The following is a 144,179-nucleotide window of genomic DNA, read 5'->3' as shown; positions in this document are numbered from 1 at the left end:
GAGGTTCAGGGCGGTACTCTTCATGAACGCGCGACGGATCACCGTCCCCATCACCTCCGTCTTCACGGGTGAAGCCAGGAGGACCGTGTGGTCCATTGACCATGAAAACTTCTGCCGCTGGGTTGCTACTGTCGCACTCGGATGCAGTCTCTACGGAGCCAGTAGACAGATCGAACAAGCCATAGAGAGTTTCGTCGGGCTCGATTGCCGCGACTTGAGGGGTGGCCGACTGGCGGGCCACCGCATGCCTCATCCACCGCTGAAGCCTCGACCGACCGGAACGTTTTCTCCGGCGGGCCGCAGGGAGGGGGAAAGCTGCTGGAGCCGACTGATACTGGGTCGAGGGCAGCCGCAGGAGGACGTCGCGGATGCACGCTCGAAAGTGCGTCACCCCGCGGACGGGGAGCGCGTCGACCTCGAGTGGATCCTCCTGAAACCAAGCGGAGTCATCGGCGATAAACACGAGCGCGCCGAGACGGATCTCGCGGCCCTCAGCCAAACCTCCGCCTGAGACCATGATGAAGGGGATCAGAAAACTTGCAACTTCTCCAAAAAATCGCTAAGACACCTGCCCCACGGTGGGCGCCAACTATCGTGGTTCCAAACCTAACAGTAGAATAGGGGGGTAGGAATGTCGAGGCAAGATCCTAGCTATGGAGTTGTACACGTGAGTTTTACGAGTTCAGGCCCTTCTCGGAGGAAGTAACAGCCCTACGTCTCGCAGCCCGGAGGCGGTCAACTGGATATATGCGTGTGAATTACAAAAGGTGTGAACCCTTGTCCCAGAGGAGGGGGGTGGCTTATAGAGAGTGCGCCAGGACCCCAGCTCCCCTCTGTTGCACAGGGTTCAATGTTCATAAAGGAGAAGCGTTACTGGTAACGTCCGGAGTAAAGTGCTATAAATGATTATTAAAGCTATGACTTAAATCCCGACCGTTGTGGAGTGAGTGGCCTCACATCTTCTGGTGGTCGATTGGTTGTTCACATGGTCGAGTGTCCTCAAAGCTATCGAGTGGAACATAACTTCATGGTCGAGTGGATGATGATCTCTCTTCGACTGCTTTTGGTTCGTTTGGAGATGTCCCTGGGGAGGGTATCTTTGACAGATCCATGACCCTACCCTAGGTGCATAGCTTCGTCACGAAGGAGGATGGAGAGAGGAAGGAAAGGGGGGTGTCGCCCCCCTCCTTGTCCAACTCGGACTAGAGGGGGAGGGGGCGCGGCCTTCCTTGGCCGCCCCTCCTCTTTTCCACTAAGGCCCATCTTGGCCCATTAAACCCCAGGGGGGGTTCCGGTAACCCCCGGTACTCCGGTAAAATCCCGATTTCACTCGGAACACTTCCGATATCCAAATATAGGCTTCCAATATATCAATCTTTATGTCTCGACCATTTCGAGACTCCTCATAATGTCCGTGATCACATCTGGGACTCCAAACTTCCTTTGGTACATCAAAACACATAAACTCATAATATAACCATCATCGAACTTTAAGCGTGCGGACCCTACGGGTTCGAGAACTATGTAGACATGACCGAGGCACGTCTCCGGTCAATAACCAATAGCGGAACCTGGATGCTCATATTGGCTCCTACATATTCTATGAAGATCTTTATCGGTCAAACCGCATAACAACATACGTTGTTCCCTTTGTCATCGGTATGTTACTTGCCCGAGATTCGATCGTCGGTATCTTAATACCTAGTTCATTCTCGTTACCAGCAAGTCTCTTTACTCGTTCTGTAATACATCATCCCGCAACTAACTCATTAGTTGCATTGCTTGCAAGGCTTATAGTGATGTGCATTACCGAGTGGTCCCAGAGATACCTCTCCGACAATCGGGGTGACAAATCCTAATCTTGAAATACGCCAACCCAACAAATACCTTCGGAGACACCTGTAGAGCACCTTTATAATCACCCAGTTACGTTGTGACGTTTGGTAGCACACAAAGTGTTCCTCCAGTAAACGGGAGTTGCATAATCTCATAGTCATAGGAACATGTATAAGTCATGAAGAAAGCAATAGCATAATACTAAATGATCGTGTGCTAAGCTAATGGAATGGGTCAAGTCAATCACATCATTCTCCTAATGATGTGATCCCGTTAATCAAATGACAACTCATGTCAATGGCTAGGAAACATAACCATCTTTGATCAATGAGCTAGTCAACTAGAGGCATACTAGTGACACTCTGTTTGATTATGTATTCACACAAGTATTATGCTTCCGGTTAATACAATTCTAGCATGAATAATAAACATTTATCATGATATAAGGAAATAAATAATAACTTTATTATTGCCTCTAGGGCATATTTCCTCCAGTCTACCACTAGCACTAGAGTTAATAATCTAGTTCACATCGCCATGTGATTTAACACCAATAGTTCACATCACCATGTGATTAACACCTTCACATCGCCATGTGACCAACACTCAAAGGGTTTACTAGAGTGAGTAATCTAGTTCATATCACCATGTGATTAACACCCAAAGAGTGCTAAGGTGTGATCATGTTTTGCTTGTGAGAGAAGTTTAGTCAACGGGTCTGCCAAATTCAGATTCGTATGTATTTTGCAAATTTCTATGTCTACAATGCTCTGCACGGAGCTACTTTAGCTAATTGCTCCCACTATCAATATGTATCCAGATTGAGACTTAGAGTCATCTGGATCAGTGTCAAAACTTGCATCGACGTAACCCTTTACGACAAACCTTTCTTCACCTCCATAATCGAGAAACATATCCTTATTCCACTAAGGATAATTTTGACCACTGTTCAGTGATCTACTCCTAGATCACTATTGTACTCCCTTGCCAAACTCAGTGTAGGGTATACAATAGATCTGGTATACAACATGTCATACTTTATAGAACCTATGGCTGAGGCATAGGGAATCACTTTCATTCTCTTTCTATCTTCTGCCGTGGTCGGGTTTTGAGTCTTTACTCAACTTCACACCTTGCAACACATGCAAGAACTCCTTCTTTGACTGTTCCATTTTGAACTACTTCAAAATCTTGTCAAGATATGTACTCATTGAAAAAACTTATAAAGCGTCTTGATCTATCTCTATAGATCTTGATGCTCAATGTGTAAGCAGCTTCATCGAGGTCTTTCTTTGAAAAACTCTTTTCAAACACTCCTTTATGCTTTCCATAAAATTCTACATTATTTCTGATTAACAATATGTCATTCACATATACTTATCAGAAATGTTGTAGTGCTCCCACTCACTTTCTTTTAAATACAGGCTTCACCGCAAGTCTGTACAAAACCATATGCTTTGATCACTTTATCAAAGTATATATTCCAACTCCGAGATGCTTGCACCAGTCCATAGATGGATCGCTGGAGCTTGCTCACTTTGTTAGAACCTTTAGGATCGACAAAACCTTTTGGTTGCATCATATACAACTCTTCTTTAATAAATCCATTAAGGAATGTAGTTTTGATATCCATTTGCCAGATTTCATAAAATGCAACAACTGCTAACATGATTCGGACATACTTTTAAGCATCGATACGAGTGAGAAATTCTTATCGTAGTCAACACGTTGAACTTGTCAAAAACATTTTTTGCGATAATTCGAGCTTTGTAGATAGTAACACTACTATCAGCGTCCGTCTTCCTCTTGAAGATCCATTTATTTTCTATGGCTTGCCGATCATCGGGCAAGTCAACCAAAGTCCACACGTTGTTCTCATACAAGGATCTCATCTCAGATTTCATGGCCTCAAGCCATTTTGCAGAATCTGGGCTCATAATCGCTTCCTCATAGTTCGTAGGTTCATCATGGTCAAGTAACATGACCTCCAGAACAGGATTACCATACCACTCTGGTGCGGATCTCACTTTGGTTTACCTACGAGGTTCGGTAGTAGCTTGATCTGAAGTTACATGATCATCATCATTAGCTTCCTCACTAATTGGTGTTGGAGTCACGGGAACAAAATTCTGTGACGAACTACTTTCCAATAAGGGAGCAGGTACAGTTACCTCATAAAGTTCTACTTTTCTCCCACTCACTTATTTCGAGAGAAACTCCTTCTCTAGAAAGGATCCATTCTCAACAACGAATGTCTTGCCTTCGGATCTGTGATAGAAGGTGTACCCAACTGTCTCCTTTGGGTATCCTATGAAGACACATTTCTTCGATTTGGATTTGAGCTTATTAGGATGAAACCTTTTTCATATAAGCATCGCAACCCCGAACTTTAAGAAACGACAACTTAGGTTTCATGCTAAACCATAGTTCATACGGTGTCGTCTCAACGGATTTAGATGGTGCCCCTTTTTAACGTGAATGCAGCTGTCCCTAATGTATAACCCCAAAATGATAGTGATAGATCGGTAAGAGACATCATAGATCGCACCATATCTAATAAAGTACGGTTACGATGTTCGGACACACCATTACGCAGTGGTGTTCCAGGTGGCGTGAGTTGCGAAACTGTTCTGCATTGTTTCAAATGAAGACCAAACTCATAACTCAAATATTCCCCTCCACGATCAGATCGTAGAAATTTTTTTTTTCTTGTTACGATGATTTTCCACTTCACTCTAAAATTCTTTGAAATTTTCAAATGTTTTAGACTTATGTTTCATTAAGTAGATATACCCATATCTGCTCAAATCATCTGTGAAGGTGAGAAAATAACGATACCCGTCGCGAGCCTCAACACTCATCGGATTGCATACATCAGTATGTATTATTTTCAATAAGTCACTTGCTCGCTCCATTGTTCCGGAGAATGGAGTTTTAGTCATCTTGCCCATAAGGCATGGTTCGCAAGCATCAAGTGATTCATAATCAAGTGATTCCAAAGTCCCATCAGCATGGAGTTTCTTCATGTGCTTTATACCAATATGACCTAAACGGCAGTGCCACAAATAAGTTGCACTATCATTATTAACTTTGCATCTTTTGGCTTCAATATTATGAATATGTGTATCACTACGATCGAGATCCAACAAAATATTTTCATTGGGTGTATGACCATCGAAGGTTTTATTCATGTAAACAGAACAAAAATTATTCTTTGACTTTAAATGAATAACTGTATTGCAATAAACATGATCAAATCATATTCATGCTCAACGCAAACGCCAAATAACATTTATTTAGGTTTAACACTAATCCCGAAAGTATAGGGAGTGTGCGATGATGATCATATCAATCTTGGAACCACTTCCAACACACATCATCACTTCACCCTCAACCAGTCTCTGTTTATTCTGTAACTCCTGTTTCGAGTTATTAATTTTTAGCAACTGAACAAGTATCAAATACCCAGGGACTACTATAAACACTAGTAAGGTACACATCAATAATCTGTATATCAAATATACCCTTGTTCACTTTGCCATCCTTCTTATCCACCAAATATTCAGGGCATTTCTGCTTCCAGTGACCATTTGCTTTGTAGTAGAAGCACTCAGTTTCAGGCTTTAGTCTAGATTTGGGATTCTTCATGGAAGTGACAACTTACTTGCCATTCTACATGAAGTTCCCTTTCTTTCCCTTTGCCCTTTTCTTGAAACTAGTGGTCTTGTTAATCATCAACACTTGATGCTCTTTCTACCTTCATCGATTTCATCATCATGAAAAGCTCGGGAATTGTTTTCGTCATCCCTTGCATACTATAGTTCATCACGAAGTTCTACTAACTTGGTGATGGTGACTAGAGAATTCTATCAATCACTATTTTGTATGGAAGATTAACTCCCACTTGATTCAAGCGATTGTAGTTCCCAGAAAATCTGAGCACATGCTCACTACTTGAGCTATTCTCCTCCATCTTTTAGCTATTGAACTTGTTGGAGACTTCATATTTCTCAACTCGGGTATTTGCTTGAAATATTAACTTCAACTCCTGGAACATCTCACATGGTCCATGACTTTCAAAACGTTTTTGAAGTACAGATTCTAAGCCGTTAAGCATGGTGCACTAAACTATCAAGTAGTCATCATATTGAGCTAGCCAAACGTTCATAACGTCTGCATCTGCTCCTGCAATAGGTCTGTCACCTAGTGGTGCATCAAGGACATAATTCTTTTGTGCAGCAATGAGGATAATCCTCAGATCATGGATCCAATCCGCATCATTGCTACTAACATCTTTCAACTTAGTTTTCTCTAGGAACATATCAAAAATAAAACAGGGGAGCTAAACGCGAGCTATTGATCTACAACATAGATATGCTAATACTACCAGGACTAAGTTCATGATAAATTAAAGTTCAATTAATCAAATTACTTAAGAACTCCCACTTAGATAGACATCCCTCTAATCATCTAAGTGATCACGTGATCCAAATCAACTAAACCATGTCCGATCATCACGTGATATGGAGTAGTTTTCAATGGTGAACATCACTATGTTGATCATATCTACTATATGATTCACGCTCGACCTTTCGGTCTCCAGTGTTCCGAGGCCATATCTGCATATGCTAGGCTCGTCAAGTTTAACCCGAGTATTCCACGTGTGCAAAACTGTCTCGCACCCGTTGTATTTGAACATAGAGCTTTTCACACCCGATCATCATGTGGTGTCTCAGCACGATGAACTTTCGCAACGGTGCATACTCAGGGAGAACACTTATACCTTGAAATTTAGTGAGAGATCGTCTTATAATGCTACCGTCGATCTAAGCAAAATAAGATGTATAAAAGATAAACATCACATGCAATCAAAATATGTGACATGATATGACCATCATCATCTTGTGCCTATGATCTCCATCTCCAAAGCATCGTCATGATCTCCATTGTCACCGGCATGACACCATGATCTCCATCATCTTGATCTATATCAATGTGTCGTCACATGGTCGTCTCGCCAACTATTGCTATCGCATAGCGATAAAGTAAATCAATTATTTGTCACTTGCATCTTATGCAATAAAGAGACAACCATAAGGCTTCTGCCAGTTGCCAATAACTTCAACAAAACATGATCATCTCATACAACAACTTATATCTCATCATGTCTTGACCATATCACATCACAACATGCCCTGCAAAAACAAGTAAGACATCCTCTACTTTGTTGTTGCAAGTATTACGTGGCTGCTACGGGCTGAGCAAGAACCGTTCTTACCTACGCATCAAAACCACAACAATAGTTCGTCAAGTTAGTGTTGTTTTAACCTTCTCAAGGACCGGGTGTAGCCACACTCGGTTCAACTAAAGTTGGAGAAACTGACACCCGCCAGCCACCTGTGTGAGAAGCACATCGGTAGAACCAGTCTCGTCTAAGTGTACACATAATGTCGGTCCGGGCCGCTTCATCCAACAATACCGCCGAACCAAAGTATGACATGCTGGTAAGCAGTATGACTTGTATCGCCCACAACTCACTTGTGTTCTACTCGTGCATATAACATCTACGCATAAAACCAGGCTCGGATGCCACTGTTGGGGAACGTAGTAATTTCAAAAAAATTCCTACGCACACACAAGATCATGGTGATGCATAGCGACGAGAGGGGAGAGTGTTGTCCACGTACCCTCGTAGACCGAAAGCAGAAGCGTTAGCACAACTGTCACGACCAGTTTTCCAATAAAAATATTTATTGAGAAACCAATCTTTTGAGTCCAGTATGAGAGAAATCCTCCTCACTGGTAGACAAATTCTTAATACAATAAGCCAGTAGCATAAAATATATTACAGGGTCGAACTACGGTTGCTCAACCAAATTATTACAAGCACGCCAATAATTATACATAATGGCGGACATGACACAGTGGTGTGGAGGCATACTACTGACTCGAGGATAGGGCGGTGGTGGAAAAACACAGCGGGGAGAGAGATACAAGCTCTAAAACTGTCATCTCATCGAGCGTCGAGGTGAGGCTCGATGAATTTATTTGGTAGCGGAAGCGGATATAATACAGTGACCAAATCCAGGGTCGCACGAGACTGACTGGGACTCCTCTAGGCGTCGGACTCGCTATCAAATTCTTCATCCATGAGATCGCCTTCGTCAGCATCTGGCCAAATCAACAAGCCAGTGAGTACTTTGAAAGTACTCGCAAGACAGTTCGGACGTAAGATATAACAAATGCATGCATGAATGCGTCATGATTAATTCACCAATGTACATTCAAAAATTAGCATAACGAAGTAAGTAAAAGGGAAAAGGCGGTAGTCCGCCTGAAATCCTAACAAAACATAAATGAAAACCGATCGGGTGTCTGAAGCGACACCTCGAAAGGTGAACAAATAAATATAAGGAAATGACGCCATAGTCGGGCGTCTTAGCGACACCACATAAAGGGCTTTAAAAGAAATGCCACAGTCGGACGTCTGAGCGATGCAACATAAAGGGCTTTAAAATAAATGCCACAGTCGGACGTCTGGCGACATCACAGAAAGGCTTTAAAAGAAATGCCACAGTCGGGCGTCTTAGCGACACCACATAAAGGGCTTTAAAAGAAATGCCACAGTCGGACGTCGGGGCGACATCAACGAAAGGGCTTTAAAAGAAATGCCACAGTCGGGCGTCTGAGCGACATCGCAGAAAGGGCTTTTATTCACAGGAAGTAATGCTCATAATAAATATTCAATTCATGAAAATAAACGGGTTAGTCCATCCACAGGAATAATCATTTAACCGACTTAGCACTCATGCGATTCACCGGAGTCTCTGTCATCAAAACTGACATTTGGTCAGGATAAGTTAATATCGAACTTGGACATGGAATAGATGATTCGAAGGAATATATGACTCTGCAGAGTTTGTACAAAAATTTTCCCACAGCCAACGGATTTCCGTAGTCACGAAGGACTAGTTCCGTTTACGGTTTTTCGGAAGAAAACACAGCTAACCAGTACACACCCATCCTACCTCTCGATGCTAGGAATCACCCTAGACATCGTCCAAGAAAAACTTTTGAGACGGGGAGATCACAATCTCGAATAGCATGGGATCAAATTTATATACGCGCGCTCTAAGGGGTGCCCCCCTCTCGGTCCCAACCGGAAACACCCATGCCCCCTGACCGGATGACTGGCTTTAATCCAGGGCCATGGAACCATCATCACGGCCTCTCCTTTTTGGTGTGTACCAGGAAAGCGGTTTACAACTTACTAAGCCATATTCCTTGCGGAAAACATGTGGTAGTACAGGGAAGGAAGATGGAAGGAACTGGAATGATACGGAGTTGACATTGAAGTCAATAGTTCTGGCATAAGCCTGGCATGCTACAACACTGCCATCTTACCCATCCTCATGCCAACACATGGCCATGCATACTCACATCCATCCACTCATGGATTTCCGAAACTCACTTGCCTCATCGTTGCAGGTAACATGACATTCGTCGGTATGTTCATCAACATGCCATAAACTACTTAATGCAAACATGCCAAACAATCATCATATCAAAAGTTCAAACATGCTTGCCTGGTTCAGAGTAGTCGGAGCCTAGCTCGGTGAAGTTCGCGGCTCCGTCACCTCCTTCGGTATCTACGGTATAAAGAAAATATATGCGCTATCGTAAATACCAAGAGGTGCACAAAAAGTATTCCAAATATTTTTCAAATAAATCTGATAAAAAACTAGACAAAATTTTAAAGAGGACAGAAAAAGAATCAATCAAAAATACTTTTCTGTTTAAAAGTTATAAAGGTTTTTGTCCAGGGACTCATCTGTAATGAAACAGAAGGTTTCCAGGGGCTAGCTTATAAAAACAGAAACGTTCCAGTCTTTAATACGCCAGCCCAGAGGGGAAAGTCTATTTTGCCGAAGGCGTTTTCAGAAAACGATTTCGTTTAAAAGGATCTGAGAGGCTGACGGGCGGGTCCCACTCGTCAGTTTTAAACTTTCAAACGGGGGACGAAGCTCGTCGGCGCCCGAGAGCCGCGGTCGGCCGGCGGCGATCCACGGCGAGGCAGTGAGATCGGAGGGTACCTCCGTGTTCAGGGCGCCCTTCCGCGTCGGTTGGTGGTGGTGGTGGCGGTCGGCGAGCACCACGTCGACGGCGATCCTTGCTCCGGCGGACGGCGGTTCGGGTGGTCGTGGGACTCGTCAAAGAGAGCTGCGAAGGCCAAATTGAGGAGGGGGTTAGACTTCTGGTAGCTAGAGGGGATAACGGACGGGGTTTGGGCGCTGGAGACGGCCTCACCGGAGCGAATCGAGGTGGAGGCCGAGGCGGAACGGGGCGGCCGGAGTCGGGGGAGGAGACCTCCTCGAGGTCCCCCTGTTGGCCTGGCGGGGTGCTGGAGAGGCGCAGTGAGGGTGTGGGGGTCGTGAGCGAGCTCGGGGTCCTTTTTATAGGCGATCCGAGGCGGTGGCCGTGAACGGGGATCTCCGGAGGTTACGGCGGCGCAGTGCTTGGTCGGGGAAGGGGTTGGCGTCGTCGTGGATGTTCCCTGGTTCCATTCAGGTGCTAACTCAGCGGATTTGGTTGCTTAGGGGGAGCTCGACGGAACGGGGCGGCGCGGGTCCGTCGGCGGCAGAGAGCGTGCCCAGTGCTTGCCGGGCCACGGCGACGGTAGCAACGGGGTGTGCTGGCGTGCATGAGGCCACGCGGAGCTACCAGGAGGATTGGGCGGCGCCGAACGGCGTTGAGCCGCCGTTCTGCTCTCGGCCGCTACGGTGGTTCGGCCGCCGCAAGACACGCCGGCGCAGGCGGGCCAGGGCGCCGCCGACGCCGGGAAGGCGCCAAGCGCACGTGTGGTGCTCCAGACAGGAGGAAGAGGCGGCGAGGAACGTGCCAAGGGCACTGTCCACGCGTGATTGGAACTGACGAACGAAAAACGACGCTGAACTCTGAATTTTCTGAATATGAACAGCAACGGTGCACGCCAAGTGTTCGACAGAATGAATTTGGCTTCTGGGGATTTTTCCTTGAGCTGATTTTTGGTGGAGTGGCTACTCATTGCTCCAGTAGGCTGCATGAATTTTGGTGGAATTTTTGGAGAAGTGTAGATATGAATTTCACCAAATTTGGCAAATCTGGTCCAAACTTGCAGAGACTGAATTTTGAAAAATTTGAAAAGAGGAGGAGTGGATCAAGATGGTTCTGGGTTGTGGGTACAAAGGACTATCCAGGAGAGTTGGGTTGAGGGCGAAACTCAAATGCAAAAGGGTACTTGCTTTGAAAATCACTTAAGCTCAAAATAATTGGCAGAAATGATTTGAGGGGAAAAATAATTAGAATAAGATCCAAAAATTGCTTGAATTACTTGGGACAGAGAACTAGGTTGAGTACAAGGAGGAGGGGAGGTTTTGGAGGGGGTTTTACCACATGGGCAAAATACAAAGTCATCGGTGGTTTCCAAGATATGAAAATCCCAAATTTTCATAGAGTTTCTTTTTTTAACAGAAAAAGATTAAACTCCCAAAATAATTTGAGAGGGAACCAACAGAGAAGAAGTTTCAAGAGATCAAACACCATAGTTTAAAAAAAAATCCTTGCCAAAGGAAAGGAAGTTTTTAAGAGGAAGGTTTTCTGGAAAAGAAATTTTAAATGCCCTCTTTTAAAAAAATTCCAACAAAGTTTTTGATGAAAACCAATTAAAATTTTTGGAGTGTCACAACACCTACCCCCTTAGGAAAAATCTCGTCCCCGAGATTTCAGCTGATCCTTAAATAAGTATGGATGTTCTGTCCGAAGAAAATCCTCTCTTTCCCAAGTTGCTTCACTTTCGGTGTGATTACTCCACTGAACTCTGAAAAACTTGATGGTCTTCTGTCGGGTTCTCCTTTTAGACTCCTCTAATATTTTTACTGGGCGTTCCCGATAAGTGAGGTCTGGCTGCACGTCAATGTTCTCATGGGATACTTGCTTCTCTGGTTTGCTTACGCACTTCCTTAATTGAGAGACGTGGAACACGTCGTGAATGTTGGACAAGTCTTCGGGTAAGTCTAGCTGGTAGGCTACAGTGCCTCTTCGTGCCACTATGCAGAATGGTCCAATGAATCTTGGTGCTAACTTTCCTTTAATCTTAAACCGTTGCAGTCCCCTCATAGGTGATACTCGTAGGTACACAAATTCACCGGGTTCAAAATTGACCCCACGATGTTTCTGATCGTAATAACTCTTCTGTCGGCTTTGAGCGGTCTTGAGTCGGTCCCTAATTAGCTTGACTTTTTCCTCGGCTTCTTTGAGCACGTCTGGGCCGAAAATACGACTATCTCCGGTCTCTGACCAATTTAGCGGGGTACGACATCTCCGTCTGTATAGGGCTTCAAATGGTGCCATTTGCAGGCTGGCCTGGTAGCTGTTGTTGTATGCGAACTCGGCGTATGGCAGGCTTTCTTCCCAACTGGTTCCATATGTGAGGACACATGCTCTCAGCATGTCTTCTAAAATTTGGTTTACGCGTTCCGTCTGTCCATCAGTCTGGGGATGGTTGGCTGTGCTGAAGGCCAATTGAGTTCCCAGAGCCTGTTGTAAATGATCCCAGAATCTCGAGACAAATTGAGTGCCTCTGTTGGATATTATAGTCTTCGGGACTCCATGCAGACAAACTATACGGGAGAGATAAATCCTGGCAAGCTTTTGAGTGTTGTAGGTTGTCTTTACTGGAATGAAGTGTGCCACCTTGGTTAATCTATCGGTGATGACCCATATGGCATCATTCCCGTGTCGTGACCGAGGTAGTCCGACAATAAAATCCATCCCTATTTCATCCCATTTCCACTCAGGTATTTTGTTTGGTTGCAGTAGTCCGGCTGGTTTTTGATTCTCAACTTTTATGCGCTGACAAGAATCACAACATGCAACGAATGTGGCTATGTCCCTCTTCAGACCGTGCCACCAAAATCTTTCCTGAATATCCTTATACATTTTGGTTCCTCCAGGGTGGATTGAATATGGGGTGGTGTGTGCTTCAGCTAGAATTTGCTGTTTGAGGTCCTCTATGTTTGGCACGCAGAGTCTGTCCCCGTACCGTAGTATTCCATCATCGCCTATGACAAACTCCGAGGCCTTGCCCATACTCACCTTTCTTTTAATTCCTTCAATGCTGGGGTGACCAGGCTGAGCTTCTTTAATTCTTTCCACAAGGTCGGGCTTTATTTCCAAGTTTGATATGGTGCCTTCCGCGATCATTAACAAGATGAGTTTGGCAAATTCTTTTTGGAATTCAGGTCTCAAGCTTTGCAGACTGTTTTCGTCAGAGCTGGGGTTCCGACTAAGAGCATCGGCCACTACATTTGCTTTCCCTGGATTATAGTGGATACCAACATCATAATCCTTTACCAATTCCAACCAGCGTCGTTGCCGTAAGTTCAGTTCTGGCTGTGTGAAAATATATTTGAGACTTTTATGGTCCGTGTATATTTCACATCGATTCCCAAGTAAGAAATGCCTCCATTCCTTAAGTGCATGAATGACTGCTACCATTTCTAAGTCATGAGTGGGATAATTTTCCTCATGCTTGTGGAGTTGTCGTGAAGCGTATGCGACAACCTTGCCTTCTTGCATCAACACGCACCCGAGACCTTTTCAGGATGCGTCACAGTACACCTCAAAGTTTTTGTGTATGTCTGGCACAATTAATACCGGTGCTGTGGTTAATTTCCGTTTTAACTCTTGGAAACTTTTTTCGCAGGCTTCTGTCCATTCAAACTTCTTGTCCTTCTTGAGCAACTGCGTCATTGGCTTGGCTAGGGTGGAGAATCCTTCAATAAATCTGCGGTAATATCCTGCCATTCCCAAGAAACTTCGTACGTCCGTTACGCTGGCTGGTGCCTTCCAGTCAAGTATGGCCCTGACTTTCTCCGGGTCCACTGCGATACCGTCTTGGGTCAGCACGTGACCTAGAAAGCCTACTTGTCTTAGCCAAAATTCGCACTTGCTGAACTTGGCATACAATTGATGTTTCCTGAGTTCTCCTAGCACAATCCTAAGATGTTCCGCGTGCTCTTCTGGTGTTTTGGAGTATATCAGAATATCATCGATAAATACCACAACGAACTTGTCCATAAACTTCATAAATACTTTGTTCATGAGGTGAACAAAATATGTGGGGGCGTTTGTTAATCCAAAAGGCATAACTGTGAACTCATATAGTCCATATCTGGAGGTGAAGGCTGTTTTGGGGATATCTTCTGTTCGCACTTCTAATTGATGGTATCCTGACCTTAAGTCAATCTTTGAGAATACCTTGGCCTGAGCGAGCTGATCAAACAAATCATTTATTCGTGGCATCGGGTATTTGTTCTTGACTGTGACCATGTTAAGTGCTCGGTAGTCTATGCACAATCTTAGTGTTCCATCCTTCTTTTTGGCAAATAAAATTGGTGATCCCCAAGGTGAGGAACTGGCTCGAATGTATCCCTTGTCCAGTAATTCCTTTATTTGTTTCTTCAACTCAATCAACTCGGATGGTGCCATTCTGTATGGTTTCTTGTATATGGGGGTGGTTCCTGGTGCTAGCTCAATGCTGAATTCTATTTCTTGGTCTGGTGGCATGCCTGGTAGTTCTTCGGGAAATACATCTGGAAATTCACATACCACTGGAACCTTGCTTAACTCAGAAACGTCCACCTTACTCAATCTCGGCTGCCGGGGTATTTTTCTTTCCTTGGCTGATACTTTTATTGTCTTCCCGTGGTGGTGCGTGAGAATTACGGTCCGGTTGAAACAGTCAATAAAACCTTTGTTGGTGGTTAACCAGTCCATCCCTAGGATGACATCCAGTCCTTTATTTTCCAACACAATAAGATTGGCGTAAAATTTCAATCCTTCGAACTCAATAACCACATTCTGACAGTAACTCTGAGTAACTTGCTGAATCCCAGGGGACTTGATGATCATGGATTTTTCCAAGGGAAACATCGAAAAATTACTTTGCAAAGCAAAACTTTTCGAAATGAATGAGTGAGAAGCTCCAGAATCAAACAAAACCGTTGCAGGTATTGTGTTGACAGGAAACGTACTGAGTACGATATCCGGAGCATTTTGTGCTTCTTCTTTGGTCACGTGGTTTAGATGACCCTTCCTGTGGTTGTTGTTGGGGTTGAAATTGTTGCGCTTGGGCGCTGAATTATTTCCACCATTGTTTGGCTTCGGGGTCGAGTTCCTTGGCTTGGGGCACTGTTTGGCGTAGTGCCCTTCTTCTCCACAAGCGTAGCAAGTAACGCCTGGGCGATATGTGAACTCTTTGTCCCTTGCATGGAAATTCTTGGTTGGGCGTGAGATGTTTGTCGTAGGTTTGTGTGTCCCACCTTTCTGAAAATCTGTCCTGCTTCGGTGGTTGCGCGCAAAAGTAGTCTGGTCTCTTTTTCGCTTGCGTAAATCCTCCAAGCTACGTCTCTCATTTTCCAGAGTAATAGCTTTGTCCACTAGTGTCTTAAAATCTAGAAAAGTGTGAACGACCAGTTGGCATTTAAGCGCGGGCGCTAGACCGTCAAGGAATTTCTCCATCTTCTTGCTTTCAGTCATACGTTCTTCATTGGCGTAGCGGGACAATAGAGTAAATTGACCATTGTATTCTGACACTGTCATGTTCCTTTGTTTGAGGTCATCGAACTCTCTCTTCTTGATTTTCATAATACTCTTGGGAATGTGTGCACCACGGAAACCTTCCTTGAAATCATCCCAGGTTATATCATTTTCGTTGGGGTGCATGTGCAGAAAATTCTCCCACCATGATGCAGCTGCTCCTGTGAGATAGTGCGGAGCATATAGTACTTTCTCGAGATCTGAACATTTTGCAATAATTAATTTTCTCTCCATATCTCGAAGCCAATCCTCGGCTTCAAGAGGTTTGTCAGTATGAGAAAATGTTTGGGGACGTGTCTTCTGTAGCTCAGATAACTTGGAATGCTGCTGATACTGTCCATGGTGATTTCCCATGTTGATGACTTGGTTCATCATTTCCCGATGTTGTTGCTGACTCTGCTCATAAAGGAGGCACATTTGTGAAAGTGCCGATTCACTGCCCTGTTGGTTTGACTGTCCCTGAGTGAACTCGTTGCTGGGTTCTGTATCATAATTTTCCTCTGGTGGAGTTGGCATGGAGCGAGTCCAAGGACGAGACATTTTTCACTCTGGGGATATATTTTGTAAAACCCATAAGAAAAGCGGAAAGAGTCGCAAAAACAATTCCATAAATGCATAAAGCTGGCAAATAAAATTAAATAACCAAGCTTACTTAAGAAAAACAAACCGATTTGCGCACGGAGAAGGACTGCTCATTACATATCTTACACGCGAGCGGTAATTATACAATACATCACTCAGGATATGCGTACATAATCCTGACATGTTATTTAGGCCAGTGCACTCCTCCAGATCCTACATGATGCGCAAACAAGCTACTTCTCACAACCTATGTACATATAAACATATCATACAAAGCGGTACATTGCATGGCGGCTAAGCGTACTCAGGCGGAGATGTTGACGATCTCCTTTGCCCTGCTGAGGGTGAGGCGTAGCGAGGCTGGGGACTCGACTTCCTCCTCGCTAATAGGCTCCATACGTGTAGTGTTGCGCTGAGTAGATGGAGCGGGTGCCAGGGGCGGAACAACACGAACAGGAGTGGGCGCGCAGGGTGGTGCAGTGCGCGCTGGAGTGGGCTCAATAACTTGGTTGAACTCTTCGGTAGAAGGCAGGCGACGAGTAGGTGCATAAAGATGCTGAGGACGAGACCAAAGTCAATGGCGGTGCGGTGGGTAGGAGCTCCCTCCTGTTGGCAGCACAGCCGTGAACTGAGTCCATGCGGGCAGCCACGAAGTCGTCCACCAGGTTGTCGAAGGCTGCCTCCAGAGCCCGGAGATACTCAATGAGCATCTCAAAAGCCTCGTCTCGTTCTCCTCTGGGGCAGGAGAATGCGTAGTGACAGGTGTAAGGCACATGGCATGGAAGATAACGGTAACGACGAGTCTTCATCACGGGGAGGACATCCCTGAGACGAGCTATCGCCTCGCGGGCTGCCATCTGCATAGCATGCCTCTCCGTAGGCATGGCTCTTCCCAAGAACCGGAAGCGGCGTAACTCACCACGCCCTCCCTTGAACTGCACCGCGGCCTGGTGCATGGTCAGACTGTCGTTGACTCGGTGCTGGCAGAGTGTGAAGACTGGGCGCACGGATGGCCCCATCGCGACCTGAACGATGAAGGAAAGAAGCTTGACGAACCCATCGGGCACGTTGACGAAGGTCTGAGACTCGTAGCTGTTGTCGGCCATCTACAAAAGTAGGAAAAAATTCTGTATGGTCAGATCATAAATTTATGCTGACTGACAGAAAATGACTATAATCAAGAAAATATGGAAAGGCTCAATCATGCTAATAACCAATTAGCGATCGCTCCTAGTGGCTTCCTACAGTCAGCCTGGCTCTGGTACCAAGCTTGTCACGACCGGTTTTCCAATAAAAATATTTATTGAGAAACCAATCTTTTGAGTCCAGTATGAGAGAAATCCTCCTCACTGGTAGACAAATTCTTAATACAATAAGCCAGTAGCATAAAATATATTACAGGGTCGAACTACGGTTGCTCAACCGAATTATTACAAGCACGCCAATAATTATACATAATGGCGGACATGACACAGTGGTGTGGAGGCATACTACTGACTCGAGGATAGGGCGGTGGTGGAAAAACACAGCGAGGAGAGAGATACAAGACTCTAAAACTGTCATCTCATCGAGCGTCGAGGTGAGGCTCGATGAATTTATTTGGTAGCGGAAGCGGATATAATACAGTGACCAAATCCAGGGTCGCACGAGACTGACTGGGATTCCTCTAGGCGTCGGACTCACTATCAAATTCTTCATCCATGAGATCGCCTTCGTCAGCATCTGGCCAAATCAACAAGCCAGTGAGTACTTTGAAAGTACTCGCAAGACAGTTCGGACGTAAGATATAACAAATGCATGCATGAATGCGTCATGATTAATTCACCAATGTACATTCAAAAATTAGCATAACGAAGTAAGTAAAAGGGAAACGGCGGTAGTCCGCCTGAAATCCCAACAAAACATAAATGAAAAACTGATCGGGTGTCTGAAGAGACGCCTCGAAAGGTGAACAAATAAATATAAGGAAATGATGCCACAGTCGGGCGTCTTAGCGACACCACATAAAGGGCTTCAAAAGAAATGCCACAGTCGGACGTCGGGGCGACATCACAGAAAGGGCTTTAAAAGAAATGCCACAGTCGGACGTCGGGGCGACATCACAGAAAGGGCTTTAAAAGAAATGCCACAGTCGGGCGTCTTAGCGACACCACATAAAGGGCTCTAAAAGAAATGCCACAGTCGGACGTCGGGGCGACATCACAGAAAGGGCTTTAAAAGAAATGCCACAGTCGGGCGTCTTAGCGACACCACATAAATGGATTTTATTCACAAGGAAGTAATGCTCATAATAAATATTCAATTCATGAAAATAAACGGGTTAGTCCATCCACAGGAATAATCATTTAACCGGACTTAGCACTCATGCGACTCACCGGAGTCTTTGTCATCAAAACTGACATTTGGTCAGGATAAGTTAATATCGAACTTGGACATGGAATAGATGATTCGAAGGAATATATGACTCTGCAGAGTTTGTACAAAATTTTTCCCACAGCCAACGGATTTCCGTAGTCACGAAGGACTAGTTCCGTTTATGGTTTTTCGGAAGAAAACACAGCTAACCAGTACACACCCATCCTACCTCTCGATGCTAGGAATCACCCTAGACATCGTCCAAGAAAAACTTTTGAGACGGGGAGATCACAATCTCGAATAGCATGGGATCAAATTTATATACGCGCGCTCTAAGGGGTGCCCCCCTCTCGGTCCCAACCGGAAACACCCATGCCCCCTGACCGGATGACTGGCTTTAATCCAGGGCCATGGAACCATCATCACGGCCTCTCCTTTTTGGTGTGTACCAGGAAAGCGGTTTACAACTTACTAAGCCATATTCCTTGCGGAAAACATGTGGTAGTACAGGGAAGGAGGAATGGAAGGAACTGGAATGATACGAGTTGACATTGAAGTCACATAGTCTGGCATAAGCCTGGCATGCTACAACACTGCCATCTTACCCATCCTCATGCCAACACATGGCCATGCATACTCACATCCATCCACTCATGGATTTCCGAAACTTACTTGCCTCATCGTTGCAGGTAACATGACATTCGTTGGTATGTTCATCAACATGCCATAAACTACTTAATGCAAACAGGCCAAACAATCATCATATCAAAAGTTCAAACATGCTTGCCTGGTTCAGAGTAGTCGGAGCCTAGCTCGGTGAAGTTCGCGGCTCCGTCACCTCCTTCGGTATCTACGGTATAAAGAAAATATATGCGCTATCGTAAATACCAAGAGGTGCACAAAAAGTATTCAAATATTTTTCAAATAATTCTGATAAAAAACTAGACAAAGTTTTAAAGAGGACAGAAAAAGAATCAATCAAAAATACTTTTCTGTTTAAAAGTTATAAAGGTTTTTGTCCAGGGACTCATCTGTAATGAAACAGAAGGTTTCCAGGGGCTAGCTTATAAAAACAGAAAACGTTCCAGTCCTTAGTACGCCAGCCCAGAGGGGAAAGCTTATTTTGCCCGAAGGCGTTTTCAGAAAACGATTCGTTTAAAAGGATCTGAGAGGCTGACGGGCGGGTCCCACTCGTCAGGTTTAAACTTTCAAACGGGGGACGAAGCTCGTCGGCGCCCGAGAGCCGCGGTGGTCGCCGGCGGCGATCCACGGCGAGGCAGGGAGATCGGAGGGTACCTCCGTGTTCAGGGCGCCCTTCCGCGTCGGTTGGTGGTGGTGGTGGCGGTCGGCGAGCACCACGTCGACGGCGAGCCTTGCTCCGGCGGACGGCGGTTCGGGTGGTCGTGGGACTCGTCGGAGAGAGCTGCGAAGGCCAAATTGAGGAGGGGGTTAGACTTCTGGTAGCTAGAGGGGGTAACGGACGGGGTTTGGGCGCCGGAGACGGCCTCACCGGAGCGAATCGAGGTGGAGGCCGAGGCGGAACGGGGCGGCCGGAGTCGGGGGAGGAGACCTCCTCGAGGTCCTCCTGGTGGCTTGGCAGGGTCTTGGAGAGGTGCAGTGAGGGTGTGGGGGTCGTGAGCGAGCTCGGGGTCCTTTTTATAGGCGATTCTAAGGCGGTGGCCGTGAACGGGGATCTCCGGTGAAGGTTACGGCGGCGCAGTGCTTGGTCGGGGGAGATTAGGGAGTTGGGCGTCATCGTGGAGGTTTACTGGTTCCATTCAGACGCTAACCTCAGCGGGATTCGGTTGCTTAGGGGGAGCTCGACGGAACGGGGCGGCGCGGGCCCGTCGACGGCAGGGAGCGTGCCCAGTGACCGCCGGGCCACGGCGACGGTGCAACGGGGTGTGCTGGCGTGCATGAGGCCATGCGGAGCTACCAGGAGGATTGGGCGGCGCCGAACGGCGTTGAGCCGCCGTTCTGCTCTCCGTCGGCCGCTACGGTGGTTCGGCCGCCGCAAGACACGCCGGCGCAGGCGGGCCAGGGCGCCGCCGACGCCGGGAAGGCGCCAAGCGCACGTGTGGTGCTCCAGACAGGGGGAAGAGGCGGCGAGGAACGTGCCAAGGGCACTGTCTACGCGTGATTGGTACTGACGAACGAAAATGACACTGAACTCTGAATTTTTCTGAATATGAACAGCAACAGTGCACGCCAAGTGTTCGACAGAATGAATTTGGCCTCTGGGGATTTTTCCTTGAGCTGATTTTTGGTGGAGTGGCTACTCATTGCTCCAGTAGGCTGCCTGAATTTTGGTGGAATTTTTGGAGAAGTGTAGATATGAATTTCACCAAATTTGGCAAATCTGGTCCAAACTTGCAGAGACTGAAATTTGAAAAATTTGAAAAGAGGAGGAGTGGATCAAGATGTTTCTGGGTTGTGGGTACAAAGGGCTATCCAGGAGAGTTGGTTTGAGGTCAAAACTCAAATGCAAAAGGGTACTTGCTTTGAAAATCACTTAAGCTCAAAATAATTGGCAGAAATGATTTGAGAGGAAAATAATTAGAATAAAATCCAAAACTTGCTTGGATTAGTAGGGACAGAGAACTTAGGTTGATTAAAAGGAGGAGAGGAGGTTTTGGAGGGGTTTTACCACATGGGCAAAATACAAAGTCATCGGTGGTTTCCAAGATATGAAAATCCCAAATTTTCATAGAGTTTCTTTTTTTTAACAGAAAAAGATTAAACTCCCAAAATAATTTGAGAGGGAACCAACAGAGAAGAAGTTTCAAGAGATCAAACACTATAGTTTAAAAAAAAATCCTTGCCAAAGGAAAGGAAGTTTTTAAGAGGAAGGTTTTCTGGAAAAGAAATTTTAAATGCCCTCTTTTAAAAAAATTCCAACAAAGTTTTTGATTAAAACCAATTAAAATTTTTGGAGTGTCACAACAACGCGGTTGATGTAGTCGTACGTCTTCACGATCCGGCCGATCAAGTACCGAACGTACAACACCTCCGAGTTCAGCACACGTTCAGCTCGATGACGTCCCTCGAACTCCGATCCAGCCGAGCTTTGAGGGAGACTTCCGTCAGCACGACGGCATGGTGATGATGATGATGTTCTACTGACGCAGGGCTTCGCCTAAGCACCGCTACGATATTATCAAGGTGGACTATGGTGGAGGGGGGCACCGCACACGGCTAAGAGATCCAAGAGATCAATTGTTGTGTCAAGAGGTGCCCCCTACCCCCGTATATAAAGGAGCAAGGGGGGAGAGGTGGCCGGTCGGGAGGAGGCACGCCAGGGAGGAGTCCTACTCCCACCGGGAGTAGGACTCCCTCCTTTCCTAGTTGTAGTAGGAGAAGGGGGAAGGAGGATGGAGAGAGGAAGGAAAGTGGGGCGTCGCCCCCCTCCTTGTCCAATTTTGACTAGAGGGGGAGGGGGCGCGTGGCCTGCCCTGGTCGCCCCTCCTCTTCTCCACTAAGGCCCATCTTGGCCCATTAAACCCCCCCCCCCCCGGGGGGGGGGGTCCGATAACCCCCAGTACTCCGGTAAAATCCCGATTTCAGCCGGAACACTTACGATATCCAAATATAGGCTTCCAATATATCAATCTTTATGTCTCGACCATTTTGATACTCCTCGTCATGTCCATGATCACATCCGGGACTCCGAACTTCCTTCGGTACATCAAAACACATAAACTCATAATATAACCGTCATCGAACTTTAAGCGTGCGGACCCTACGAGTTCGAGAACTATGTAGACATGACCGAGACATGTCTCCGGTCAATAACCAATAGCAGAACCTAGATGCTCATATTGGCTCCTACATATTCTACGAAGATATTTATCAGTCAAACCGCATAACAACATACGTTGTTCCCTTTGTCATCGGTATGTTACTTGCCCAAGATTCGATCGTCGGTATTTTAATACCTAGTTCATTCTCGTTACCAGCAAGTCTCTTTACTCGTTCTGTAATACATCATCCTGCAACTAAATCATTAGTTGCAATGCTTGCAAGGCTTATAGTGATGTGCATTACAGAGTGGGCCCAGAGACACCTCTCCGACAATCGGAGTGACAAATCCTAATCTCGAAATATGTCAACCCAACAAGTACCTTCGGAGACACCTGTAGAGAACCTTATAATCACCCAGTTACGTTGTGATGTTTGGTAGCACACAAAGTGTTCCTTCGGTAAAAGGGAGTTGCATAATCTCATAGTCATAGGAACATGTATAAGTCATGAAGAAAGCAATAGCAGAATACTAAACGATCATGTGCTAAGCTAACGGAATGGGTCAAGTCAATCACATCATTCTCCTAATGATGTGATCCCGTTAATCAAATGACAACTCATGTCAATGGCTAGGAAACATAACCATCTTTGATCGACGAGCTAGTCAAGTAGAGGCATACTAGTGACACTATGTTTGATTATGTATTCACACAAGTATTATGTTTCCGGTTAATACAATTCTAGCATGAATAATAAACATTTATCATGATATAAGGAAATAAATAATAACTTTATTATTGCCTCTAGGGCATATTTACTTCAATGGACACCATGATGATTCCCCCCTCCGGTAGGGTGCTGGAACAGGGTCCCGATTGGTTTTTGGTGGCTACAGAGGCTTGCGACGGCGGAACTCCCGATCTAGGTTTCTTTTCGGGGGTTTCTGTATTTATAGGAATTTTGGCGTCGGTCTCATGTCAGGGGGGTCTCCGAGTCATCCACGAGGCAGGGGCGCGCCCTCCTCCCTCGTGGGTGGCTCGGGACTCTTATAGCCCAACTATTTTACTCCGGGGGCTTATTTTGGTCCATAAAAAATCATCAAAAATTGGCACATCAATTGGAATCCATTTGGTATTCCTTTTCTATAAAACTCAAAAACGAGGAAAAACAGAAACTGGCACTGGGCTCTAGGTTAATAGGTTAGTCCCAAAAATCATATAAGCATATAAATGCATATAAAACATCCTATATGGATAATATAATAGCATGGAACAATCAAAAATTATAGATACGTTGGAGACGTATCAAGCTTATACCCAAACCTGCCCCAAATGGGATAAAAATTTTACCACGGCATGTTGATGCCGCTCCATGATAGCATGCAAGTTTCATGAATTTCAGATGAGTTTTGGATTTACTAGAATTAAAAAACCAAGTATCTCAATGTTTGCGGTCGAGTGACGGTGGGAGGATGTTTGAAATTCATTCCGATTTCTTGCATGGGACCTAAGCATGCAACCAAGGACACAGATTTAATTTTTCAACCAATTTATATGCACTGGAGCATGTGCATGTAGTTCAAATTTGAATTATGCACATAAAATGCCTACAAAACCAAGTTAATGTATAAAAAAGTCCAAATGAATCCCGAAAAATTCCAAAATTAAAGACAACACTCCTGTTGTTCTATGTTGACACAAGAAATTTTGTGAAAGCAATAAGAGGCAACGGATATCGTTTCGTCCCCAAAGGTGGCACGTTCCCTACCGAAACCATCACGCTTGTTGCGAGAAGCTCCGGTTTGTGAGAAGCTTATACCCAAACCTCCCCCAAATGGGACAAATTTTTTACCATGACATGTTGATGCCGCTCCATGATAGCATGCAAGTTTCATGAATTTCAGACGAGTTTTGGATTTACTAGAATTAAAAAACCAAGTATCTCAATGTTTGCAGCCTAGTGATGGTGGCAGGATGTTTGAAATTCATTCCCATTTCTTGCATGGGACCGAAGCATGCAACCAAGGACACAGATTTGATTTTTCAACCAATTTATATGCACTGGAGCATGTGCATGCAGTTCAAATTTGAATTATCTACTACCACTATAAAAAGGAAGAGAGGGGCAGATCCAAACAATCACATCCATGCATCATTAAAATCTAATGGCCCTTAATCCTTCTGTGTTTAGCGCTACCAACCACGCATTAAGCCACCATCGATCGATCGCTAATCTGCCCCGCGGTAAAAAAGAAAGAAAACTGCCTGCACAACCTCCTCCTCCTCCTCTCGTGCCGTTCGCCTCCCGCAACCACGCCCTTCGCCGTAGCCGAGGCAGACGAGCCCCATGAAGGGGAGGTCCCTGCAGGGACGGTGCAGTCGGCGAGCGCTGCGTAGGCGTCGTCGAGGACGTGGACGAGGGAGCTGGCCCTGTTGTGTGCGACGGGAGGCAGATGCCGACGGCGCTGGCGATGAGGATTGATGCCGACGGTGGTTGACGGCCCTGCCCCGCTGCCACCGTCGCCGACGACGGAGGGCTCCGACTTGGCGCCCCAGGACACGACCTGGGTGACCGGCGGTGCTGGGTGCGCCCAGAAGGAGCAGGTGTTGTTGCCTCACCAGCCATCGCTGCCCGGCACGCGGGGGGCGGTGCTGGGGACTGTCAAGTCACGGCGGCCGCCCCGCTTGGAGAAGCTGCATGGTAGTCGTTGCGCCATGCTCATCTGATGCCTAGACAACAAGGAGCAGCTTGCCAACATCCCTAAGACAGGCGTCACCAGCGGATGCAACAGTGCAACGTAACTCCTCCTCTGAACTCTGCTCTTCTTCCTCCTGTGCTTTGCTGATTACACTCGCTCTCTAATCTCTCTCCGATATGTGGGTACAGATTGAGCTTCAGTAAGGTGTAGTGTATGAATGGATGGATAGATGAATGTGGAAGTAAAAACAAGGGGAATTTTGGTGTTCTTGGAAAGAATTTGTTAGTCCAAAGAAAGAAAACGAGAGAAGAAAAGAAACTGAAAAAGGAATGTAATATGTTTGTGTATCTGTTGTATATGCAGGAAATAATTCAGTGGTGGTGTTTGGAATCTGCAGAAATGCTTCTTACTACAAAAGAATCAAAGAATCTTGTGCGGTAACGCGACGACGCTGGGCACAAGAAACGCTGTCTTGACCTGTGTCTCCACAACCATGTCATGGCAGACCCATCCGTCTCCGTGCCCGGGCGCTCTCCCCCGCTCCAGCGCCGCAATCCGGACCGAATCAGTACCTTCCTCTGTCGTCGATATGCGGCCCCTTCATGCTTCATGCCCGTGGTGTGCTCGACATGCCGCCTCGACACACTGCACTGGTATGTGTCCGATAGCGCCATACAATTTCATAGTAATATTCAGCTTTGTCCATGTTGCAATGACAATTAACTGTATATATAACTCTTACCGTGTTCAATACCGATGGGCAATGACTGCTCTCTCCTTTTTGTTTTGTGAAAGGACCTCAGATTAATTAAACGTCCAGCCAGAGATACAAGGCACCCCACATGGTGTGAATGATTTACTCAAGTTTAAGCTATCTAAGGCGTTGGATTTTTTCTGGACATGGTTCAAAACGAAGACTACACTGACATATAGTAATTGCAAAGCTTACATCATAGAATGATATAAGTCAGAAATGATACTCAGTGTATTGGAACACTGATGTTGGTTTTAGATGTGGAGTAAGAAGTTTCCCAGGAAGAATCACTTTTCTGAACCATGCACATTTTCTCACATTATGCCAGTTAGAAGGAAGAGAATTAAGAACATTAACACATATCTTTGGTGAATATCATTATACTATGTCCAATGATATACCATGTATACATATGTAAAAGGTTAAAAGTGACAAATATTTATCAAAAGAAACCATGCCTAGGAGCTAGATATATTCTGGCCAAATAGATTTTGAATAAGGGAGTTGGAACTTTGCAGGAACTTTGCCGTTGATTTTCTACATCAAATTTGGTAGCCTGGAGATGCAGAAGAAGTAGGCACAAGGAGGCGAACGGGCATAGTAAATTTACTATGTGTTAGTTGTTAAATATAAGCTACAGGTCCAAATGTTGATGCTCCTGCTTACAAGTCGTATGAAATGTTTTTTCAAATGATTTATGATGTTTTTGCTTAGTTGCCTCTGAAGTACATAATTTTATTTTCTCATTTTTCTCATACTGCCTAGCGTTCTGATGGGATATGGGAAGAGATGGGTGAATGACCTATAGGATTTAATAGCCCGTGCTCCCTTGCTGTCTGCCTGCAACACAAGCTCATGCTCTACTATAGGGAGGCTGCAGTCATACGAGGACATCATCAAGATCTTTGATCAGTGCAACCAACTGATTGATGTTGCTGTTTGGATGGCCTATAGTTCGAGTCATTTTGGGTTTTCTACTGTTATACCTCACATCTAAAAGATCTTTGGTGGGTTTCATAATCGTAAGGTCAAATGGCATCATACAAATTGAGTGCTATTACCATGCATGTGACTGTTCTGTTTGAAGTAAGTCAAACTCTGTTAGGTATGTGATGTTTCCAAATTGAATAAGTAGAAGTGCACATCTGACATATATCTTGAATTAATGTTTCTAGAAATAATGAGTTAATTTTATGAACACCGATGGGAAAATGTTTTATCTTTATTTGATGATCCAGAGAGAGGTCAACTTCCATTTTTACTGTCATTAACCTTTTATTGCCATCTTGATAAGCACATGGTGAATTATGTACTAAGTGTATATTTCATGCTTGTTATAAGGTCTCAGATCAATGTTGATGCTCCTCCTTCTCCTTTTATTTCTCATATATTGGAAGCTGCTGGAAACATTTGTAGTTTCCCTGGCATGTTTAGCATGTAGTTATTTCCCTTATTTAAATGCAGATGAAAAATAATAATCTAGATGCATCTATTTCTCTTTTTGGACCAGGGGAGTGTTCGCCGTTTGAATAATAAATACCTAGAGTGGCAGTATTTCTAACGGTGAAATGCATTTAAAATATCTGTAGGTTGTACCAGCTTGAAGAAATATTCTGACTGAAAATATCTGCATAGGTTATACGGGCCAGAGTATCCATTGTCGACGCCACCTTCACTGTTGTACCCATATTTGTGCCCAACCAAACTATGTAGCCGTCTGTCATCTTGGAAGTCTCCAGACGAGCTCGTGCCCAAGAAGCTCCGGTGTCAGGATAGAACGGTAATACATGCATGTGCTTCAAATATATGTTTAAACCATAAAATTGATTTGTTCCTTTCAATGGTATGTCAACATGCATTTCCAAGTATATGCACTACATGTTGCCATCAAATGACTCACTTCTAATGCATTGCTTCTTAGCTGAATATTTGTTTGTTTGTTATACTTTTTTCCTTAGAAACTACTGTTCTCAAGTGGAGAGTGGAGACACGATTGTAAAGGTCATCCCTTGTAATCTCAACTGAAATAAGCGGATGTCTAGCTGATGTTGGCATACATGGAAATTCATCTTGTCTTTTATTGGCTAACACCCAATAGGCTTCACCAAATTGTTTTGAATTTGGCTTTTATACATCAACTAGATGCTTGTCATTATATTTAATTGGCAACATCATGTAAACCCTGTGTACAAGAAAAACCTTGGAAAACTTAGGCGGCAATTAGCTATGAAGTATATCCATTTTATTACAACTTGCTTATGATGTACTATACTTGTCCAACACAAAACTCAAACTCACAACACAGGTACCTAAATCATATTTGTAAATCAACATCAGAAAAGAAAAGGAAAAAACAGTTTGATGAGCACATGGGTACATCATACATGACATTTCAGGAACGTGCACAATTTAGTTGGAAAGAATTACTAAGCCGAATCAAGCAAACACATGGCCAGGTGAACGCTAACTTAAGTTTACCTTGTAACCTTGATGAAACAACTATGATTTCATCCCCATTGTTGTTGGTTGAACTTAGATATAACATGGAAGCAATCCAACAACCTATGAGCTCTTGAAGCAACCGCTTTGGAGGAACAAGTTTGGAGAAAACAAGTTGCAAGTGAAGCTGATGCTGTCAATTTTTACCTCTGATGTTTTGGTGTGGCACACCCTGTGATGGAGAGACGGGGCCATAGGGGTACATCAACAGAAGCTACATCAAATTATATTTCCAATGCAAAAAACCTCACATTATTTGGAGTTGTGAGTCAAAAGTTCTAGTCATTCTCGTGAAAGGTATCCAGGTTGTCAAGACTTCGCGAATTTCCGAGGAGCTCTACAACAACTCCCAAAGTTGACTGCTTATTCACCCAAGAAAGCCAGGCAAACGTGTTTACTTTTGAAACCATTTTCACACCTAGCTAAGGGGGGTTGTCCCTGCTATAAACCCCCATCTCACCCATCCTCTAGAAAACCTTTTGTCAAACCATTCAGCTACAAGCTTATGCAGCAAGACTGCTAGAGAGATCCGAGAGATCTTCCTACCTTTGCTCTTGTGAGTTCATTCGGATTCGCGAGAAGGAGCCTCTGGTTCCCCCTAGTTCGTGCTCTATGGTTCCGGCCATTTTGTGTGGATTAGTCCCGGTTTGTGGTTCTACGATTGTTCGGACAGCAGGTTGGAGTTCTTATAGCTTCAGTCAGCCATCCCCAACGTACGGGTTGCATCCAACCTTGGCAGGTATAAAGCTAGTTATCCCGGCTGCTTACAGCTAGTTATCCCTCCCGATTCGATCCTATGACGTGAAGATCGGGCCACCCTCGGGCGTGAACTCGTTCATCGGGTTCCCACCTATCACAGTTGGTTCCAAGGAACAGGTCGAGCAGCTCACGCCGCTTGCTGCTATTTCTTTGGATACATTTTCATGCTTCATCAGGATAGTGGGAGGCATCACCATTCACCAAGTATATGTATCTTTCCCAAGCCAGGCACAGATGAAGTCTCGTCTTTTTTTAGAAACGATGTCTCATCTTGTTGATGCACGCGAATTTCATGTGCATGCTTACTAGTGCACATAAAATGCCTACAAAACCAAGTTAATGTATAAAAAAGTCCAAACGAACCCCGAAAAATTCCAAAATTAAATACAACACTCCTGTTGTTCTATGTTGACACTAGAAATTTTTTGAAATCAATAAGAGGCAACAGATATCGTTTCGTCCCCAAAGGTGGCACGTTCCCTACCGAAACCATCACGCTTGTTGTGGGAAGCTCCGGTTTGTGAGAAACTTATACCCGAACCTGCCCCAAATGGGACAAATTTTTACCATGGCATGTTCATGACGCTCCATGATAGCATGCAAGTTTCATGAATTTCAGACGAGTTTTGGATTTACTAGAATTAAAAAACCAAGTATCTCAATGTTTGTAGCCGAGTGACTATGGCAAGATGTTTGAAATTCATTTCCATTTCTTGCATGGGACCTAAGCATGCAACCAAGGACACATATTTGATTTTTCAACCAATTTATATGCACTGGAGCATGTGCATCTAGTTCAAATTTGAATTATGCATATAAAATGCCTACAAAACCAAGTTAATGTATAAAAAATTCCAAACGAACCCCGAAAAATTCCAAAATTAAAGACAACACTCCTGTTGTTCTATGTTGACACTAGAAAATTTTTGAAAGCAATAAGAGGCAACGGATATCGTTTCATCCCCAAAGGTGGCACGTTCCCTACCGAAATCATCACGCTTGTTGTGAGAAGCTCCGGTTTATGAGAAGCTTATACCCAAACCTCCCCCAAATGGGACAAATTTTTTACCACGACATGTTGATGACGCTCCATGATAGCATACCAAGTTTCATGAATTTTAGATGAGGTTTGGATTTACTAGCATTTAAAAACCAAGTATCTCAATGTTTGCGGCCGAGTGACGGTGGCAGGGTGTTTGAAATTCTTTCCCATTTCTTGCATGGGACCTAAGCATGCACCGAAGGACACAAATTTGATTTTTCAACCAATTGATATGAACTTGAGCATGTGCATGTAGTTCATATTTGAATTATGCACATAAAATGCCTGGAAAACACAATTCATGTATAAAAATGTCCAAACGAATCCCGAGAAATTCCAAACTTAATCATAACACTCCCGTTGTTCTATGTTGACACTTGAATTTTTTTGAAAGCAATAAGACGCAACGGATATCATTTCATCCCCAAAGGTGGCATGTTCCATACCGAAACCATCATGCTTGTTGTCAGAAGCTCTGGTTTGTGAGAAGCTTATACCCAAACCTGCCCCAAATGGGACAATTTTTTTACCACGGCATGTTGATGCCTCTCCATGATAGCAATGCCGAGTTTCATGAATTTCAGACGAGTTTTGGATTTACTAGAATTTAAAAACCAGGTATCTCAATGTTTGCGGCCGAGTGACAGTGGCAGGGTGTTTGAAATTCATTCCCATTTCTTGCATGTGACCTAAGCATGCAACCAAGGACACATATTTGATTTTTCAACCAGTTTATATGCACTGGAGCATGTGCATGTAGTTCAAATTTGAATTATGCACATAAAATGCCCGAAAAAGCCAGTTAATGTATAAAAATGTCCAAATGAACCCCGAAAAATTCAATATTAAAGACAACACTCTTGTTGTTCTATGTTGACACTCGAAAATTTTGAAAGCAATAAGAGGCAATGGATATCGTTTTGTCCCCAAAGGTGGCACGTTCCCTACCGAAACCATCACGCTTGTTGTGAGAAGCTCTGGTTTGTGAGAAGCTTATACCCAAACCTGCCCCAAATGGAACAAAATTTTTACCACGACATGTTGATGCCGCTCCATGATAGCATGCCAAGTTTCATGAATTTCAGACGAGTTTTGGATTTACTAAAATTTAAAAACCAGGTATCTAAATGTTTGCGGCCGAGTGACGGTGGCAGGGTGTTTGAAATTCATTCCCATTTCTTGCATGGGACCTAAGCATGCAACCAAGGACACATATTTGATTTTTCAACCAATTTATATGCATGGAGAATGTGCATATAGTTCAAATTTGGATTATGCACATAAAATGCCTGAAAAACCCAGTTAATGTATAAAAATGTCCAAACGAACCCCGAAAAATTCAAAAATTTAACACAACACTCCTGTTGTTCTATGTTGACAGTCGAAATTTTTTGAAAGCAATAAGAGGCAACGGATGTCATTTTGTCCCCAAAGGTGGCACGTTCCCTATCGAAACCATCACGCTTGTTGGAAGCTCTGGTTTGTGAGATGCTTATACCCAAACCTGCCCCAAATGGGACAAAAAAATTTACCATGGCATGTTGATGTCGCTCCATGATAGCATGCCAAGTTTCATGAATTTCAGACGAGTTTTGGATTTACTAGAATTTAAAAACGAGGTATCTCAATGTTTGCAACCGAGTGACGGTGGCAGGGTGTTTGAAATTCATTCTCATTTCTTGCATGGGACCTAAAATCCAACCAAGGACGCAGATTTGATTTTTCAACCCGTGTATATGCACTAGAGCATGTGCATGTAGTTCAAATTTGAATTATGCACCTGAAATGGCTACAAAACCAAGTTAATGTATAAAAATGTCCAAATGAACCCTGAATAGTTCCAATTTATTTGATGACAAACCTATAGTTGCCTGTTCATTGCAGATAAAAGTTCTAGCAATTCAAACACCATCCTTTCCATCTGTGACCCAATTACGTAATTCAAATCAAGACGATAAATCAAGTAGATCGCACACAGTTTATTATCACCAACCGTGTGAGACGCAACACAAAATATCTTGAAGCACTGTTGGTGTATAGTACGCCTATGTCTTACGCAAGAAGGTGCGTCGGCTACAGTCCACACTCGGCATGTCAAGCACACTAGCTCACTCCCCAATTATCATTTCACCGTTCATTCGTCGCCGGTGAAAGATGGGGACGTGGACCTACGTCGGGAGGGCAACTTCAGTGGCCCACTCCGGCGAGAGCGTGGCCGCAGCTGCCAGGCGCGTGCTAACAAGCTTCGTGAGGGCGACCATAGTCTGTGTCCGGGCGGCCGAGGCAGCCCAAATGGCCGCTGTTGCTTCTCAGGCGGCGGCAGCAGCATCTGCCTCGGGGATAGCAACTCACGAGAGCGGAGCAACAGATGTCTGTTCCGTAGTGGCGGCCTTAGCCCTGATGGAGGCCGCCCATTACCATGTCGAGCCTGTCCACGCCCATCTTGTGGCGGTCACTGCACAAATTGAACGAAGCTTCTCTGACAATGGTTGGCAACCCACGGTCGAAGAGTTGGCAATCGCCGAGAGAGTTCGAGCAGCCGTCCGTTCCTGCGCGGCATACCTTGCCACGACGGAGCCCGCCAAAGCCCAGATCGCAGCCGCCCACGCCCAGCTCGTGGCGGCCTATTCCAAAGATATGGCGGACGTGGATGGCGAGATGCTTGCCAAGTATGGTGCAATTGATGCCATGGAGCCCCTTCCCCAGGAGACCGTCGGGTGTGAGCTGGACATGGAGGCAGCGGCGGAGATCGATGAGCACCAGTCGTAGTAGTACTCTTTGTTTTGTTTAATTAAGAGAGCCAGTCTTTAATTTGTTATAGTAATGTTTAGGTCAGCTAGCTCTGTTTAATTGCTGAACTTGTTGATTAAGAAGTGTGGGTGTGTTGTAGTCTCCTTTGTGTACCCAAATTATGCAATGACGTAGATGACCACTGTAACCAGGGAAATTCGAACCAAAATTTTTTACGTTCAAACTCATCACACACGGGTTAAGCTATCTGAATCGTTTGTGATGTTCACATATCATACACAGTTCTGAATAAGGGACCGTGTCTGATGACACTTTGCGCGCCAGTTTTTTCGCTGAAGCGATTCCAATTTTTCGGCTTCCGCGGAAATATCTACCTCCCCGCCCCCTCCCCCTTACCACAAGCCACATTTCCCCATGTTTCCGCCTTCCTTTCCAAGTTGAAACCTTCACTCCTTGCTTGCAGCGCCGCCTACTCGCCGGCGAACCTCCTCCACGCTGCTCGGCCTCGCCTATCCAGGCAGGTAATCCACACCCGACCCCATCCTCCTCCTCCTTCGACATCCCACATTCCTCGACCGCCGGCGCGAGTGCGACATCTTCCACCCAAATCACCGACCCTCCACCAAATAAGCGCCACCCTAAGCCATGGTGCGCACAGTATAGCCAGGATCTCAAGGATCATTTGGCAGCGGAGAAGCAAATTGCGGCCACACGCGCGGATGAGGTCGCGATGGCTACCATTTGTGTCGACCCCCAGATCTTGGAGGAGCACCTCGTCGTCGAGGCCACCATCGACGCCTCACGCGCCGACGACACGACGCAGTTGGCTGTTTGGTTCAATTCTGCAATGCGATGTTCAATTGTTGTGGGTGCATTCTGTTATTGTATACCATGTGAGAAATAAATCGAATTTGGCTGTACTAAATACATGAGAAACAAATACAATTGCTAGATTTCCAAGTTGTTAAGCATGCTTTGTTTGGTTAACTGTCTGATCTTCTATTAGGAGTATGTTATATTGTGCAATGTGGTGCTCAGTTAACATTTGTTTCATTTGATGTGGTGTTTAGTTAACTGTCTTGTTTGGTTCAATTCTGCAATGCGATGTTCAATTGTTGTGGGTGCATTATGTTATTGAATACCATCTGAGGAATAAATTGAATTTGGCTATACTAAATAGATGAGAAACAAATACAATTGCTATATTTCCAAGTTGTTAAGCATGCTTGGTTTGGTTAACTGTCTGATCTTCTATTAGGAGTATGTTATATTGTGCAATGTGGTGCTTAGTTCACATTTGGTTCATTTGTTATGGTGTTTAGTTAACTGTCTTGTTTGGTTCAATTCTGCAATGCGATGTTCAATTGTTGTGGGTGCATTCTGTTATTGTATACCATGTGAGGAATAAATTGAATTTGTTTGTACTAAATACATGAGAAACAAATACAATTGCTATATTTCCAAGTTGTTAAGCATGCTTGGTTTGGTTAACTGTCTGATCTTCTATTAGGAGTATGTTATATTGTGCAATGTGGTGCTCAGTTAATGTTTGGTTCATTTGTTGTGGTGTTTAGCTAACTGCTTGGTTCAATTCTGCAATGCAATGTCCAATTGTTGTGGCTGCATTTCGTTATTGTATACAATGTGAGGAATAAATCGAATTTGGTTGCACTTAATACATGAGAAACATATACAAGTGCTATATTTCCTAGTTCTTAATCATGCTTGGTTTGGATAAATGGGTTTTCCATGTGGCTTGAATTAATCTGATGAATCTGCAATGTGCTTATTTTTCATCAACATATTTTACTGATAGCATGCGAACGCTTACTTAACCTGATGACTAACTACCTTATATGTGTTGCAGGGAAACAATGGGAAGCACTGAGGTTTACAATCGAGGTTAGCACGTGCATGGTCCATTGTCTAATATCACATTATTGTGCAATTACAGGAACCATTCTAACATTTAGGTTTTTAACAATTTGGTCTGGCACAAGTAGGTCATGCTGTCAAAGGTTTTGACCCACTGTTCGACCCTTTTTGCATATGGGGAAATGAGTTGTCCATGAATATCAGTCAAGTCAAGAAACTCAGAAAGATTGTTAGGATAAAGAAATTAGCGACAAAAAACCACAAGATCTTTGTCTACACAGTGAAGAAGACATCAGTTCACTATAGGATGGTACTAACTATTACACCTTGCCTTTTTTATTTCTTTACCCCATTTTCAATATAGAGAAGATATTTATGTGCATCCTTGTTTTCAGGCCTTTCCAAAGCAGTTCACTGATGATTACCTCTCAAACCACCTGTATGGTCAGGAGGCGAGGAAGGTATTCATACAACACCCACGGTTCAGTATTGAAGTGTTCCTGAAGAGGACGAAGAATGGACGGTCAATCATCCATAGGAACTGGCCTAAAGTTACAAAGACCTTCAACATCAATGAAGGCTCAATATTCGTCTTCTGCTTCAGCAAGTTTTCCATATGAGATACATCTGTCTATGTACCGTCTATGATGCTAATTTTGAAAGGTTATAGATATTGCATGTGAAACTTGGTGCTGGTGTAGTTGTGTAATGGGGTAGCTGAGTGCTGAAGCTATATGATGTTGTACTCTGATGTATTTCAATTATGAAAATGAAATATATTGTGTGCTTAATATGAAATGTCAATTAGATTAATAAATGGATTATTAATAATAGGACAATTAGCCTGCTAATTTGGATTTTCTATTACAAACGGTTATTGAGAAAACAACATGTTTGATGCATTCAATAACACACACAATTTCTAGGAATAAACCGTGTTAGATTAATGAACAATCACACATGACCTTCTCTTGAAAACTGTTTGCGTTAGGCCACCTTGTGCAAACGTTTACCACATAAAAACTGTGTGTGATGACAACCTTTGCCACACAGTTTCTTCTACGCACAGTGGGTGATGCATTCAATAACGCAAATGATAAAATTGTTAATATTGTGTGCAATGGCAATGCTATCACAAATGATTTAACAGGGAAAATTGTGTGTGATGTACCTATGAACTGAAACATTTTCCTTGGAGCGGCGGTGTGGGATGTACATACGAATGGAAACGTTTAGCTTGGACTGACTGTGTGGGATGTACTTGCGACCGGAAACAATTTTGCCTGTATAATTGTATTTTTTAGCTCTACTGTACGTATTTCCGTATTTAAGCGCTCGCCGGTCGCACACGAACTCATTTTGCTGAGCATGTGTGCCAGGAGGGCATATCCCCGATGGTTTCTGGGTCGTGTGGGAAGGACCCCCTATCACCGTTACTCACTAGGCGACGGTTCCAAATGTCGTCGCGGAAAGGGGTTAAAACCTGTTTGTATAGCACCGACGCGTACTAGTGATGTGTGGATACATAAACAAATACCGTGTCCCTAGTGAGCCTCTACTAGACTAGCTCGTTGATCAAAGATGGTTAAGGTTTCCTAAGCATAGACATGTGTTGTCACTTGATAACGGGATCACATCATTAGGAGAATGATGTGATGGACAAGATTCATCCGTTAGCTTAGCATTTGATCGTTCAGTTTATTGCTATTGCTTTTTTAATGTCAAATACATATTCCTTCGACTATGAGATTATGCAACTCCCGGATACCAGAGGAATGCCTTGTGTGCTATCAAACGTCACAACGTAACTAGGTGATCGTAAAGATGCTCTACAGGTATCTCCGAAGGTGTTTGTTGAGTTGGCATAGATTGAGATTAGGATTTGTCACTCCGTGTATCGGAAAGGTATCTCTAGGCCCTCTCGGTAATACACATCATAAGAAGCCTTGCAAGCAAAGTGACTAAGGAGTTAGTTGCAATATGATGTATTATGGAATGAGTAATGAGACTTACCGGTAAAAAGATTGAACTAGCTATGAAGATACCAATGATCGAATCTTGGGCAAGTAACACACCGATGGACAAAGGGAATTACGTATATTGTCATAAGGTTCGACCAATAAAGATCTGATACGTTCATTTTGCATCATGTTTTCTTACTGTTATTTATAATGTTTTTATCCATAATAATGCTTTTTGGAGTAATTCTAATGCCTTTTCTCTCATAATATGCAAGGTATACACAAAGAGGGAGAATTCCGGCAGTTGGAAATCTGGACCTGGAAAAGCTACATCAGGCCACCTATTCTGCACAACTCCAAATGAATTGAAACTTCACGGAGAATTTGTATGGAATATTTGAGGAATATTGGAGCAAATAGCTACCAAGTGGGCCCAGGCGCGCCCTGGTGGGTTGTGCTCACCCAGGCCCTCCTTCGGTGCCCATCTTCAAGTATATAAGTCATTTTGACCAAGAAAAAATAAGGAGAGGACTTTCGGGATGGAGCGCCGCTGTCTCGAGGCGGAACTTGGGCAGGAGCACTTTTGCCCTCCAGTGGAGCGATTGCGCTGGGGGAACTTCCCTCCCGGAGGGGGAAATCATCGTCATCATCATCACCAACAACTCTCCCATCTTGGGGAAGGCAATCTCCATCAACATCTTCAACAACACCATCTCCTCTCAAACCCTAGTTCATCTCTTGTGTTCAATCTTGTTAACGGAGCTATAGATTGGTGCTTGTGGGTGACTAGTAGTGTTGATTACATCTTGTAGTTGATTACTATATGGTTTATTTGGTGGAAGATTATATGTTCAGATCCAATATGCTATTTAATACCCCTCTGATCTTGAGCATGATTATCGTTTATGAGTAGTTACTTTTTTTCTTGAGGTCATGGGAGAAATCATGTTGCATGTAATCATGTGAACTTGATATGTGTTCGATATTTTGATAGTATGCATATTTTGATTCCCTAGTGGTGTCATGTGAACATCGACTACATGACACTTCACCATATTTGGGCCTAAGGGAATGCATTATGGAGTAGCAATTAGATTGTGGGTTGCAAGAGTGACAGAAGCTTAAACCCCAGTTTATGCGCTATTCCGTAAGGGACCGATTGGATCCAAAAGTTTAATGCTATGGTTAGAATTTATTCTTAATACTTTTCTCATAGTTGCGGATGCTTGTGGGAGGGTTAATCATAAGTAGGAGGTTTGTTCAAGTAAGAACAACACCTAAGCACCGGTACACCCTGATACGTCTCCAATGTATCTATAATTTTTGATTGTTCCATGTTGTTATATTATCAATCCTGGATGTTTTATAGTCATTTTGTATCATTATTTGGTACTAACCTATTGACATAGTGCCAAATGCTGTTTTTTCCATGTTTTTTACATCACAGAAAATCAATACCAAACGGAGTCCAAATGCCAAAAAACTTTACGGAGATTTTTTATGGACCAGAAGACACGTAATGGGCCCTGGTTGCGCCTAGGGGGTGCTTCGTGGAGAGCACAACCCACCAGGGCATGCCAGGAGGCCCAGGCGTGCCCTGGTGGGTTGTGCCCACCTCGGGTGCCCCCCGGACCGCCTCTTTTCTGCTCTATAAATACCCCAATATTCCCAAAACCCTAGGGGAGTCGACGAAATATTCATCCATCCTCCGCAGAGTCCAGAACCACCAGATCCAATCTAGACACCATCTCGTATGGGGTTCACCGCCTCCATTGGTGCCTCTCCGATCATGTGTGGGTAGTTCTTTGTAGACCTTCGGGTCCATAGTTACTAGCTAGATGGCTTCCTCTCTCTCTCTCTCTCTGAATTCTCAATACAATGGTCTCTTGCAGATCCATATGATGTAACTCTTTTGCGATGTGTTTGTTGGGATCGATGAACTTTGAGTTTATGATCAAATCTATCTTTTTATATCCATGAAAGTATTTGAGTTTCTTTGATCTCTTTTATGCATGATCTCTTATAGCCTCGTATTTCTTCTCCGATATTTGGGTTTTGTTTGTCCAACTTGATCTATTTATCTTGCAATGGGAAGAGGTGCTTTGTAGTGGGTTCGATCTTACGGTGCTTGATCCCAATGACAGAAGGGGAACCAACACGTATGTGTCATTGCTACTAAGGATAAAACGATGTGGTCTATCTCTACATAGATAGATCTTGTCTACATCATGTCATCATTCTTATTGCATTACTCCGTTTCCCCATGAACTGAATACACTAGATGCATGATGGATAGCGGTCGATGTGTGGAGTAATAGTAGTAGATGTAGGCAGTAGTCGGTCTACTAATCTTGGACGGGATGCCTATGTAATGATAATTGCCTGGATATCGTCATGATTATTTGAAGTTCTATCAATTGCCCAACAGTAATTTGTTCACCCACCGTTTGCTATTTTTCTCAAGTGCCACTAGTGAAACATACGCCCCCCGGTCTTTTTCTCATATTATTTGCCTTGGCGATCTATTTTCCTTTGCTTTTATTTTCAGATCTATTAAACTAAAAATGCAAAAATACCTTGCTACAATCTATTCTTATTTATTTTATTTGGTGTTCGATCTATCAATCTACTACAATTTGTCTCACATCTGTTTGCCTATCTTGAGGCGCCTTTCCCGGAAGGGATTGACAACCCCTTTAACACGTCGGGTAGCGAGGATTTGTTATCTGTGTGCAGGTGTTGTTTATGTTGTGTTGCTTGGTTCTCCTACTGGTTTGATAACCTTGGTTTCACATCTGAGGTTAATACCTACCTCTATTGTGCTACATCATCCCTTCGTCTTTGGGGAAATACCGACGTAGCTTCAAGCCGCATCACACCCACATATCAAATTATCAATGTACCGAACACAAATTAAGCCAACATGATGAAAGTGACTAGATGAGATTCCCGTGTACCAACAAGAATGCTTTGCTTATCATAAGAGACCGTTTTGGCCTGTCCTTCACCTCAAAAGGATTGGGCTACCTTGCTGCACTTTTGTTACTACTATTGTTACTTGCTCGTTACAAATTACCTTGCTATCAAACTACTCTGCTACTTACAATTTCAGCACTTGCAGACATTACCTTACTGAAAACCACTTGTCATTTCCTTCTACTCCTCGTTGGGTTCGACACTCTTACTTATCAAAAAGAGCTACAATTGATCCCCTATACTTGTGGGTCATCAAGGCTATTTTCTGGCACCGTTTCCGGGGAGTGAAGCGCCTTTGGTAAGTGGAATTTGGTAAGGAAACATTTGTATAGTGTGCTGAAATTTATTGTCACTTGTTACTATGGAAAACAATCCTTTGAGGGGTTTGTTCGGGGTATCTTCACCTCGACTGGAACCACAATTAGCTACCCCTCAACCTACTGCACCTACTGAAAATATTGAATATGAAATTTCTTCGGGTATGATAGAACAACTGCTAGCTAATCCTTATGCAGGAGATGGAACCAAACATCCTGATATGCACTTGATATATGTACAACAAATTTGTGGATTGTTCAAGCTTGCAAGTTTACCCGAAGATGAAGTTATGAAGAAGGTTTTCCCTTTATCTTTGAAGGGAAAAAGCATTGGCATGGTATAGGCTATGCGATTATATTGGATCTTGGAATTGGAATCGTTTGAAATTGGAGTTCCACCAAAAAAATTATCCTATGCATCTAGTTCATCGTGATCGGAATTATATATATAATTTTTGGCCTCATGAAGGAGAAAGTATCGCTCTAGCTTGGGGGAGGCTTAAGTCAATGTTATATTCATGCCCCAATCATGAGCTCTCAAGAGAAATTATTATCCAAAACTTTTATGCTCGGCTTTCCCGTAATGATCAAACCATGCTTGATACTTCTTGTGCTGGTTCTTTTATGAAGAAGACTATTGAATTCCAGGGGGGTCTTTTGGAAAGAATTAAACGCAACTCTGAAGATTGGGAACTCGACAAAGGTAAAGAGTCAGGTATTAAACTTAAGCCCTATTCAAGAATTCGTCCGATTAACCAGTTAACTTGCCGATTAATCCCTACTCTTAGGGTCACCGAGTAGCCGATAAACCGATAAATCGTCCGATTAATTGATTAAATGGCTGATTAACTTGCCGATTAGCCTATTAATCCCCTACTCGCCAGCCAACCAAGCAGCTACCAGTTAACGATTTCCTCAACAATGAACTTAAGTATGACTGTGCTAAATCTTTTATGGATACCAATGCTTTTCAAAAGTATAGCACTAAATATGGACTTGACTCGGAGATAGTAGCCTCCTTTTGTGAATCATTTGCTACTCATGTTGATCTCCATAAAGAGAAGTGGTTTAAATATCACCCACCTATTAAAGAAGAAATTAAAGAACCGGTACCAGTTAAAGAAGAAACTACACTTTACAATGATGATCCAGTTGTTCCTTCTAGTTATATTGAGAAACCACCTTTCCTTGTTAGGATAAAGAAACATGCTAAAGTTTCAACTGTGGTTAACAAAAGCTATATTAGAACACCTAAACCTGATGAACAAATTAAAATAGAACCTAGTATTGCTATGGTTAAAGATCTCTTAGAAGAAGATATGCATGGGCATGTTATTTACTTCTGTGAAGAAGCTGCTAGAATTGCCAAACCTGATAAAAAGGATAAACATAGACCTGTTGTTAGCATGCCCGTCATCTCAGTTAAAATAGGAGATCACTGTTATCATGGTTTATGTGACATAGGTGCTAGTGTGAGTGCTATTCCTTACACCTTATACCAAGAAACTATGAATGACATAGCACCCGCAGAGATATAAGACATAGATGTTACTATTAAACTTGCTAATAGAGACACTATTTCACCAACTGGGATTGTTAGAGATGTTGAAGTTTTGTGTGGGAAAATAAAATACCCTACTGATTTTCTTGTTCTTGGTTCCCCACAATATGACTTTTGTCCCATTATATTTGGTAGACCTTTCTTGAACACTGTTAATGCTAAGATAGATTGTGAGAAACAAACTATCGGTGTTAGTTTTGGTGATGAGTCTCATGAGTTTAATTTTTCCAAGTTTAGTAGAAAGCTTCATGAAAAAGAATTGCCTAGTAAGGATGAATTAATTGGTCTTGCTTCTATTGCTGTACCACCTACTGATCCTTTAGAACAGTATTTGCTAGACCATGAAAATGATTTTCATATGCATGAAAGAAATGAAATAGATAAGATTTTATTTGAACAACGTCCTCTACTTAAACACAATTTACCTATTGAAACTCTAGGAGGTCCTCCTCCACCTAAAGGTGATCATGTGTTTGAATTAAAACAACTGCCAGACACTTTGAAGTATGCTTATCTTGATGAAAAGAAGATATATCCTATTATTATTAGTGCTAACCTTTCAGAACATTAAGAAGAAAGATTATTGAAAGTTCTAAGGAAGCACCGAGCTGCTATTGGATATACTCTTGATGATTTAAAGGGCATTAGTCCCATTCTATGCCAGCACAAAATTAATATGGAACCTGATGCTAAACTCGTTGTTGATCACCAACGTCAGTTAAATCCTAAGATGAAAGAAGTGGTAAGAACGGAAATACTAAAACTTCTGGAAGCAGGTATAATCTACCCTATAGCTGATATTAGATGGGTAAGTCTTGTTCATTGTGTTCCTAAGAAAGGAGGTATAACTGTTGTTTCTAATGATAAGAATGAACTTATTCCACAAAGAATTGTTACAAGTTATAGAATGGTAATTGATTTTACAAAAATTAAACAAAGAAACTAGGAAAGATCATTACCCTCTACCTTTTATTGATCAAATGCTTGAAAGATTATCTAAGCACACACACTTTTACTTCCTTGATGGATATTCTGGTTTTTCACAAATACCTGTTTCTCAAGCTGATCAAGAAAAGACCACTTTTACTTGTCCCTTTGGAACCTATGCTTATAGACGTATGCCTTTCGGTTTATGTAATGAACCTCCTATCTTTCAAAGATGTACGACTGCTATATTCTCTGATTTTTGTGAAAAGATTGTTGAGGTTTTCATGGATGACTTCTCTGTTTATGGGAAGTCTTTTAATGATTGTTTAAGAAATCTTGATCGAGTTTTGTAGAGATGTGAACAAACAAATCTTGTCTTGAATTAGGAGAAGTGCCACTTTATGGTTAATGAAGGCATTCTCTTGGGTCATAAAATTTCTGAAAGAGGTATTGAAGTGGGCAAAGCTAAGGTTGATGCAATTGAGAAAATGCCATGTCCTAAAGATATAAAAGGTATTCGTAGTTTCTTAGGTCATGCTGGTTTCCATAGGAGATTTATTAAAGACTTTTCTAAAATTTCTAGGCCTCTTACGAATCTTTTGCAAAAGGATATTCCTTCTGTTTTTGATGATGATTGTTTAGATGCCTTTGAAACACTCAAGAAAGCCTTAATTTCCGCACCTATTGTTTAACCACCTGATTGGAACTTGCCTTTTGAAATTATGTGTGATGCTAGTGATTATGCTATTGGTGTTGTTCTAGGACAAAGAGTTGATAACAAAATAAATGTTATTCATTATTCTAGTAAAACTCTAGACAGTGCTCAACGAAACTATGCTACTACTGAAAAAGAATTCTTGGCAGTGGTGTTTGCTTGTGATAAATTTAGACCTTATATTGTTGATTCCAAAGTAACTTTTCACACAGACCATGCTGCTATTAAATATCTTATGGAAAATAAAGATGCCAAACCTAGACTTATTCGATGGGTTCTCTTGTTACAAGAATTTTTTCTACATATCATTGATAGAAAAGGAGCTCAGAACCCCGTAGCTGATAATTTATCTAGGCTTGAAAATGTGCTTGATGACCCACTAACTATTGATGATAGTTTTCCTGATGAGCAGTTAGCTGCAATAAATGTTGCTCACAATACTCCTTGGTATGCTAATTACATTGTTGCTAAATATTTACCACCTAGCTTTACTTACCAACAAAAGAAAAAATTCTTCTATGATTTAAGACATTACTTTGGGGATGACCCACATCTTTATAAAGAAGGAGTAGATGGTATTATTAGACGTTGTGTACCTGAGAATGAACAGGGACAAATCCTATGGAAATGTCACTCCGAAGCTTATGGAGGGCATCATGCTAGAGATAGAACTGCTCACAAGGTATTGCAATCTGGATTTTATTGGCCTACTCTCTTCAAGGATGCCCATAAGTTCGTCTTATCTTGTGATGAATGTCAAAGAATAGGTAATATTGGTAAGCATCAAGATATGCCTATGAATTATTCACTTGCTGTTGAGCCATTTGATGTTTGGGGATTTGATTACATGGGACCTTTTCCTTCCTCTAATGGGTATATAGATATTTTGGTTGCTGTTGATTATGTTACTAAATGGGTAGAAGCTATTCCAACCAGTAGTGCTGATCACAACACCTCTATTAAAATGCTTAAGGAAGTTATTTTCCCAAGGTTTGGAGTCCCTAGATATTTAATGAGTGATTGTGGTTCACACTTTATTCATGGTGCTTTTCGCAAAATGCTTGCCAAGTATGATGTTAACCATAGAATTGCATCACCTTATCATCCTCAGTCTAGTGGTCAAGTTGAACTTAGCAATAGATAAATAAAATTAATTTTGCAAAAGACTGTCAATAGGTGCAGGAAGAATTAGTCTAAGAAATTAGATGATGCACTTTGGGCTTATAGAACAACATATAAAAATCCTATGGGTATGTCTCCTTATAAAATGGCTTATGGAAAAGCTTGTCATTTGCCTCTTGAGTTAGAACATAAATCATATTGGGACATCAAAGAGCTCAATTATGATTTCAAACTTGCTGGTGAAAAGAGGTTATTTGATATTAGCTCTTTAGATGAATTGAGAACCCAAGCTTATGAAAATGCAAAATTATTTAAAGAAAAAGTTGAAATATGGCATGACAAAAGAATCCAAAAGCATGAGTTTAAAGTCGGAGAATGTGTTCTTTTGTACAACTCTCATTTCAGGTTCTTTGCAAGAAAACTCCTCTCAAAATGGGAAGGCCACTATGTTATCGAGGAGGTTTATAGGTTTGGAGCCATTAAAATAAACTAGCAAAAGGGCCCGTGCGTTGCACCGGGTGAAAAAAACCACACTTTCCTAATCCAATTGCTCAAGACCCCCTCTCATTCCACAACACACCGCCAGCCACGATGACATGAACAAACTCTTTGAAATCCTCCATGCTGCCATGAAAATATGTACTGCAGAAAAAATATGAACGTATTTTAGAAGTGTATTAAAGTTGTGTGGAATTTAAATCATAGAAACCGGGTGATAAATGTGACAGGACTTGCTTCATGGGTATTTTTTTGCCACGGGTATAAAATAAATCTGAGAGTTTATATGGTATTTGAGTGTTGCTTGTCATGACGAATAATAAGATTTTTCAATTAAATTGGTTTTAAGACTCATAAGGATCCATTTTATGAAGATCTCATTGTATTTCAAAAGCTTGTAATCTTTTTCTCTACTAATAAAACCTATTTCTTCAACTTGCTCTAAAGAAATTAAATTATGTGATAAGATGTTGTTATTTAACAGCCCTGTGTAAAAATAATTAAAAAATCTAAACATTTATCGATCTGATAGATCAGCGGTTACTCCTTCGACGCGAAAGTAATTTTGCATCCTTCACATACCTGTAACAATTTCGAATAGATCATATATTAATTCATATATCTCATAATCCCTATTAACATTAATTCATATTTACGCTTTCCCACTTAAAAATATGATGGATAGAAAGTAAAGAATTTACTATGTTTGCCGTTCTTTTGTTGACACGTTGCGCCAACAGTGGAGCACACTCTCCACGCCAACATGACCACCAACATGACCACTTTCATGTACATTATCATTGGGCCTCGATGAGGATCAAGATTAGGGTACGCAGAGTTGGGGGCAAATGCTACAACGTAGGGTAGTGCTCCCTCTCCCAGCTATCATGTGGGTCGAAACAAGGCATGAACAAGATGCATCGTTGTCGAACTCTCTCTATTCTTCAACCCTCGCTCTCTCCCTCCCTATATCACCGACGACATCGATGACATCCGAGGAATATCTTGATGGGTAGCAAGTACCAGTAAGCTTCAAATATCTTCTTTGCTATTTTTTCAATATTTCACTCATTTCTAATTATTATACTCTCCCCGTCCCAAAATAAGTGGTTTAACTTTATATTATGTATAAAGTTATATTAAAGTTGAAAGACAAAGAACATCAAGTAATAGTCGTGCTCTTCCAATAAAAAAATTTATGCTAGCACGCATGAATCCAGCAGCTTCTAGCATGTACATACCGACGAATTTCATCTCATTTCATTAAAGAAAAGCACCGACCGAGCGCACACTGCATGCCTCTTATCCCATCGCCACCCCTCTGCTTCTCTTATCCAAATCGCCATTTCTCCTCTATCTAGCACTGGTTCTCTTCCTCTTCTCCATCCAACGCAGCCAAAGCAGACGCACGTGCGCGGGGCCGTGATGGCTGGCCAGAGCCGGGGCAGCACACGACGATGAACCTAGAGGGCGCCATGGCTGGCGCCTTGGAGCTCCTCTGCCGTCGGCCTAATCTGGTCGTCCGCCCCAGTCGCTGGCCCCGTGCTTCTGATTCGGCCAGCCTCGTCTCCTACTCGATTCTGATTGCCCAGCCTTCGCCACCTGCGCCACGCCCCAGAGGTCCGGTCGATCCCGCGGCGCTCATTCTCGCGTCTTCCTTCTTCTCCTCCTCGGTTCCGTCCGTCGCCGCCGGATCCACGCTGGAGCAGCCGGATCCGCCGCCTCCTGCTCGCATGCCGTCGGGAGCAGGACGACCGAGAGAATCGCCACTACATCTCCATCGGCTTTGTTCTCCTCCGCCTTGATTCCATCCGCCGCCACCGGATCCACGCTGGAGAATCGCCCGTTCATTCGCAGCTGGGCCACGCAGCTGCCTCAATCCAGCTTGCCCATGAAGCCGTCGTCGTCCATCTCTATGTCGAACTCGAGTGGAGGTAGCCTGTGCCGGCAAGGTTCCAAGAGCCCCTCTCTATTCCTCTCTCTATTGTCCCTTTTTTGTTTCCTCCTTGATGTTCTTCTGCTCCCGAGCTGGGCATATCACGCATGCTGTTTATTTGGATCCGGGCAGGCGCGCCGATAGGGATGGCGGTAGCAGCGCGCGTCAACGTGGGGGTGGACCGGCGGCGCGTGGCGAGGCGAATCGGGCGTGTCAGGAGGTGGCAGTGCGCTGGAGGTGAAGATGGGGATTGGGAGGCAGCGGGCGTGTGGATGGCTACATTGGAGGTCCAGGCTAGCGTGCGACGTATCAAATTTTATTAACTAAAGTAGGGATGGCGGGTTAATTCCTAAAAAGCACAGGGATCTTTATGTAAAACCGTCGCGATGGTGAACCCGGAGACTCAATCCGTGCTTTATTATTAGGGAGAGATAATTCTGAAGGTACTAACCCGAAGGTTGTCAATGGGAAACGAATAAAGCATTATATCTTAGGTACGCCCATTAATGTTGAAAGTAATGTCATCCAAACTTTGACATCGGAAGAACACATAAAAGAGTCCTTCCAGAACACTCTAGAATCGTGAAAATAAGGAGGTACGTGATACGGTAAGTAAACGGACTCCGAGCCTGGCGCGCCCAGGTGGGTTGTGCCCACCTGGGACACCTTCTGGACTCCGTTTTTCTTCTGTTTGCTTGTTTCCCAAGATAAAAAATCTATATATACTTCCTGAACCTGTTGATCACCATATCGCGAGATTCAGGGATTGAAGGATCTACTCATGGTTACATTGGAAACTATCGCTTCATCACCACCATGTTCTTCTTCACCACCAAAGGAGAACTGAGTATCGGGTATGGGCACTCCCCTTGGCTTCCGCCAAGCTTGGGGAGGTGCCCCGGTATCGTATCATCCCACTATCTTTTTGCCTTTACTTATTTTAGTTTGATCTTTTGCTTTAGATGAATAAAAAGTTTAGTTCGGTCCTTTCTTCTTTGAGAGTTTGCTTAGTGATCTATCCTTGTAATCGTGTGCAAGTTATATAATAAAGTTTAGTTTGAGTTTTTGCTTTCTTTACTTTCGTGTTGCAAATAAAAGAGAGAAGAAATAAAAGAAAGAAAGAAAGAAATAAAGGAAATAAATGAAGAAAATATCATATACTAATCTTATGCTAGGTAATGACCCCACATAAGGATAAGTGTAAGTAGAAAATTTTATTAGAGATTGAAAAACATAGGATTAGTCAAGGATGTAACTCATGAAAGAATTAATAAGAGAAGAGAAGATTCACATATAAATATACTATCCTAGAAATCTTTTGTGATTGTGAGCCCTCATCAAAATATTATATGCCAAAATTGTTGAAATTGGACAAGGAAGACAACTTAATGGTTTATATTTGTTTATATTCACATAGAAGTCATATTGTCATAGATCCTTTAACATCTGGTGCTTGCCCCCTATCTTTGCTAGCCAAAAATTCTGCACTAAGTAGAGATGCTACTTGTGCATCCAAAAACCCTTAAACCCAAATCTTATTTTCAAGTGTCCACCATACCTACCTAGGGATTAATCAAGATCCCTCAGGTAAGTTGTCATCGATGCAAAAAGGCAATAAAAATTGCTTCTAAAAGTGTGAGATCATTTAATGTAAGAGAAAATTGAGTGTTGCACGAACTTGTGATGGTGAAGAATAAAAGCGACAGACTGCATAATAAAGGTCGCTATCACAAGGGGCAATGCAACATGATGTTCTTTTGCACTAAGGGGTTGATCATACAAACAAATAAGTTCATGGCAACCTCTGCTTCCCTCTGCGAAGGGCCTATCTTTTACTTTTTATGTGTTTACTTTTATGCAAATAGTCAAAGTTTCCCCTCTATTCCTTTTTATTTTTCTCCTTTAGCAAGCATCACGTGGTGAGGAAAGATCTAGGCACATATGTCCAGTTGAATATAGATAGCATGAGTTATTATTGTTGACATCACCCTAGAGGTGAATACATTGGGAGGCGAAACTATAAGTCCCTATCTTTCTATGTGTCCGGTTGAAACGTTTTGCTCATGTATACGAGGTGACTGTTAGCAATCATAGAAGACTATATGATGGTTGAGTATGTGGACTTGCCTAAAGGCTCCGATACGTGACCCTTCTAGAAAAGATGATGAATTGTAGTTGCAAAGTTGACTGAGAACATATGTTGTTGGTTTCTAATAGAGTTTTTGCTTTATACTTCAATTGTGTGATGAATTGTTACTTATTCATGAGAAGTCTATGATAAAAGTCCTTTGATAAAAGTCTTATGTTTAATTTTGTTGCTGTTATAACAATCTACATGATGCTTCTATGTTTGTATTTTGTTTTTATCGACACCTCTCTCTCTCTCAAAGCATGTGGACATGTTTTTCGATTTTGGTTTTCACTTGAGGACAAGCGAGGTCTAAGCTTGGGGGAGTTGATACATCCATTTTGCATCATGTTTTCTTACTGTTATTTATAATGTTTTTGTCCATAATAATGCTTTTTGGAGTAATTCTAATGCCTTTTCTCTCATAATATCAAGGTATACACAAAGAGGAGAATTCCGGCAGTTCGAAATCCGGACCTGGAAAAGCTACGCTAGGCCACCTATCCGGCACAACTCCAAATGAGCTGAAACTTCACAGATAATTTTTAGGGAATATTTGAGGAATATTGGAGAAAATAACTACCAGAGGGGGCCCACTAGGTGGGCACAACCCACCAGGGCGCGCTAGGGAGCCCAGGCGTGCCTTGGTGGGTTGTGCTCACCCAGGCCCACCTCTGGTGCCCATCTTCTCATATGTAAGTCATTTTGATCTAGAAAAAATAAGGAGAGGACTTTCGGGATGGAGCGCCGCCGTCTCGAGGCGGAATTTGGGCAGGAGCACTTTTGCCCTCCGGTGGAGCGATTCCGCCGGGGGAACTTCCCTCCCGGAGGGGGAAATCATCATAATCATTATCACCAATAACTCTCCCATCTTGGGGAGGGCAATATCTATCAACATCTTCAACAACACCATCTCCTCTCAAACCCTAGTTCATCTCTTGTGTTCAATCTTGTTAACGGAGCTATAGATTGGTGCTTGTGGGTGACTAGTAGTGTTGATTACATCTTGTAGTTGATTACTATATGGTTTATTTGGTGGAAGATTATATGTTCAGATCCAATATGCTATTTAATACCCCTCTGATCTTGAGCATGATTATCGTTTATGAGTAGTTACTTTTTTTCTTGAGGTCAAGGGAGAAATCATGTTGCATGTAATCATGTGAACTTGATATGTGTTTGATATTTTGATAGTATGCATATTTTGATTCCCTTAGTGGTGTCATGTGAACATCGACTACATGACACTTCACCATATTTGGGCTTAAGGGAATGCATTATGGAGTAGCAATTAGATTGTGGGTTGCAAGAGTGACAGAAGCTTAAACCCCAGTTTATGCGCTATTCCGTAAGGGACCGATTGGATCCAAAAGTTTAATGCTATGGTTAGAATTTATTCTTAATACTTTTCTCATAGTTGCGGATGCTTGTGGGAGGGTTAATCATAAGTAGGAGGTTTGTTCAAGTAAGAACAACACCTAAGCACCGGTCCACCCACATATCAAATTATCAAAGTACCGAACACGAATTAAGCCAACATGATGAAAGTGACTAGATGAAATTCCCGTGTACCCTCAAGAACGCTTTGCTTATCATAAGAGACCATTTTGGCCTATTCTTTGCCTCAAAATGATTGGGCTACCTTGCTGCACTTTTGTTACTACTATCGTTACTTGCTCATTACAAATTACCTTGCTATCAAACTACTCTGCTACTTACAATTTCAGCACTTGCAGGCATTACCTTAATGAAAACCACTTGTCATTTCCTTCTGCTCCTCGTTGGGTTCGACACTCTTAATTATCGAAAAGAGCTACAATCGATCCCGTATATTTGTGGGTCATCAAGATCTTCGTAGAATATCTAGGAGCCAATATGGGCATCCAGGTTCTACTCTCGAACCCTTAGGGTCCGCACGCTTAACATTCATTGACGATATAGTGTTATATGAGTTGGTGACCGAATGTAGTTCGAAGTCCCAGATGAGATCACGAACATGATGAGGAGCTCCAGAATGGTCCGAAGGTAAATATTGATATATAGGACAATGATATTCGGACATCGGGAGAGTTTCTGAGTGCACCGGGTAGTCATCGGATCAACGAAAGGGGTTCCGAACACCCGGGAGGTATATGGGCCTAATGGACCAAGGGGAGAGACACACCAAACCACAAGGGGGCTGGCGCGCCCCTCTCCCTGGCCGCCGGCCCTAGGGAAGGAAAAGGGGGAGGGCTAGCCCCTCCAGCCTTCCCCTTCTCATGGGAGAAAGGAAAGGGGGGGCGCCACCCTCCCCTGCCTTTCCTCGCTCACCTAAAAATGCAAGGGGGGCGCGGCTAGGGGCAGGACCCCAAGTGGGATTCGGCCCCACTTGGGGTGCCTCCTGGCTATCTCCTCCCTCCCCCCACGTATATATATGTGGGAGGGGGTGCCAGACATAACCACGACAATCTCTTAGTCGTGTGCAGTGCCCCCCTCCACAGTTTCGTCCCTCGGTCATACTTTTGTAGTGCTTAGGCAAAGCCTTGCAGAGATAGCATCACCACCACCGTCACCACATCGTCGTGCTGCCGAAACTCATCCCCTACTTCATAGTCTTGCTAGATCAAGAAGGCAAGGACGTCTCCTACTTTAGTTGAATCGAATTTGACTACGATCGGTCCTTGAATAAGGTTAAAACATCAAACTTGATAAATCACCGTTGTGGTTTTTGCATAGTTAAGAACTGTTCTTGCTAGAAGCCCGTAGTAGCCACGTAAAACTTGCAACAACAAAGTAGAGGACATCTAACTTGTTTTTGCAGGGCATGTTGTGATGTGATATGGTCAAGATATGATGTGATATATGTTGATGTATGAGAGGATCATGTTCTGTAATATCGACAACCGGCAGGAGCCTTAGGACCGTCTCTTAATTATTGTATGAAATACAAGCGCCATGTAATTGCTTTACTTTATCGCTATGCGTTAGCAATAGTTGGCGAGATGACCCCGACGCAATGATGGAGATCAAGGTGTCGAGCCAGTGACACCGGAGTTCATGACGATGCTTTGGAGATGGAGTTCAAAAGCACAATATGATGATGGCCATATCATGTCACATATTTTGATTGCATGTGATGTTTATTCTTTATGCATCTTATTTTGCTTAGATCAACAGTAGCATTATAAGATGTCCCTTCACTAAATTTCAAGAAAAAAATGTTCTCCCCGAGTATGCACCGTTGCCAAAGTTCATCGTTTTGAAGCACCTCGTGATGATTGGGTGTGATAGACTCTGCGTTCACATACAATGGGTGTAAGACAGTTTTGCACATGCAGAATACTTGGGTTAAACTTGACGAGCCTAGCATGTACAGACATGGTCTCGGAACACTAGAGACAGAAAGGTCGAACGTGAGTCATATATTAGATATGATCAACATAGATATGTTCACCATTGATGACTACCCCATCTCACATGATGATTGGACATGGGTTAGTTTATTTGGATCATGTATCACTTAGATAACTTGAGGGATGTTTATTTAAGTGGGAGTTCATTAGTAATTTGATTAATCAAACTTAATTTATCATGAACTTAGTCTTGATAGTTTTGCATATCTATGTTGTAGATCAATGGCAAGAGATACCGTTCCCCTGAATTTTAATGTGTTCCTAGAGAAAGCTAAGTTGAAAGATGATGGTAGCAACTACACGGACTGGGTCCATAACTTGAGGATTATCCTCATTGTTGCACAGAAGAATTGTGTTCTTGATGCATCGCTAGGTGACAAACCTGCTGTAGGAGCAAATACAGATGTTATGAACGTCTGGCAGGCTCGATCTGATGACTACTCAATAGTTCAACGTGCCATGCTTTACGGCTTAGAACCGGGACTTCAAAGACGTTTTGAACGTCATGGAGAGCACATGAGATGTTCCGAGAGTTGAAGTTAATATTTCAAGAAAATGCCTGAGTTGAGAGATATGAAGTCTCCAACAAGTTCTACAGCTACAAGATGGAGGAGAACAGTCTGTCAGTGAACACATACTCAAAAATGTCTGGGTATCATAACCACTTAACTCAACTAGGAGTTGATCTTCTAGTTGATATTGTTATTGACAGAGTTCTTCAATCACTACCACCAAGCTACAAAGGCTTCGTGATGAACTATAATATGCAAGGGATGAATAAAACAATTCCCGAGCTCTTCGCAATGCTTAAGGCTGCGGAGGTAGAAATCAAGATGGAGCATCAAGTGTTGATGGTTAACAAGACCACTAGTTTCAAGAAAAAGGGCAAGGGAAAGAAAGGGAACTTCAATAAGAATGGCAAGCAAGTTGCCACTCCTGGGAAGAAGCCCAAAGCTGGACCCAAGCCTGAAACTAAGTGCTTCTACTGCAAACCCTGTTCAAGAATTCATCCGATTAACCAGTTAACTTGCCGATTAATCCTTACTCATAGGGTCCCCGAGTAGCCGATTACCCAATAAATCGTCCGATTAATTGATTAAATGGCCGATTAACTTGCCGATTAGCCTATTAATCCCCTACTCACCAGCCGACCAAGCAGCTACGAGTTAACGATTTCCTCAGCAATGACTGCAAAGGGAATGGTCACAGGAAATGGAGCTGCCCCAAATACTTGGCGGATAAGAAGGATGGAAAAGTGAACAAAGGTATATTTGATATACATGTTATTGATGTGTACCTTACTAATGCTCGTAGTAGTGCCTGGGTATTTAATACTGATTTGGTTTCTCATATTTGTAACTCGAAACAATAGCTGCGGAATAAACAAAGATTGGCTAAGGACGAGGTGACGATGCGCGTCGAAAATGGTTCCAAGGTCGATGTGATTGCCGTCGGCATGCTACCTCTACATCTACCTTCGGGATTAGTTTTAGACCTCAATAATTGTTATTTGGTGCCAGTGTTGAGCATGAACATTATATCTGGATCTTGTTTATTGCGAGACGGTTATTCATTTAAATCGAAGAATAATGGTTGTTCTATTTATATGAGTAATATTTTTTATGGTCAGGCACCCTTGATGAATGGTCTATTTTTATTGAATCTCGATCGTAGTGATACACATATTCATAATATTGATGCCAAAAGGTGCAAAGTTGATAATGATAGTGCAACGTATTTGTGGCACCGCCGTTTAGGTCATATTGGTGTAAAGCGCATGAAGAAACTACATGTGGATGGACTTTTGGAATCACTTGATTATGAATCATTTGATACTTATGAACCATGCCTCATGGGCAAGATGACTAAAACTCCATTCTCTGAAACAATGGAGCGAGCTAATGACTTATTGGAAATAATACATACCGATGTATGCGGTCCGATGAGTGTTGAGGCACACGGCCGGTATCATTATTTTCTGACCTTCACAGATGATCTGAGTAGGTATGGGTATATCTACTTAATGAAACACAAGTCTGAAACATTTGAAAAGTTCAAAAAAATTCAGAGTGAAGTGGAGAATCATCGTAACAAGAACATAAAGTTTCTATGATCTGATCACGGAGGTGAATATTTGAGTTACGAGTTTGGCCTTCATTTAAAACAATGTGGAATAGTTTCACAACTCACGCCACCTGGAACACTACAGCGTAATGGTGTGTCTGAACGTCGTAACCGTACTTTATTAGATATGGTGCATTCTATGATGTCTCTTACAGATTTATGAGTTCGTTTTGGGGTTATGCATTAGAGACAGATGCATTCACGTTAAATAGGGCACCATCTAAATCCGTGGAGACGACACCGTATGAACTGTGGTTCGTTTCTTAAAGTTTGGGGTTGCGATGCTTATGTCAAAAGGCTTCAGCCTGGTAAGCTCGAACCCAAAGCGGAGAAGTGCGTCTTCATACGATACCCTCAAGAAACAATTGGGTATATGAGGGAGTCCTGGATTAGGGGGTCTCAGGACAGCTGGACTATATCCTTTGGCCGGACTGTCCGACTATGAAGATACAAGATTGAAGACTTCGTCCCGTGTCCAGATAGGACTCTACTTGGCATGGAAGGCAAGCTACGCAGTACGGATATGGATATCTCCTCCTTCGTAACCGACCTTGTGTAACCCTAGCCCCCTCCGATGTCTATATAAACCAGAGGGTTTTAGTCCGTAGGACAACATACAATCATACCATATGCTAGCTTCTAGGGTTTAGCCTCTCCGATCTCATGGTAGATCAACTCTTGTAATACTCATATCATCAAGAATAAATCAAGCAGGACGTAGGGTTTTACCTCCATCAAGAGGGCCCGAACCTGGGTAAAACATCATGTCCCCTGCCTCCTATTACCATCCGCCTTAGACACATAGTTCGGGACCCCCTACCCGAGATCCGCCGGTTTTGACACCGACATTGGTGCTTTCATTGAGAGTTCCTCTGTGTCGTCGCTGTTAGGCTTGATGGCTCCTACGAGCATCGATAGCGATGCAGTCCAGGGTGAGACTTTTCTCCCCGGACAGATCTTTGTGTTTGGCAGCTTCGCACTGTGGGCCAACTCGCTTGGCCATCTGGAGCAGATCGAAAGTACGCCCCTGGCCACCAGGTCAGGTCTGGAAGCTTAAACTACACGGCCAATATCCGCGGAGACTTGATCTTCGATGGATTCGAGCCCCTGCCTTGTGCGCCACGCGGTCACGATGAGTACGATTTAGCTCTACCATCAGACAGTGTTCGAGAAATCGCACCGACAGCCGCTCCGACCCTCAACTCGGAGCCAGTTGCGCCATCCATGGATGGGTGAATAGACCCCGCCACGGAGGCTGTATCCTCAGCGGCGATTGAGCCGAATATCGACCTTACCCTTTACGAGAGCCGTGTTGCCAAACTGCCGGATCCTTCTCCGGCCACGGACTCCGAACCGCCTGCGCCCGTTCCTGTCGAATCTGATTGGGCGCCGATCATGGTGTTTACCTCCGCGGATATTTTTCAGCACTCGCCCTTCAGCGACATACTGAACTCATTAAGGTCTCTCTCCTTGTCAGGAGGATCCTGGCCGAACTATGTCCGGCAGGATTAGGATGCGGATGACGAAGAAATTCGCCGCCCACCCACCACCCACTTAGTAGCCACTGTCAATGACTTAACCGACATGCTCGACTTCGACTCTGAAGACATCGACGGTATGGACGACGATGCGGGAGGCGAAGAGGAACCACTGCCCACAGGGCACTGGACAGCCACCTCATCATATGACATATACATGGTGGACACACCCAAAGAAGGCAATGGCGACGGGACAGCGGCGGATGAACCCTCCAAGAAGCAACCCAAGCATCGACGTCAGCGGCGCCGCTCTAAGTCCCGCCAAGGCAAAAGCGGTGATACCGGCACCGGAGATAATAGCACTCCGGACAGTGCTGAAGACAACAACAATCCCCTCCAGCAAGATTTAGAGCAGTAGGATGGAGAAGCCAGTCCTCCTGAGAGAGCGGCAGATGGAAAGGTGGAGGATGATAATTACATGCCTCTCTTCGAAGAAGAGGCAAGCCTCGACGATGACGAATTCGTCGTGCCAGAGGATCCTGTCGAACAAGAGCGCTTCAAGCGCCGGCTTATAGCCACGGCAAATAGCCTTAAGAAAAAGCAGCAGCAGCTTCAAGCTGATCAAGATTTGCTAGCTGACAGATGGACTGAAGTCTTGGCGGCCGAGGAATATAAACTCGAACGCCCCTCCAAGAGTTACCCAAAGTGTAGGTTGCTACCCCGACTGGAGGAGTCTCCGGCGTATGACGCGGCTGATCGGCCACCTCGTGGCCGCGATAGAGAGGCATTCCAGCCTAAAGCTCAGCCCGCACCCCGACGCCATTAAAATAAAAAGGCATGGGGAAATACGACGGACCTACGAGACGTATTGGAGGACAAAGCAAAACGCAAGATCGACCTACGGATCACGAGGGCGTGCCACTATGCGAGACAATAATCGTCACGCCGGATACAGTAAAAGTAAGTCCGGCCGGGCCGAACACAGCGGGCAAGACTCCTTTGAGCTGCGTCGCGATATAGCCCAGTACAGAGGTGCCGCACACCCCTTATGCTTCACAGACGAAGTAATTGATCATCAAATCCTAGAGGGTTTCAAACCCATAAATATAGAATCATACGACGGCACAACAGATCCTGCGGTATGGATCGAGGATTTCCTCCTGCACATCCACATGGCCCGCGGTGATGACCTACACGCCATCAAATACCTCCCACTCAAACTCAAAGGACCAGCTCGGCATTGGCTCAACAGCTTGCCAGCAGAGTCCATTGGCTGTTGGGAAGATCTGGAAGCCGCATTCCTCGACAACTTTCAGGGCACTTATGTGCGACCACCAGATGCCGATGACTTGAGCCACATAATTCAACAGACATAGGAATCGGCCAGGCAATTCTGGACATGGTTCCTAACAAAGAAAAATCAAATCGTCGATTGTCCGGATGCAGAGGCCCTAGCAGCTTTTAAGCACAACATCCATGATGAATGGCTCGCCCGGCACCTTGGCCAGGAAAAGCCGAAATCTATGGCAGCCCTCATGACACTCATGACCCGCTTTTGTGCGGGAGAGGACAGCTGGTTGGCTCGCAGCAATAACATATCAAAGAACCATGGTACTTCGGATACCAAGGACGGCAACGGCAGGTCACGTCGCAACAAACATAAGCGCCGCATTAACAGCGACAATACCGAGGATACGACAGTCAATGCCAGATTCAAAGGCTCTAAACCCGGTCAGCGGAAAAAGCCATTCAAAAGAAGCACTCCGGGCCCATCCAGTTTGGACCGTATACTCGATCGTTCATGCCAAATACACGGCACCCCCGACAAGCCAGCCAACCACACCAACAGGGATTGTTGGGTGTTCAAGCACGCCGGCAAGTTAAATGCCGAAAACAAAGATAAGGGGTCACATAGCGATGACGCGGAGGAGCCCCGGCAGCCGAACACAGGAGGACAGAACAGGTTCCCCCCACAAGTGCGGACGGTGAACATGATATATGCAACCCACATCCCCAAGAGGGAGCGGAAGCGTGCGCTCAGGGACGTATATGCGTTGGAGCCAGTCGCCCCAAAGTTCAACCCATGGTCCTCCTGTCCGATCACCTTCGATCGCAGGGACCACCCCACTAGTATCCGTCATGGTGGATTCGCCGCACTGGTCCTAGACCCAATCATTGACGGATTTCACCTCACTCGAGTCCTTATGGATGGCGGCAGCAGCCTGAACCTGCTTTATCAGGACACAATGCACAAAATGGGTATAGATCCCTCAAGGATCAAACCCACAAAAACGACCTTCAAAGGCGTCATACCAGGTGTAGAGGCCCATTGCACAGGCTCAATCACACTGGAAGTGGTCTTCGGATCCCCGGATAACTTCTGAAGCGAAGAGTTAATCTTCGACATAGTCCCGTTCCGCAGTGGCTACCATGCACTGCTCGGGCGAACCGCATTTGCAAGATTCAATGCGGTACCGCATTATGCATATCTCAAGCTCAAGATGCCAGGACCTCGGGGGGTCATCACAGTCAATGGAAACACAGAGAGCTCTCTCCGCACGAAGGAGCACACTGCGGCCCTCACAGCAGAAGCGCAAAGCAGCCTCTTAAGGCAATCCACTAGTTCGGTGACTAAGGACCCGGACACCTTCAAGAGCGCCCGGAGTAATCGGCAACAGGACCACCTGACACGTTTCGAGCTCGCATAGCAATGCGGCCCCCCACCCCGGTCCCAGCCAAACGGTGAAGTCCGTGCCACGCGTACATAATTACGCATTAAAAATACCATGGGCACAGGTGGAGAGGGGGGCACGACTACGGCATGCTCCAAGACGCGGCTTAAACCGCACTAGGGGCTTCCCGCTTTGTTATTTCTCTTTCAGGACTTTAATCTCTGGAAACCCTGTCCGGCAGCATGATTGCCGAACACATGATGCAGCAACCAAGGAGGCAGAAAGCTACGTCACACCACGGAACTCCCAGGTGGATTACAATAACGAGTGAGATACTTGCTTTAATACTATTCCTCAGCTTGCCCTTGGAAGGGACATGTCAAATAGTCCTACTTTTTGCTTATCGCACTACTTGTATCATTCTGCTTTAACGCACCTTTTTGAATAAACAATGCATATCATTAAGACTATTATTGCATTCTTCCTTTATATATATATATATATGTTCATTCACGACATCTAGCACCTGTACACTCTGGTACGGCCAATACGCTAGGGGCTTAAGCATGCCCCATAATACGGCGTGAGAAGTCCGAACACTTTCGATAGTGCGGCACCCCGAACTTATAGCATTACATGCATCAGCTCCGAATCATGTCTTGGGTCAATAGTTGGTTTTGCCCGGCTCCCATGTTTTGGTACCTTACGTTCCGCTATATCGGCTAAGGTAGCACTGGGAGAACTACTGCAATTGTGCCCTGGTTCTGCTGGGCTAAGCACCTCAGTAGAGAAAGCTAAAACTGACTATCATGATAAGGCGAGAGACTGGTCATTGTACGAGAGGTTTCAAGTCCCTAAAGACTTATGCCACTCAGAGCGAGGAGTCGGCCCTGTCCGGCTTAAGGCGTGTATAGCGCCCCGAAATTCGGCCTTCCGAATACTAGGGGCTTCGCCGAAATTTAAAATTATAGAATTCTATGGCTAAGTGAGAGTGATAACGCATTATAGTCTGATTGCCTTGTCCGTTGTGCTGAGCACCTCCCTCGAAGGACCCAAAAATGGGAACAAGAGTGCTCAGGTTTATCCCGAACACCCCAACACTCGTGGCGTGGGGGCAGAAGCCGACGACTAGCCATCTCTCAGATTTGATAAAAAGCCGAACAGAAGGTAATATTTTAAATTCAAACAAGCGTTGCATAGCGCATATGAACAAGTTTTCATAATACAGGATTACACGAGCAAGTTTATTCAAATATTACATCTTTCGCACACTCGTCCGCTACAAGATGGGCACCCTTCAGGACACCCTCATAGTACATCTCGGGGTGGCGATGCTCCTTGCCCTGCGGCGACCCTTCCTTCACCAGCTTCATGGCATCCAGTTTGGCCCAGTGCACCTTCGCACGGGCAAAAGCCCGGAGTGCACCTTCGATGCAGATGGACCGCTTGATGACTTCCAGCCGTGGGCAGGCATCCACAAGCCACCTCACCAGGCCGAAGTAGCTGTTGGGAAGGGCGTCGCTAGGCCACATCCGGACTATAAAGCCCTTCATGGCCTGTTCAGCCACCTTGTGCAGCTCGACCAGTTGCTTCAGCTGGTCACTCAGAGGCATCAGGTGTTCGGTCCCAGTATACTGAGACCAGGAAATCTTCTCCATTGAGCTTCCCTCCTCGGCCTGGTAAAACTGTGCGGCATCCGACACGCTGCGGGGCAAATCTGCGAATGCTCCTGGAGAGCTCCGGACTCGGGTAAGTAACAAGTAATTTACTTTCACATGCTTTCTTTGCATATTGAATGCCTTACCTGCCGCTATCTTCTTCATCGCGTCAATCTCCTGGAGGGCCTTTTGGGCTTCAGCCTTGGCACTCTTTGCACTCTCAAGGGCCACGGCAAGCTCGGACTCTCGCGTCTTCAAGTCAAGCTCCAACGCCTCGTGCTTTGTCACGAGAGCGTGGAGCTCTTGCTGCACCTCGCCCACCCGTGCCACTTGTTTTTCCCGCTCGGTGCGCTCATGGGCTGCTTTGTTTTCGGCCTCAGAGAGCGCTTGCTTCAGGGTTGCCACTTCGGTCGTGGCCCTTGGCAAATTAAAGATGATCCTGTCATTTTGCAATCGCATCATTTTTGTATATATACATATCTATAGACTAGGTATTACTTACCTTTGTTCTCCTCGAGCTGCCTCTTGACAAGGCCGAGCTCCTACTTGGACCCTTCGAGGTCCTACTTCAGTACGGCGACCTCCACAGTCAGCGCGGCAGAGGTCAGCAGCGAAGCCTGCATACGCATATAGACATACTTATATTAGACTCCTGCAAATATTAGTTGATCCTCTATTCGGCTTTTCTTTTTTGAACACCAAACAGAGAATCAGGGGCTACTGTCTATGCGGTAATATTTTTCCTATATTTCAAATACTTACCTCAAAGCCTGTTAGAAGGCTGGCACATGCTTCAGTCAGTCCGCTCTTGGCGGACTGAACCTTCTGGATCACCGCACTCATAATAGTGCGGTGCTCTTCGTCGATGGAAGCGCTGCGAAGCGCTCCCAGCAGATTGTCCGGTGCCTCTGGATGCACAGAGGTCACCGGCACAGGCGTCTTGCCCCTTTTGGAAGGAGGCCGCCTGCCCAAGTCCGGAACCACAGGGGGTTCCGGCACAATGTTCGGCTGAAGGCCAAACTCGGAGCCCTCGGGAGCCTTACTCCCTCTGCTCCCGGAGTCCGAAAGGTCGCCCTAAGGCGCCTCCGGGACTGTCTCCCCTCGACCCGGTGCCTCTTGAGACAGCACCTCGGTGTTGTCCGTAGGGTAAGGGGAGGTGGTGGTCGGAAGTGGATCTCTATCCATATCCGACGAGTCCAAGGAGCCGTCCGACGAAGATACGTCGATACGGGCTTGGGGCGGTCTGCATAATCATATTTGGCGTTAAGAGAAGCAGTGCGACAAAAGGTATGCTCTGAGTTACTCTGGTATCCGAATACTTACGACTTCACCAGGGGCTTGGCCCTGAGCAGCCACTCGTCTTCGTCTTCGGCGGCGGTGGTGGAGCAGTCCGGAAGGAGAGTCCTTCCCTTCTTGGACCCTTCGGCCCCCCCGGTTGGGGCGGCCTTCCTTTTCTTGTCTCCCCCGGCTGGAGGGGGAGCATCTTCGTATTCCTCCTCGTCTTCGTGGGAGGAGTGCGTCGCAGAGTCATTGGACGATGAGTCCGATACCACCTGGCGTCGGGAACTCTTTCGGGTTCCCTTGGCCTTCTTCTTGGTCTTCTCTGGCACCTTGTAAGGAGCCGGAGTCAGCATCTCCGTCAGGGAGCGTCCACAGTGTCTTCGGGCAGAGGGGCCGGACAGTTGATCTTCTTCGATGCCCCCACCCAGTCCTGTCAAAGGCATGGGAGCTCAGACCCCACATGTGGTTAAGCTATGGGAAGTAAAAATCCTACCAGATGTACAAAACTTACCGGATTCGCAGGGCGCTTCGCGCTTAGCCCGCGGTGCTCGGTGAGAGAGGGAGGGACCTCGGCGCCCTTGAACAGCACCCTCCAGACGTCCTTGTGCGTCGTGTCGAAGAGCTCGCTCAGAGTCTGGTGCTGGGCCGGGTCGAACTCCCACAAGTTGAAATCCCGTTGTTGACACGGGAGGATCCGGCGGAAGAGCATGACCTGGACTATGTTGACAAGCTTGAGCTTCTTGCTTGCCATATTCCGGATACATTTCTAGAGTCCGTCCAGCTCCACCGATGAACCACAGGATAGGCCCTTCTCTTTCCATGAGGTGAGCCGCGTGGGGATTCCGGATCGATACTCGGGGGACACCACCCAGTTGGTGTCGCGCGGCTCGGTGATGTTGAACCACGCCGATTGCCACCCCTTTATGGTCTCCACGAAGGAGCCTTCAAGCCATATAACATAGGGCACCTTGCCCACCATGGCTCCACCGCATTCCGCTTGTTGGCCTCCCACCACCTTCGGCTTGATAATGAAGGTCTTCAGCCACAGACCAAAGTGGGGCCAGATGCGGAGGAAAGCCTCGCACACGACGATGAACGTCGAAATGTTGAGGATGAAGTTCGGGGCCAGATCACGAAAGTCCAGCCCGTAGTAGAACATAAGACCGTGCATGAATGGATGGAGGGGAAACCCCAGTCCACATAGGAAGTGGTGGAGGAAAACTACCCTCTCGTGAGGTTCCGGGGTAGGGACGATCTGCCCCGCAGCGGGCAGCCGATGCGCGATATTCGCGGCTACGTATCCGGCTCCGTGCAGCTTTCTGATGTGTCCCTCCATAACGGAGGAAGCCATCCACTTGCCTCCCACTCCGGACATGTTTGGAGAAGGTTGAGGAGAAGGATGTGGACTTGGGCGTTGGAGCTCGAGTGCGCAAGAATGGATGAGCGAGGAGGAAGAAGGCGTGGGTAGAAAGAGGTTAAACCTTATCCCCTTATAAGGGTGGACGAAACTATGCGCCTCCATTAGCCTGGTAAAACTCACTTATCCCCCAAGCGCCGTGATTGATGGCGCGGTTGGGTTACCCACGCCCGTATTGATGAGAATCCCGTAATAAGGGGGACACGATCTCTGCTTTGCCAAGACGTGTCAAGAAACTGCCTCGCGTTATGTGCGGGGCTAGTTAAAGAAAAATGTTTCGAATAATCACCGAGCCATGGCATGATGTCATGTTGCCAAAACGTGTCAGTAGATTAGATATGTGGAAATATTATTCTCTCTACGGTGGTATGTGGAACTTATTTTGCAGGGTCGGACACTATCCTTTTATTCAAACTCTTCTGTGGTGTATCCGGAGGAGGAACCCGCCTTGCAATGCCGAAGACGACACTGCGCGTCGGACTCATCATCATTGAAGCCTAGTTCAGGGGCTACTGAGGGACTCCTGGATTAGGGGGTCTCAGGACAGCCGGACTATATCCTTTGGCCGGACTGTCGGACTATGAAGATACAAGATTGAAGACTTCGTCCCGTGTCCGGATAGGACTCTACTTGGCATGGAAGGCAAGCTAGGCAGTATGGATATGGATATCTCCTCCTTTGTAACCGACCTTGTGTAACCCTAGCCCCCTCTGGTGTCTATATAAGCTGGAGGGTTTTAGTCCATAGGACAACATACAATCATACCATATGCTATCTTCTAGGGTTTAGCCTCTCCGATCTCGTGGTAGATCAACTCTTGTAATACTCATATCATCAAGAATAAATCAAGCAGGATGTAGGGTTTTACCTCCATGAAGAGGGCCCGAACCTGGGTAAAACATCGTGTCCCCTGCCTCCTGTTACCATCCGCCTTAGACGCACAGTTCGGGACCCCCTACCCGAGATCCGTCGGTTTTGACACCGGCAGTATACGTTCTACCACAGATCCGAAGGCAAGATCTTTGTTGCTAAGAATGGGTCATTTATAGATATGGAGCTTCTCCCGAAAGAAATGAGTGGGAAGAAAGTAGAATTTTATGAGGTAGTTGTACCTTCTCTCAAATTGGAAAGTAGCACATCAGAGAAAACCGTTCCCGTGATGCCTACATCAACTAGAGAAGAAGCTAATGATGATGATCATGAAACTTCAGATTAAGTAACTACTGAACCTCGTAGGTCGACCTGAACACGTACCACACCAGAGTAGTACGGTAACCCTGTCCTAGAACTCATGTTGTTAGACAACGGCGAACCTGCGAACCATAAAGAAGCTATGATGAGCCCAGATTCCGACAAATGGCTTGAGGCAATGAAATCTGAGATAGGATCCATGTATAAGAACAAAGTGTGGACTTTGGTGGACTTGCCCGATGATCGGCAAACCATTGAGAATAAATGGATCTTCAAGAGGAAGACAGACGATGATGGTAATATCACTGTCTACAAAGCTTGACTTGTCGCAAAAGGTTTTCGACAAGTTCAAGGGGTTGACTACAATGAGACTTTCTCACCCGCAGTGATGCTTAAGTCAGCTAGAATCATGTTAGCAATTGCCGCATTTTATGATTATGAAATCTGGCAAATGGATGTCAAAACTTCATTCCTTAACGGGTTCCTTAAAGAAGAGTTGTATATGATGCAACTAGAATGTTTTGTCGATCCTAAAGGTGCTAACAAAGTGCGCAAACTCCAGCGATCCATCTATGGACTGGTGCAAGCATCTTGGGGTTGGAATATACGCTTTGATGATGTGATTAAAGCATTTGGTTATACATACTTATGGTGAAAACTGTATTTACAAGAAAGTGAGTGGGAGCTCTATAGGATTTCTGATATTATATGTGGATGACATATTACTGATTGGAAATGATATAGAATTTCTGGATATCATAAAAGGATATTTGAATAAGAATTTTTCAATGAAAGACCTCGGTGAAGCTGCTTACATATTAGGCATCAAGATCTATAGAGATAGATCGAGACGCTTAATAGGACTTTCAGAAAGCACATACCTTGATAAAGTTCTGAAGAAGTTCAAAATGGACCAGTCAAAGAAAGGGTTCTTGCGTGTGTTGCAAGGTGTGAAATTGAGTCATACTCAAAGTCCGACCACGACAAAAGATAGAGAGAGAATGAAAGTCATTCCCTATGCCTCATCCATAGGTTCTATAATGAATGCCATGATGTGTACCAGACTTGATGTGTGCCTTGCCATAAGTTTGGCAGGGAGGTACCAAAGTAATCGAGGAGTGGATCACTGGACAGTGGTCAAGAACATCCTGAAGTACCTGAAAAGGACCAAGGATATGTTTCTCGTTTATGGAGGTGATGAAGAGCTTGTCATAAATGGTTACATCGATGCTAGCTTCGACACTGATCCGGATGACTCTAAGTCACAAACCGGATACGTATTTATATTGGTCAGCTGGTGCAATTCCAAGCAGAGCGTCATGGCAGGATCTACATGTGAAGCGGACTACATAGCTGCTTCGGAAGCAGCACATGAAGGAGTCTGGATGAAGGAGTTCATATCTGATCTGGGTGTAATACCCAGTGCATCGGTTCCAACGAAAATATTTTGTGACAACACTGGAGCAATTGCCTTAGTGAAGGAATCCAGGTTTCACAAGAGAACCAAACACATCAAGAGACACTTGAACTCCATTGATGAAAAGGGCAAGGATGGAGGAAAGATGATTAGCACCAAGACTCCATGGGTCTTAGATTCATTACAACGTAATCCAGATTATTGACTCTAGTGCAAGTGGGAGACTGAAGGAAATATGCCCTAGAGGCAATAATAAAATTGTTTTTTATATTTCCTTATTCATGATAAAAAGTTTATTATCCATGCTATAATTGTATTGATTGGAAACTCAGATACATGTGTGGGTACATAAACAAATACCGTGTCCCTAGTGAGCCTCTACTAGACTAGCTCGTTGATCAAAGATGGTTAAGGTTTCCGAGTCATAGATATGTGTTGTCACTTGATAACTTGATCACATCATTAGGAGAATGATGTGATGGACAAGACCTATCCATTAGCTTAGCATTTGATCATTCAGTTTATTGCTATTTCTTTCTTAATGTCAAATACATATTCCTTCGACTATGTGATTACGCAACTCTCGGATACCGGAGGAATGCCTTATGTGCTATCAAACGTCACAACGTAACTGGGTGATCATAAAGATGCTCTACAGGTATCTCCGAAGGTGTTTGTTGAGTTGACATAGATCGAGATTAGGATTTGTCACTCCGTGTATCGAAGAGGTGACTCTGGGCCCTCTCGGTAATTCACATCATAAGAAGCCTTGCAAGCAAAGTGACTGAGGAGTTAGTTGCAAGATTATGTATTACGGAACAAGTAAAGAGACTTGCCGGTAATGATATTTAATTAGGTATGAAGATACCGACGATCGAATCTCGGGCAAGTAACATACCGATGGACAAAGCCAATTACGTATGTTGTCATAAGGTTCGACCGATAAAGATCTTCATAGAATATGTAGGAGCCAATATGGGCATCCAGGTTCTGCTATTGGTTATTGACCGAAGAGGTGTCTCGGTCATGTCTGCATAGTTCTCGAACCCGTAGGGTCCGCACGCTTAATGTTCATTGACGATATAGTGTTATATGAGTTGGTGACTGAATGTAGTTCGGAGTCCCGGATGAGATCACAAACATGACGAGGATCTCTGGAATGGTCCAGAGGTAAAGATTGATATATAGGACAATGATATTCGAACACCAGAAGAGTTTCGGAGTGCACCGAGTAGTCATCGGATCGCCGGAAGGGGTTCCGGACACCCCGGGAGGTATATGGGCCAAGGGGATAGACACACCAGCCCCCAAGGGGGCTGGCACACTCCTCTTCCTGGCTGCTGGCCCTAGGGAAGGAAAAGGGGGAGGGCTAGCCCCTCCAGCCTTCCCTTTCTCATGGGAGAAAGGAAATGGGGGGGCACCCTCCCCTGCCTTTCCACGCTCACCTAAAAAGGTAGGGGGCGTGGCTAGGGGTAGGACCCCAAGTGGGATTCGGCCCCACTTGGGGTGCCTCCTGGCTGTCTCCTCCCTCCCCCCATGTATATATACGTGGGAGGGGGTGCCACACATAACCACGACAATATCTTAGCCGTGTGCGGCGCCCCCCTCCACAGTTCCGTCCCTCGGTCATATTTTTGTAGTGCTTAGGCGAAGCCCTGCGGAGATAGCATCACCACCACCGTCACCACGCTGTCATGCTGTCGGAACTCATCCACTACTTCACCGTCTTGCTGGATCAAGAAGGCAAGGTCGTCACCGAGCTGAACGTGTGCTGAACGCGGAGGTGTCGTACATTCAGGATTGCTTCAGCGTAGTTGGGGTCGGTTGTTGAAGTGGGGCCTGCCGCAGTGTCGTCCAAATCTTCATTTTCATCAGTCACGCGCGATGAAGAATAAGAGTTGGCCACTAAGTAAGGAACTTTGACCTTCTTGAATTTCTTCGAAGGTGGCTGAGACCAGTCAAATTCCTGCTTGTAGCCCATCTTCTTGAGGTCATCTTCACTGTAGAGATGAGTCAGAACATCCCAGGTGCGATCAAATACTTCATGCAGATAGTAATGGTTCTTCTTCACTGAATTCTGAGTGATGGTCATGTTTTGAAGAATTGAACCAAACTGTCTTTTTCACCCACTTGTGGTTGCGATCGACCTTCTGGTGAAGACTGAGGAGAAGCTCACGATCAGTCAACACCCTTGGAGTTGTGCCTTGAGGATTTTGCTTTGAAGAATTGGTGGCAGAGTCATGAGTGGCAGAGTCATCATTGGTGGAATAAGATGCAGCTTTGCAGAACTGACCATCCAATGGATGAATGCCTTCATCAATAATAGCTGTTGCCTTGCCCTTCTCATCAGATGAGGAAACATGTCTTTTAAAGACTTCAATGGGCGGCAAGTAACTGAGATGATTCTGAAAGTCAGCCTTGTAATTGATTGAAGACCTTGATCTGATGAATCTCATAATCCAGGGAGCATAAGGCTTCAACTCAAAAGGCGACAATGCAACATTTGCCAGAGTCCTCGTGAAGAAATCATGGTAGTTGATTGGGACGCCATGAATGAAGTTGAACAACAAATTTTTCATGATGCCAATGACTTCTTCTTCATTCGAGTCGTGGCCTTTGATGGGACTCAATGTCTTGGTCAGAATGCGATAGATGGTCTGAGGAACATATAGAAATTCCTTCACGAGGAATTTGGTCCTTGGGGCTTGACCAGGCTTTAGAGGTTTCATCAAAACATGCATGTAATCGTCATATAGCTCAGGTTCATGATAGATACAACATGCACCTTCAAGGGGAGGACTGACAGGAAGGGCATGAAGCAATTCAAAGGCCGGTGGTTTGAAGTGAGTGTTTTCTGTCATCCAGTCCAACACCCAAGAATTCACATCTTCAGCATTTCCTGTGATGTGCAGCGTCGCGTAGAACTGAAGAATTAGTTCTTCATTCCAGTCTATGATGTCAGTGCAAAAGTTTAGCAGCCCAGCGTCATGAAGAACACCGAGGACTGGTGTGAAGCAAGGCAGTGATTCCATGTCCACATGAGGAATATGCTCATGATCAAATACTTTGTCCTTATTGAAAAGCAGTGAAGAATAGAAGATTGCTTGGCTTGCGGTCCAGAAACGCTTCCTTCGTAGATTGTAATCTATGAAGAATACATGCTCATGGAAGAAGTCATCAGCCTTGAATTTTTGGTTCTTGGAGAAGGGATTCTTCGGCTTGGGCTGAGGAGTGTCAGTCAAAGTCATCACAGCCTCAGGAATCACATTCTCAGGAACCACAGGCCGAGGAATTTCAGTTTCTGCTTCAGTAGCAGCCTGGGTCTTCAATTCTTCATCAACATTAACATCAGCACTAGTGGCTGGAATTTCATCAGGAATGGAAGGAGTGGAGTGATGATCTTCAGAACCCATTTGAACTTCAGTGTGCACTCGGGACTGAGGAATCTGTTGTAGTGGCGTGAACATGGGAGAGTTGGGGTGCTGACTATCCCAATAATCATCATTCAGCACTGGAGTGGGGCACCCAATGTCCTGTTGGGGAACGCAGTAATTTCAAAAAAAAATCCTACACACACGCAAGATAATGGTGATGCATAGCAACGAGAGGGAAGTGTGTTGTCCACGTACCCTCATAGACCATAAGCGGAAGCGTTATGACAACGTGGATGATGTAGTCGTATGTCTTCACGATCGACCGATCCTAGCACCGCAGGTACGACACCTCCGTGATCTGCACATGTTCGGCTCGGTGACGTCCCACGAACTCACGATCCAGCAGAGTGTCGAGGGAGAGCTTTGTCAGCACGACGGCGTGATGACGGTGATGATGATGCTACCGGAACAGGGCTTCGCCTAAGCACCGCTACGATATGACCGAGGTGGATTATGGTGGAGGGGGCACTGCACACGGCTGAGAGATCAATGATCAACTTGTGTCTATGGGATGCCCCCTCCCCCATATATAAAGGAGTAGAGGAGGGGAGGGCCGGCCCTCTACTATGGCGTGCCCTAGGGAGTCCTACTCTCACCAGGAGTAGGATTCCCCCCTTTCCAAGTAGGAGTAGGAGAGAAGGAAGGGAAGGAGAGAAGAGAAGGAAGAAGGGGGTGCCACTCCTTCCCCTAGTCCAATTCGGACTAGGACTTGGGGGCATGGCCTACCCTAGGCAACCCCTCTCTCTTTCCCCTAAAGCCCAATAAGGCCCATATACTCCCCGGGGGGTTCCGGTAACCTCCTGGTACTTCGGAAAATGCCCGAACTCATCCGAAACTATTCTGATGTAAAAACATAGGCTTCCAATATATCGATCTTTACATCTCGACCATTTCGAGACTCCTCGTCATGTCCGTGATCAAATCCGAGACTCCGAACTACCTTCGGTTCATCAAAACACATAAACTCATAATACCGATCGTCACCGAACGTTAAGCGTGCGGACCCTGCGGGTTTGAGAACTATGTAGACATGACCAAGACATGTCTTCGATCAATAACCAATAGCGGAGCCTGGATGTTCATATTGGCTCCCACATATTCTACAAAGATCTTTGTCGGTCAAACCGCATAACATTATACGTTGTTCCCTTTGTCATCGGTATGTTACTTGCCAGAGATTCGATCGTTGATATCTCAATACCTAGTTCAATCTCGTTACCGGCAAGTCTCTTTACTCGTTCTGTAATGCTACATCCTGTAACTAACTCATTAGCTACATTGCTTTCAAGGCTTATATTTATGCGCATTACTGAGAGGGCCCAGAGATACCTCTCTGACAATCGGAGTGACAAATCCTAATCTCGATCTATGCCAACCCAACAAACACCATCGGAGACACCTGTAGAGCGCCTTTATAATCACCCAGTTACGTTATGACGTTTGGTAGCACACAAAGTGTTCCTCCGGTATTCGGGAGTTGCATGATCTCATAGTCATAGGAACATGTATAAGTTATGGAGAAAGCAACAGCATCAAACTAAACGATCATCGTGCTGAGCTAATGGATGGGTCAAGTCAGTCACATCATTCTCTAATGATGTGATCCCGTTAATCAAATGACAACTCATGTCTATGGATAGGAAAGATAACCATCATTGATTCAATGAGCTAGTCAAGTAGAGGCAAACTAGTGACACTCTGTTTGTCTATGTATTCACACATGTACTAAGTTTCCGGTTAATACAATTGTCGGTGTCAAAACCGGCAGATCTCGGGTAGGGGGTCCCGAACTGTGCGTCTAAGGTAGATGGTAACAGGAGGCAGGGACACGATGTTTTACCCAGGTTCGGGCCCTCTTGATGGAGGTAAAACCCTATGTCCTGCTTGATTATTCTTGATAATATGAGTAGTACAAGAGTAGATCTACCATGAGATGAGAGAGGCTAAACCCTAGAAGCTAGCCTATGGTATGATTGTATGTTGTCCTATGGACTAAAACCCTCCGGTTTATATAGACATCGGAGGGGGCTAGGGTTACACAAGGTCGGTTACAAAGGAGGAGATATACATATCCGTATTGCCTAGCTTGCCTTCCACACCAAGTAGAGTACCATCCGGACACGAGACGAAGTCTTCAATCTTGTGTCTTCATGGTCCAACAGTCTGGCTGTCCGGAGACCCCCTAATCCAGGACTCCCTCAGTAGCCCCCGAACCAGGCTTCAATGACGTCAAGTCCGGCACGCGGTATTGTCTTCGGCATTGCAAGGCGGGTTCTTCTCCAAATTTTGAATGTTTGTTAAGCAGTGTCCGGCCCCATAAATGTTGGACCTGTTGGCTTCTGCGCCCAGTAAGAGCTATCTTCCACGCGTCGAATGAATACGAGGAGCCATGGAGTTTTTACATTCGCCCCCCTAGCTAGATAAATAAGTTGTCTATTAAAGGGATGGGGATTCTTAGATGCAATCCATATCATCCTCCCCCAGCGAGAATCCATCGGAGTGCGCTTCAGAAAAATCCATTCCAGCATGGCCGACAATGGCAGCTCCTCCTCCCGCCCCCGTTGCCCCAAGCCCGGTGATTGGGAGAGGTGTTCTATCCCACACAGTCGATCAGTTGAACTGCAGACTAAGGGATTTCACCCTCCAGCGTATATGGTTCCCGTCCGAGCCGAGCCTGCCACCTATAATGGCGGGGAGCAAGCGGAGAGCTTCCCCAGTCCCTCTACGGGGGAGCGGGTATGCCTTGTTCCTTACTTATTAAGGGGACTCGGATTTCCAATTCATCCGTTCCTCCGTGGGCTCCTGGAGTTTTACGGCCTCCAATTGCATAATTTCACCCCTGCTTCCATATTACACATCGCTGGCTATGTTGCCCTTTGCGAGTTATTCCTGGGCTGCGAGGCTCATTTCGAGCTGTGGAAAAGGTTATTTTGCCCCGTTCCCCGCACACAGAAGGGGTCACTTTATCAAGTGGGCGGAGCCGAAATATGGCGCATCGCCGAAACAGGATACCTGTCTGGTACTCCGAAGAAGACGTCCGAAGACTGGCCTTCGGAATGGTTTTATATGGAGGACGTCCCCCTTCCGGACCTTGTTTAGCGGGGTCTTCCTGAGTTCAACAATGCTCCTATGAAGAAACGCCGAAATTGGCGCCCACAGAGCCCCCAGGAGGAAGACAGCGGAGAAGTCCTTTACCTGATGAAACGGATTAAAGCGCTGGCTCAATCAGGATTGACAGTAATCGAGGTTATGTCAATATGCATAATGCAGGGAGTGCAGCCACTTCAATATCGAGGGTACCCCCTGTGGTGTTTTAACGGGGAAGATGATGCCACCCGTTGTGGGAGAAAGGGTCTGGACAACGCTGCCGCTTTAGCAAAAAATTTGTCCGAGTTGTTCAAGGGAGAGGAAGAGGAGTTCGTCCGCATCAAGCCACGGGAAGGATTCTCTAGGTACAACCCTCCAAGCTGGGTGAGTTATATCTCCCTACTCCCATTCTTCCCACATTCTTTGTCGTAGATATTCACCTTGCCATTGTGTGGCAGGAACTGCGAAAAGCCATAAGGGAGGTCAACATCCCATCCCCACAACTAGAGGACCCTGACCGGGCCCTTGGTCCCGGACTCGAAGAAGATCCGGACATATTCGTGGAGCTGATAGACCGGCAGTTCTATCAATTATGCTGTGATGATGCCATGGTGGCCATTACGGCCGACTATCCCAGACTGCTTCCTGCGTCGCACGTAAGAAAAACCAAAAATCCCAACTCCAAAAACTAGGATCCCCTTTTAGACACTTCACCTACCATATACATATGGTGTTTTACAGGGAAGGCCTTCGGGACGCCGTGCCGAACCCGCAGCAACTCGCCAACAAGGGGCACCGAGGCCGGGCAGGTCAAAAAGGAAGGCGGTCAGGATGGAGACGCCGGCGCAGAGGTATGACAAAGACCCTGCTCCGTGGTTGTCGTCTTTCTCAAAATGTAGTGACGTCCATGTTTCTTTAACAGAAAAAACGCTCGCCGTAATATGTCCTATGAGGCTACCGATCATGCTTCCACCAGTCGGGCTCCAGGACCGGACATAGAGGCGGAAGCCGACATGGGGCGGACGCCGGATAATCCTCCTACAGAGGATGCAGATAGACTATCCGCTACAAATTCAGAAGTGGAGAGCGCCATGAATCATAGGCGTCGCCGAGCCGTACTCCGTGATGCTTGCTTCTCCCCAGAGGCATTTGATGCCTTCAATTCTGGAGACGCGTACCTCCGTGCTGCTCAAAATGGTCTAGCCAGAGCCACGAACCAGTATGTAAGGGATGTACGGGTAAGCAAATCTGACGATTATATGTATCAGTAGCTCCTGAGACTTGAAACAGTTAGCAGAACTGATTTAAGGATCATCTATTGTGCAGGTTCTTACAGAGAAGAATACTAGACTGTCACAGGAGCTGGAGGAATGCAAGACCCAACTTCGGGCCGCCGTTGCCACATTGAAGGAACCTAAAAAGTCCCCAGCTGGTAACATTTGTTTCAAAGAATGATATGTACCATATAGCGTGCGGCGTGGCTGCAGATCTAACAATAGATATTGCAGATGAATCCGGAGAGAATCTGGAGGACCAGCATGTCGTATGACAGCTAAAGGCTGGCGAAAGCGTGCTGACTGAGGTCGGGCGATAGAAAAACAATCTCCAAGACGCCAATACCAAGCTGAGCATGGAACTGAAAGATGTTCGAGCCCAGCTTGCGGACTCCGAGAAGGAGAATAAGCGGCTTCGACGCGGCATTTTCAGTAAGTGCTTGAACGAACCCTTAAAAAGGGGACGGCGGAGAAGCCGGCTAACAGAGTTATGTCTACAGGTATGCTGACGGGTCGTCCCGCGGAGGAGATGCCCGGGTCTGCGGGTGATCTTCTATCCGAGATCTCACAACTGCACGAACAAGTTCAACAGGTGATGCAAGGTATTGCCCAGGCCTTGTGGCCATCAGTCTCCCTGCCAGAAGGCATTGGAGAGCTTGCGGAGAAGCTCAAGGGAGCACGGCGGCGCTTCCGATTATGGAAGATATCGGCATGCCGTCAAGGTGCCAGGGAAGCCTGGGCCATGGTGAAGACGCGGTATACCAAGGCTGACCCAAACCACATGGCCGAGGTCGGACCTATGGGGCCCGATGGGAAAGAGATCCCCGTTAGCTTAGTCTATGGGCAAGTAGAATTAGCCGCAAAGTATTCCCAACAGGATTGTAGGCTAGACCGCCTGTTGGATGGTATAGAAGAGGAATTTAGTCAGTCTGCATGACTATGTAATTAAAGTGACATGTATAATGCCTTCTAGCCGGATTGTAAATCATTTGTCATGGCGGACCTTTTCGCTTCAACCTCGGGACCCGATAGTCCAGAGTGTGTCCGAATACCCGCTCAGTTATATGAGAACTAGGGTATGCATGGAAACCAGGCGTAGGGGTCATTAGTGCTTGAACAGACAAGTACCCAACTAGTTATGTTATATTACATGGGTAGTAAGAAACATCTTCCAGGGGGAATAGTTCCATTAGGGGTTCCTTTCCCTGGGTACACATGCCCTAAAGTGCATGTCCGGACTGTGAGCGGAGCCGCAGGAAAAAACATCTGGGGGCATATATGGAAAATAAATAAAAATCATCTTTAGTTCGCCGACTGAATATTCCCTTAAGAACGCTAGCTTTCGGCTTCACCCAGTCTGAGGTACACATCCGGCTGACCCGGCAGTAACAATCGCGGAGGTGCTCCCCTTATGCCCTAGCCGAATTAACGGGAACGTAGGGCATAAATACAAAAGCCAGGCAACCCAGCTTGGCCAAAACTTAAGTCATATCGATGCATATAGTGGCGAAGAAAAGGTACATGCGGAAGAATAACACATGTGCAGGGCATGAAGCCCAGATAGATAATTAAGCTTCTCTGTAAGAAGCCCCCAGGTATAATGAGCGCGGTTAGCGCGTCTATAATGTGCGAGCGAGGCACAAGTTGGCCCTTGAAGGCCTTGAGAAAGAATACAAGAAAAAAGAGAAAAAAGACAGATAATGTATATGCAAAAAATGGGCAGAGGAAGGGGACGAACATAGAGTCCGGTGCTAGGCGTAGAATCTTCGGTGCCTAGCTGCGTTCCATGGGTTCGGCTCAAGTCGATTATTCGATGCATCCTGCAGACGGTACGCTCCACCGGTCAGAACTTGGTCAATAATGAAGGGACCTTCCTATTTGGGCTCGAGCTTGGTCTTTTTCTTCTCCGGCAGGCGTAGAACTAACTCGCCAACGTTATAAGTTTTGGCCCGTACTTCTCTGCGTTGGTATCTGCGAGCCTGTTGTTGATAGAATGCGGAACGGGCTTTTGCCATGTCGCGCTCCTCCTCCATGGTGTCCAGACTGTCCTGCCGATCCAGCTCGGCTTCTCTTTCTTCGTACATGCGCACTCGAGGTGAGTCATGAATTATGTCGCAGGGCAGAACTACCTCTGCATCGTACACCATAAAGAAGGGTGTATATCCGGTAGTACGATTCGGCGTGGTCCACAGCCCCCAGAGTACGGAGTCGAGCTCCTCTACCCAGTGCGTGTTAGACTCCTTTAAGGACCGCACTAATCTGGGTTTAATGCCGCTCATGATAAGACCATTTTCTCGCTCAACTTGGCCGTTGGTTTGTGGGTGATAGACGGAAGCATAACCGAGCTTGATGCCCATGTTGCTGCACCAGAGTTTTACCTCGTCGGCCGTGAAGTTCGTGCCATTGTCAGTGATGATGTTGTGGGGGACGCCATAACGGTGTACAACCCCGGATATGAAGTCTATCACCGGTCCGGATTCGGCTGTTTTAACAGGTTTGACTTCTATCCATTTGGTGAATTTATCCACCATGACCAGTAAGTATTTTTTCTTATGGGTTCCCCCTTTAGGGGGTCCAACCATGTCGAGCCCCCAGACCGCGAAGGGCCAGGTAATGGGGATTGTTTGGAGGGCGGTGGGTGGCATGTGGCTTTGGTTTGCAAAAAGCTGGCAACCGACGCAACGTTGGACCAAGTCCTGTGCGTCTGCCCGGGCCGTCGACCAATAAAACCCTGTATAGAAGGCCTTGCCTACAAGGGCCTGGGCTGCGGCGTGGTGGCCGCCGAGTCCGGCGTGAATTTCTGCCAAAAGCTTCCGCCCTTCCTCTTCGGAGATGCACCTTTTAAGGACTCCGGTAGTGCTTTTTTTATACAGCTCTCCCTCGTGGACCCTGTAGGCTTTAGATCGCCGCACTATGCAACGTGTCTCATTTTGGTCCTCGGGAAGTTCCTGCCTAGTTAGGTAGGCCAGGAATGGTTCTGTCCACGGGGAAATGATGGCCATTATTACGTGGGCTGAAGGTGTTATTTCGGTGGCAGAGCCTCTGATTATGTCAGAGTATTCGGTATCGGGCATTTTGGCTGGGTCCGGACTATTGTTACCGGTGTCCCCTTCCCATACCACGGATGGCTTAAACAACCTCTCCAAAAAGATGTTGGGGGACCGCATCACGTTTTGCGCTGATGCGGGCGAGGATATCCGCCGCCTGATTGTTTCCCCGAGCCACATGGTGAAATTCGAGCCCCTCGAACCGAGCTGACATCTTTAGGACGGCGTTTCGATAGGCCGCCATCTTCGGATCCTTGGAATCGAAGTCTCCATTTATTTGGGATATTGCGAGGTTCGAATCACCACGCACCTCCAGGCGTTGAATGCCCATGGAAACTGCCATCCGAAGACCATGTAACAGGGCTTCATATTCGGCTGCGTTGTTGGAGTCTGTATACAGTATCTGCAGTACATATTGCACTGTATCTCCGGTTGGGGACGTCAAGACGACGCCAGCCCCTAGACTAGCCAGCATTTTGGAGCCGTCGAAGTGCATGATCCAATTGGAGTATGTGCCGTACTCTTTAGGGAGTTCGGCTTCCGTCAATTTGGTGACAAAGTCGGCCAATATTTGCGATTTAATGGCTCCCCAAGGTTTGTATGTTACGTCGAACGGGAGGAGCTCAATGGCCCATTTGGCAATCCGGCATGTGGCGTCGCGGTTGTTTATAACTTCCGAGGCTACTGTAATCGAACACTCTTGAAAGTAGTGTCGCAGCTTCCGGGATGCCATGCCGCATAGGCTATCTTTTGATAATGTGGGTACTGTGATTTGCATGGAGTGAGGACAGTGGATACATAATATACCAACTTTTGAAGAGGGAATTTATGTTCGTCTGCTGCTCGTTCGATGACGAGCACTGCGCTTACAACCTGATGAGTTGCCGCAATGTACAACAGCATTGGTTCGCTGATGTTTGGTGCCGCCAGGATTGGGTTGGTTGCCAGTATGGCTTTTATTTCTTCCAATCCGGCTGTGGCAGCATCCGTCCACTCGAAGTGTTCGGTGTGCCGAAGGAGGCGATAAAGGGGTAATGCCTTTTCTCCTAAGTGGGAGATAAAGCGGCTTAGAGCCGCCACACATCCAGTTAATTTCTGGATTTGTTTGAGGTCCGTTGGGATGGACAACTATGACAGAGCTCGGATTTTGGCCGGATTAGCTTCAATTCCTCTACTAGAGACAATGAAGCCCAGGAGCTTTCCGGCTGGTACGCCGAAAACGCATTTTTCCGGATTGAGCTTGATATCGTATGTTCGGAGGTTGTCGAATGTGAGCCTCAAGTCGTCTATTAGAGAGTCGACATGTTTGGTTTTGACGACCACATCATCAACGTATGCCTCTACTGTTTTGCCGATCTGTTTCTCCAAACATGTCTGAATCATGCGCTGATATGTTGCGCTGGCGTTTTTGAGCCCAAAAGGCATTGTGTTGAAACAGAAGGGGCCGTATGGTGTGATAAATGCCGTTGCGGCTTGGTCGGACTCCTCCATCTTGATTTGGTGGTAGCCGGAGTATGCGTCGAGGAAACACAATGACTCGTGTCCTGCGGTAGCGTCGACAATGTGATCAATGCGGGGGAGGGGGAAGGGATCCTTTGGGCAAGCCTTGTTGAGGTCCTTGAAATCGACACATAGGCACCAGGATTTGTCCTTCTTTGGTACCATCACCAGGTTTGCTAGCCAGTCCGGGTGTTTTATTTCTCTAATGAATCCGGCCTCCAATAACATGGCTAGTTCCTCTCCCATAGCTTTTCTCTTAGGTTCAGAGAAACGCCGAAGAGCCTGCTTGACCGGCTTGAATCCCTTTAGGATATTGAGGCTGTGCTCGGCCAGCCTGCGTGGGATTCCTGGCATGTCTGAGGGGTGACAGGCGAGTATGTCCCAATTCTCGCGCATGAATTCTCGTAGTGCGGCGTCCACGGCGGGGTTTAACTGTGCCCCGATGGAGGCTGTTTTTGTAGGGTCCATTGGGTGGACTTGGAATTTGACTATTTCATCCGCTGGTTTAAAAGAGGTGGACTTGGATCTCTTGTCAAGTATCACGTCGTCCCTGTCCACTGTGGAGCGTAGCGCGGTTAATTCCTCGGCCGAAAGGGCTTCGGATAATGCCTCGAGGGCAAATGCGGCTGTTTTGTTTTCGGCGCGGAGTGCTGTGTCCGGATCACTAGCGAGGGTGATGATTCCGTTGGGCCCGGGCATTTTGAGCTTCATGTACCCATAATGGGGTATGGCTTGGAAGATCGTGAACGCCTCCCGTTCTAAAAGGGCGTGGTATCCACTACTGAACGGGGCCACTTGGAATGTAATTTCTTCGGACCTATAGTTCTCCCGCGTGCCGAATACCACATCTAGTGTGATTTTCCCAGCACAGCGTGCTTCCCGACTGGGGATGATTCCTCTGAAGGTTGTGCTGCTTTGCTCAATGCGGTTCCAGTCTATTTCCATTTTTTGAAGAGTTTCCTCATAGATGAGGTTCAATCCACTGCCGCCGTCCATGAGTACTTTGGTGAGTCGAAAGTCGTCCACAATTGGACTGAGGACCAGTGCAGTTGGTGCTCGGGCTGTTCGGAATTTAGGTTCGTCACTAGCATTGAAGGTAATAGCCGTGTCACTCCATGGATTTATTGCTCCCACGTGGCCGATTTCGGCGAGGCTGCGGAGTGTTCGCTCGCGCCTATTATTTGATGCGAAGGTTTCAAAGACTGTTAATACTGTATTGTTATCCACGAGATGGTGCTCTGTGGCATTTGGGATGAGAAGATCCTCACCACTTTTGGCCACCTGCCAGAGTATCCAACATGCTCTAAGGCTGTGTGTTGGTATGGTATCCGTTGTACTATGAATTTAGCAGGGTCTGTTAAGCCATCCCTCCAATACAGTTCCATGGTGTGTAGAGGGTTTTTGTTTCTTTGTAACTAACTCGGGTGTCTTATGATAGTGCACCCTTTTACTTCGGACTGGGTGTATATTCTGAGCTAGATTATCCCAAAATTTTGTTTCGGTTTTCCAGGTGCTTTCCATCGCACAGTACTTTCGTACTATGGACGCCAAGTCAGCGAAGCGTGATATGTCACGGTGACTTAAGGCGTTAAGGATTCCCTTGTCCGTGCAATTATTGCAGAAATATGAGACTGTGTTTTCCTCGCGACCGTCCTTAACCTTGTTCATCACAAGGAGGAATCTGGCCCAATAATGATGTACTGTTTCATGGGGCTCTTGCCTGATGTGGGAAAGATCATTTATATCTGGGTGGGTGGGTGGATTTGAGTCCGAACACCTACCCGATCTGAGACCCAGGGGCCGAGGAGTTTCCAATCTTGGAAGTTCGGATTCCGGAGTGTTGCCCGATAAGTCTGGCCCGCTGCCTGATTCTAGGTTCAGGGCTTGGGTGATGTCCTCCCGTAAAGGGGTATCCTGCTCGGAGAGCTCAGGAATCCGGACATAGTTAGTCCTCAAGATAGAGGAAGAACCGCTGCATTGTTCCTCCACCACCGCAATATGATGGGTGACCGGTGGAGAGTTAATCTCCCTTTGATCGGGTTTAAGCCCAATCCGATCTTAGTCTGTAGCGACTCCCAAGGCGGCAATACGATCCAAGAGCTCGTTTAGGGAAGAGAGCTCCATTGGATCCATCTGCTCGGCGAATTCCGAGCCGACGTGGAGGCTGGTTTTGATGACCCGGGAGGTCATCGTCGGTGCAGCGGCCAAGCTGGCGGTCATGATGAAACTGCCAAGCCGGAGAGTTTGGCTGACAGCCAGAGCTTCCCCGGCGGTAATGTTGTTTTCAACAACGAGATGAGGCATCCTTCCTTACGGCGACGGCACAGTGGAACTCTCAATGAAAGCACCAATGTCGGTGTCAAAACCGGCGGATCTCGGGTAGGGGGTCCCGAACTGTGCATCTAAGGCGGATGGTAACAGGAGGTAGGGGACACGATGTTTTACCCCGGTTCGGGCCCTCTTGATGGAGGTAAAACCCTACGTCCTGCTTTATTATTCTTGATAATATGAGTAGTACAAGAGTAGAGCTACCACGAGATCAGAGAGGCTAAACCCTAGAAGCTAGCCTATGGTATGATTGTATGTTGTCCTACGGACTAAAACCCTCTAGTTTATATAGACACCGGAGGGAGCTAGGGTTACACAAGGTCGGTTACAAAGGAGGAGATATACATATCCGTATTGCCTAGCTTACCTTCCACGCCAAGTAGAGTCCCATCCGGACACGGGACGAAGTCTTCAATCTTGTGTCTTCATGGTCCAATAGTCCGGCCAAAGGATATAGTCCGGCTGTCCGGAGACCCCCTAATCCGTAGGTTCGTCATCACTTCCTCATAGTTTGTAGTTCGTCATGGTCAAGTAACATGACTTCCAGAACAGGATTACCGTACCACTCTGGTGCGGATCTTATTCTGGTTGACCTACGAGGTTCAGTAGTAACTTGACCAGAAGTTTCATGATCATCATTAGCTGCCTCACTTAGTGGTGTAGGAATCACAGAAACTGATTTCAGTGATGAACTACTTTCCAATAAGGGAGAAGGTACAATTACCTCGTCAAGTCCTACTTTCCTCCCACTCACTTCTTTTGAGAGAAACTCCTTCTCTAGAAAGGATCCATTCTTAGCAACGAATATCTGGCCTTCGGATCTGTGATAGAAGTTGTACCCAATAGTATCCTTTGGGTATCATATGAAGACACATTTCTCCGATTTGGGTTCGAGCTTATCAGGTTGAAGCTTTTTCACATAAGCATCGCAGCCCCAAACTTTAAGAAACAACAACTTGGGTTTCTTGCCAAACCATAGTTCATAAGGTGTCATCTCAACGGATTTAGATGATGCCCTATTTAACCTGAATGCAACCGTATCTAAAGCATAACCCCAAAACGATAGCGGTAAATCAGTGAGAGACATCATAGATCGCACCATATCTAATAAAGTGTGGTTACGACGTTCAGACACACCATTACGTTGTGGTGTTCCAGGTGGCATGAGTTGCGAAACTATTCCGCATTGTTTCAAATGAAGTCCAAACTCATAACTCAAATATTCACCTCCATGGTCAGATCGTAGAAACTTGATTTTCTTGTTATGATGATTTTCCACTTCACTATGAAATTCTTTGAACTTTTCAAATGTGTCAGACTTATGTTTCATTAAGTAGATATACCCATATCTGCTCAAATCATCTGTGAAGGTGAGAAAATAACGATATCCGCAGCGAGCTTCAATGTTCATTGGACCACATACATTAGTATGTATGATTTCCAATAACTCTGTTGCTCGCTCCATTGTTCCAGAGAATGGATTTTTAGTCATCGCCCATGAGGCATGGTTCGCAAGTACCAAGTGATTCATAATCAAGTGATTCCAGAAGTCCATCAGAATGGAGTTTCTTCATGCGCTTGACACCAATATGACCTAAATGGAAGTGCCACAAATAATTTGCACTATCATCACCAACTCTGCATCTTTTGGCTTCAATACTATGAACATGTGTATCACTACTATCAAGATTTAGTAAGAATAGACCACTCATCGAGGGTGCATGACCGTAAAAGATATTACTCATATAAATAGAACAACCATTATTCTCTGATTTAAATGAATAACCGTCTCGCATCAAACAAGATCCAGATATAATGTTCATGCTCAACACTGGCACCAAATAACAATTATTTAGGTCTAAAACTAATCCCGAAGGTAGATGTAGAGGTAGCATGCCGACAATCACATCGACCTTGGAACCATTTTCGACGCACATCGTCACCTCGTCCTTAGCCAATCTTCGTTTATTCCGCAGCTACTGTTTCGAGTTACAAATATGAGCAACCAAATCAGTATTAAATACCCAGGCACTAGTACGAGCATTAGTAAGGTACACATCAATAACATGTATATCAAATATACCTTTGTTCACTTTGCCATCCTTCTTATCCGCCAAGTATTTGGGGAAGCTCCATTTCCAGTGACCATTCCCTTTGCAGTCATTGCTGAGGAAATCATTAACTGGTAGCTGCTTGGTCGGCTGGTGAGTAGGGGATTAATAGGCTAATCGGCAAGTTAATCGGCCATTTAATCTATTAATCGGACGATTTATTGGGTAATCGGCTACTCGGGAACCCTATGAGTAGGGATTAATCGGCAAGTTAACTGGTTAATCAGATGAATTCTTGAACAGGGTTTGCAGTAGAAGCACTCAGTTTCAGGCTTGGGTCCAGCTTTGGGCTTATTCCCAGCAGTGGCAACTCGCTTGCCATTCTTCTTGAAGTTCCCTTTCTTTCCCTTGCCCTTTTTCTTGAAACTAGTGGTCTTGTTAACCATCATTACTTGATGCTCCTTCTTGATTTCTACCTCCGCAGCCTTAAGCATTGCGAAGAGCTCGGGAATTGTTTTATTCATCCCTTGCATATTATAGTTCATCATGAAGCCTTTGTAGCTTGGTGGCAGTGATTGAAGAACTCTGTCAATAACAATATCAACTGGAAGATCAACTCCTAGTTGAGGTAGTGTGCCGACAGCGATCACATCGACTTTGGAACCATTTCCCACGCGCATCGTCACCTCGTCCTTAGCCAATCTCCGCTTAATCCATAGCCCATGTTTTGAGTTGCAAATGTTAGCAACTGAACCAATATCAAATACCCAGGCACTACCGCGAGCATTAGTAAGGTACACATCAATAACATGTATATCAAATATACCTTTCACTTTGCCATCCTTCTTCACCGCCAAATAATTGGGGCAGTTCCGCTTCCAGTGACCAGTTCCTTTGCAGTAGAAGCACTTAATCTTAGGCTTAGGTCCAGACTTGGGTTTCTTCACTTGAGCAGCAACTGGCTTGCTGTTCTTCTTGAAGTTCCCCTTCTTCCCTTTACCCTTTTTCTTGAAACTGGTGGTCTTGTTGACCATCAACATTGATGCTCCTTCTTGATTTCTACCTCCCCAGCCTATAGCATTGCGAAGAGCTTGATGTCTACTACACAACCTTCTTCTTGTAGACGTTGTTGGGCCTCCAAGTGCAGAGGTTTGTAGGATAGTAGCAAATTTCCCTCAAGTGGATGACCTAAGGTTTATCAATCCGTAGGAGGCGTAGGATGAAGATGGTCTCTCTCAAGCAACCCTGCAACCAAATAACAAAGAGTGTCTTGTGTCCCCAACACACCCAATACAATGGTAAATTGTATAGGTGCACTAGTTCGGCGAAGAGATGGTGATACAAGTGGTATTTGGATAGTAGATAAAGGTTTTTTTAATCTGAAAATATAAAAACAGCAAGGTAACTAATGATAAAAGTGAGCACAAACGGTATTGCAATGCATTGAAACAAGGCCTAGGGTTCATATTTTCACTAGTGCAAGTTCTCACAACAATAATAACATAATTGGATCACATACTATCCCTCAACATGCAACAAAGAGTCACTCCAAAGTCACTAATAGCGGAGAACAAACGAAGAGATTATGGTAGGGTACGAAACCACCTCAAAGTTATTCTTTCCAATCAATCCGTTGGGCTATTCCTATAAGTGTCACAAACAGCCCTAGAATTCGTACTAGAATAACAACTTAAGAAACAAATCAACCAAAACCCTAATGTCACATAGATACTCCAATGTCACCTCAAGTATCCGTGGGTATGATTATACGATATGCATCACACAATCTCAGATTCATCTATTCAACCAACACATAGAACCTCAAATAGTGCCCCAAAGTTTCTACCGGAGAATCACGACGAAAACGTGCGCCAACCCCTATGCATAGGTTCATGGGCGGAACCTGCAAGTTGATCACCAAAACATACATCAAGTGAATCATGTGGTATCCCATTGTCACCACAGATACACACGGCAAGACATACATCAAGTGTTCTCAAATCTTAAAGGACTCAATCCGATAAGATAACTTCAAAGGGGAAACTCAATACATTACAAGAGAGTAGAGGGGGAGGAGAAACATAAGATCCAACTATAATAGCAAAGCTCGCGATACATCAAGATCGTGCCAAATCAAGAACACGAGAGAGAGAGAGAGATCAAACACATAGCTACTGGTGCATACCCTCAGCCCCGAGGGAGAACTACTCCCTCCTCATCATGGAGAGCACCGGGATGATGAAGATAGCCACCGGAGAGGGATTCCCCTCCGGCAGGGTGCCGGAATGGGTCTAGATTGGTTTTCGGTGGCTACGGAGGCTTTTGGCGGCGGAACTCCCGATCTATTGTGCTCCCCGATCGTTTTAGGGTATATGGGTACATATAGGAGGAACAAGTACGTCAGGGGAGCCACGAGGGGCCCACGAGGGTGGAGGGCGCGCCCAGGGGGGTGGGCGCGCCCCCTACCTCATGGCTTACTCGAAGCTTCCTTGACGTGGACTCCAAGTCTCCCGGGTTGCATTCCTTCCAAAAATAAGTTCCGTGGAGTTTTAGGTCAATTGGACTCCGTTTGATTTTCCTTTTCTGCAATACTCTAAAACAAGGAAAAACAGAAATCGGCACTGGGCTCTGGGTTAATAGGTAAGTCCCAAAAATAATATAAAAGTGTATAATAAAGCCCATAAACATCCAAAATAGAAGATAATATAGCATGGAGCAATCAAAAATTATAGATACGTTGGAGACGTATCAGCATCCCCAAGCTTAATTCCTGCTCGTCCTCGAGTAGGTAAATGATAAAAACAGAATTTTTGATGCGGAGTGCTACTTGGCATAATTTCAATGTAATTCTTCTTAATTGTGGCATGAATATTCAGATCTGAAAGATTCAAGATAAAAGTTCAGATTGACATAAAAATAATAATACTTCAAGCATACTAACTAAGCAATTATGTCCTCTCAAAATAACATGGCCAAAGAAAGTTTATCCCTACAAAATCATATAGTTTAGTCATGCTCCATTTTTGTCACACAAGAATGCTCCCATCATGCACAACCCCGATGACAAGCCAAGCAATTGTTTCATACTTTAGTAATCTCAAACTCATAAACCTTCACGCAATACATGAGCACGAGCCATGGACATAGCACTATGGGTGGAATAGAATATGATGATGGGGGTATGTGGAGAAGACAAAAGAGGAGAAAGTCTCACATCAACGAGTCTAATCAATGAGCTATGGGGATGCCCATCGATTGATGTTAATGCGAGGAGTAGGGATTGCCATGCAACGGATGCACTAGAGCTATAAATGTATGAAAGCTCAACAAAAGAAACTAAGTGGGTGTGCATCCAACTTGCTTGCTCACGAAGACCTAGGGCACTTGAGGAGGCCCATTGTTGGAATATACAAGCCAAGTTCTATAATGAAAAATTCCCACTAGTATATGAAAGTGAGAAAACAAGAGACTCTCTATCATGAAGATTATGGTGCTACTTTGAAGCACAAGTGTGGCAAAGGATAGTAACATTGTCCCTTATCTCTTTTTCTCTCATTTTTTTATTTGGCCTTCCCTTTTTTATGGCCTTTCTCTTTTTTTGGGCCTTCTCCTTTTTTATGGCCTTTCTCTTTTTTTATATTCCTCACTTGGGACAATGCTCTAGAAAATGATGATCATCGCACTTCTATTTATTTACAAATCGATACTAGAACAGAGTATGACTCTATATGAATGCCTCCAGCGGTGTACCGGGATATGCAATGAATCAAGAGTGACATGTATGAAAGAATTATGAATGGCGGCTTTGCCACAAATACTATGTCAACTACATGATCATGCTAAGCAATATGACAATGATGAATGTGTCATGATAAACGGAATGGTGGAAAGTTGCATGGCAATATATCTCGGAATGGCTATGGAAATGCCATAATAGGTAGGCATGGTGGCTGTTTTGAGGAAGATATAAGGAGGTTTATGTGTGAAAGAGCGTATCATATCACGGGGTTTCGATGCACCGGCGAAGTTTGCACAAACTCTCAATGTGAGAAAGGGCAATGCACGGTACCGAAGAGGCTAGCAAGGATGGAAGGGTGAGAGTGTGTATAATCCATGGACTCAATATTAGTCATAAAGAACTCACATACTTATTGCAAAAATCTACAAGTCATCAAAAACCTCGGCACTACGCGCATGCATCTAGGGGGATAGATTGGTAGGAAAATACCATCGCTCGTCCCCGACCGCCACTCATAAGGAAGACAATCAAATAACACCTCATTTTCAAATTTGTTACATAACGTTTACGATATGTGCATGCTACGGGACTTGCAAATTTCAACACAAGCACTTCTCAAATTCACAACTACTCAACTAGCACGACTTTGATATTATTACCTCCATATCTCAAAACAATCATCAAGCATCAAACTTCTCTTAGTATTCAAAACACTCATAAGAAAGTTTTTTCTAATCTTGAATACCTAGCATATTAGGATTATAAGCAAATTACCATGCTATTTAAGACTCTCAAAATAATCTAAGTGAAGCATGAGACATAAATAGTTTCTATAAAACAAAACCACCACCGTGCTCTAAAAAGATATAAGTGAAGCACTAGAGCAACAACAAACTACTCCGAAAGATATAAGTGAAGATCAATGAGTAGTTGAATAATTATGCAACTATGTGAAGACTCTCTAACATTTAATAATTTCAGATCTTGGTATTTTATTCAAATAGCAAGCAAAACAAAAGAAAATAAAATGACGCACCAAGCAAAACACATATCATGTGGCAAATAAAAATATAGCTCCAAGTAAAGTTACCGATGAACGAAGACGAAAGAGGGGATGCCTTCTGGGGCATACCCAAGCTTAGGCTTTTGGTTCTCCTTGAATATTACCTATAGGTTCCTTGGGCATCCTCAAGCTTAGGCTCTTGCCACTCCTTGTTCCATAGTCCATCGAATCTTTACCCAAAACTTGAAAACTTCACAACACAAAACTTAACAGAAAACTTGTGAGCTCCGTTAGCGAAAGAAAAAAAACACCAATTCAATGTACTGTAATGAACTCATTATTCTTTTATATTGGTGTTAAACCTACTGTATTCCAACTTCTCTATGGTTTATAAACTATTTTACTAGCCATGGATTCATCAAAATAAGCAAACAACACACGAAAAAACAGAATCTGTCAAAAACAGAACAGTATGTAGTAATCCGTAACTAACACAAACTTCTGGAACCCCAAAAATTCTAAAATAAATTTATGGACGTGAGGAATTTATCTATTAATCATCTGCAAAAATAATTAACTAAATATCACTATCCAAATAAAAATGGCAGCAATTCTCGTGAGCGCTAAAGTTTCTGTTTTTTACAGCAAGATCAACAAGGACTTTCCCCTAGTCTTCCCAACGGTTCTACTTGGCACAAACAGTAATTAAAACGTAAAAACTCAATCATAACAGAGGATAGATTAATTATTTATTACTAAACAGGAGCAAAAATCAAGGAACAAAAATAAAGTTGGGTTGCCTCCCAACAAGCGCTATCGTTTAACGCCCCTAGCTAGGCATGATGATTTCAATGATGCTCACATAAAAGATAAGAATTGAAATATAAAGAGAGCATCATGAAGGATATGACTAGCACACTTAAGTCTAACTCTCTTCCTATGCATGGGGATTTTTTGAGCAAACAACTTGTGGGAACAATAATCAACTAGCATAGGGAGGTAAAACAAGCATAACTTCAAAATTTTAAGCACATAGAGAGGAAACTTGATATTATTGAAATTCCTACAAGCATATGTTCCTCCCTCATAATAATTTTCAGTAGCATAATGAATGAATTCAACAATATAACCAGCACCTAAAGCATTCTTTTCATGATATTCAAGCATAGAAATTTTATTACTCTCCACATAAGAAAATTCTTCTCATTCGGAATAGTGGGAGTATCATAAGAAACTCGGATACTATAAATTGTTTCCACATTAAAAGAGTAATGTTCAGAAAAGGGGTAACCATAATCATGACAAGTTTTATAAATATAATCACTACTTTTTATAGCATAAGTATCATCACAATAATCATCATAAGTAGGAGGCATGCTATCATCATTATAAATTTGCATATAAAAACTTGGGAGACTAGAAATATCATCATTAAACGTAGCATCCCCAAGCTTGGGGCAAACTTTAATTGCAGCAAATATATTCTCAAAAACATCATCTTCATCAAACATAGCATCCCCAAGCTTGGGCCTTTTCATATCATAAGCATAATCACTCTCATCATTAATAGTATGGATAGCACCAGTAGTATAGCATTTATCATATTCTTCCAAGCAAGTGCCAAAAAGATTTTCAAGATTATAAGAAGTATCATTATATTCCACAATTATATTTTCATGAGGCATAATAGTAATAGGAGCAGCATTATTTGGGGGAGATATCTTTTTACCTCTCTTCCTTTTTCTTCTCTTCTTCTTCACTACATCATGTGTGGGTTCAATCCTATTTTTGGAGCTCCTTTTTAATGAGATTGGTTGAATAGGAGGCTCCTCCTCGTTACCTAATTCATCAGAAGAAATAATAGGAGGGTATTGGGAAGTCTCTTCCCTTTCATTGGCATTCTCTTCATCTTCTATTTGTTTTCTTTTCTTTACGTAATTGGCAATTTAAGGGTTTTCAATGCAATTCACCGCACAATACATATAAATTTCCTCTAGATCAAAGCCAAGCAGTTTATAACGGGCAAATTCTGGAAGATCCCCAGTTATATGTTTAATTTCTTCACAACCCATAAGCAAGCTAAGTTCATTATAATGTGCAAGGGAAATGAACTCATCACAATTTTTGGACACGATTAGATCATGAAACAATTTGCATCGGATAGCTAAATGACCACTTTCATTGCAAAGTCCACAAGTATGGCTAAGAAAATTTAAATTTTTAGCACAATCATCAAGCCTTTCTTGCAACAATTTAGTTTCTAAGTACTTATGCCTCTTGCAATATCTATCTTCCCTATTTGGTGTGTACTTACAAACCCAATGCACTCCACAAAAATTGACATGTTTATAGGAGACATTTTCATCATAACTAGTGCAATCATCATTAGTACCATGGATATTCAAGGAGTTCATACTAACAACATTGCAATCATGCTCATCATTCAAAGATTTAGTGCCAAACATTTTAATGCATTCTTCTTCTAACACTTTGTCACAATTTTCCTTCCCATCATACTCATGAAAGATACTAAAAAAGATGAAGCGTATGAGGCAAACTTAATTCCATTTTTTGTAGTTTTATTTTATAAACTAAACTAGTGCTAAAACAAGAAACAAAAAGATACGATTGCAAGATCTAAAGATATACCTTCAAGCACTCACCTCCCCGACAACGGCGCCAGAAAAGAGCTTGATGTCTACTACACAACCTTCTTCTTGTAGACATTGTTGGGCCTCCAAGTGCAGAGGTTTGTAGGACAGTAGCAAATTTCCCTTAAGTGGATGACCTAAGGTTTATCAATCCGTAGGAGGCATAGGATGAAGATGGTCTCTCTCAAGCAACCCTGCAACCAAATAACAAATAGTCTCTTGTGTCCCCAACATACCCAATACAATGGTAAATTGTATAGGTGCACTAGTTCGGCGAAGAGATGGTGATACAAGTGGTATTTGGATAGTAGATAAAGGTTTTTGTAATCTGAAAATATAAAAACAGCAAGGTAACTAATGATAAAAGTGAGCACAAACGGTATTGCAATGCGTTGAAACAAGCCCTAGGGTTCATACTTTCACTAGTGCAAGTTCTCTCAACAATAATAACATAATTGGATCACATAACTATCCCTCAACATGCAACAAAGAGTCACTCCAAAGTCACTAATAGCGGAGAACAAATGAAGAGATTATGGTATGGTACGAAACCACCTCAAAGTTATTCTTTCCAATCAATCCATTGGGCTATTCCTATAAGTGTCACAAACAGCCCTAGAGTTCGTACTAGAATAACACCTTAAGACACAAATCAACCAAAACCATAATGTCACCTAGATACTCCAATGTCACCTCAAGTATCCGTGGGTATGATTATACGATATGCATCACACAATCTCAGATTCATCTATTCAACCAACACATAGAACCTCAAAGTGTGCCCCAAAGTTTCTACCGGAGAATCACGACGAAAACGTGTGCCAACCCCTATGCATAGGTTCATGGGCGGAACCCGCAAGTTGATCACCAAAACATACATCAAGTGAATCACGTGGTATCCCATTGTCACCACAGATACGCACGGCAAGACATACATCAAGTGTTCTCAAATCTTTAAAGACTCAATCTGATAAGTTAACTTCAAAGGGGAAACTCAATCCATTACAAGAGAGTAGAGGGGGAGGAGAAACATAAGATCCAACTATAATAGCAAAGCTCGCGATACATCAAGATCGTGCCAAATCAAGAACACGAGAGAGAGAGAGAGATCAAACACATAGCTACTGGTACATACCCTCGGCCCCGAGGGAGAACTACTCCCTCCTCATCATGGAGAGCACCGGGATGATGAAGATAGCCACCGGAGAGGGATTCCCCCTCCGGCAGGGTGCCGGAACGGGTCTATATTGGTTTTCGGTGGCTACGGAGGCTTCTGGCAGCGGAACTCTCGATCTATTCTGCTCCCCAATCGTTTTAGGGTATATGGGTATATATAGGAGGAAGAAGTACGTCAGGGGAGCCACGAGGGGCCCACGAGGGTGGAGGGCGCGCCCAGGGGCGTTGGGCGCGCCCCTTACCTCATGGCTTCCTCGAAGCTTCCTTGATGTGGACTCCAAGTCTACCGGGTTGCATTCCTTCCAAAAATAAGTTCCGTGAAGTTTCAGGTCAATTGGACTCCGTTTGATTTTCCTTTTCTGCGATACTCTAAAACAAGGAAAAAACGTAAACTGGCACTGGGCTCTGGGTTAGTAGGTTTGTCCCAAAAATAATATAAAAGTGTATAATAAAGCCCGTAAACATCCAAAACAGAAGATAATATAGCATGGAGCAATCAAAAATTATAGATACGTTGGAGACGTATCAGAGCTCCGGAATCGTCTTATCCATCCCTTGCATATTATAGTTCATCATGAAGCTCTTGTAGCTTGGTGGCAGTGATTGAAGAACTCTGTCAATGACACTATCATCAGGAAGATTAACTCCTAGTTGAGTCAAGTGGTTGTGGTACCCAGACATTCTGAGTATATGTTCACTGACAGAACTATTCTCCTCCATCTTGTAGCGGTAGAACTTATTGGAGACTTCATATCTCTCAATCCGGCCATTTGCTTGAAATATTAACTTCAACTCCTGGAACATCTCATATGCTCCATGACGTTCAAAACATCGTTGAAGTCCCGGTTCTAAGCCGTAAAGCATGGCACACTGAACTATCGAGTAGTCATCAGCTTTGCTTTGCCAGGTGTTCACAACATCTGGCGTTGCTCCTGCAGCAGGTTTGTCACCTAGCAGTGCTTCCAGGACGTAATTCTTCTGTGCAGCAATGAGGATAATCCTCAAGTTATGGACCCAATCCCTATAGTTGATACCATCATCTTTCAACTTAGCTTTCTCTAGGAATGCACTAAAATTCAACGGAACAACAACACAGGCCATCTATCTACAGCAACATAGACATGCAAAATACTATCAGATACTAAGTTCATGATAAATTAAAGTTCAATTAATCAAATTACTTAAGAACTCCCACTTAGATAGACATCTCTCTAATCATCTAAGTGATCACGTGATCCATATCAACTATACCATGTCCGATCATCACGTGAGATGGAGTAGTTTTCAATGGTGAACATCACTATGTTGATCATATCTACTATATGATTCATGCTCGACCTTTCAGTCTCAGTATTCCGAGGCCATATCTGCATATGCTAGGCTCGTCAAGTTTAACCCGAGTATTCCGCGTGTGCCAAAATGGCTTGCACCTCTTGTATGTGAACGTAGAGCTTATCACACCCAGTCATCACGTGGTGTCTCGGCACGACAAACTGTAGCAATGGTGCATACTCAGGGAGAACACTTATACCTTGAAATTTAGTGAGAAATCATCTTATAATGATACCGTCGAACTAAGCAAAATAAGATGCATAAAGGATAAACATCACATGCAATTAATATAAGTGATATGATATGGCCATCATCATCTTGTGCCTTTGATCTCCATCTCCAAAGCACCATCATGATCACCATCGTCACCGGCTTGACACCTTGATCTCCATCGACGCATCGTTGTCGTCTCGCCAACTATTGCTTCTATGACTATCGCTACCGCTTAGTGATAAAGTAAAGCAATTACATGGCGATTGCATTTCATACAATAAAGCGACAACCATATGGCTCCTGCCAGTTGCCGATAACTGTGTTACAAAACATGATCATCTCACACAATAAAATTTAGCATAATGTCTTGACCATATCACATTACAACATGCCCTACAAAAACAAGTTAGACGTCATGTACTTTATTGTTGCAAGTTTTACGTGGCCGCTACGGGCTGAGCTTGAACCGTTCTTACCTACGCATCAAAAACCACAACGCGGTATAGTGATTGTTTTTTGATCTTCAGAAAGAACCCTGTTCATTGAATCCGATTCAACTAAAGTTGGAGAAACTGACACCCACCAGCCACCTGTGTGCAAAGCACGTCGGTAGAACCAGTCTCGCGTAAGCGTACGCGTAATGCCGGTCTGGGCCGCTTCATCCAACAATACCGCCGAATCAAGAATCAACTAGTGATGGCAAGAAATGTGTATATACCTACGCCCACAACTCCTTTGTGTTCTACTCGTGCATATAACATTTACGCATAAACCTGGCTCGGATGCCACTGTTGGGGAACGCAGTATTTTCAAAAAAATTCCTACGCACTCGCAAGATCATGCTGATGCATAGCAACGAGAGGGAACAGTGTTGTCCACGTACCCTCGTAGACCGTAAGCGGAAGTGTTATGACAATGGGGTTGATGTAGTCGTACGTCTTCATGATCGACCGATCCTAGCACCGAAGGTATGGCACTCTGCGATCTGCACATGTTCGGCTCGATGACGTCCCACGAACTCATGATCCAGCAGAGTGTCGAGGGAGAGCTTCATCAGCACGACGACATGATGACAGTGATGGATGCTACCGGAACAGGGCTTCGCCTAAGCACCGCTACGATATGACCGAGGTGGATTATGGTGGAGGGGGGCACCGCACATGGCTAAGAGATCAATGATCAACTTGTGTGTCTATGGGGTGCTCCCTCCCCCGTGCATAAAGGAGTGGAGGAGGGGGAGGGCCGGCCCTCTACTATGGCGCGCCCTAGGGAGTCCTACTCCCACCAGGAGTAGGATTCCCCCTTTCCAAGTAGGAGTAGGAGAGAAGGAAGGGAAGGAGAGAAGATAAGGAAGGAGGGGGGCGTCGCTCCTTCCCCTAGTCCAATTCGGACTAGGCCTTGGGGGCGCACGGCCTGCCTGTAACGCCCCGGGCACACCCGCCGGTGGTCGTTACTCCTGGTGGGATCTAAACTGGCCCCATAGATCAATACTAGTCTTTTCTGCGCACTTTGTCCTCACTCATGCGCACCCGGGAGAAACTTCCCGGTAGGTCACCCATCCTGAAACTACTCCAAGCTGAGCATGCTTAACTTTGGAGTTCTGTCCGAATGGGCTTCCAAAAAAGAAGGAATTCCTTATTGATATGAGTAGTCAATCATCCCTAATAAGCCAGGCTATCACATACACCCCCACTCAGAGGAACTGACGTCCTCGTCGGGCCACAGGAACGTCCCCTCTTGGCACATACATCTGTGCTTCCAGTCCGGCACATGTGCCACGACGGGTCACAAACGTCATGAACAACATGACCGCGAACCTGTCTGCAAACATCCGTGTAACCGCGAGGGTCGGCTCTGATACCAACTTGTAACGCCCCGGACACACCCGCCGGTGGTCGTTACTCCTGGCGGGATCTAGACTGGCCCCATAGATCAATACTAGTCTTTTTTGTGCACTTTGTCCTCACTTGTGCGCACCCGGGAGAAACTTCCCGGTCGGTCACCCATCCTGAAACTACTCCAAGCTGAGCATGCTTAACTTTGGAGTTCTGTCCTAATGGGCTTCCGGAAAAGAAGGAATTCCTTATTGATATGAGTAGTCTATCATCCCTAATAAGCCAGGCTATCACACTGCCCTAGGCAGCCCCTCTCTCTTTCCCCTAAAGCCCAATAAGGCCCATATACTCCCCGGGGTGTTCCGGTAACCTCCCGGTACTCCGGAAAATGCCCGAACTCATTCAGAACTATTCCGATGTCCAAACATAGGCTTCCAATATATCGATCTTTACGTCTTGACCATTTCGAGACTCCTCGTCATATCTGTGATCAAATCCGGGACTCCAACTTCAGTTCATCAAAACACAGAAACTCATAATACCGAGCATCACCGGACGTTAAGCGTGCGGACCCTACGGGTTCGAGAACTATGTAGACATGACCAAGACACGTCTCCGGTCAATAACCAATAGCGGAACCTGGATGTTCATATTGGCTCCCACATATTATACGAAGATCTTTATCAGTCAAACCGCATAACGATATACATTGTTCCCTTTGTCATCGGTATGTTACTTGCCCGAGATTCGATCATTGGTATCTCAATACCTAGTTCAATCTTGTTACCGGCAAGTCCCTTTACTTGTTCCATAATGCTACATCATGTAACTAACTCATTAGCCACATTGCTTGCAAGGCTTATATTTATGTGCATCACCGGGAGGGCGCAGAGATACCTCTCCGACAATCGGAGTGACAAAACCTAATCTCGATCTATGCCAACCCAACAAACACCATCAGAGACACCTGTAGAGCACCTTTATAATCACCCAGTTATGTTGTGATGTTCGGTAGCACACAAAATGTTCCTCCGGTATTCGGGAGTTGCATGATCTCATAGTCATAGGAACATGTATAAGTTATGGAGAAAGCAACAACAACAAACTAAACAATCATCGTGCTAAGCTAACAGATGGGTCAATTCAATCACATCATTCTCTAATGATGTGATCCTGTTAATGAAATGACAACTCATGTCTGTGGTTAGGAAACATAATCATCATTGATTCAACGAGCTAGTCAAGTAAAGTCAAACTAGTGACACTCTGTTTATCTATGTATTCACACATGTACTAAGTTTCCGGTTAATACAATTCTAGCATGAATAATAAACATTTATCATGATATAAGGAAATATAAATAACAACTTTATTATTGCCTCTAGGGCATATTTCCTTCATGTCCACGTCTTCATCTTCTTCATTCAATTCTTCAACGCCTGCCTCTTCAGCTGTGAACTGAGGCATAGGCGATGAGATGACTGGGGTTGAAGGGATATTACCCGCTTCAATTTCTTCATCCAACTACTCGCTCTACAGCCTTGGTTTTCTTTGCTTATAATGCAGAAGGAAGAACTGGACTAGGTGTTGGTGCAGGAGGAGCAGAGGAAATAGGTTGATTTACGTCAGGCACAACTGATGTAGTTGGCCTCGTTGGTTCAGTTTCTTCAGGCTCGGCGGTTGATGTCTCAGCTGGCCTGGATTGTTCCTCAGGCGCAACACTAGTGGTTGCCCTGGCAGTGGCTGGAATAGGGTCATCATCCTTGGTACTAGCAGTTTCATTAGCAGCCTGATTTTCATCAACAGTGCTGGCATGACCTTCAGTTTGCTGAGAAGATGCTTCAGCTTGAGGAGATTCACGTTGCATTGGAGCAGAATCATTTGAGGTGAATCCTTCAGTCAATTTCACAAACCTGTCTTTGGCTCCAAGCCAATCTGTGTGGTAGACATTGAATTCATCACTGAGTCCTTTGATCTCAGTTTGGATAGCCATAAGTTCATCACTTGTCATGTTGAAAACATTTTTCTTCAGATAACGCTCCTTCTTGTACCGAGCTTTCTTCAGCTTCCTTGCCTTCTCAAATTTCCATTTTTCTTCACTAATGAAGGCAGTCAGCATGTGACTTTGTCCAAGAGTGAGCTTGAAGTCTGGCATAAGTGTGTTCGGATCCTTGTGGCATAGATCAATGAAGTCGAGGATCAGCTTGGGATCCACAATCAATGGCACATTTGTGCCTTTGGCTCTAGCGACCCTCTGCTGTCTGTCTCTGATGATTTCAGCGAGTTCATCATCATCAGCTTCGTCTTCAGTGGACGGCACATGGAAGGCGACCTGCTTCTTATGAGGACTTGGTCGAGTGCCTCGTCCAGCAGTAGCCTTTGTCTTCAGCAGAGTGGGGCCAGTTGAGGATTGTGGCAACGTTGAAGAACTTGTAGAGGTTCCTCAGGCAATTGAGATGCCTTTGGCCCTTTTACACGAGGCGAGATGGGCAGGTGCTGAGGAATTTGTCAGAGGAGCTGAGGACTTTGAAACTTGAGGAACTGGGGCAGCTTGAGGAATTGGCCGTGAGTGTTGGGTTCTACGTAGGGTGCATCGACTGCAAATTAAAATTTTCCTATGCGCAGAACAACCAAGAACATGCTGCGGGAGATGGATCACAGTTCGTTACCACTAGACGCGCAGTGCCGTGTAGCGGAAGAAGAGTTGGGGCAACGCGTCCGCGTGGATCGTCTCCTCCTCGTCCAATCTCCCTCGTACAGCCGGTAGTCGGTTCCCACGTACAGGTTCACTAGAGCTGCGCAAGTGCACCGCCTCTAACGGTATCCACACATGCAGGAGGAACGTTGTGCGGCGGACTGCTAGGTCCGATCACACAACCGGCGGCGAGTGGAGGTGTCTATTCGCAACACATGCAAACCCTAGTGACAGCGCCAAGCGATCAACCGCATGAGTGTGCCGCACCCCACTTTATATATAGGCGTCCGTCGCGGGCTCAATACTTGGGCCTCGCACGGACCCTAAAGCCCATAAGTCTACTTGGCCACAATCTGAATACAGCTCGGATCACATCCGACTAGTGTCCTCGGATCCGACCTCGTAGGTTCCTTCCCCTAAGCGCGCGAACCCTTAGGTTCAAGCCGGCTTGGTCGCAGTTCGGATCACCTCCGGACTACATGGCTGGTAGGGGCCTCTAGCAAGGCGTGCCGATCACCAAGCAGGCGATGAACCTGGTTAGGCGAACATGTACATCACACTTCCATTCCTTTTGCCACACAATATATGTTGTAGGGCACAAGGTGAGTCTATCATCCTTGTGCTAGCATGACCTCTTTCTCATTCCAGTGATGCCGACCACAAACCAGATTATCTCATAATCCTTGTCGCATGGCCATGCTTATCCTGGTCGGATCACACAAGGGCCCAGAGTATATCTCTCCTTATCGGAGGGGCAAATCCCATCTTGCTCGACCATGTCTCGCAGCATGGGTCTGGACAAGCCTGAAACCTACCTTTGTAACTACCCAGTCACGGAGTAGCATTTGGTTGGACCAAAGAAAGTCTGTTACCATCCCGAGTACATGTGCCAGCTCAGGTCTTAGGACATAGAACGTATATTGCACTAGAGACTCACAAATGACATATCGCTGCGTCTCATAGTTGGGTCTGTCCGACTCGGACCTTATCTCAACTCGGATCCGACTACGTCAAATCCGACCAGATCCTTCCGAGTCCATATTATCCGGTTAGCATCCAATGATCCATGGCTAGTGAGACCAAGCCATTGACCGTGTCATATGCTAGTCTAGATGGTTGCGCGTCCACACAACCCTTTTGACTAGGGACCTTTTAGGATGTTCAGCACACAATGCATAGTCCCACAAACAAGTCACGTACTTGCTGATACACATCATTGATAATGTCCAAGGACTATCTTTATTCATAAACACATAGGAAATATCATTATACATGATTGCCTCTAGGGCATATCTCCAATAGTCTCCCACTTGCACTAGAGTCAATCAAGTAGACATCGAATGCCCATAGCTCTAATGTGCCCCTCATGCTTGGATTGTGGAAGCGGCTTAGTCAACGGATTTGCAACATTTGCATCCGTGTGAATTTTGCATAACTCAACATCACCATTCTTTACGAGCTTTCATATCAGGTGATATTTCCGATCTATGTGTTAGTCTTGTGGTGATCCCTCGGCTCCTTGGCTTGTGCGATGGCACCAGAATTATCACAATAGAGGTCCAACAGTTTTATCGAGGCTGGGAAAACACCAAGATCATCCAGAAAGTTCCGGATCCAAACACCTTCCTTTGCAGCTTCACAAGCCGCAATGTATTCGGCTTATGTGGTAGAATCGGCCATCGTATCTTGCTTGGAGCTCATCCAGCTCACTGCTCCTCCATTCATGACATACACGAATCCGTACTGTGATCGACAATCATCTTTGTCGGTTTGGAAACTAGCATCGGCGTAACCCCTTACAACGAGCTTTTCCTCACCTCCATAAACTAGGAACATCTCTTTAGTCCTTTTCAGGTACTTCAAAATAGTCTTTACCGCTGCCCAGTGACTCTCACCTAGGTTAGCATGGTATCTACTTGTTAGGCTTATTGCAAAAGAAACATCAGACCATGTACATATCATGGCATACATGATGGATCCAATTGCCGAGGCATATGGAATCCGACTCATCCTGCTTCGTTCATCAGATGTCGAAGGACTCTGAGTCTCACTTAGCCTTATACCATGTGAGACAGGCAAGAACCCTTTCTTGGCCTCACTCATGTTGAAGCGCTTCAACACTTTATCTATGTACGTGCTTTGGCTCAAGCCGAGCAGCCTCCTCGATCTATATCTATAGATCTTGATGCCTAAAATGTAAACTGCCTCACCAAGGTCCTTCATTGAAAACTTGCCATTCAATGATTCCTTGACCGAGTTCAGCATCGAAGCATCATTTCCAATCAGTAGTATATCATCCACATACAAGATCAAAAACACAATCGATCTCCCACTTAACTGCTTGTATAAAAAAAGCGTCCTCATCGCTTTTGATGAAACCGAGACCAGTGACGACCTCATCAAAACGAATGTTTCAACTCCGAGATGCTTGCCTCAACCCATAAATGGATCTCTTGAGCTTGCATACTTTAGTAGTGCTAGTCGGATCGACAAAACCCTCGGGTTGTATCATATACACGTCCTCGATTAAATTTCCATGAAGGAAAGCCGTTTTGACATCCATCTGCCATATCTCATAATCGAAATATGCAGCTATAGCTAGTACCATCCTTACCGACTTCAGCTTCGCTACCGGCAAGTAAGTCTCGTCGTAGTCAATTCCTTGAACTTGTCCATAACCTTTAGCGACAAGCCAAGCTTTGTGGATCTAAACATTTCCACCCACATCGGTTTTCTTATTAAAGACCCATTTGCAGCCAATGGCCTTTATGCCAGGCGGCAGATCAACCAAGTCCCAGACTTGATTTTCATCCATGGACTTTAACTCGGATCTCATGGCCTCTAACCATGCCTCGGAATTCAGGCTCACAATCGCTTCCGCATACGTGGTCAGCTCGTCATTTTCTAGCAACAATACATCATGCACTCTGCGCAATCTTTCCGACCTCCGTGGTTCTTGTGCCGCTTCCACTACGGGCTCCCTGACTAACTCCGGTATGATCTCATCACCTGCCGAGCCATCCCCGAGAGGTACTCAAATTTCTTCGAGTCGTACCATCCTCCCATTGGCCTCCCGACTGAGAAACTCTTTCTCAAGGAAAACCCCGTTCCGAGCAACAAACACTTTGTTCTCCTCCCGGTTGTAGAAGCTATATCCCAAGGTTTCCCTCGGATATCCCACGAATATGCATTTGTCCGACTTGGGTGTAAGCTTGTATGACATAAATCGCTTGACAAATGCTTCGCAACCCCAAATCTTTAGAAAAGACAAACTGGGAGTCTTCCCGGTCCACATCTCATGTGGTGTCTTATCTACGGATTTTGATGGTACCCTGTTAAGTGTGAAAGCTGCAGTTTCTATAGCGTATCCCAAGAATGACAAGGGTAAATCCGATTTGCTCATCATAGATCAAACCATGTCCAACAAGGTATGATTCCTCCGTTCCGATACACCATTTCTCTGTGGCGTACCTGAAGGTGTGAGCTGAGGTACTATACCTCTGCTTTTCAGACGATCATCAAACTCCTGGCTCATGTACTCACCTACACGATCAGATCGTAGAAGTTTCATTGTCTTGTCGAGCTGATTCTCAACCTCGTTTTGAAACTCTTTGATTTTTTCAAAATTTTCTGACTTGTGCCTCATCAAATAGATATATCCATATCTACTCAAGTCGTCGGTAAAAGTCACGAAGTACTGATATCCACCTTTGGTAGTTGTGCTCATTGGTCCACACACATCACTGTGTATCAGTTCCAATAGCTCGGATGCCCTCTCACAACTCTTTGCGAAAGGGGACTTAGTCATCTTGCCGAGCAAGCATGATTCACATGTCTCGAACGACCCAAAGTCGGTCGAACTTAGGAGTCCATCATCATGGAGCTTCTTCATCCATTTTAGACTAATGTGTCCAAGCCGGCAATGCCAGAAGTAGGTCGGATTTATCTCATTAGGCTTATGCATCTTGAGATTCATGGTATAGACCGGTTCCTGTTATAGATTCAATATAAATAACCCATAAACAATGGGTGCATAGCCGTGGAACATACCATTAAAATAAATCGAACAACCATTGTCCTTTAAATTGAATTCATAACCCTGACTCATCAAGAATGAGGTAGAAATAATGTTCCGACTAAGTGTAGGAATGTAATAACAATTATTCAATTCCAAAAAAATCCAAAAGGAAGCTGGAGTTGCATCGTGCCGACCTCCAACGCAGCAACTCTTGCTTTGTTGCTGACCCTGATGTCAATCTCCCCTTGTGCCACATGCCTAGTTCTTACCAGCCCCTCCATCGAGTTGCAAATGTGAACAACCGATCCGGTATCAAATACCCAAGAGCTGCTAGGTATGTCAGCAAGTTAAATGTCTATAACATATGCAACAAGTGTACCTTTGCCTGAAGCAGCATTCCCGGCCTTCTTGTCATGCTCTGCAAGCCACTTGCTACAGTTCCTCTTCCAGTGACCAGTTTCCTTGCAATGATATCAAATGGTCTTTGAGTCCGGTCCAGACTTTGGCGCAGCGGCGGAGGTTATCGTCTCCGTGCCCTTTGCCTAAGCCTTTTTCTTGGACCAACTCTTCTTGAACTTAGCCGATTTCTACACCATCAACACTTGATGCGTGCCTTTCTTAATATCCTACTCTGCCACTTTGAGCATCCCATGCAATTCAGTGAGCTTCTTATCCATGCCATGCATATGATAGTTCGAGATGAACGTCCCATAGCTGGGCAGAAGAGAACCCAGAACTGCATTAGTAGCCAGCTCATCCAAGAGCGGGAAGCCCAACCGATCCAAAGCTTGCACATATCCGATCATTTTGATCACATGTGGGCTCAGTGGATCACCTTCCTTCAGCTTACAATTCATCAAGGATCGCCAGACATTGAACCTTTCGGTCCTAGCCTGCACCTGAAACATGCTCTTGAGACTCTCGATCATATCGAAAGCCCCAACGTCTTTGAAATGCTGCTGCAAATCGGGGTCCATACAAGCCAGCATGAGGCAGACGATCTCGTTTGATTGATCAACGAGTTTCCGGTAGGAATTCTTGGTTGTGGTACTAGCATTATCAGCAGGTTCCTCTAGAAGCGGATCCTCTAGAACATGTTCATTTTTATCATGCTTGAGAACAATTCTCAAATTTCTATACCAGGTAGTAAAGTTTGTTCCATTCAGTTTATCCTTTTCCAGAATTGATATCAATGCAAAGTTGGGTTGAGCAGGTGGTGCCATTGATCTACAACAGAAAAATATGCAATCACTAAGCAATGTGTTTATGTAGAGTAATTCTAGCCTTAAATAGAAATACTCCCACTGAAGTCAGCATCCCTCCACAAACTCTCAGTGATTCAGGATCCGACTAGCACATGCGACTAGTGAGCTTTAGCATCACTGCTAGAAAACATGCCTATCCGGTAAGCAACTCCTTGCTAATCATATCTCTATACGACTCCTGTCGGTCAGGTGGGTATCTCATACCCCGGCTCCCGACCTCTTTTGCCACAAGGCCCAAAACCGTTTTGATAGCCTTGTCAAGTTAACCTAATGCAGTGCATGTCCGTGTCCGACACGAACCCTTCAGTTCAAGGACGCCTAGCAACACCCCAATTTTATGAGCCCACTACTAGACGTACTTGACGTGCGAAGGTGCAACATCGGGAATGGCAATTTTACTTGATATTCATGAGGGATCTTTCTACCATTCTAACATGCATAGAAACAAAGAAGCATAACAATCACAAGTAAAACATATATTGTGAAATAGTATGGCTCCTTCATGGATGTTCTTCCAGGTCGGCTCCAACTCCGATGACCATCTAGAAACTCCATCTTGTTTGTCATACCGGGCCGCCAAACCACCAACCTGATCTCTATTATCCAACTACTACAACTAGTAATGAAATTTACGTAGAGTCATAAGTCGACACGCAGGTCGTTATACAATATAATGAAAGCACTTTGGCTCCCGCCGGCTAACAAACATGACACGCAGGACATGTATAATTTACACACATGCATCACATACACATGAACCATACTATTCACATCAAACCCTGCAAAATAAAGTTATGCATAGAATCGTATTCTACCAGTTTGAGTGATCGTGTACGAAATACAAGGCGCTACACACACGGCGGTCCCGCTAGCCGGTTAGCGGGCAGGGTTCCAAGGGGAAGCGCCGAATTCTCTGATCACGCCGAATTCTCTGATCTGACCAATCTAAGCGATCATCGCGAGCCCGATTCGGATTTACGTTTCACCGTTAACCCCGATGGCAGATACCGGCCGGTAGGGGTAGGTTGTGTCATGACCTCATTGACTTCGATTATCAGAAAACATAGGCACATCGATCCCCATGTGCAGTTAATCTCATCAACCGTGCACACAGCCGATCTCATCAACAACAAAAGATCTCATCTATCGCCTCCACATATATAATATGCATACGATCTGAATCCAAATCCTATAGCAGAGGCTCTGATACCACTGTTGGGTTCTACGGTAGGGTGCATCGACTGCAAATTAAAATTTTCCTACGCGCAGAATAACCAAGAGCATGCTACGGGAGATGGATCACAGTTTGTTACCACTAGACGCGCAGTGCCGTGTAGCGGAAGAAGAGTTGGGGCAGCGCGTCTGCGTGGATCGTCTCCTCGTCCGATCTCCCTTGTACAACCGGTAGTCGGTTCCCCCGTACAGGTTCGCCGGAGCTGCGCAAGTGCACTGCCTCTAACGGTATCCGTGCATGAAGGAGGAACGTCATGCAGCGGACTGCTAGGTCCGATCACACAATCGGTAGCGAGTGGAGGTGTCTATACGCAACACATGCAAACCCTAGTGACAGCGCCGAAGTGATCAACCACATGAGTGTGCCGCACCCCACTTTATATATAGGCGTCCATCGCGGGCTCAATACTTGGGCCTCACACGGACCCTAAAGCCCATAAGTCTACTCGGCCACAATCCGAATACAGCTCGGATCACATCCGACTAGTGTCCTCGGACCCGACCTCGTAGGTTCCTTCCCCTAAGCGCGCGACCCCTTAGGTTCAAGCCGGCTTGGTCGCAGTTCGGATCACCTCCGGACTACATGGCTGGTAGCGGCCTCTAGTAAGGCGTGCCGACCACCAAGCAGACGGTGAAGCTGGTTAGGCAAACCTATACATCACACTTCCATTCCTTTTGCCACACGATATATGTTGTCGGGCTCAAGGCGAGTCTATCATCCTTGTGCTAGCACAACCTCTTTGTCGTTCCAGTGATGCCGACCACAAACCATATTATCTCATAATCCTTGTCGCATGGCCATGCTTATCCTGGTCGAATCACACAAGGGCCCAGAGTATATCTCTCCTTATCGGAGGGGCAAATCCCATCTTGCTCGACCATGTCTCGCAGCATGGGTCTGGACAAGCCCGAAACCTACCTTTGTAATTACCCAGTCACGGAGTAGCGTTTGGTTGGCCCAAAGCAAGTCTGTTACCATCCTGAGTACATGTGCCAGCTTAGGTCTTAGGACATAGAACGTATGTTGCACTAGAGACTCACAGATGACATATCACTGCGTCTCATAGTTGGGTCTATCCGACTCGGACCTTATCTCAACTCGGATCCAACTGCGTCGAATCCGACTAGATCCTTCCGAGTCCATATTATCCGGTTAGCATCCAATGCTCCATGGCTAGTGAGACCAAGCCATTGACCGTGTCATATGCTAGTCTAGATGGTTGTGCTTCCACACAACCCTTTTGACTAGGGACCTTTTAGGACGTTCATCATACAATGCATAGTCCCACAAACAAGTTGCGTACTTGCAGATACACATCATTGATAATGTCCAAGGACTATCTTTATTCCTAAACACATAGGAAATATCATTATACATGATTGCCTCTAGGGCATATCTCCAACAGTGAGGGCATTGCTGAGGTGCTTGGCCGTGAGGGCATTGAAGAAGAGGCACTGGGCTTGTGTGCGGGCTTGTTTGGCATAGCCTTCTTGGGCTTGCTAGCAGAGGCCTCAGCAGTGGTAGCAGCAGCAGTCTTCATTGAATTTCCTCACTGCTTCTTTAGCCATTTTGGCTAGCTTTGCTTGTCGTCTTGCCCATTCGTCAGGATAGTCCTCACCGCGCTTGAGGCTGGTGGGACCAGCTTCTTGGCCAGGTGCCAGTGGAGGTCTTGGGCAAGGAGGGTGAAGAGCGAATTTCTTCATGTACTTTGGAGTAACATACTTGTACTCCCTCCATTCTCGTGCCCATCTCCTCTCTATCCTTTGTATGAGCACCTTGCGCTGATTCTTGTTCTCCTTGCCATGTTTGGCCTCATCAGGAGTACAATAGTCTTCATAAATGTCCTCAGGTATCTCGAATGTTGTCTTGACTTCCAGTCTCTTGCCTCTCTTCTGAGATTTCTTCCCGTCGGCCATTTTATTCAGCTGAGGATTTTGAACGATTGAGTTTTCTGATGAGGTATGCAACTTTTCTTTGACGAACGCTGCCAATGAGTTAAGTTGATGAGAACCTAGTGATTTAGCAGCGGACATGAGTTCCTGTGAATAGAGTATAGGTGTGAAGAATTTGGATAGGTCATATGCGTCCTCAGAAGTTTTTGCAAAAAGAACAAGTTTGAGGAATTTGACCAGATGTGTCTTGAGGAATTTCACTAAGCGTTCTTTGACTTAGGTTCCAGGATTGTATAGATTGAAAATCCACATAGTTGAGGAATCTTGAAGAAAAATGTGGCTTAGAGAAATGAATCAAGAACAGATGCTCGTGTGAGGTGTTCAGAATGTGAAGATTGAAGAATAAACACCTTTTTGAAGATTTGTGGAAATCATCAGAATCAACAAGGGCAGTAAAAGTAACTTTTATTTACCCTTGATGAAGAACACGATGAATTGGGAATGTAGATTGGAATTTCGTCAATCCAGATCTTCCACGCCCTAACTTGGCGGAGGAAGACAACTACGGTGGCGGTGGAGTGAAGAAATCCGCGGCCGGTGCGAGTATGACGAGGAGGAGGTCGAGGCAGCGAAGCTCTTCCTCACCGGCGACGATGGAAGTAGCGGCGGCGCTCGGTTTGATAACTTGAGCAAGGGAGTGAGGTCGAGCGGAGTAAAAACAGTCTGAGGAGGGTGAGGAGTATATATAGCCTCGGTGAAAAACTTCTTGCCCGAGGAAAATGGACGAACGTGCCCCTGACCCTTCTCATTCATGCGACATGTGTCACCCACGTACAGAGCGGTGGTGATCATGTGAGATCGTAGGTGAATAGATAAGTCTTATCATGGGATGTGGAGCAATTTAGGCAGCAAAAAGCTAAAAATTTAAATGAGAAAGTTCTAATGTTCCGTTCGCAAATTCTTCAGCTGACAAGGACACAGTGAAGATTTTGAACGTGTTTCAAGATAGAACGCACATGAAGAATTTGTGAACATACTAGGTTGAGTATAGCATAGAGGGGGAAGGGTCCGATCACATTCACTTAGCAGAAAATAGCAACTTGAAGAAATAGCAATAAGTGAATGATGTAGAGGACATAAACTCATATATATTCATATATATATATATATATATATGTGTGTGTGTGTGTGTGTGTATGTATGTATGTATGTATAGTCAATGGAGAAAAATGACGGAGAGAGTGAAGACATTGCAATGTTGAAGAAATCAAACAACTGAGGAATTTCAAGATCAATAAATACTCAAATTGAAGATTTTCAACTTTTGTTGGTGGCGTGACCCACCGTATAAGAATGATGATTTCAGGCACCGCGTACAATTGTCTTAGGGCTCTAAGAATCAAATTCTTCGTTAATTTTTTCACACTTAGAGGGTTAGTCTTCATTGATTGAAGAAAAATGTTACTTCGTGTGTTGCACATCTAACTCATCAATTTTGCATAAGTGTTAGGATGTGTGTCCTTTTCAAAGGACATTCGAAGATTCTAAGATATTTAGCTAACACCGCAACTTGCTAAATCTCTTCTCATCCAAGGGCTCTGTGAAGATATCGGCTAGCTGTTCTTCAGTCTTCACATGCTCGATGGAGATGTCGCCCTTCAACACATGATCACAAAGAAAATGATGACGAATCTGAATGTCTTTTGTCTTCGAGTGCTGAGCAAAGTTATGATAAATCTTGATGGCACTCTCATTGTCACAAGAGAGTGGCACATTCTTCACATTGATGTCGTAGTCCTTGAGAGTTTGCTTCATCCATAGCAATTGAGCACAACACGAACCAGCAGCAATGTACTCAGTTTCAGCAGTAGAAAGTGATACGCAGTTCTATTTCTTCGAAGACCAACAGACCAAGGATCATCCGAGGAAATGGCATGTACCTGATGTTAACTTGTGGTCCACATGATCACCAGCATAGTCAGAGTCTGAATATCCAATGAGATCAAAAGCCGAGCCCTTAGGATACCATAATCCAAGTGTTGGAGTGTGAGCTAGATATTGAATAATATGCTTCATAGCCTTATGGTGTGATTCCTTTGGTGTAGCTTGAATGCGGGCACACATGCAAACATTGAGAATAATATCTGGCCTAGATGCACATAATACAATAAAGAGCCAATCATGGAGCGGTATACCTTTTGATCGAAGTCAATACCATTTTCATCAGTGCATAGATGGCCATTTGTGGGCATAGGGATTTTGACGCCTTTGCAATCTTGCATGCCGAATTTCCTCAATACATCCTTGAGGTATTTCTCCTGAGATATGAAGATGTTGTCGTTGTTGACGAATTTGAAGACCTAAGAAGAATTTCAATTCTCCCATCATAGACATTTGATATTCTTCACTCATCATATAGGCAAATTCATCACATGTAACGTTGGTCAGATACAGCAAATGATATCATCAACATATATTTGGCACACGAATAATTCATCATCATAAGCTTTGGTGAAAGAGTTGGGTCAAGTGAACCGGGTTTGAAGCCTTTCTTCATGAGGAATTCCTTCAAAGTATCATACCACGCCCGAGGGGCCTGCTTGAGGCCATAGAGGGCCTTATTGAGTCTGAAGACTTTGTCAGGATGCTTTGGATCCTCAAAACCTGGGGGTTGAGCAACATATACTTCTTCCTCAAGCTTACCATTGAGGAATGCACTTTTCACATCCATTTGATATAAGATGATATTATGATGGTTAGCATAAGCAAGTAATATGCGAATAGCCTCAAGTCTAGCAACAGGTGCAAAAGTTTCATCGAAATCAATTCCTTCAACCTGTGTGTAGCCTTGAGCTACAAGCCGTGCCTTATTCCTCACCACAAGGCCATTTTCATCTTGCTTGTTGCGGTAGATCCATTGTGCCGATGATATTGTGCTTGCGAGGTCTGGTCGCTTGACAAGTTCCACACATTGTTGAGCTTGAACTGATGTAATTCTCTTGCATCGCTTGAATCCACTCAGGCTCCAGAAATGCTTCATCTACCTTAGTGGGCTCTATGTGATAGAGACGAAAGCAAAGTGCCCACAAAAGTTAGACAAATGTGAAGCTTTTGAGCGTGTGAGAGGACCTGGTGCTTTGATGTCATTGATGATTCTCTCAATCTGCACTTCATTAGCAACGCGAGGATGAGCTGGTTGACGATGAGGAATTTGCTCAGCATTTTCTTCAGAGCCATTTTCTTCAGGTGCACCAGCATGATGTTCTTCACATTCTGGAATGACTTCTTCAGCAGATTCTTCGGTAGGAATGACATCCTCAGTAGCCTTGAACTTAATGGATTCCTCAGGTGGTATTTCATCTACACAGAGGTAGGTGCTCTCTTTGCGAGCCATTAGTTTCATCGAACCGCACATCTACAGTTTCAACAACCTTGTGGTGATAGGTGTTGAAGACTCTGTAGGTGTGCGAGTCCTTTCCATAACCAAGCATAAAACCTTCATGTGCTTTCGGTGCAAATTTAGAATTGTGATGAGGATCTCTAATCCAACATTTAGCACCGAAGACTTTGAAATAACTCATATTGTGTTAGTGAGGAGTTCATATGAGGTCTTTCTGAAGAATTTGTGAAGATATACCCTGTTGATGATGTGGCACGCAGTATCAATTGCCTCAGGCCAGAAGCGAGGAGGCGTCTTGTACTCATCAAGCATAGTGCGAGCCATCTCAACAAGAGTCCTGTTCTTGTGCTCCACGACGCCATTCTGCTGAGGAGTATAAGGAGCAGATAACTCATGAGTAATACCAAGTTCATCAAGATAATCATCAAGACCAGTATTCTTGAACTCAGTTCCATTGTCACTTCTGATGTGCTTGATCTTCACACCAAAGTTGGTTGAAGCCCTCGAGGAAAATCGTTTGAAGACTTCCTGCACTTCAGTTTTGTAAGTGATGATATGCACCCATGTATAACGAGAATAGTCATCAACAATGACAAAGCCATATAAAGATGCAGCATTAGTAAATGTGGCATAATGAGTAGGGCCAAAGAGATCCATGTGAAGCAATTCAAATGGACGAGTGGTAGTCATGATGGTCTTTGAGGGATGCTTGGCCTTGGTCATCTTTCCAGCTTCACAAGCTCCACACAAATGGTCCTTGAGGAATTTGACACCCTCGATGCCAATGACATGCTTCTTCTTCGCGAGCGTGTGCAAGTTCCTCATGCCAGCATGACCAAGTCGTCGATGCCATAGCCAGCCTTCTGAAGCTTTTGCAAGTAGACATGTAGCAGGTTGTGGTCCTGTAGAGAAATCAACAATATACAAATCTCCTCTCCTAAAGCCTTCGAAGACTTTGGAATTGTCAGCTTCCATGATCACAACACAACGATACTTGCCAAAGACAACAACCATATCAAGATCACAAAGCATTGAGACAGACATGAGGTTGAACCCTAAGGACTCGACAAGCATGACTTTGTCCATGTGTCAATCCTTTGAGATTGCAACCTTACCTAGACCCAATACCTTGCTTTTGCCTTTGTCAGCGTAGGTGGTATGCTTCAGATGCGATGGAGATAAAGCAGTGTCCATCAATAAGCTCCTGTCACCAGTCATGTGATTTGTATACCCACTGTCGAGGACCCACTCAGTGGCTTTGGGTTGAACATCCTGCAGATGAATTCGTGCATCTTACGAACTCATATTCTTCATCAGTGAAGAATGTGACATCAGTTTCATTAGATCAATTTCATCAAACGATAGAACAGGTAAAGTAGTATGAGGACGTGAGAAATGAACATTCATTTCTTCATGATTAGCTTGCGTCCTTTCAAGCATTTTCAGGTCTCCAGCAAATTCTTCAGACATTTAAGTTTGTCTGGAGACCTGACCCTGCATAAGAGATTACTTCTTTTTCTTCACCACCCACATCTGGAGGGGTGGCAAAGAGTTCATCATTCTGCGAGCTCCATAAGAGAAAGGTGGCATAGATTCCAATCCACTTCGTTTCACATAAGAGGGGTTAGGGTAAGCATATGAATATGTAGAGAAATTCTTCGAGGACTTATGAACATAATGATCTGAGGAATACTGCACATATTCATAACCCTTAGTCTTTCCCTGTGAAGCAGAAGTGTTAGCACAATGATGTTCATATGAGGACTTTGATCCATATGAGGAATGAGGTCCATATGAAGAATTTGATCTGGGGTTCCTATTCTTCATAGGTGGTTTCATGATGACATTCACTTGAAGACTTTCAAGGCACCTTTTGGGAACCCAGATTTTCCCGATTACGAGGACCGTTCCTGTAGTTAGTTCCAATATATCTAGCAAATACTTCACCATTCTGATTTTTGAATAGCTTATAGTTGGAGTCAAATGACTCATCAGAAGAATAGGAAGATTCACATGTAAAGCCAGATAAAGTAGATGGATCCACTGAAGGTCCCTTTGCAGCAACCCATGAGGTTTTGGGATACTGCTCAGGCTTCCAGCAGGTCCCATCAGCATTGAGTTTCCTCTCAAAGGCAATACCCTCTTTCCTAGGGTTCCTGTTGAGGATCTTCTTTTTAAGCACATCACAAAGTGCCTGATGCCCTTTGAGGCTTTTGTACATGCCTGTCACATACAATTACTTCTGCCCTGCATGGTCAGTGATACTAGCAGCATCCTCAGATGAGGAATTAGTGATTGCAGAGACAGTTGAAGAATTTGCAGCAATAGAAGCATTTGAACTTTCAGGTGAAGAATTAGCAGATTCATGTTCAATGCACTTCAAACATGGAGGATTAAATTCTTCCTGAGCAGCACTGATTTGTTGAGTAAGAAATGAATCATGCTCCTTCTGAAGATCTTCATAACTCACCCTTAGCTTCTCAAGATCTTGCTTTCTTTGAAAAAATTCATAAGAAAGCTTCTCATGATCAGATAAGAGAGTGTTATGATGACTCTGAAGGTTATCAAACATGGAATGAAGTCTTTGAAGACTTTCAGCTAAAGCTTTCGAATGATCCATTTCTTCACCCAACATATCATCGCTCTCATCCAGCATGTTTTGAATTTTTTTTCCAAAGCTCTTTGTTGTTTAGTGGCAAGGGAAGCAAGTTTGGTATAGCTGGGTCCAAATTCATCACCAGACATCATCACTGGACTCAGATAGGTAGCATTCAGTTACCTTGGCACCTTTTGCCATAAGGCATGGTGAAGAGGATGATGATTCCGGATTGAAAGTCATAGCCTTGTGCGATTCTATGAAATCCCCAAACCAGGGATCATGATGAGTTCGATAACCTTCATAGACCTCAGATAGCCGGTCCCAAATGAGCTTCGCATGGCTGAGATGCATAATGTTCCTAAATGTTCCTAAACTGATTTTGAGACAAGCCGGAGCAGATGATGTCCTTCGCCGTGAGGTTAAGTAGAATGTACTTGTAAATATCATCAGCCTCCGCCATCTTGCAGAGATCGGTAAGCCCAATCTCAGTGACGGTCCACATTTCGATGTTCATTGCCATGAGGCGCTTCTTCATCATGGCCTTCCACTTGGGATAATCATGACTGTCAAAGATGGGGCATGTTACTGTCTTCATTCCCGTGGTCGAGGTAACTAAAACTCCAGGCGGTAAAACCAAAATCACACAGAACAAGGGAGTACCTTGCTCTGTTACCAATTGAAAGTGCGTTAAGTCAACTAGAGGGGGGTGAATAGGCGATTTTTATGAATTCTTCACCGAGGAATTTCAGGGTGAGGAAATTCCTAAGCAAAGAACTACTTGCAGAAGAATAAGTACTCAGATGCAGACATGACATAACATAAGCATGGACATCATGATGAAATGAAAACAAACACAGAGTACAGAAAGCGTAAGCACAGGATAAAACAGGGTGAAGACAAACAGACTAAAGAAATTGAACTAAGGAAATTGAGAAAGTCTTCAGTCAAAGCCTTCAAACAGATATGAACAAGATCACAACACAGTTATGAGGAAATGAAAGGGTTGAGGAAATAGAATCAGTTAGCTCGGTGAAGACAATGATTTGGTAGACCAGTTCCACCTGCTGTGACAGTCCAACGTCTGGTTGGAGCAGCTAGATATTTAAACCTGAGGACACATAGTCCCGAACACATAGTCCTCACCGTATTCTCCTTGAATTAAGGTCACACAGACCCCGTCCAATCACTCGTGGTAAGTCTTTAGGTGACCTCCAAACCTTCACAGACTTGGTCACTCGGCGATCCACAGTTTCCTCTTGGATGCTCTAGACCATGATGCCTAACCGTCTGGAGGATGCACAGTCCTCAAAGGTAACAAGCGCAGTTCCACATAGGAACAATATCTTTAGTGATGCTCAATCACTTTGGGTTTGTAGGTGTTTGGGTTTGGGTTTTCCTCACTTGATGATTTTCGCTCAAAGTCCTGGAGGATGGGATGCTCTCAATGACAAGTGTCAGTTTCTCGCGGAGCAGCCAACCAGCTAGTGGTTGTAGGGGGCGGCTATTTATAGCCTAGGGAGCAGCCTGACATGATAAGACATAAATTCCCTTCAATGATATGACCGTTAGGTGGATAAGATATTTTGGGACAGCTGGCGCATAGCACAGCAGCAGTCGGAAATTTGAGGTTCAAATTCCTCAGGGCTATCATGTTCCTCACTTGTAGGCAATCCGCACTAGCAAATTCCTAACTCCTCAGTCAGGACAAATTCCTCAGAGACCAGAAGAACTTCGTCTCTGTCATTGAAGAGCTTGACTGAACTGTATGAGATTTCCAACGGCTTCACTCGAAGGGATTGGTAGGTGTAGGATTTTGAGTTGAGCATCACGTGGAAATTTTTCCTTGGTTTTTCCTCGACCCCCTTTAACAGTATGATGTTTCCTATGACTCAAGAAAGAGAAAATGAAACTACGAAAACAAAAGTCTTCACGCTTCATATTCCTCGCATGAGTATCAAGTCTTCACGCTTCATATTCCTCGCATGAGTATCAAGTCTTCACGGTCATACCAATTTCTTCACTTTCAAAGTCTTCAGAAAGTCTTCAGAAATCCAAAGTCTTCAGTTGAAGACATTCATTTTTAGGGGTCAACTTTCTTTGTAAATATCAAACTCCTCATAGACTTATAGACCTGTGTACACTCACAAACACATTAGTCCCTTAACCTATAAGTCTTCAATACACCAAATCACTAAGGGGCACTAGATGCACTTACAAGTACTATCAGAGATAAGGGGTTGCCTTAGTCCGAGGACCTAGGGTTACAAATCCTAACCGGCTTTGTCAGTGGACACAGAGTCCTTCACGACTCTGCTCTCTTTGTCTTGTATGACTAGTCCTCCATGGGTCTCCCTAAATGCGTCACGGGTCGACCAATGTGGCGCAGGACGGAACCGAACCAAGGGCCTCACCTTAGCCCATCAGACCTCACGCAGTGGCACACCCTCTGCCCCCAGGTCTGGTTATCTTCTCACACCCACACAGATACCAAAAAAATCTCCTCGTGCCTCTATCCCCTCCCCCTTGCATATAGACACTCAAGGGCATCTCTCGTCATGACATCATATTTGTCTCTCTCTAGACCTCGCTCACTTCTCGTGCTATCTCTCCAACGTCCCCCCGGCCCCTCTATCCATGCCTCTCTCGAATACATAATACACACACATACCTCTCTAGGCCCTGCCAAATACATCAACTACACATTCACACATATTACATCACGTACCCCATTGATCTAAAAAGCCATCTCTTCATGTTTATTTCACATACAACATTCCTTTTGAATAAAGTGTGGCCAAAAATTATTTTAGAATTTCTACTTATATACAACATTACAAAGTTATATGGAGGAGTATGAACGTTATTTGCATTGCATGGTGCTCGCAATGATATTTATTCCACACTATGAATTTTTATATGTTTATACTATACATAAAGTTAGTCATAATAAAGAGAAACGAGGAGCATCTCTCTCCATCGCATACACCCCCTCTATGCCATGTACGCACACAAACTATCTCCAGGTCCTCTGAAAGTACGCCCCAACACATTCACGCATGTTTCATCTTTCTCTCGCGATATATATAGTGACGGTCATTGTATTTGAAGCGAAAGCACGATACATACATTGGACTTCAGAATCCACTCATTACGTTCACCATTTACGTTTTGTGGTTATTATACAGTCACGGGCTCATCATACAGCTCTGTATTTGCTCAAGACATGACTAGTTGACCAGTTAAATGCTCCATGTGGCACCTCTAGTGTTGCATCACATTATCTTACTACCATTGGGCCCACCTGTCGGCGTGTATCTACTCTACACTCTTATAAAAAACAGAGTTGGTGATGATGGTGTGCCTGCCATCCTGCAATATAGGTCGTCCGATTTATATCTGACGGATAGGAAGGAAACTATGGCAATTTTGCAAAAAGGTACCCGCACACCTCTCCACATTTGCAAATAAGGCCTTCCCTCGTTCATCATTTTCTCACACAAGATAAACTACTCATACAAATGCATCTTGATGTTACATGCAACGCACGGGCATCTTGCTAGTAAGAATGAGAACAAATGATAAAAAATATTGGACGGTGCTTCAAAGTCATGACCGTGGGAGCGGACAAGGTGGCCTTGTATTGGTATGCTAAGCCGTCTGTTTTAACACACATGAGCTGGTGTGGTGATTATACACACACGCATGCATGCACACGAACTACATGCATGCAACACTCACATGAACACATGCAGCTACGCACGCACGCAACACTCACATGTACGCACGCAACCACGCACGCACGCAACACTCACACGCACACACGCACGCATGCATGCACACACCACACGACCAACACACACTCTCACGCTCAAGTGCTCAACCTACACATGCAAGTGCACACATTAGTCCCTGACAGACACATACACAACCAGGTGGTTCCTGTGCATGGGTTGGAGTCTTGTCATGCATGCGTAAATTTGTGTTTATCTAACCTTTTTTCCTATGCGAACTGACAGGTGGGACCCACAAGGAACGTGGTCAATTTAACTAGTCAACATAGTGCCATGCGGACTATTTGGCTGGCCAACAGAGTGCAATCCGATGCTGAACGGTGATCAATTGACCGTATAATCACCACAAAACGTATATAGTGACCGTAATGAGCGTATTATGAAGTCCGGTGACCATATTATGCTTTTCTCTCTGTAGGCCCTCCAAAACTACATCTCTACACGTTCTCGCATGTTACATCCAACAACTATGCAATGCAGCACTACTACTACACTCTAAGAGCAAGTATAATAGGATGACGTAGGCGGGTTGTAAGGCTTTAAACATTATATTTTTGGTGAGTTGGCGGAGAGAGAAGAGAAGCAGGCTACTAATTAACAGTAGGTTGTAGCACGCACTCCTAGACACTTTGTGAGAGAAAAAGGTGGGCCATGTATCAACAAAGTAGTACATATTTATATGCAACTATTATACTTGCAGGCTATAAGGTTGACTATAGATAACATGGCAAGATCATATAGCCAGCAGCTGGCTGTACTATTAACCATGCTCTAACACAATAAATCATATGTGTTTTTATTTACTAGATCTCATATTGTTACTTAATTATTCAGTTTGCATACATCAAAATTTCCTTTGAAATGTATGGCCGGTATCATCTACCGCGCGGGGAAAATCCCGCCCTTTCCTGTTTAATCGGGTTTGTATTGATGGATCGTGCGAAACAACAAAACTATAGTAGTACTACAGTACAAGTAACAGTTCACTAGGCCGCCATGTCGTGTACTCCTCCATCATAAAAGTGGAGCGCTCGCTTTCATAAATGTTCTAGTCCCTTTCGCCGACATGTGGGACATCAAGCTACCGGGTCCACGTGCCATACCAAAATATAGTGCAGAGCAGCAGGGCTGAAGCACCTCAGTCATGGCGCCTGCGTAGTAATGAGCAATGAGGCATCAAATCACAAAGGTACATCTATCCCGCGGTTAAGTTGGAGGGACGAAGTAATAATAATGCTAGTAAAAATGAAGTTGGAGGGATGAATCAACCATCATTTCACTCATTGCTGAATCCGCTTCTCCCTCATCTTCTTCAAGTTAACTATGTGTTGTTTCTGCCGTTGTTCTGCCTCATGTGGGATGCGGATCAGCTTGGTAAAGCACTGACACGTGGGACCGCATGTTAGCAAACCGCCAGGCCAACATCCTCTTAAAATAAGAAACCTCCCCCGCCATCCGCGCGGCAAAATCACCTCCTTTTTACTAATCTTGATACTATAATTTTTTAGATCAATATAATTGAGATTTGTATAGATAGCACACAGGAGCAAAACCAAGTGGTACGGTTAAGGGCATCCACAGTGTGTAGCAAAATGTGAAAATAGCTTTTGGCATCGATGGGAACCATTGTGGATGGCGCTGCCAAAGCCAAAAAGATGGAACTGAAGCTCCATAATTGATTGATTGAAGGAATAGAAAAATGCAACGTCTCCCCTCTTTCTCCTATGCTTGGATGCATGTACAGTATAGAGCATAGAGTCTACTCCCCTGTCCCTTCTATCACAAATCACAAAGCAGTGAGGCGTCAAATCACAAAGCGCAGACGAAGCAACCATCATTTCACTATTCGCTGACTCCGCTTCTCCATCATCTTCTTCGAGAAACCACCTCACCACACTAAGCTGGACGGACGACGCTATTGTGAAGTACTAGTACATTTACGCGTCCTTTGGTTCAACGGACTTCCTGGATTGAAATAAGGCGGTTGTCTCGGCTTGCAGGCGGCACTTGTGAACGACTTATCGTGGTCTCCCTCAATGGTGTTCTTCGTCGAACGCACTTCGCCAAACCACAACGTTCGAGATATCGTCGAGGTCACCGCAATGGGGAAGGAAGTCAAATAGTTACTACCTCCATTTTTTTGTACACAAGGCCAGTATATCAAAATTACAATTTGCAGAAGGCCACTAACACTAATCGAGGAAAAATTGATGGGGTTTTCCTCGTAATAGCAACCAAGGACATTAATATACCCTTGCATGCAAGCGGAAGTGAGAAGGTTGGTTTGCATGGCGCTGCATTAATCAAGCGATGAGGAGTAAGATGGTTAGCTCTTTGGGCGTTGGAGAAAAAATATGCATTAATTGACATGTCAAACAAGGATTTGTATCGATCAATTCCGCGAAGCAAAACCCCAACTTTCTTTTTTAACACAAGTTACTCCTACGTAGTACGTACTTGTATCCTGTTTGGGTCTAGGCCTTGCATTGCCATACTTTGCCACACATTTTTTCCAAGCTTGCCTAAAGTATTCAAAATGAAAAGGAGGTACACTTGCGCACGACTATCGTGGGCGCACCGCACCCTCACACAGTCGCTCTTGCACGCCGCAAACTCAACCAAGGGAACACACCCTCACTGGCATGTGCTACCGCATGCCATCAAACCAAACTTAGCCATCCTACCGCTGACACATAATTTTCGTTCATACAGTATGTTTATCCAACCGCGTGTTGGGGAAGATTCGTATGGCCCGTGCGGTGGTCTGTTGGGGAAGAAGAAGGCATGAGGAAGAAGGGTTAGGAGACGTAGGATATTCATCCAACCGCCTGAAATGGTCGACTGACCCAAATGATCAAAGTCAGACGACTTGCATAAATATATGTTTTTATATAACAAAAGATCCCTAAAAACAACAACATAAAGAAAAACTATCACTGCTCACGGAACGAGATGACCTCGTCGTCTTTGGCTGCCGGCGCGAACCAGCCAAAGCTGCTGACGTGTGTCTCCACACCATGCTTGTCCTCGACCTCTAGCTACTTGTTCACGCGGAGCGTGCGGGCACTCTGCACAGATGAGAGCACTGCCCGTTTCAAGTCCAGGATGTCCGGTTCCGTCTCCAGGAGGGCCTCGATGGCAGCGGCATCCGCGTGCTCCGCGTCGAGTTGAGCCTCCAACGCCCGGTTGACATTCGGTTCCGCCTACAGGAGGGCCTCGATGGCAGCGGCATCCGAGCGCTCCGCGTCGAGTTGAGCCTCCGCTGCCCGGTTCAAGTCCAAGATGTCCACTTCCGCCTGCAGTAGGGCCTCGATGGCAGCGGCATCCGCGCACTCCGCGTCAAGTTGAGCCTCCGCCGCCCAGTTCACATCCACGACATCCGGTTCCGCTTGTAGGAGAGCCTCAATGGCAGCGGCATGTGCGTGCTCCGCGTTGAGTTGAGCCTCCGCCTCCTGCTCCTCCTTTAGTATCGCCAGGTTGAACCGCTGGTCCGCCCGCACCATGGGGGACCCGGACACCGGCATGAAGTCGACGTCCATCGTCTCATACATATTGGGGGCCTTCTGCACCGCGACCTCCGCCATGAACATTGGATCGGCTTCCTCCTCCTTGGAGCTTGGCTCTAGAGAACTCGGGGATTAGCCCGCCGCAAAGCGAGTTTGGGAACGAAGGTCTGTGGCACCGACCGCCGCCATGATTTCTGCGCGGCGCTCCAGTGTCAGCATCTTGTAGTACGTGATCTTGCGGCGCACCATGGCTTTCCGGTGAACTAGGGGATGCTTGACGCAGGCTAGGGGATCGAAAGGTGGGGGAATGGCTTGGAAAGGAGGTGTGGTTTTGGGGCAGTGGCTGGCGTAGGCCAAGCAGCGAAGGTTTTGGTGTGAATAGTGGTTCCGGTGACGACCGGTCAATCGGTTTTGACTGTACATCGCTCTTGTCACGTTCGCGTTGCACCCCGGCACGCTGGACCCTCCAGGCCACTCATCGAATGGAACACGCTTCGTCTTGCATTTTCGCTCGCTTGTGGGACCGTAGTTGAGAGCAAACCGACATCCCTTCCCCTCCCCCGCCCGCGTCATTTACACTACTACTATCCCGTGGAGTAAATAAAAACAAAGGGGTATACTACGGATGAGGATCCCCTGACGTGTCCGAACCCATTGAGTAACTGACATGCGGGGCCTAGCAAGCATGGGGCGCGCCAGTCAGTGACCAAAAGGCAGGGTAAGGTAGGGATACCTATGTCAGAGGATCCACTTCCACTACTACTCCCTCCTTCCATCTATACAGGGCCTAATGCGTTTTTCGAAGCGAACTTTGAGCAAATGTTAGAGTAATAATATATGACATGCAACTTACACAAAGCATACGGTCAAATTCGTATGTGTAAGGAGCTTCCAATGATATAATTTTCACATTATACATCTCATGTACTATTAATCTTGTCAATAGTCAAAGGCGGTTATGAAAAACACATTAGAGCATGGTTAATAATGTAGCCCGCTGTTGGCTATAAAGAGATGCCACCTCACTTAGAGCCATCATAAAAAATACTCATATAAGTAATAGGTTGGCTCTTAGAATGGCTATTAGGTTGGCTCTAAGCATTTAATATTTGCATGAGCAAGGTATATGATTGGAAGAGAGTTGGATGCATACTATTTTTTCTTGATCTATGTGTTATAGCCAGGCTGTAGAATAAGAGCCCGCTTCACTCTCTCTCATCTCTTCTCACTCCTCCAAGTAGGATTTTAATGACATGGCAAGTCTTATAGCCTGCTGACTAGGCCTTATTAGACTTGCTCCTAGGCCCTATATAAATGGAAGGAGGGAGTACTATGAGCAGTGCATACTCTACTACAAATGTTGTCAGTACTCCACTAGTACTATTGGACAGGGAGCTTAAAAAGTTACTAGTGGACTGGCTATACGTGGCGAAATCCTAGTAGGAAGAGCATGCGCGAGAACAAGAACATTCATGTGTTTGAAAACAAATTGGAAACCATCTCTGTTTGAATACAAATCTAGGAGTACGTACGAATCTAACAATATTGATTGGGCATTATTGAATGTTGATACTTTTTTCTGTAAGTTTGATCAAAGAAGAGATACTTTGACTACACATAATACTTATATGTAAACTAGAAAGGATCAGAGGGAGTATATTGTACGTTCAAAAGCGAGACGAACATTGAATACCCTTTATATATGATTTGCGGATGCTATGATCACCGGTTCAAAATTTTGAATCCGCCTTAGGTATCACACATGCACCCACTCTTTCTCTCTCGGTTTCATCTCGGGGTCTGGAGATCGATTGAAAGAGGACTAGGGTGGGTACAATAAGTTCGTTTCGCTTATGAACTTACAATATACTCCCTCTGACCCCCATAGCCCCCTCCCCCCGGTGGGTCATTTCTATCATAGAAACAGACCAAACCTTTATCACATTGCACGACACGCAATTGATGTCTAAACATCAATCGATCTTGTCAAGATGTGTCGGGGCATGAACCGAATGGGATGTCAAAACTAAGACAGGAAGCGGCACGTAGTGGAGGCAAAGTGAAACTTTAAATGAACCATTTGTTTGTATGCATGTCGGAAAAATTACGACATTGGAAATACAAGCATGGTCTAGGCCCACATGCGAATGATACTCAACGGAATGTTCAAATGAGGCATGCGGGAGGATGGACTCGACCGGAGGGCGACATGATGGATGGAGAAGAGGGTTGCAAACGAATGAGAAATAAGCAATGCCACATGATTATACTTGAACGGCTCAAATAAACAATAAGTTGTCTCGTTTTCCCTTCCGTCTTGGTCAGGGAGTAAGATACTCCCTCTATTTTTATTTACTCTCCATATTAGGTTTGACTGAAGTCAAACTTCATAAAATTTGACCAAAATTATAGAAAAATATGAACATTTACAATAGCAAATCTATATGATATGAAAGTACATTCAATAATGAATCTAATGGTATTGATTTGTTATTGTATATGTTATTATTTGTGTCTATAAACTTTGTCAAAGCTAAGAAAGTTTGACTCTGAGCAAAGCTAAAATGCGGAGTAAATAAAAATAGAGGGAGTATGCAGGGACTAGTATAGTTACTACTACCGGAACATGGTAAGTTAGACCCCTAAATGCGGGCACGGACTGGGCACACCGTAGTTATTCCTTCAAACAGTCAGACACCTACATTAGCACACCATCCAGATACTTAATCAAGTGTTATGCTTCACTAGTTGAAAAGAAAAAGGGTGGTACCATACTCAAAACCACCACACTTGGGGCTAGGGTAACAACTTGGTACTATACCACATTTGAACCAGGGCACAAAAACCACCTGTTCTGTGCCTAATGCGCAACGCGGAGACTGGCGCTCGAATTCGGCCGGGAAAACAGGGAAACCGACTGTGGGGCACACCTGTCAAGACGACGTGATGCAGGCTAGTCCAATGGAGGAGTTGACACATGACCTCCTCGCCACCGGCAACCGTTCATGTGGGTCGTGGGGGCAAGCAACATGGCACCGCTCCCGCACCGCCTCTAGACACGGCGACCGCGGTGAGTGACACACTCATCATTGCTGGACATGGCTGACTTCAGTGTGCTGAGGGTGGCGTTAGCGTTGTGGCACGATCAGCAGATCAACACCCGGCTCGTCGAGGATGCATGGGGCGCCGAAGTGTGTGCGCATCGCGATGCGTCCGTGGAGTGGTGTAGCGCGGCCAACTGCATCCCTAGGACCTTAGACCATGCCGGGTCGTCTTGCTTTTTCAATGACATGTGGGGATCGCATGTGACCAAAGGGCATCTCCAACGTTGCCATGATGGCTGCTGACTGCCCTGGCACACCAAAAACCCTCGTCCCTCTCGCCGTCGCGCCGTGCATTGCCAGCCGGCGCCAGCTGCCCGCATTCATGCCGTCCGTCCGTATGTCGTCATTAAGAGGCTTAGTGCCCGAGGAACCAACTCCGATGACTTAATGACGCAACCGAACGCTTGGCCTCACTAGAATGCGCTACTTCAAGTGGCAACACCCAGATAAACTCCACACCATAGCGCATCATCCTGCTACCTGGCACCACATCTGCCATGACCGCGGGTGCGAACGCTCTACGGGAGAGCATGTCTTCGGGGATAAAGCTTGAGGTCGTCGCCCTTGCTCAAGTCGTCGCTCGCGACGTAATAGTGGCGTAGCCGGACGCCGAAAGTGTGTTATATCGACTATAGGGGGTGAATAGGAGATTTTCACAAATTCATCACTGGGGAATTTCAGGGTGAGGAAATTCCTAAGCAACGAACTACTTAGCAGCATAATAAGTACTCAGGTGCAAGTATAACAGAGTAGTAGCATAGTCATCATGATGAAACAAAAACAAGCACAGAGTACAAGTAGTGTAAACACAAGATAAGCAGGCTGAAGACAAAACTGACTAAAGAAATAGGATCGAGGAAATTGAGAAAGTCTTCGGTCAAAGTCTTCAAACAATAACGATCAAGTACTTCCACACAGGAATGAGGAATTGAAAGGGTTGAGGAAATAGAACCAGTAGCTTGGTGAAGGCGATGATTTGGTAGACCAGTTCCAACTGCTGTGACAGTCGTACATCTGGTTTGAGCGGCTAGGTATTTAAACCTGAGGACAGACAGTCCTCACCGTATTCTCCTTGAGCTAAGGTCACACAGACCTCGCCCAATCACTCGTGGTAAGTCTTTAGGTGACTTCCAAACCTTCCCAGACTCGGTCACTCAGCGATCCACAATTTTCTCTTTGATGCTCTAGACCATGACGCTTAACCGTCTGGAGGATGCACAATCCTCAAAGGTAATAAGCATCAGTTCCACACAGGAACAATATCTTCAGTGATGCTCAATCACTTTGGGTTTGTAGGTGTTGGGTTTGGGTTTTCCTCACTTGATGATTTTCGCTCAAAGTCCTCGGAGGATGGGATGCTCTCAATGACAAGTGTCAGTTTCTCGCGGAGCAGCCAAGCAGCTAGTGGTTGTAGGGGGTGGCTATTTATAGCCTAGGGAGCAGCCCGACATGATAAGACATAAATGCCCTTCAATGATATGACCGTTAGGTGGGAAGATATTTTGGGACAGCTCGCACGTAGCACAGCAACGGTCAGAAATTTGGCTATCAAATTCCTCAGGGCTGTCATGTTCCTCACTTTTAGGTAATACGCACTAGTGAATTCCTAACTCCTCAGTCAGAAAAAATTCCTCAGATACCAAAAGATCTTCGTCTCTATCACTGAAGAAAATGACTGAATTGTATGAGATTTACAATGGCTTCACTCGAAAGGATTGGTAGGTGTAGGATTTTGAGATGAGCATCACTTGGAAACTTTTCCTTAGTTTTACCTTGATCCCATTTAACCATGCGATGTTTCCTATGACTCAAGAAAGAGAAAAAGGAAACTATGAAAGCAAAAGTCTTCAAGCTTCATATTCCTCGCATGAATATCAAGTCTTCAGGATCACACCAATTTCTTCACTTTCAAAGTGTTCAGAAGGCCAAAGTCTTCAGTTGAAGACATTCATTTTTAGGGGTTGACTTTCTCTATAAATATCAAACTCCTCATAGACTTATAGACCTGTGTACACTCACAAACACATTAGTCCCTTAACCTATAAGTATTCAATACACCAAAATCACTAAGGGGCACTAGATGCACTTACAATCTCCCCCTTTTTGGTGATTGATGACAATATAGGTTAAGTTTTCAACGGGGATAAACATATGAAGTGTAAATACTGATATTGAGGAATTTGATTGCAAGATATAGAAGAACTCCCCCTGAAGATGTGCATGTGTGAGGAATTTTCCTTGAAGAGCAAATGCACATTGTATAATAGAATCATGGAGATCTCCCCCTATATCTTGTAATTCATACATGCATTTGACGTATGACATGAAGAATTTGAAATGCATGATGAAATATGGTGGCTGAAGTAATTCAGAATGTGTGCATTAACATATATGAGGAAATAGCATGCAGAAGAACATAGCAAAAGTATCAGACCACCATCGAACTTAAGTTTACAACTTGATCCAACAAATGCTTCAGAAGAACAAGAGTTGTAACTTAGCAAAAAACGCCCATCTATAGACCCGCTTGAAGACTAACTCAAATCCCCCCTTTGTCATCGAATGATCAAAAGGGATGAAAAATGAGGACTAACACCCTGAAGAATATCATCTCGAAGTTGATGGAGGAGCGCCAGCGTTGCTGGGGTCGTCCGTTGGAGTTGGGCCTACCACAGTGTCATTCAAGTCTTCATGCTCATCAGTCTCACGCGATGAAGAATATGAACTGGCCACAAGCTGAGGAACTTTGACCTTCTTGAATTTCTTCAAAGGTGGCTCTGCCCAGTCAAAGTCCTGTTGAAATTCCATTTTCTTGAGATCTTCAGCACTGTAGAGGTTAGACAGAATAGCCCAAGTGCGGTCAAAGACATCATGCAGATAGTAGTGATTCTTCTTCAGAGTATTTTGAGTGACTGTCATGTTCTGAAGAATAGCACCAAACAGACGCTTGACCCACTTGTGGTTGCGATCAACCTTCTGATGAAGACTAAGGAGAAGCTCACGATCAGTCATTACCCTTGGAGCAGTGGCTTGAGGAAATTTTCTTGAGGCATTTGCGGCAGTGTGATGAGTGGCAGAGTCATCATTGGTTGAGTAGGATGCAGCTTTGCGAAACTAGCCATCCAATGGACCAATGCCTTCATCAATAACAGCATCCTTGCCCTTCTCATCAGCTGAGGAAATAGTCCATTTGAGGACTTCAATTGGGGGCAAGTAGCTGACGTGATTTTGCAAATCAGCCTTGTAGTGAATGGAAGACCTTGATCTGATGAATCTCATGATCCAGGGAGCGTAAAGCTTCAATTCAAAGGGTGACAAAGCGACATTTGCCAAAGTCCTCATGAAGAAATCATGGTAGTTGATAGGAATACCATGTATGATGTTGAAAAGAAGATTCGTCATGATGCCAACAACTTCTTCATCATCAGAGTTGTGGCCCTTGATTGGACTGAGGGTTTTGGTCAATATCATGTATATTGTTCTTGGCACATAGAGCAGTCCTTGACGAGGAATTGAGTCCTTGGAGCTTGGCCTGGCTTCGAAGGCTTCATCAGCACTTGCATCAAATGGTTTGACAGCTCAGGTTCATCATAGATGCACCTTGCACCTTCAGTGGGAGGACTGACTGGGACGGCATGAAGCAATTCAAAGGCCGGTGCTTTGTAGTGAGTATTTTCAGTCATCCAGTCCAATACCCATGAGTTGACGTCTTCAACATTGCCAGTGATGTGCAACGTGGCATAGAACTGAAGAATTAGTTCTTCATTCCAATCGCAGATGTCGGTGCAGAGGTTGAGCAGCCCAGCATCATGAAGAACACTGAGGACTGGGGTGAAGCAGGGCAGCGACTCCATGTCCACATGAGGAATTTTCTCATGGTCAAAGATCTTGTCTTTATCGAACAGCGGTGAGGAATAGAAATTCATTTGGCTTGTTGTCTAGAAGTGCTTGCGTCTGAGTCTTGCAGAGTCATATGGATTATAATTCGTGAAGAATATGTGCTCAACAAAGAAGTCATCATCTTTGAACTTCTGCTTCTTGGAGTGAGGATTCTGAGGCTTGGACTGAAGATTTGCAGTGGTTTCCATCACAACCTCTTGAATCACAGTTTCTTGAGCCAGAGGCTGAGGAATTTCAGTGGGAATCTCTTCAGCAGCCTTGGTCTCTATCTCAACAGCAACATTTTCATCAACGCTAGTGGCTGGAACTTCTTCAGGTATAGTGAGGAGAGATGTCTGGTGTTCTTCAGAGCCCGTGTGAATTTCTTCAGTCTGGACAGGGGACTGAGGAATCTGTTGCAGAGGTGTGAACAGTGGTGAATTGGGGTGATGACTTTCCCAGTAGTCATCATTCAGAATCAGAGTGGTACACCCAATGTCCACATCTTCATCTTCCTCATCTATTTCTACAACGCCGGCCTCTTCAACAGTGAACTGAGGCATGGGCAAGGATACCAGTGGGGTTGAAGGGATGTTATCCACTTCAATATCTTCACCCAACTGCTCTGACGTAGAAGCAGAAGGATCTTCTTCATCTGATTCATTTGGAATCATATATTCCTCACCAAAGGGAACAATCACCTTTGATGGCATGCTTGACAGAGGAACAACATCTATGGGATTTTCATAGGAGCTTGTCAAAGTATTCACTTTCTTTGGGGCTGAAGACTCTGAGGAAGCAGATGCTTTCCTTTTCTTCACAGCAGCTCGCTCGCCAGCCTTGGTTTTCTTCGCTTTTGATGCAGAAGGAAGATTGATGCTTGTTGTTGGTGCAGGAGGAGCAGAGGAAATTGGTTCGGTTTCTTCAGGCACAACTGATGTAGTTATCCTGGCTTGGTCAATCTCTTCAGGCGTTGTAGCAGATGCTTCAACAGGACTAGCTTGTTCTTCAAGCACAACACTAGAGGTTGCCCTGGTAGTTTCTTCAGCGGCTGGAATGTCTTCATCAGCCCTGGTGCTTTGAGTTTCTTCAGCAGCCTGATTTTTATCAGCGGTGCTCGCATGTTCTTCAGTAGGCTGAGCAGATGCTTCAGCCTGAGGAATTTCATGTTGTGTTGGGGCTGCAACATTTGAGGTGAATCCCTTCGCCATGTTGACGAATCTGACCTTGGCTCCCAGCCAATCTGCATGGTATACATCAAATTCATCACTGAGTGCTTTGATCTCAGCTTGTATGGTCACAAGTTCATCAGTTGTCATTTTGACATTCTTCTTCGAAAGATGCTCCTTCTTGTACTAAGCCTTCTTTAGCTTCCTGGCCTTCTCAAACTTCCATTTTTCTTCGCCTATAAAGGCTGTCAGCATGTGGTTCTGGTTAGGTGTGAGATTGAAATCAGGCATAGGAGTGTTGGGATCCTTGTGCCAGAGATCAATGAAGTCCAGGATCAATTTGGGATCCAGCAGAAGAGGCACATTGGTGCCTTTGGCTCTAGCGGCCCGTTGCTGTGTGTCTCTGATGATTTCTGCTAATTCCTCATCATCGGCTTCGTCTTCACTAGACAGTACATGGAAGGCGACCTGCTTCTTGTGAGGACTTGGCCTTGTGCCTTGTCCAGCAATGGCCTTTGTCTTCAGCAAAGTTGGTCCTGTTGAGGACTGCAGAGGAGCTGAGGAACTTGTAGAGGCTCCTGAAGCAATTGAGATGCCAGTAGTCCTTTGACACGAGGCGAGGTGCACAGGTGCTGAGGACTTTGCAGCAGCAGCTGAAGCTTTTGCAACAGTGGGAACTGGAGCTGCTTGAGGAATTTGCCGTGAGGGCTTTAACGAGCTTGGCCGTGAGGGCATTGCAGCTGAGGAACTGGTCTAGTGCGCAGGCTTCTTGGGCATAGCCTTTTTAGGCTTGCTAGCAGACGCCTCAGCAGCGGCAGCAGCAGAATCTTCATTGAATTTCTTCACTGCTTCCTTGGCCATTTTGGCCAACTTTGCTTGCCGCTTGCCCCATTCATCAGGATAGTCCTCACTGCACTTGAGGCTAGTGGGATCAGCAACTTGGTCAGGTGCCAACGGAGGTCTTGGGCAAGGAGGGTGTAACACGAATTTCTTCATGTACTTAGGAGTGACATATCTGTACTCCCTCCATTCCCATGCCCATCCCCTCTCTATCCTCTGTATGTGCACCTTGCGCTCATTCTTCGTTTCTTCAGCTAGTGTGCAGTACCCTGCATAGATGGCATCAGGGATCTCAAACGATGTGTTGACATCCAATCTCTTCCCTCCCTTCTAAGGTCTCTTGCCATCAGCCATTTTCTTCAGCTGAAGAATTTGAACAATAGAGTTCTTGAAGAGGTATGCAAGTTTTCTTCGAGGAATGTTGCAAATTAGTTAAGTTGATGAGAACCTAGTGATTCAGCAGTGGACATGCGTACCTGTGAACAGAGTATAGGTGCGAAGAATTTGGAGAGGTCACATGTGTTCTCAGAAGTTTTTTTAATTTTTTTAGGAATTTGACCAAGAGTGTCTTGAGGAATTTCACTAAGCAGTCTTTAACTTAGGTTCCAGAGTTGTATAGATTGAAAATCCACACAATTGAGGAATCTTGAAGAAAAACATTGCTTAGAGAAATAGATCAAGAAAAGATGCATGTGAGGTGTTTAACTAGTGGGGAAGTTGAAGAATAAACACGTTTTGAAGATTTTGTGAAAAACATCAGAATCAACAAGGGCAGTAAAAATATATTTAATTACCCTTGATGAAGAACACGACGAACTGGGAAGTGTAGATGGGAAGTTCATCTGTTCAGATCTTCCACGCCCTAACTCGGCGACGAAAGACAACTACGGCGGCGGTGGAGTGAAGATTTTCGCGGCCGGCGCGAGTGCGACGGCGACGAGGTCGAGGCAGTGAAGCTCTTCCTCCGGCGACGATGGAAGTAGCAGCGGCGCTAGGTCTGAGAGCTCGAGCGAGGTGAGTGAGGTCGAGCGGGGTAAATGAAGTCTGAGGAGGGTGAGGGGTATTTATAGCCGAGGTGAAAAAACCACTCGCCCGAAGAAATTGGACGAACGTGCCCTGACCCTTCTCATCCTAGCGACATGTGTCACCCACGTACAGTGAGCTGGAGATCGTGTGAGATTGTGGTTGAATAGAATAATCATATCGTGGGATGTGAAACGGTTTGAGCGGCAAAAGCCGAAAATTGAGATATGAAAATTTTAATGTTTCGTTCACAAATTCTTCAGCTGATAAGGACACAGTGAAGATTTTGAACGAGTTTCAAATAGAACGCACATGAAGAATTTGTGAACAAACTGGGTTGAGTTTAGCATAGAGGGGGAAGGGTCCAATCACATTCACTTAGCAGAAAAAGTCAACTTGAAGAAATAGCAATAAGTGAATGTTGTAGAGGACTAAAACTCATATATATATAGCCAATGAAGAACACAATCGAAAAGAGTGAAGACTATGCAAAGTTGAAGAATTTGAACAACTGAGGAATTTCAAAACTGGAAAAATACTCAAATTGAAGATTTTTCAACTTTTGTTGGTGGCGTGACCCACCGTATAAGAATGATGACCTCAGACGCCGCATACAATTGTAGTAGGACTCTGATAATCAAATTCTTCGTTCATTTCTTCACACTTAGAGGGTTAGTCTTCATTGATTGAAGAAAAACATTACTTCGTGTGTTGCACATCTAAGTCATCAATTTTGCATAAGTGTTAGGATGTGTGTCCTTTTCAATGAACATTCAAAGATTCTAAGATATTTATCTCACACCGCAACTTGCTAAATCTCTTCTCATCCAAGGGATTTGTGAAGATATCGGCTAGCTGTTCTTCAGTCTTCACGTGCTCGATAGAGATGTCGCCCTTCAACACATGATCTCCAAGAAAATGATGATGAATCTGGATGTGCTTTGTCTTCGAGTGCTGAACTGGGTTATGAGCAATCTTGATGGCACTCTCATTGTCACAGTAGAGTGGCACATTCTTCACATTGATGCCATAGTCCTTGATGGTTTGCTTCATCCATAGCAATTGAGCACAACACGGACCAGCAACAATGTACTCAGCTTCAGCAGTAGAGAGTGATACGCAGTTCTGCTTCTTCGAGGACCAACATACTAAGGAACGTCTGAGGAAATGACATGTGCCTGATGTTGACTTGTGGTCCACACGATCACCAGCATAGTTAGAGTCAAAATATCCAATGAGATCAAAAGTCGAGCCCTTGGGATACCATAATCCAAATGTTGGTGTGTGAGCTAGATATCGAAGAATATGCTTCATAGCCTTATGGTGTGATTCCTTTGATGTAGCTTGAAATCGGGCACACATGCAAACAGTAAGCATAGTGTCTGGCCTAGATGCACATAGATACAATAAAGAGCCAATCATGGAGCGGTATACCTTTTGATCGAAGTCTATACCATTTTCATCAGTGCATAGATGGCCATTTCTGGGCTTAGGGATTTTGACGCCTTTGCAATCTTGCATGCTGAATTTCATCAACACATCCTTGAGGTATTTCTCCTGAGATATGAAGATGTTGTTGTGTTGACAAATTTGAAGACCTAAGAAGAATTTCAATTCTCCCATCATAGACATTTGATATTCCTCACTCGACATATAGGCAAATTCGTCATTGTAAAGTTGGTTAGTGCATCCAAAGATAATATCATCAACATATATTTGGCACACAGATAATTCATCATCATAGGCTTTGGTGAAAAGAGTTGGGTCAGGTGAACTGGGTTTGAAGCCTTTCTTCACAAGGAATTCCTTCAAAGTGTCATACCATGCCCGAGGGGGCTGCTTGAGGCCATAGAGGGCCTTATTGAGTCTGAAGACTTTGTCAGGATGCTTTGGATCTTCAAAACCTGGGGGTTGAGCAACATATACTTCTTCCTCAAGCTTACCATTGAGGAATGCACTTTTCACATCCATTTGATATAAGATGATATTATGATGGTTAGCATAAGCAAGCAATATGCGAATAGCCTCAAGTCTAGCAACATGTGCAAAAGTTTCATCGAAATCAATTCCTTCAACCTGTGCGTAGCCTTGAGCTACAAGCCGTGCCTTACTCCTCACCACAAGGACATTTTCTTCTTGCTTGTTGCGGTAGATCCATTTTGTGCCAATGATATTGTGCTTGCGTGGGTCTGGTCGCTTGACAAGTTCCCAAAAATTGTTGAGCTCGAATTGATGTAATTCTTCTTGCATCGCTTGAATCCACTCAGGCTCTAGAAACGCCTCATCTACTTTGGTGGGATCTGTGATAGAGACAAAAGCAAAGTGCCCACAAAAGTTAGACAAATGTGAAGCTTTTGAGCATGTGAGAGGACCTGGTGCTTTGATGTCGTTGATGATTCTCTCAATCTGCACTTCATTAGCAATGCGAGGATGAGCAGGTTGACGACGTTGAGTGGGTTCAGCATTTTCTTTAGACCTATTTTCCTCAGGTGCACCAACATGATGTTCTTCACGTTCTGGATTGACTTCTTCAGCAGATTCTTCAGTAGGAATGACATATTCAGTGGCCTTGAACTTAATGGATTCCTCGGGTGGTATTTCATCTAGCATAGGAGGTAGGTGCTCTCTTTGCGAGCCGTTAGTTTCATCGAACGGCACATCTATAGTTTCAACAACCTTGTGGTGATAGGTGTTGAAGACTCTGTAGGTGTGCGAGTCCTTTCCGTAACCAAGCATAAAACCTTCATGTGCTTTTGGTGCAAATTTAGAATTGTGATGAGGATCTCTAATCCAACATTTTGCACTAAAGACCTTGAAATAACTCACATTGGGTTTCTTGTCAGTGAGGAGTTCATATGAGTTCTTTTTGAAGAATTTGTGAAGATATACCCTGTTGATGATGTGGCACACAGTATCAATTGCCTCAGGCCAGAAGCGAGGATGCATCTTGTATTCATCAAGCATAGTGTGAGCCATCTCAACAAGAGTCCCGTTCTTGCGCTCCACTACGCCATTCCGCTGAGGAGTATAAGGAGCAGATAACTTGTGAGTAATACCAAGTTCATCAAGATAGTCATCAAGACCAGTATTCTTGAACTCGGTCCCGTTGTCACTTCTGATGTGCTTTATCTTCACACCAAGTTAGTTGAAGCCCTCGAGAAAAATCGTTTGAAGACTTCCTGCACTTCAGTTTTGTAAGTGATGATATGCATCCATGTGTAACGAGAATAGTCATCAACAATGACAAAGCCATATAAAGATACATCATTAGTGAATGTGGCATAATGAGTAGGGCCAAAGAGATCCATGTGAAGCAATTCAAATGGACGAGTGGTAGTCATGATGGTCTTTGAGGGATGCTTGGCCTTGGTCATCTTTCCAGCTTCACAAGCTCCACACAGATGATCCTTGAGGAATTTGACACCCTCACTGCCAATGACATACTTCTTCTTCGCGAGTGTGTGCAAGTTCCTCATGCCAGCATGACCAAGTCGTCGATGCCATAGCCAGCCTTCTGAAGCTTTTGCAAGTAGAGATTTAGCAGGTTGTGGTCATGTAGAGAAATCAACAATATATAAATCTCCTCTCCTAAAGCCTTCAAAGACTTTGGAATTGTCAGCTTCCATGATCACAACACAACGATACTTGCCAAATATAACAACCATATCAAGATCACAAAGCATTGAGACAGACATGAGGTTGAACCCTAAGGACTCGAAAAGCATGAATTTGTCCATGTGTCAATTCTTTGAGATCGCAACCTTACCTAGACCCAATACCTTGCTTTTGCCTTTGTCAGTGTAGGTGATATGCATCAGATGCGATGGAGATAAAGTCGTGTCCATCAATAAGTTCCTGTCACCAGTCATGTGATTTGTACATCCACTGTGGAGGACCCACTCAGTGGCTTTGGGTTGATCATCTTGCAGATGAATTAGTGCATCTTACGAACTCATATACTTCAGCAGTGAAGAACATGACATCAAATTCATCAAGCAATCGAACAGATATAGCTGAATAAGGACGTGAGAAATAAAAATCCATTTCTTCATAATTAGCTTGCGTCCTTTCAAGCATATTCAGGTCTCCAGTAAATTCTTCAGACGTTTAAGTTCGTTTGGAGACCTGGCCCTACATAAGAGATTAGTTCTTTTTCTTCACCACCCACATCTGAAGGGGTGGTAAAGATTCATCATTCTGCAAGCTCCATAGAAGAAAGGTGGCATAGAAGCCAGTCCACTCCGTTTCACACAAGAGGGGTTAGAGTAATCATATGAATAAGCAGAGAAATTCATTGAGGACTTATGAACATAATGATTTGAATAATAATGGACATATTCATAACCCTTAGATCTTCCTTGCGAAACAGAGGTGTTAGCATGATGATGTTCATATGAAGATCTGGATCCATATGAAGAATTTGATCCACGTGAGGACTTTGGTCCATATGAGGACTTTGGTCCATATGAAGAATTTGATCTGGGGTTCCTATTATTCACAGGTGGTGTCTGTTGGAAATATGCCCTAGAGGCAATAATAAAATGCCTATTATTGTATTTCCTTGTTCATGATAATTATCTATTGTTCATGCTATAATTGTATTAACCGGAAACCGTAATACATGTGTGAATACATAGACCACAACATGTCCCTAGTAAGCCTCTAGTTGACTAGCTCGTTGATCAATAGATGGTCATGGTTTCTTGACCATGGACATTGGATGTCATTGACAATGGGATCACATCATTAGGAGAATGATGTGATGGACAAGACCCAATCCTAAGCCTAGCACAAGATCGTATAGTTCGACTGCTAAAGCTTTGCTAATGTCAAGTATCATTTCCTTAGACCATGAGATTGTGCAACTCCTGGATACCATAGGAATGCTTTGGGTGTACCAAACATCACAACGTAACTGGGTGGCTATAAACTTGCACTATGGGTATCTCCGAAAGTGTCTATTGGGTTGGCACGAATCGAGACTGGGATTTGTCACTCCGTGTAAACGGAGAGGTATCTCTGGGCCCACTCGGTAGGACATCATCATAATGTGCACAGTGTGACCAAGGAGTTGATCACGGTATGATGTGTTACGGAACGAGTAAAGAGACTTGCCGGTAACGAGATTGAACAAGGTATCAGGATACCGACGATCGAATCTCGGGCAAGTACTATACCGGTAGACAAAGGGAATTGTATACGGGATTGATTAAATCCTCGACATCGTGGTTCATCCGATGAGATCATTGTGGAGAATGTGGGAGCCAACATGGGTATCCAGATCCCGCTGTTGATTATTGGCCGGAGAGTTGTCTCTGTCATGTCTACGTGTCTCCCGAACCCGTAGGGTCTACACACTTAAGGTTCGGTGACGCTAGAGTTGTAGAGATATTAGTATGCGGTTAACCAAAAGTTGTTCGGAGTCCCGGATGAGATCCCGGACATCACGACGAGTTCCGGAATGGTCCGGAGGTAAAGATATATATATATATATATATAGGAAGTCCAGTTTCGGCCAGCGGGAGAGTTTCGGGGTCACCGGTATTGTACCGGGACCACCGGGTGGGGCCACCTATCTCGGAGGGGCCCATGGGCTGAAGTGATGTGGGAACCAGCCCCTGGTGGGCTGGTGCGCCCCCCTTGGGCCTCACTTGCGCCTAGGGTTGGAAACCCTAAAGGGGTGGGGGCGCCTCCACCTGGCTTGGGGGCCAAGCCACCCCCTAGGCTGCCGCCCCTCCCATTAGATGGGATCTCTAGGGGCCGGAGCCCCCCTAGGGCCCCTATATATAGTGGAGGGGAGGGAGGGTAGCAGCACCCTAAGACCTGGCACCTCCCTCCCTCCCATGACACCTCTTCCTCCCCACTTGCGCTTGGCGAAGCCCTGCCGGGATCCCGCTACTTCCACCACCACGCCGTCGTGCTGCTGGATCTCCATCAACTTCTCCTCCCCCTTGCTGGATCAAGAAGGAGGAGATGTCTCCACTCCGTACGTGTGTTGAACACGGAGGTGCCGTCCGTTGGGTGCTAGGATCATCGGTGATTTCGATCACGACGAGTACGACTCCATCAACCCCGTTCTCTTGAACGCTTCCGCTTAGCGATCTACAAGGGTATGTAGATGCACTCCCCTTCCCCTCGTTGCTAGATTACTCCATAGATTGATCTTGGTGATGCGTAGAAAATTTCAAATTTCTGCTACGATCCCCAACAGTGGTATCAGAGCCAGATTTATGCGTAGATTCTATGCACGAGTAGAACACAAAGTAGTTGTGGGAGATGATTTGTTCAATTTGCTTGCCGTTACTAGTCTTATCTTGATTCGGCGACATTGTGGGATGAAGCGGCCCGGACCGACCTTACACGTGCACTTATGTGAGACAGGTTTCACCAACTGACATGCACTTGATGCATAAGGTGGCTGGCGGGTGTCTGTCTCTCCCACTTTAGTCGGATCGGATTCGATGAAAAGTGTCCTTATGAAGGGTAAATAGCAATTGGTATATCACCGTTGTGGTTTTGCGTAGGTAAGAAACGTTCTTGCTAGAAACCCATAGCAGCCACGTAAAACATGCAACAACAATTAGAGGACGTCTAACTTGTTTTTGCAGGGTATGCTATGTGATGTGATATGGCCAAAAGGATGTGATGAATGATATATGTGGTGTATGAGATTGATCATGTTCTTGTAATAGGAATCACGACTTGCATGTCGATGAGTATGACAACCGGCAGGAGCCATAGGAGTTGTCTTAATTTATTTATGACCTGCGTGTCAATGAAAACGCCATGTAATTACTTTACTTTATTGCTAACCGTTAGCCATAGTAGTAGAAGTAATAGCTGGCGAGGCAACTTCATGAAGACACGATGATGGAGATCATGGTGTCATGCCGGTGACGGTGGTGTTCATGTCGCGCCTCGAAGATGGAGATCAAAGGCGCAAGATGATATTGGCCCTATCATGTCACTTTATGATTTGCATGTGATGTTTGGCATGTTTACATCTTATTTGCTTAGAACGACGGTAGCATAAATAAGATGATCCCTCACAATAATTTCAAGAAAGTGTTCCCCCTAACTGTGCACCGTTGCTAAGGTCCGCTGTTGCGAAGCACCACGTGATGATCGAGTGTGATAGGTTCTAACGTTCGCATACAACGGGTGTAAGCCAGATTTACACACGCAATACACTTAGGTTAACTTGACGAGCCTAGCATGTACAGACATGGCCTCGGAACACGGAAGACCGAAAGGTCAAACATGAGTCGTATAGTGGATACGATCAACATGAAGATGTTCACCGATGATGACTAGTCCGTCTCACGTGATGATCGGACACGGCCTAGTTGACTCGGATCATGTATCACTTAGATGACTAGAGGGATGTCTATCTAAGTGGGAGTTCATTGAATAATTTGATTGGATGAACTTAATTATCATGAACATACTCAAAATGTCTTTGCAAATTATGTCGTAGCTCACGCTTTGGTTCTACCGTTTTAGATATGTTCCTAGAGAAAATTTAGTTGAGAGTTGACAGTAGCAATTATGCGGACTGGGTCCGTGAACTGAGGATTGTCCTCATTGCTGCACAGAAGGGTTATGTCCTTAATGCACCGCTCAGTGTGTTGAACCTCGAGCATCGTCTGTAGATGTTGGGAAACATCTGACATACACATTTTGATGACTACGTGATAGTTCAGTACGTAATACTAATGGTTTAGAATTGTGGCACCAAAAACGTTTTTGAAACGTCGCAGAACATATGAGATGTTCCAAAGACTGAAATTGGGATTTCAGACTAGTGCCCACGTCAAGAGGTATGAGACCTCTGACAAGTTTCTTAAGCCTGCAAACTAAGGGAGAAAAGCTCAATCGTTGAGCATGTGCTCAGATTGTCTGAGTACTACAATCACTTGAATCGAGTGGGAGTTAATCTTCAAGATGAGATAGTGATAGTTCTCCATAGTCACTGCCACCAAGCTATTAGAGCTTAGTGATGAACTATAACATATCAGGGATAGACATGATGATCCTTGAGCAATTCGCGATGTTTGACACCGCGAAAGTAGAAATCAAGTAGGAGCATCAATTGTTGATGGTTACTAAAACCACTAGTTTCAAGAAGGGCAAGGGAAAGAAGGGGTACTTCATGAAACGGCAAATCAGTCGCTGCTCTAGTGAAGAAACCCAAGGTTGAACCCAAACCCGAGACTAAGTGCTTCTGTAATGAGGGGAATGGTCAATCAAGAACTACCCTAGATACTTGGTAGATGAGAAGGCTGGCAAGATCGACAGAAGTACTTTGGATATACGTCATATTATTGTGTACTTTACTAGTACTCCTAGTAGCACCAGGGTAATAAATACCGGTTCGGTTGCTAAGCGTTAGTAACTCGAAATAAAAGGCTGCGGAGACTAGCTAAAGGTGAGATGACGAGATGTGTTGGAAGTGTTTCCAAGGTTGATGTGATCAAACATCGCACGCTCCCTCTACCATCGGGATTGGTGTTAAACCGAAATAATTGTTATTTGGTGTTTTCGTTGAGCATAGACATGATTGGATTATGTTTATCACCACACGGTTATTCATTTAAGGAGAATAATGGTTACTCTGTTTATTTGAATAACACCTTCAATGGTCTTGCACCTAAAATGAATGGTTTATTGAATCTCGATCATAGTGATACACATGTTCATGCCAAAAGATATAAGATATTAATGATAGTACCACGTACTTGTGGCACTCCATTTGAGTCATGTTGGTATAAAACACATGAAGAAGCTCCATGTTGATGGATCTTTGGACTCACTCGTTTTTGAAGAGATTGAGACATGCGAACCGTGTCTATTGGTAGATATGCATGAAGAAACTCCATGCAGATGGATCGTTTGGACTCACTTGATTTTGAATCACTTGAGACATGCAAATCATACCACATGGGCAAGATGACTGAAAGGCCTCGTTTTCAGTAAGATGGAACAAGAAAGCAACTTGTTGGAAGTAATACATTTTGATGTGTGCAGTCCAATGAGTGCTGAGGCACGCAGTGGATATCGTTATGTTCTTACTTCACAGATAATTTGAGTAGATGCTGAGTATATTTACTTGATGAAACACAAGTCTGAATTATTGAAAGGTTTAAGTAATTTCAGAGTGAAGTTGAAGATCGTCGTGACAAGATGATAAAATGTCTATGATATGATCATATAGATGAATATCTGAGTTATGAGTTTGGCACACAATTAAGACATTGTGGAAATTGTTTCACACTAATACCGCCTGGACCACCATAGTGTGATGGTGTGTCCGAACATCACAACCGCACCCTATTGGATATGGTGCATACCATGATGTCTCTTATCGAATTGCCACTATCGTTTATGGGTTAGGCATTAGAGACAACCGCACTCACTTTAAATAGGGCACCACACAATTCCGTTGAGACGACACCGTATGAACTATGGTTTAGAGAAACCTAAGATGTCGTTTCTTAAAAGTTTGGGGCTGCGATGCTTATGTGAAAAAGTTTCAGGCTGATAAGCTCAAACCCAAAACGGATAAATGCATCTTCATAGAATACCCAAAACTAGTTCGGTATACCTCCTATTTAAGATCCGGAAGCAAAAGTGATTGTTTCTAGAAACGGGTCCTTTCTCGAGGAAAAGTTTCTCTCGAAATAATTGAGTGGGAGGATGGTGGAGACTTGATGAGGTTATTGAACCGTCACTTCAACTAGTGTGTAGCAGGGCATAGGAAGTTGTTCCTATGGCACCTACACCAATTGAAGTGGAAGCTTATGATAGTGATCATGAAACTTCGGATCAAGTCACTACCAAACCTCATAGGTCGACAAGGATGCATACTACTTTAGAGTGGTACGTAATCCTGTCTTGGAAGTCATGTTGCTAGACAACAATGAACCTACGAGCTATGGAGAAGTGATGGTGGGCCCAGATTCCAAAGAATGGCTCGAGGCCATAAAATCCGAGAGAGGATCCATGTATAAAAGAAAGTATAGACTTTGAAAGAACCACTTGGTGGTCGTAAGGCTGTTGGGTGCAGATGGATTTTAAAAGGAAGACAGACAATGATGGTGAGTGTCACCATTAAAAAAGCTCGACTTGTCGTTAAGATGTTTCCTGACAAGTTCAAGGAGTTGACTACGATGATACTTTCTCACACATAGCGATGCTAAGAGTCTGTTGGAATTATGTTAGCAGTTGCTGCATTATTTATGAAATCTTGCAGATAGGATGTCAAAACATTGTTTCCTCGATGTTTTTCTTGAGGAAAGGTTGTATGTGATACAACCAGAAGGTTTTGTCAATCCTGAAAGATGCTAACAAGTATGCAAAAGCTCCAGCAATCCTTCTAAGGACTGGAGTAAGCATCTCGGAATTGGAATGTACGCTTTGATGAGATGATCAAAGATTTTGGGTTTATACAAAGTTTATGAGAAACTTGTATTTCCAAAGAAGTGAGTGGGAGCACTATAGAATTTTTGATGAGTATATGTTGTTAACATATTGTTGATTAGAAATGATGTAGAATTTCTGGAAAGCATGCAGGGTTATTTGAAAAGTGTTTTTCAATGGAAAATCTGGATTAAGCTACTTGAACGTTGAGCATCAAGATCTATAAGGATAGATCAAAACGCTTAATAGTACTTTTGAATAAATACATACCGTGACAAGATTTTGAAGGAGTTCAAAATAGATCAGCAAAGAAGGAGTTCTTGGCTGTGTTACAAGGTGTGAGTATTGAGTAAGACTCAAGACCTGACCACGGCAGAAGAAAGAGAAAGGACGAAGGCCGTCCCCCATGCTTTAGATATAGGCTCTGCAGTATGCTATGTTGTGTACCGCACCTGAAGTGTGCCTTGCCATGAGTTAATCAAGGGGTACAAGAGTGATCCAGGAGTGGATCACACGACAGCGGTCGAACTTATCCTTAGAAACTAGTGGACTAAGGAATTTTCTCGATTATGGAGGTGGTAAAAGAGTTCATCGTAAAGGGTTACGTCGATGCAAACTTTGACACTAATCCGGATGACTCTGAGTAGTAGACCGGATTCGTATAGTAGAACAGTTATTTGGAATGGCTCCAAGTAGCGCGTGGTAGCTGCATCTACAAGATGACATAGAGATGTGTAAAGCACACATGGATCTGAAAGGTTCAGACTCATTAACTGATAAACCTCTCTCACAAGCAAGATATGAACATACCCCATGGGTGTTGGATTCATTACAATCACATAGTGATGTGAACTAGATTATTGACTCTAGTGCAAGTGGGAGACTGTTGGAAATATGCCCTAGAGGCAATAATAAAATGGCTATTATTGCATTTCCTTGTTCATGATAATTGTCTATTGTTCATGCTATAATTGTATAAACCAGAAACCATAATACATGTGTGAATACATAGACCACAACATGTCCCTAGTAAGCCTCTAGTTGACTAGCTCGTTGATCAATAGATGGTCATGGTTTCCTGACCATGGAGATTGGCTGTCATTGATAACAGGATCACATCATTAGGAGAATGATGTGATGGACAAGACCCAATCCTAAGCCTAGCACAAGATCGTATAGTTCGTCTGCTAAAGCTTTGCTAATGTCAAGTATCATTTCCTTAGACCATGAGATTGTGCAACTCCCGGATACCGTAGGAATGCTTTGGGTGTACCAAACGTCACAACGTAACTGGGTGGCTATAAAGGTGCACTACGGGTATCTTCGAAAGTGTCTGTTGGGTTGGCACGAATCGAGACTGGGATTTGTCACTCTGTGTAAACGGAGAGGTATCTCTGGGCCCACTCCGTAGGACATCATCATAATGTGCACAATGTGACCAAGGATTTGATCACGGGATGATGTGTTACGTCACGAGTAAAGAGACTTGCCGGTAACGATATTGAACAAGGTATCGGGATACCGACAATCGAATCTCGGGCAAGTACTATACCGGTAGACAAAGGGAATTGTATACGGGATTGATTAAATCCTCGACATCGTGGTTCATCTGATGAGATCATCATGGAGCATGTGGGAGCCAACATGGGTATCCAGATCCCGCTGTTGGTTATTGACTGGAGAGTTGTCTCTGTCATGTCTACGTGTCTCCCGAACCCATAGGGTCTACACACTTAAGGTTCGGTGACGCTAGAGTTGTAGAGATATTAGTATGCGGTTAACCGAAAGTTGTTCGGAGTCCCGGATAAGATCCCGGACGTCGTGCGGAGTCCCGAAATGGTCCGGAGGTAAAGATATATATATATAGGAAGTCCAATTTCGGCCACCGGGAGAGTTTCGGGGTCACCGGTATTGTACCGGGACCACCGGAAGGGTCCCGGAGGTCCACCGGGTGGGGCCACCTATCCCGGAGGGCCCCATGGGTTGAAGTGACGTGGGAACCAGCCCTTGGTGGGCTGGTGCGCCCCCCTTGGCCCTCCCTTGCGCCTAGGGTTGGAAACCCTAAAGGGGTGGGCACGCCTCCACCTGGCTTGGGGGCCAAGCCACCCCCTAGGCCGCCGCCCCTCCCATTAGATGGGATCTCTAGGAGCCGGCGCCCCCCAGGGCCCCCTATATATAGTGGAGGGGAGGGAGGGCAGCAGCACCCTAAGACCGGGCGCCTCCCTCCCTCCCGTGACACCTCTTCCTCCCCGCTTGCGCTTGGTGAAGCCCTGCCGGGATCCCGCTACTTCCACCACCACGTCGTCGTGCTACTGGATCTCCTTCAACTTCTCCCTCCCCCTAGCTGGATCAAGAAGGAGGAGACATCTCCACTCCGTACGTGTGTTGAACGCGGAGGTGCCGTCCGTTCGGCGCTAGGATCATCGGTGATTTGGATCACGACGAGTACGACTCCATCAACCCCGTTCTCTTGAACGCTTCCTCTTAGCAATCTACAAGGTTATGTAGATGCACTCCCCTTCCCATCGTTGCTAGATTACTCCATAGATTGATCTTGGTGATGCGCAGAAAATTTTAAATTTCTGCTACGATCCCCAATAGTGTCATGATGACATTCCCCTGAAGACTTTCAAGGCACCTTTTGGGAACCCAGATTTTCTTCATATGGGGAATGTTCCTACAGTTAGTGCCAACATGTCTAGCAAATACTTCACCATTCTGATTTTTGAACAGTTTATAGTTGGAGTCAAATGACTCATCAGAAGAATATGAAGATTCACATGTAAATCCAGATAAAGTAGATGGATCCACTTAAGGTCCCTTTGCAGCAACCCATGAGGTTTTGGGATACTGCTCAGGTTTCTAGTAGGTCCCGTCAGCATTGAGTTTTCTCTCAAAGGCAATACCCTATTTCCTAGGGTTCCTATTGAGGATCTGCTTTTTAAGCACATCACAAAGATCCTGATGCCCTTTGAGGCTTTTGTACATGCATGTCACATACAATTCCTTCAGCCCTGCATGGTCAGTGATACTAGAAGCATCCTCGGATGAGGAATTTGTGATAGCATAGACAGTTGAAGAATTTTCAGCAATAGAAGCATGTTTCAGGTGAAGAATTAGCAGCTTCACGTTCAATGCATTTCAAACATGGTGGAATGAATTCAACCCGATCGGAACTGATCTGTTGAGCAAGCAATGAATTGCGTTCGTTCTGAAGATCTTCATAACTCACCCTTAGCTGCTCAAGATCTTGTTTTCTTTGAAGGAATTCATAAGAAAGCTTCTCATGATTAGATAAGAGAGTGTTACGATGACTTTGAAGGTTATCAAACTTAGACTGAAGTCTCTAAAGATTATTAGTTTGAGTTCGATCCATTTCTTCACCCAACAGGTCATTGCTTTTGTCTAGCATATTTTGAACCTTTTCAAAAGCCTTTTGTTGTTTCACAACAATCTAAGCAAGTTTGGAGTAGCTAGGCTTGAGATTTGATTCATCCTCACTTGATTCAGATGCGGGATATTTGAGTACCTTTGCACCTTTTGCCATGAAGCAATAGGTGGGAGCGTAGTCATCATCGCCGTCATCAGCGGTGTTGGGAGGTCATTTTCCTCAGAGTTGAAGATGGACTTGCTGACAAACACAATAGCGAGGGATAGGCTCGCCACACCAGAGTATGACTCCTCAGATGCCTCCTCTTCCTCATTTTCCTCAGATTCAGCTTCAGAGTCAATTCCCTTGCTAATAAATGACCGAGCCCTTTTGGAGCTGCTCTTCTTGTGAGATGAAGACTTTGAGGATTTTGATGATGAGGATTTTGAATATTTCTTCTTCTTCTTCGAGTCATTAGAACTATAATCCTTATATTTCTTCTTCTTTGATTCCTTCTCCCATTGAGGACAATCAGTGATGTAGTGACCGGGTTTCTTGAATTTGTGGCAAGTTCCCTTCTTGTAGTCACGGGATGAGGAATCTGATCTCATGCCATCACCTCTTGAGGATTTACCAAAGCGACCACATCTTGAGAACTTCTGAAATTTTCTCACGAGCATTGCTAGCTCCTGGCTCAGTTCTTCAGGATCACCAAGGCTGCTACCAGAATCCTCATCTTCAGATTCAGAGACTGCCTTGGCATTTAGAGCGCGTGATCTGCCATAGCTTGGTCCATAGAGATCTCTCGTCTCAGCAAGTTGGAACTCATGAGTGTTTAGCCTCTCAAGGATATCAGCGGGATCGAGTGACTTGTAGTCTCCACGTTCTTATATCATAAGTGCCAGAGTGTCAAATGAGGAATCAAGCGAGCTCAACAATTTCTTCACCACCTCATGGTCGGTGATGTCAGTGGCACCAAGTGCTCCAAGATCATCTGAGATGTTAGTGAGGCGATCGAAGGTTTGCTACACATTTTCATTGTCGAGTCTTTTGAAGCGGTTGAAGAGATTGCGAAGAACATCAACTCGAGAGTCACGCTGAGTTGAGACTCCTTCGTTGACCTTGGACAGCCTATCCCAGATAAGCTTTGCTGTCTCCAAAGCACTCACTCTGCCATACTGCCCTTTGCTCAGATGGCCACATATGATGTTCTTCACTTGAGAGTCGAGTTGCTTGAATCTGTTCACATCAGCAATGTTGATGGTAGGAGTGACAAAGGGAACTCCATTTTCCACAACGTACCAGAGATCGTTGTCAATTTCCTCAAGATGTATTTGCATCTTGTTCTTCCAGTAGGGGTAGTCCATCCCATCGAAGGTAGGACATCCAGCAAAGACCTTGATCATACCTGAAGTTGACATAACTAAAACTCCAGACGGTTAAACCAAAATCACACACAACAAGGGAGTACCTTGCTCTGATACTAATTAAAAGTGCGTTATATCGACTAGAGGGATGAATAGACGATTTTACAAATTCATCACTGAGGAATTTCAGGGTGAGGAAATTCCTAAGCAATGAACTACTTAGCAGCGGAATAAGTACTCAGATGCAAGTATAACAGAGTAGTAGCACAGTCATCATGATGAAATGAAAACAAACACAGAGTACAAGTAGCATAAACACAGGATAAGCAAGCTGAAGACAAACTGACTAAAGAAATAGGATTGAGGAAATTGAGAAAGCCTTTAGTCAAAGTCTTCAAACAGTAACGATCAAGTACTTCTACACAGGAATGAGGAATTGAAAGGGTTGAGGAAATAGAACCAGTAGCTTGGTGAAGACGATGATTTGGTAGACCAGTTCCAACTGCTGTGACAATCATACATCTGGTTGGAGCGGCTAGGTATTTAAACTTGAGGACAGACAATCCTCACTGTATTCTCCTTGAGCTAAGGTCACACAGACCTCACCCAATCACTCGTGGTAAGTCTTCATGTGACT

This window comes from Triticum urartu, chromosome 1, assembly GCF_003073215.2.
Source record: "Triticum urartu cultivar G1812 chromosome 1, Tu2.1, whole genome shotgun sequence".
NCBI classification, from domain to species: Eukaryota; Viridiplantae; Streptophyta; class Magnoliopsida; order Poales; family Poaceae; genus Triticum; species Triticum urartu.
Note: the sequence above shows the minus strand (reverse complement) of the source record.